The sequence below is a fragment of the Rhipicephalus microplus genome, chromosome X (genome assembly GCF_043290135.1).
Source record: "Rhipicephalus microplus isolate Deutch F79 chromosome X, USDA_Rmic, whole genome shotgun sequence".
NCBI lineage: Eukaryota > Metazoa > Arthropoda > Arachnida > Ixodida > Ixodidae > Rhipicephalus > Rhipicephalus microplus.
Genome location: NC_134710.1, coordinates 379,425,579 through 379,569,757, shown reverse-complemented (window position 1 = coordinate 379,569,757; position 144,179 = coordinate 379,425,579). Strand labels below are relative to the sequence as shown.

The 144,179-nt window shown below is 45.6% G+C and overlaps 2 protein-coding genes across 3 annotated transcripts; one reads left to right on the top strand and one right to left on the bottom strand.

Annotated features, from left to right (window-relative positions):
* The first annotated feature begins 35,801 nt into the window (after window positions 1–35,801).
* LOC142777316 (uncharacterized) lies at window positions 35,802–37,014 on the top strand. The gene is made up of 2 exons (XM_075881620.1): window positions 35,802–36,389; window positions 36,637–37,014. Exons 1-2 carry the CDS (start codon window positions 36,159–36,161, stop codon window positions 36,715–36,717), a joined length of 312 nt encoding a protein of 103 aa, XP_075737735.1. The 5' UTR covers window positions 35,802–36,158; the 3' UTR covers window positions 36,718–37,014.
* Window positions 37,015–38,705: 1,691 nt separating this feature from the next.
* Window positions 38,706–87,397, bottom strand: LOC142761657 (uncharacterized). 2 transcript variants are annotated; one of them, XM_037434593.2, is made up of 8 exons: window positions 87,201–87,397; window positions 84,236–84,394; window positions 78,658–78,870; window positions 67,621–67,681; window positions 61,120–61,226; window positions 55,150–55,213; window positions 47,064–47,231; window positions 38,706–39,068 (listed from the first exon to the last, which is right to left on the bottom strand). In XM_037434593.2, exons 1-8 carry the CDS (start codon window positions 87,228–87,230, stop codon window positions 38,995–38,997), a joined length of 876 nt encoding a protein of 291 aa, XP_037290490.2. In that variant the 5' UTR covers window positions 87,231–87,397; the 3' UTR covers window positions 38,706–38,994. The 2 variants fall into 2 exon arrangements, with proteins under 2 accessions (XP_037290490.2, XP_075736157.1); XM_075880042.1 differs by having other exon boundaries at window positions 61,120–61,229; window positions 87,201–87,395.
* Between the last annotated feature and the right edge of the window lie 56,782 nt (window positions 87,398–144,179).

Genomic DNA, 144,179 nt, shown 5'->3' with positions numbered 1-144,179 from the left:
TCGTCAACTCAAATGAGTACATCAAGAAAGTTTATTGCAGTGTTAGAGTAGGAGTGTGTAAAATAAATGCTGGGGTGTACCTGGTTGAATGCCTTTATAAAGTTGAGGAGCTCGTTTTTCGAATGTGTCCAAATTATGAATATATCATCTAGGTACCGTTTATAGAATAATGATTTGATATCACAAGATGAAAGAAAATTGGACTCTATGTGGTGCATGAATATGTTAGCGTAGTTGGGGGCCATTCTTGTACCCATTGCTGTGCCGCTGATTTGAAGGTAGTACTGGTTGTTTAATTCAAAGCTGTTCGATTTGAGTACAAGTCTTGGGAAGATTTCAATTACTTTTTTGCTTCGATATGCGACAGGGTGTGTGCCATACGATTAAACAAGCGCCCTTACACCATCGTCATGTGGGATATTTGTGTAGAGTCAGCTAACATCCAATGTTACGAGAAATGCACCGTCTTGCATTTTCACGTCTGCTATTTCCCGAAGGAAATGGTTTGTGTCACGCAAGAAGGACTCATGTGTGGGTGGTATGTCTTTGATTAAAGAATCCATATAACTGAAAATGGGTTCCCGGGCCTGATATATTGGGCCTGCTAGGGTTATTTTCTTTATGAATCTTCGGCAGCATGTAAAAACGACCAGGCGCAAATGTACCGTAATAAGTGCCTTTTTAAGATTTGAATCAATGGCGCCTTTACGTGTGAGATTCTCTAGGGTTGTTACAATGATATTTTTTGTGATCCGTGGTAGGGCCAAAGTCGAGGTGTTTGTAGAAGTGTTTGTTGTTTAGTTGTCGCTTGCCTTCCTCAATGTAGTCCGATCTATTCAGAACAACAATCGCACCTCCTTTGTCTGCTGGTTTAATGACGAGATCTTCGCAGTTGCTCAACGTGAGTAGTGCCTCTTTTTCTCTTTTTGACATGTTATTCATGCTTGGTTTGTGCACCTAGTACGCATGTATAACATATTTCTGAACCGCGTCTACATAGAGATCTAGATGTCGATCTCTGTTGGCGTCTGGGGTACATTGCCGTCCGATTACCCCACGAAAAAGTGCGTTATCTTTTTGGGGATTATCGAAGAAATATTCCTCCAATCGTAAATTGCGTGCGAAGTCGTCTAGGTCTTTTAGAAGCGGGAATTCATCGTACCTTCCATTGCCAGGCTAGAATGTAAGTCCGCGTGATAGTACACTCAACTCTTCTTTGCTAAGTTTTTTATCGGAAAGGTTAATAACGTTTGGCTCTTTGGGGTGTGGTAGCAAATTTTTTTGAACGTGAGATTGTTTGGTATTTTTTCTGTAAGCAGCAGTGGGTATAGCTTGTGACACATTGTCCCGCGCGAATTTCGCCCTCCTCAGTTTTTCAATTTCCTCCGTTTTTCGTGCTCAAATACGTCGAGTTCTTTAGCTTCCCACTCCGAAAAAGGAAAGTTATTTCTTATATACCACTCCTCCTCGTTATTTATATATATATATATATATATATATATATATATATATATATATATATATATATATATATATATATATATATAACGCGTTATTCGAAGGTCGCAGGTTGGGATCCTGCCCACGGCAAGTTATCTTTTCACCCACTTTTCTTTCTTCTCATTTACATTAGGATTGGCCTAATAACATCCCCTATACCTTCTTTGGCATTAGTGTCTGTTAGATCTCATTAATATTGTGTAAAACACGAAAAACGAGCCCTAAAGTATACACTTCGTCCTCTTATTCATTAAGGAGGGTCTCGTACTGGCAGACTTGGTGTCTTTAGGTTGTATACGGGGGACTATTGGTCAGCTGCCAGTTAGTAATAAGTTCACGTGCTACGTGACGCCAAACAGGCTCATAAAAAATGTGCTACACTCGCCGCCATGGCTTCTAGTGGTGCTAACTGACACTCCCGCGTTTATATTTACATAGATACCCAATAAAGTGGCTGGGGGGATAGCTGCAGTGGTTAGCTGCAAAAACGAGCCCTTAAGTATACACTTGTTTCCCCTATATATATATATATATATATATATATATATATATATATATATATATATATATATATATATATATATATATATATATATATATATATAAGTCCCAGTTGAGTTGCAACACTGGGCCCGTGGTGCCTTCTCCCCTCCCCCTGAAATGTTTTTTCGTCATGGCGTACAGCGCAATATTTGCCTGCCCGCACCGCCCATTTCGGATCGACGAAATCGCAATGTGAGGAAAGAGCTGGCAGAGGAATATTTTGCCCTGATCTCGAGTGGCCTTCATTACGAGTGCCTGATTTTATTCCTGTTGTTATCGCGGAATTTATGACCCTAATATTAGCTTTACGAAAGATAAGTAGTTGAATTGTAGTAGTTGAAATTTTCACGAACTCATTACTTCTGTGCTCTTTCTTCTCGTTATACATCAAGTGGAACGCCTCTACTACCGCTCTTTAAAACTAGTTCTTGGAGACCTTCAATGTAATAATTTATTTTTAGCATCAGGCCACGAAGGTTTGTTGTTGAATGAAAGGGCCGATTCTTTAGACGCTTTTCGTGCAAACATGTGGGTTCTCCCGCTCACAGCATACATCTTAATCGCAAGCTTTCGCACACCGACATTCGGAAAAAGCATATCAGACCTTGCATTGACAGCTTCTCAAGAATAAAGGCACCTCTTCATCCTACCTTGTCGCCGGTTCAAGGCATTCAGGAAAAGATTGATAGTACCACCTCTTCGAATTCTGTGTATCCGGAAGTATCAGAATAAGTTAATCGGCAGAAAACGAAAGTAAGGTACAACAACCATGGAAGAGATTGATTGATATGTGGATTTTAACGTCCCAAAACCACCGTATGATTATGAGAGACGCCGTACTGGAGGGCTCCGGAAATTTCGACCACCTAGGGTTCTTTACGGCAATTTTAACGCGTCAGCATTAAGAAATACCCAACATCGGTAGCGTCGACCCGACAATGCAAAGAATAAGTGTCGGGGGTTCCAGCTGCAATCGAACCCAAGCATTCTGCGTGCCAATGAAGTATTTTACCACAAAGCTACGCCACGTCTCGGAACTACTTTTCAAATTGACGCTTACCTTCGTGCAACGTCAATAGGGGTTGCAGTGCCGAATACCCAATTTTATAAACATTACATATGTGCTCCATTGATATAGCCTTCACGTCGGGTTAACGTCAATTGTGGTTAGTTGCCATGCGCTGAAGTTTATATATCCAGCGTACTCGCGAACGTCAGCGCTTCATATCAACTGCTGGTGTTGCTAATATGCATGTGCCATTTGGCATCGTTGCGCAACTGCAAACAACTGGTCAAATACACATCTGCAATTCTTCAACATATGTCTGTGCGTGCTACATTTGTACATATATTTGGCGTCATTTCATGACGTGTCGCTCAAGGAAAAAGCTGTAACACGCTCATATTCCTTCCGCATGCTTCACATAACGTCGGTTCCCAGGTACGTGGGACCTTCCTAATTTTTTTTCTAAATTACGGTTGTCACGGGTTTGTGACGCCAACGAAGGCAGTGGTCAGCGTGGCCGAACTTGTGGCGGGTAAACCGAAGGTGACAAATGCAGCAAGCAATGCCCGCTGTGCATCGACAGCAGCGAACATCGCGATGATAATCTGCCGAGTGGTGAAGCGCGTCGCATTTATACATGTGCCATCGAATTTTCCAGCCTTATCACTAGTCTTGCAGACAGTTTGGAACCAGGGCATCGAAGAACCCTACATAAAACTACAGGAAGAAATCTACAGTGGCTCCACAGCCATCCTAGGTTTTGATAAAAAAAGTGAAAGAATCCCAATAAAGAAGGGTGTAAAACAAGAAGAATGATTTCTCCGAGATATTCACCACGTACTTATAGGAGGTTTTCAGGGCCCTATACTGGGAAGAGTTAGGAATCAAAGTTAATGGGTAGTATCTCAGTAACCTGGAATGTCGCTGATGACATTGCCTCGATGAGTAACTCGGGGAACAATTTACAGCTCGCGTTCACTTAATTCGACACGGAAAGCATAAGAGTAGATATGAAAATAAACATGTACAAAACTAAAGTAATATGCAACAGACTCGGCAGAAAACAGCGCTTTGCGATAGGTGGAAAGATGCTGGAAGCTGTGAAGGAATATATCTACTTAGGACAGGTAGTAACCACGGAGAATGAAATAACGAGAGCAGTAAGGGTGTTGTGGATCACATTCGGCAAGCATTCTCAAATAATGAATGGTAATCTGCCAATAACCCTCAAGAGGAAGGTACGTAACAGCTGCATCTTGCCGGTTCTTCCATACAGAAAAGAAACCCGGAGGCTTACAAATATGGTTCAGCTTAGATTGAAGAACGCGCAGCGAGCGACAAAAAAGGATCTTATAGTTGTAACCTTAAGAGGCAAGAAGAGAGCAGAGTGTGTGAGGGAACAAACGAGGGTTAAAGAAATGATAGTTGAAGTACTCAAAAACTGGACATGGGGCCGGGCACGCAGCACGTAGGTAGGATAACCGCTGATCATTAAGGGGAACTGACTGGATTCCAAACAAGGCAAACGCACGAAGGGGGAGACAGAAAGTTAGGTGGGCCGATGATAATAAAAAAAGTTCGCAGGTATAGCGTGGTAGCAAAAAGCACAAGACCAGTTTGATTGGCGGATCATGGGAGAGGCCTTTGCCCTGCGTCGGCGTAGCCAGGCTGATGATAATGATGTTCTTCACTCTTTGGGCAGAACCTTGATACGGTTTTGTCTACTTTCATTTTTTTCCTTCTCTGCAACAGGGCTTCTACTAAATATCTGCAAATAGCCTTCTTTCTGACGTATATTTATGGACTTCGTATGGTTGTGTCAGATTTGCACTTCAAGTGCTCAGTATTTGGCAACAGTGTACAAAATGTTGTAACAGTCAAGTGTCATTTCATTCGTCTGCGATCCCACACACAGCAATAACTAGGACGCGAAGTAGGTCGGTCGCAGATTATTCTGTTCATTATCCGACCTCAAGTGCCATTGAGAATTTGGTGGTTACACCGCTAACCCGGGTGCTTTGTATCATGATGGGCTGGATCATTCGTTTAGAGCGGTGAACGCGTCTGTGAAGATACCCGGAGCTCCCCTGCCTTCTGGTAGGCCCAGAGAAGAGGAAAGCGTTCCTGCCCTTCGAATTGTGTGACATCGAACCTGGCCAGAAGTGCACGAAGACGCTGACAAATTCGCAGACAGCGAAACTCATACGAGTGAGTAGCAATGCTGTACCATATGAGCAGTGCATGTTTTCAGCAACAGGCGTGCAGAGATGCTTTCCTGGGCAGGCATTGAATCGTTGCTCTATTGTGGTGCAGGCAAGCGGGACGTCCGCCCCGGAGCGTGAGAGCGAAATCAATGATGATTAGTGGAGTTTATTGGCGCAAGGGCCAGATGTGGGCAAAGAGCGCCAGAGCGATGATAATGAACTTTGCGATGTGCAATGTAGATAAAACAGATGTGACGTGGCTGTAAATGGGCCTAAAAACAGTCGCTATAGGTGCATAAAGATATATACATAGTAAAATTATGGCAATGACAAATGATGTGTGCTATGGAGACATAAAATGGTTTAAAAGTGATATGTATGTGAAATAAAAACTTGGCATGGAGCACCAGTGCCTCGGCAGAGCCATTAAAACAAGAGCATGGAGGCCTGGGCTTATTGAAAGCTGCTATCACAGCGGCATCCTCTGAACAGAGGATGCACTATGAACCTGTTGGGCTAAAAACATTCAATGTTTTGCTAAAAACATTCAATACTACATCCTTTAAAAAGCCTAAAAATGATTTTGCATCAAAAAGCGGTTCTTCACCGAGAAACATAATCGGATGTAAAGGAAGATTATAGCGGTATGCTAAAGCAAAAAATTTCTTTCCCTCACTTTCAGATTCCGGACACTCCAGGAGGACGTGGAGGACGGTTAGCATCTCACCACATCTACCACAAGTTGGAGGTTCATCGCCAGTCAGCATAAAGCTATGGGTACCATAGGTGTGTCCTATCCTGAGGCGACAAAATAGGACATCAGTTCGCGGTGTTCTTGTAGCGGAGGGCCAGTAACCCAACCGCGGCTTAATCAAGTGAAGCTTATTATTTATTTCTGTGTCCCACAAGCGTTGCCAGTTGTTTCGCAGTTTCTTACGTAGGAAGGGTTTTAAATCTGTTGCAGGGACAGTAGCTGTGGGGTTAATAGTGCGCAATATAATTGACGTGGCCATTCGGTCAGCTAACACATTGCCCTCGATGCTTCTATGGCCAGGAACCCAAGCAAATAGTAACGTGCTAGTTGGACATATACGCTGTACACAGAACGGAATACAGCTCAATTATTACCGGATTTCTGAATCTGAAAAGAGATCTTAATGCATTTACGACGCTTAACGAGTCTGTGAATATAATTGATTTTTGTATGTTTGATTTCTGTATATGCTTCACAGCCGACAGTAGTGCATAACGCTCAGCCGTAAATATACTTGTTTCCGGGTGCAACACACCGGATTCCGAGAAGGATGGTCCGACGGCTGCATAAGCCACCCCTGCATGCGACTTAGAAGCGTTAGTATAAAACTCTACGCATGAGTAGTTGGACTGGAGTTGTCGGAAATGCATTTTAATATGAGCTTCTGGTGCATGTTTAGTGATCTCGGCAAAGGAAGTGTCACAATGTATGAGCTGCCACTGCCACGGCGGTAAATGTTTTGTTGTGGGCATAGGACAAAGTTCTAGCATCGGAACACCCATTTTCTCACTTAAGCTTCTCACACGCTAAGAGAACGGCTTTCTCGCTGCGGGTCGATTATGGTAGAGGGTGGCAGCGGTCATATCGTTTATAGCTGAATAAGAAGGATGCTTTATGCTTGCGCGTACCTTTATAAAATAATTGAAATTGCTCTAGGATCGCTGCAGGTGAAGTGACCATTGGTTCGACTCTACATAGAGACTCTGGATCGAACTTGTCCGGAAAGCACCGGTTGCCAGTCGGATACCCAGATGGTGAATGGGGTGTAGGATTTTCAAAGCACTTGGCGTTGCGAAATGATAAATTATAGAGGCGTAATCAAGGCGCGACAAAACAAGGCTTTTGTACAAGTTCAAGGGACACTTCCGATCACTACACCATGTTGTACGTGATAGGAGCTTTAGGGGGTTCATCGCTTTCAGGCATTTCATTTTTACATGTTTAATATGGGGAATAAACGTGAGCTTAGAATCTAAAGTGGTTCCTAGGAATTTATGCTCGCTGCTCACAGAGAGTTGGTCTCCCTTGATCACAATATTTGGTAGTGGCATTACCCCTAGTTTGTTGGAGAAGAGTACGCAAGTACTTTTCTGGGTTTTTTTAAAAACCATTCCCATCCGCCTATTTAGAAAATTTATTCATTCCAAGCTGCACTTGTCATTCGCAGATAGATATATTGCATGATTTGAAACTCATCTGCACATCATCAACATACACAGAATAAAACATCGCGCTTGGAATGACTGACTGCAGGGAGTTCATTTTTACAAGAAAGAGGGTGCAACTAAGCACGCCCCCTTCCGGAACACCAGTCTCTTGGGTAAATGATCTAGAGAGAGCATTTCCCACTTTTACGCGAAAGGTTTGGTTAGACAGATAACTTTTATTTGTCTTTAGCATGTTCCCATGGCTGCCCATGGCGGCAAGATCGTGTAAGATCTCGAATCGCCATGTGGTATCGTACGCTTTCTCCAGGTCTAAGAATACCGAAAGTACAAACTGCCTATGAATAAATGCATCTCTCATGTATGTCTCTATGCGAACAAGGTGGTCTATTGTCGACCTCCCCTCTTTGAAACCACACTGAAGGGGGTCTAGTATACTGTTACTTTCTAGGAAGTGGGTTAAGCGCCGGTTTAACATTTTCTCATATAGTTTGCATAAACAGCTTGTTAACGGTATTGGCCTGTAGCTGTCGGCCAAGGACGGGTCTTTGCCTTGTTTGAGTGCCGGGATGACTATCGCTTCTTTCCATGACAATGGAATATATCCAGCTTCCCACATGGTATTGAAGAAGGTTAGGAGCGTTTTTAGTGCTTCTGGGTGAAGATACTTGATCATTTCGTATGTTATACGATCGCCACCTGGCGCCGAGTTGTTGCAGTACACAAGAGATGCTTTAAGTTCAGATAATGAAAGTGGGCAGTTGTAAGCCTCCCTGGATGGACGTTTAGATTTAAGGGGTTGCCGCTCTTCGCGTTCTTTGAATCTTAAGAACGTTTCTCTGTAGTGCCATGCACTTGAGACCTATTCAAAGTGTTCGCCTAGGCAGTCCGCCTGCTCCTCCAAGCTCTCCCCTCGGCTACTTACCAAAGGTAGGGGTTGTGACTCCCGACCAATTAACTTGTTTACCCTATTCCAAACCTTCGTTTCGTCGGTGCAAGAATTTATTCCGGAGATGTACCTATTCCAACTTTCTTTCTTTGCAAGACGACGCGTTCTTCTGGCTTGGGACTTAACCTGTTTGAAATTGTTGAGGTTTTCAGCTTTGGGTAATTTCGGAGTAGTCTCCAAGCTTTATTTTGTCTATTGCGCGCTCTTTCCAACAATCGTCGTTCCACCATGGGATGCGACGTTTATTGGTCATTCCGTTGGTTTGTTTGATACATTTCACTGCAGCGTCAATAATAAAACCTGTTAGGTATGCTACAGCATCGTCTATATTGAAATCAGCAATCTCATTTCCGTCTAAAAATGTAATTTCTCGAAACAGTTCCCAGTTGGCTGACTTGGTGTTTCAGCGAGGAAAGTCAGGCGAGCATGTATCTTCTTTTGTTAACTTTAACAGAACCGGGAAGTGGTCACTCCCAAAAGGGTTCTTCAGAACGAACCACTTCAGATATGGACTTATAGCACTCGAGACAATACTCAGGTCTATAGAAGAGTATGTGTTGTGTGTAGTGCTATAATACGTTGGTTCTTTTTGGTTTAGTAGACATGCACCTGACGAAAACAGAAAGTGTTGTATTAGGCGTCCCCACGCATCTAAACGAGAGTCGCCCCATAGGGGATAATGTGCATTTAGATCACCAACGACTATATATGGTGGAGGAAGTTCATCAATGAAGCTTTGAAATTGTGTCTTTGAAAGTTGATAGCACAGGGGAATGTAAATAGAGGTAATTGTTAGTAGCTTCCCGAACAGCACTGCTCGGACAGCAACTGCCTCAAGAGAAGTTCGGAGGTTTAATTTCTTACAGGCAACACCTTTATCAACTAGTATAGCGACACCGCCCGACGAAGCGGCAGCGTCGTCACGGTCTTTGCGGAACATGCCATAATGCTTTAGAAAGTTTGTGTGGACTTGAGATGTGTTTCCTGAACACACAGCACCTTTGGAGTATGTTTATTAAGAAGTTCTCTAATATCATCGAGGTTATGGAGAAGTCCTCGCACATTCCACTGTAAGATCTGTGTATCCATTTTGGATGTGTTTTGTGCTAGGGCTCAAGGATGAAAAGTTAGCTCACGGACCGTTTCCAGAGGCCATGACACCAGATTTTTCTTTTTTGGATCGGTCGACGGAGTCGCGCCGATCCTTAGGCGCTGGCTGCGCCCTCACGCTCGGTGTTGTGTCCATTGCCTCTTGCGAGGCGCTGGACAGGCGCTCTTGCGAGCGCTGCATTTGTTTTGAGGGCCTCGCCTCAAAAGACGAGACCTTCGCGGCCCCCAGCCCAGAGGTTGGTGGGTCTTTCTTGGATGGCGGAGCAGCACTGGCTGCAACCGCCGAGGGGGCGGATGGCGTCACCGCTGGCTCACTACGCGTGTGCCAGACAGGCGCCGGGGGCCGTCGTGGCGCTGCCCCCTGACGCGCGACTTCGGCAAAGCTGGTTTCTGGTAGGCAGGACACCTGCCTTCGTGCCTCCCTAAATGAAATGTTTTCTTTTACTTTAATTGTGACAATTTCCTTTTCTTTCTTCCAGCATGAGCATGACCGCGAGTACGCGGCAAGCTCCCCATTACAGTTTGCACAGTGAAGACAGTTTTCACAGGCATCTGATGTGTGTTCTTCAGCACTGCATTTCGCGCAAGTTAGGCGGCCTCGGCAGTTCTGTGAACTGTGGCCGAACCGCTGGCATTTGAAATATCAGAGAGGGTTTGGTATATATGGCCTCACTTGAAGCCTGATATACCCAGCCTCAATGGAATCGGGCAGTACACTTGAATTGAAGGTGAGTATCAGGTGCTTAGTCTGGATTTTTTTGCCATCACGCCTCATTCTAATTCGCTTCACGTTGATGACATTCTGTTCGCTAAAACCCTCCAAGAGTTCAGCCTCTGTAAGCCCTAACAGGTCATCTGAAACAACGCCATGGCTGGTGTTCATAGTTCGGTGTGGGGTTGCTATTAATTTGGTATCTCCGAATTTCTTTAGATTAGACAATTTTTCATTCTGTTTTTGGTCGCGGAGCTCCAACAGGATGTCACCACTTGCCATTCTCGATGCTTTATATCCTGGGCCAAAGATTTCTGTCAAAGACTTTTAAACAAGAAAAGGTGAAATTGTTCTCACTGATTTGCCGGGTGTGTCAGTGTGGATAACGTGGAATCGAGGAAAGGATACTCTCTGGTGTCCAAAAAACTGGAATACTTCTTCAGTGCGCCCTCTTTTCTGAGGGCGATCAGGGAGTGGGGGGAAGAACTAGCCATAAGGAGAGGTTTAATTTCGGCAGCGGCGCCAGCCACCCACCATGGAGTGCTACAAGGGGACGCTGCAGGCTACAGGCCCTGCAGACGCCAGCTGTACACCACCACTATAACCGAATAGGGTGTATCCAAGGCAGGATAGCTACAAAGGTTTAACCCTTGCCGCCAGGAAACACGGAAGTCAACGGAAGAGAGTAGAGGACAGGAAAGATTTAAAGTAGGAGAAAAGACGAAGATGTGAGGGGGACACAGGAAAAGGCGACTGCCGATTCCCCCGGGAGGGTCAATCCGGGGGTGCCGTCTACGTGAAGCCAGGGCCAAAGGGGTGTGTTGCCTCTGCCGGGGGGGGGGGGCTTAAAGGTCCAATCACCCAGCGTCAGCTCAACCCCCAGGATCCTCTTTTCCCCGGACACAGCAAAGCCACGCACGGCTAGGCGTGAGAAGGAGTATAAACTCCCCCGTTAGCTCGGGTCCATGGTGTCGCTACACACCAAACGCCTACTTGCGCAGGCGCCCCTGCGGGGGAGAGCAAAATCGAAGCACTGATGTGGAACGCAAACTCAAGAACGCATCCGTACAAGAAGTAATTCGGCGTTTCCATCTCCAACTCTATGATGAACGTAACTGGTCGCGTCCTGCCATCTCCGAACTTGCTGTATGGCTGCGCGACTGAGCAGTTAGCGATACCCCAGAACGGTGTGTGGGACATGAGGGGCAAGACGTTCTACAGTGCAGCCGTGTTGAACACCTGGGCCCTGATATGCTTCACGTCAAAGCAAAGATGTAGATTTGACACATTGAACCGGTTCATTCTGAAGCTGTAAACAATGACCCCTGACGCTGGCATGTGCATCGCTCCCCAGCCCTGCACGCAACTTATTTGGCGAAGGTCGACGAGGTGGAGCCAGCGTTCCGTTATCTGAAGACCAGGTTCGCGTGTCCGAATCTCGTCATCATCGTGCTGCCCGACAAGACGCCCATCTACGCCAAGGTCAAGCGAGTCGGAAATACGCTAATGAGTGTGGCCACGCAGTGTGTAAATTACGAAAGCCTCCTAAAGCTGAAAAAGCGGACCCTCAGCAATCTGATCGTGAAGATAAATGCCAAGCTGGGCGGCATCAACTGCATTGTCAAGCCTGGAGACCGACCCCTGGTTTTCAAGGAGCCAGTTATGTTCCTCGGTGCCAGCCTCAGCCACCACAGTAGTAACAGCGATTTCTCCATTGCTGTGGTATGTGCTTTGATTCTTTCCGTGTAGACGTAGGGACTGGTTTAGCCTTCTGCTAACGCATGCTGTGGCATGAACTTACGAGAAAGGTTTTTTTTATTATTCCCATAGCAATTATGTGGACTTTCGTTTAATTTCTGCGGTTGCCGTAGTTTGAGTTAATGTTTCATGCGTGCTGTTTCTCCGCTGATGTGACCGTCAGGAACACACTAGCTTTATAAACCTAAAAAATGTTTTAAACTTGTGTTGGCCTGGGGTAATAAAACTAAATTAAACTTGGGTCACTCCACCCCAAAGGTCTCCAACGTAGCACTCGACAAACATGAATTTCGCTCAGAAAAATGAAAACAAATTACACACATATACACCAAGTTCTACAGAACTGTCCCAAAATATCTTAGTGGCGATTGTTTTTTTTTTCATGCGAGTGCCATTTAAACTTCACGAAATGTTGAAAAGCCAGGAACGAAAAGATGATTTGCTATAAATGCACCATTCCACGCATTCCTTCAATATTTCTTTTCTCGCGTTTTTCGAGAATTGTTTCGTTGTTTATATCAGGTTTTGAACACTTCGACAATTTTTCACGCAAAAAAATTGTTAATCAAATATACAAAATATTTTGACAAGACCTTTGATAAAACTAGTGTTTAACCTGTGCGGAGTGCAAAGGCCCTTAAATAAAGTTGTTAACGTAGTGAAAGCGCCAATTTGGCCCATGTTAAGCCGTCTGTTGCACAAGGTGGTCCGAGAAAAAAATTAACAAAAAAGCGCGCACAACCGAGAATCTTATAGCTTTGTCTAGATAAGCTTGACGAGACTTTTTTATTTTGTTTTTAGTTTTGCATAACGAAAAAAATTGATCTTTAGCCCCACTACATTGTCTTTTCCTATGGGGACAGTACAAACCTGCCAAATTTGCTGCCTAAAATTGAGGTATATAGTCTATACCTGGCAGATCGTTTACAAAATATTTTATCAGCACGTCATATTGCTTACGACGCATCTGGGTAATATTAAACGGAGGTGGAATATCAAAGTGCCATTGGGTTATGCAAAAACTCTCTCAATGGTGAGTCACGTTATTATTCAGTTGCTTACGCACATGACAGGCGGCAGTGGCGGCGCGCAACTAAGCTACAAAAATTGGCTGCTGTCGTGGTATAGCAGCTGTAACGGTGCATGTTACATTTCCGACACATCATACTTTAGCCTAATATCTGATGTGGAAAAAAGAAACATAAAACGCCAGGGCCTGCTCGGAAGGCGCGCAGCGCAGTCACAGCGAATGTTAGAAGAGCGGCCTTTCAGACACTTTTATAAACACTCATTTGGTAACTGCTGCAAGCACACGTGCTTGATACCGGCATTAATATTTTTGGGGCACTAGGCCAGCATTCGCTATTCTATTTTTCACCATGTTTCTGAGAAGCGTGGGATATGCTTAACTATAGTGAGGAATTTGGTGCCAATTTTTATTGCAGTGGCTGACGACGATTAGGAATTATGCCTGAAGTGGGTTTGCACCACAGTTAATGGCCGAACAAGAACAAGCTTTTGTAATGGGTAGGAACATTGGACGACCCACTCGTTACGCTACTGCACTAGCACCCAGTGGACCCGGGTTTAAGCTTCACTGTGTTATTGGTACTATGTTTTTTCTAATTTCGCGCGATGTGGCTACGAAGATTGGTGGCGGCAGACAACTATATACGGCGCTGCGCGAGACCCGAGTTATGATCTCGTAACAGCTTTCGTGGTAAAATAGCGAGACATGTCATGTCTGTAGGGTTGCGGAAGACTTCAGGGAAGGCGTTCATTTACGCGTGTCATCCCCCTGCGTGCCAGCCACTGAGCTATGCCTGTGCTTAAAATTCCGTTGCAAACTGACCATGCTTCATTTCGGGAAAGCAATCGGGTCAACGTGTCCAATAATCGTTTGCAAGCACCAAAAAAAAATAACCAGGCGTCACACCATGCGAATTGCGTTACGGGCAGGTCGGTCACTGCATACCTTCATCCCACTGCAAATTGTCAGCCAAAATTTTTCATCATCTGTAGCCACCACACCAACAAGTGCGCACTATAAGTCTCGCAAGTGCCCCTCACTTCTCCGCACAATGACGAATAATGACGTAGTCGGTAGTTGCCAGCTTGATCTCTGTACGCACAGAAAATTCGTCAAAGCCTTATTGAACGTTCTGATACGCTAGCACTTCCGCTCTTTTATTTTTAGTATTTTTTCGAGCGCCATTTTTCTCATCGCTTTCTTTCTGGTCTTCCGTATTTTCCCTCCCGTTAGATTGCACGGTAGCAAACCAAGTGCTACAATGCTGGTTCACCAAATTTACTCTCTCAATTTATTCGGTCTCTCTCTCTGTGGTGAAACAAGGTACCTATTCATCGCCTGTAAAGCATATAAGTATCCATTCGTGTATATTATTGCGGCAAGAGACGTAGAAAAAATTATGCCTTATAGTCCTTCGTAATGAGCAGTTCTTGACGCAATTCGCATTGTGCGACTCCTTGTCGTTATTTTACTCCTCTAGAACGGTACGTTTGCTCCGTTAACAATTCTTGCTCGCCATATATGACGCCTGAATTGTGTATTTTTACGATGAAATTTCAGGCACCGACGCAGCTCTGTGGAAAACAAAAACCAGGCCTACCGCGTAAAGCGCAGCGCCATTTTTAATAATTAATGATGATTGTTAGGGTTCAACGTCCCAAAACCACGCTATGATGAGAGACGCCGTATTGGAGGGCTCCGGAAATTTCGACCTCCTGCGGTTCTTTTACGTGCACCTAAATCAAAGCACACCAGCCTCAAGCACTTTTGCCTCTATCGGAAATGCAGCCGCCGCAGCCGGTATTCAATCCCGCGACCTGCAGGTCTGCAGCCGAGTGCCCTAGCTACTAGACCACCGTGGCTCGATAACTTTCCCCAAGTTACAGTAGTGTACAGTCAGTTCTGTAGAACTTACTGTACACTACTGTAAAATACTGCCGCAAACGTACCCACACCCCAAACCCCGTTTTTCAAGCAATATTTGCTGCAGGCCTGTAGACGTTTTACAGTCCATGAGCCCGCAATATTCTGACTTAAATATTGCGCGTGAAAACGAAAAACCTTTCTAGCCTAGTATTTGGGTATTGATGAAACGTCAGTTTTCGACCTACAGCTACTCGATTGTGCCTACAGGGTGTATGTGGCCCTTTTCCTTTGGTTTGAATTAACTATTTTCATGGCTAACTGAATTTTGCAATGCTCAACTAAATTTCTATTATCATTTTTATTGTATAAATGATTCACTTGGACTATCACTGGCTCTCATGCTGGCGATCATTTTCCCCGTTCAGAGGCAGGTCGTTCCTGTACATATCGACTGAAGCCCCAGAAACAGCTCTCTCAGTGGGCGATATGCCTGCCATTGCGTCAAAACATACCAGGCCTACCTGCACAGGGATATCTATGAATAGCGCTCCTTGCATATTCATTAACGACGCAAGCAGCAAAAAAATTGCGAGGACCACACCACCACCCTTCAATAGGATGAAAAGTGACTGAGCCAATCAGCCTATTCTTTGCTAATCCAAAACTTTATGAAGGTACCCAGGTATTTGCTAATCCCTCATAAAGGATGTCATGGGTATACTTCGTCAACAAGCCCACCAGCGGGTTTACGAATGCGATGCCATGAGGGTTGAGATAAGTACTGAAGTGGTTTGATATTACGCAACTTCTGTATATACTTCTGACCATCATGCGCAATGAGCTCTTGAAATATATCTCCTGGTTTTGTCTCAGCTACTGCATGACTAAAATGAATAAATTGAAAGCAAACAGGCGAAGCAACAACGGGATTAGCGAGGTCATTCCACGCCAACTCTCACACTCGGAGCGCTCTACAAAAACTAATTGTTCTGAAACAAAAAAGCTAAGAACGTTACACACACAGCTCTACAATATTTTTACGAAGCAACTTTGCTACAAAACGAAATTGGCGATCAAATGCTCATAACATTTTTTGAAAACTTTCTATAAAATGCACTTTTTTTCTGCATTGCGTATTTTACCTGTGTGCGGCGCATAAGCGCTAAAGAAAAGAGCCTGAAGTTGGGGAAAGTTACTGAGCCACGGTGGTCTAGTAGCTAGGGCACTCGGTTGCAGACCTGCAGGTCGCGGGATCGAATACCTGCTGCGGCGGCTGCACTTTCGATAGAGGCGACAGTGCTTGAGGCTGGTGTGCTTTGATTTAGGTGCACGTTAAAGAACCGCAGGAGGTCGAAACTTCCGGAGCCCTCCAATACGGCGTCTCTTGTCATAGCGTGGTTTTGGGACGTTGAACCCTAACAATCATCATTAATTATTAAAAATGGCGCTGCGCTTTACGCGGTAGGCCTGGTGTTTGTTTTCCAGAGAGCTGCGTCGGTGCCTGAAATTTCATCGCAAAAATACACAATTCAGGCGTCATATCTGGCGAGCAATAATTGTTAACGAAGCAAACGTACCGTTCTAGAAGAGTAAAATAACGACAAGGAGTCGCACAATACGAATTGCGTCAAGAACTGCTCATTACGAAGGACTATAAGGCATAATTTTTTCTACGTCGCTTGCCGCAAGAATATACACGAATGGATACTTATATGCTTTACAGACGATGAATAGGTACCTTGTTTCACCACAGAGAGAGAGACCGAATAAATTAAGAGAGTAAATTTGGTGAACCAGCATTGTAGCACTTGGTTTGCTACCGTGCACTATAACGGGAGGGAAAATACGGAAGATCGAAAAGAAAGCGACGAGAAAAGAGACGCTAGAAAAATTCTAAAAATAAAAGAGCGGAAATGCTAGCGTATCAGAACGTTCAATAAGGCTTTGACCAATTTTCTGTACGTACAGAGATCGAGCTGGCAACTACCGACTACGTCATTATTCGTCATTGTGCGGAGAAGTGAGGGGCACTTGCGAGACTTATAGTGCGCACTTGTTGGTGTGGTGGCTACAGATGATGAAAAATTTTGGCTGATAATTTGCAGTGGGATGAAGGCATGCAGCGACTGACCTGCCCGCAACGCAATTCACATGGTGTGATGCCTGGTTGTTTCTTTTTGGTGCTTGAAAACGCTTTATTGGACACGTTGACCCGATTCCTTTCTCGATATGAAGCCTGGTCAGTTTGCAACGGAATTTTAAGCACAGGCAAAGCTCAGTGGCTGGCACGCAGGGGGAAGACACGCATAAATGCACGCCTTTCGTAAAGTCTTCCGAAACCCTACAGACATGACATGTCTCGCTATTTTACCGCGAGAGCTGTTACGAGATCACAACTCGTGTCTCGCGCAGCGCCGTACATAGTTGTCCGCCGTCACCGGTGTTCGTAGCCACATTGCGCGAAATTAGAAAAAACCTAGTACCAATAACACAGTGTAGCTCGAACCCGGGTACGGTGGGTGCTAGCGCAGTAGCGTAACGAGTGGGTCGTCCAATGCTCCTACCCATTACAAAAGCTTGTTCTTGTTGGGCCATTAACTGTGGTGCAAACCCACTTCAGGCATAATTGCTAATCATCGTCAGCCACTGCATGAAAAATTGGCACCAAATTCCTCACTATATTTGAGCAGATACCACGCTTCTCAGAAACATGGTGAAAAATAGAATAGCGAATGCTGGCCTAGTGCCCCAAAAATATTAATGCCGGTATCAAGCACGTGTGCTTGCAGCAGTTACCAAATGAGTGTTTATAAAAGTATCTGAAAGGCCGCTCTTCTAACATTCGCTGTGACTGCGCTGCGCGCCTTCCGAGCAGGCCCTGGCGTTTTATGTTTCTTTTTTCTAAATCAGATATTAGGCTAAAGTATGATGTGTCGGAAATGTAACATGCACCGTTACAGCTGCTATACCACGACAGCAGCCGATTTTTGTAGCTTAGTTGCGCGCCGCCACTGCCTCCTGTCATGTGCGTAAGCAACTCAGTATTTAAGGCGACTCACCATCGAGAGAGTTTTCGCATAACCCAATAGCACTTGGATATTCTACTTCTGTTTAATATTACCTAGATGTGTCGTAAGCAATATGACGTGCTGACAAAAGAAATTGGAAACGATGTGCTAGGTATAGACTATATACCTCATTTTTAGGCAGCAAATTTGGCAAGTTTGTATTGTCCCTATGGGAAAAGGCAATGCAGTGGGGCTAAAGATCAAATTTTTTTCGTTATGCAAAATAAAAAAGTCTTATCAAGCTTATCTAGACAAAGCTATACGATTCTCGATCATGCGCACTTTTCTGTTTATTTTTTTCTTGGACCACCTTGTGCAATAGACGGCTTAACATGGGCCAAAGTGGCGCTTTCACTACGTTAAGGTTTTTATTGAAGGGCCTTTGCACTCCACACAGGGAAAACACTAGTTTTATCAAAGGTCTTGTCAAAATAATTTGTGGATTTGAATAACAATTTTTTGCGTGAAAAATTGTTGAAGTGTTCAAAACCTGATATAAACAACGAAACTATCTCGAAAAACGCGAGAAAGGAAATATTGAAGGAACGCGTGGAACGGTGCATTTATAGCAAATCATCTTTTCGTTCCCGGCTTTTCAACATTTGGTGAAGTTTAAATGGCACTCGCATGTAAAACAACAATCGCCACTCAGATAGTTTGCGAAAGTTCTGTAGAACTTGGTGTATATGTGTGTAAAGTTTTTATGTTTTTCTGAGCGAAATTCACGTTTGTCGAGTGCTACATTGAAGACCTTTGGGATGGAATGACCCAGGTTTAATTTAGTTTTATTACCCCATGCCAACACAAGTCTAAAACAGTTTTTAGGTTTATAAAACTAGTGTGTTCCTGACGGTCACATCAGCGGAGAAATAGCACGCATAAACATTCACTCAAACTACGGCAACCGCAGAAATTCATCAAAAGTCCACATAATTGCTATAGGAATAATAAGAAAGCCTTTCGCGTAAGTTCATGCCACAGCATGCGTTAGCGGAAGGCTAAAGCAGTCCCTACGTCTACACGGAAAGAATCAAAGCACATACCGCAGCAATGGAGAAATCGCTGTTACTACTATGGTGGGTGACACTGGCACCGAGGAAAATAACTGGCTCCTTGAAAACCAGGGGTCGGTCTCCAGGCTTGACAATGCAGTTGATGCCGCCCAACTTGGCATTTATCTTCACGATCAGATTGTTGAGGGTCCGCTTTTTCAGCTTTAGGAGGCTTTCGTAATTTACGCACTGCGTGGCCACACACATTAGCGTATTTCCGACTCGCTTGACCTCGGCGTAGATGGGCGTCTTGCCGGGCAGCACGACGATGACGAGATTCCGACACGCGAACCTGGTCTTCAGATAACGGAACGCTGGCTCCACCTCGTCGACCTTCGTCAAATAAGTATGCGTGCAGGGCTGGGGAGCGATGCACATGCCAGCGTCAGGGGCCATTGTTTACAGCTTCAGAATGAACCGGTTCAATGTGTCCAATCCACATCTTTGCTTTGACGTGAAGCATATCAGGGCCGAGGTGTTCAACACGGCTGCACTGTAGAACGTCTTGCCCCTCATGTCCCACACACCGTTCTGGGGTATCGCTAACTGCTCAGTTGCGCAGCCATACAGCAAGTTCGGAGATGGCAGGACGCGACCAGTCACGTTCATCATAGAGTTGGAGATAGAAATGCCGAATTACTTCTTGTACGAATCCGTTCTTGAGTTTGCGTTCCACACCAGTGCTTCGATTTCGCTGTCACGCTCCGGGGCGGACGTCCCGCTTGCCTGCACCACAATAGAGCAACGATTCAATGCCTGCCCAGGAAAGCATCTCTGCACGCCTGTTGCTGAAAACATGCACTGCTCATATGGTACAGCATTGTTACTCACTCGTATGAGTTTAGCTGTCTGCGCAATTGTCAGCCTCTTCCTGCACTTCTGGCCAGGTTCGATGTCACACAATTCGAAGGGCAGGAACGCTTTCCTCTTCTCTGGGCCTACCAGAAGGCAGGGGAGCTCTGGGTATCTACACAGACGCGTTCACCGCTCTAAACGAATGATCCAGCCCATCATGATACAAAGCACCCGGGTTAGCGGTGTAACCACCAAACTCTTAATGGCACTTGAGGTCGGATAATGAACAGAATAATCGGCGACCGACCTACTTCGCGTCCTAGTTATTGCTGTGGGATCGCACACGAATGAGATGACACTTGACTGTTACAACATTTTGTACTCTGTTGCCAAATACTGAGCACTTGAAGTGCAAATCTGACACAACCATACGAAGTCCATAAATAAACGCCAAAAAGAAGGCTATTTGCAGATATTTAGTAGAAGCTCTGTAGCAGAGAAGGAAAAAAGATTAAAGTAGACAAAACCGTATCAAGGTTCTGCCCAAAGAGTGAAGAACATCGTTATCATCAGCCTGGCTACGCCGACGCAGGGCAAAGGCCTCTCCCATGATGCGCCAATCAAACTGGTCTTGTGCTTTTTGCTACCACGCTATACCTGCGAACTTTTTTTATTATCATCGGCCCACCTAACTTTCTGTCTCCCCCTTCGTGCGTTTGCCTTGTTCGGGAATCCAGTCAGTTCCCCTTAATGATCAGCGGTTATCCTACCTAAGTGCTGCGTGCCCGGCCCCATGTCCAGTTTTTGAGTACCTCAACTATCGTATCTTTAACCCTGGTGTGTTCCCTCACACACTCTGCTTTCTTCTTGCCTCTTAAGGTTACAACTATAAGGTCCTTTTTTATCGCTCGCTGCGCGTTCTCCAATCTAAGCTGAACCATATTTGTAAGCCTCCGGGTTTCTTTTCTGTATGGAAGAACCGGCAAGATGCAGCTGTTACGTACCTTCCTCTTGAGGGTTATTGGCAGATTATCATTCATGATTTCAGAATGCTTGCCGATTGTGATCCACCCCACCCTTACTGCTCTCGTTATTTCATTCTCCGCGGTTACTACCTGTCCTGAGTAGACATATTCCTTTACAGCTTCCAGCATCTTTCCACCTATCACAAAGCGCTGTTTTCTGCTGAGTCTGTTGCATATTACTTTAGTTTTGTACATGTTAATTTTCATATCTACTCTTATGCTTTCCGTGTCGAGTTGAGTAATCGCGAGCTGTAGATTGTTCCCCGAGTTACTCATCGAGGCAATGTCATCAGCGACATCGCAGGTTACTGAGATACTACCTATTAACTTTGATTCCTAACTCTTCTCAGTCTAGGGCCCTGAAAACCTCCTATAAGCACGAGGTGAACATCTTGGAGGGATCGTTCTTCTTATTTTACACCCTTCTTTGTTGGGATTCTCTCACTTTTCTTATCAAAACCGAGGATGGCTGCGGAGCTACTGTAGATTTCTTCCTGTAGTTTTAGGTAGGGTTCTTCAATGCCCTGGTTCCGAACTGTCTGCACGACTAGTGATAAGGCTGGAAAATTTGACGGCACATGAATAAATGCCGATGCGCTTCACCACTCGACTGATTATCATCGCGATGTTCGCCACTGTCGATGCACAGCGGGCATCGCTTGCTGCATTTGTCACCTTCTGTTTACCGGCCCCAAGTTCGGCCACGCTGACCACTGCCTTCGTTGACGTCACGAACCCGTCACAACTGTTTTTAGGAAAAAAAATTAAGCAGGTCCCACGTACCTGGGAACCGGCGTTATGCGAAGCATGCGGAATGAAGATGATCGTGTTAAAGTTTTTTCCTTGAGCGACACGTCATGAAATGACGCCAAATATGTGTACAAATGTTGCACGCACAGACATATGTTGAAGAGTTGCAGATGTTTATTTGACCAGTTGTTTGCAGTTGCGCAACGATGACAAATGGTACATGCGTATTAGCAACACCAGCAGTTTATATGAAGCGCTGATGTTCGCGAGTATGCTGGATATATAAATCAACTTCAGCGCATGGCAACTAACCACAATTGACGTTAACCCGACGAGACGGCTATATCAATGGAGCACATACGTCATGTTTATAAAATTGGGTAGGCGGCACTGCAACCACAATTGACGTTTCACGAAGGTAAGTGTCAATTTGAAAAGTAGTTGCGAGACGTGGCGTAGCTTTGTGGTAAAATGCTTCAGTGACACGCAGAATGCTTGGGTTCGATTCCAGCTGGAACCCCCAACACCTATTCTTTGCATTCGTCGGGTCGACGCTACCGATGTTGGGTATTTCTTAACGCTGACGCGTTAAAATTGCCGTTAAAGAACCCCAGGTGGTCGAAATTTCCGGAGCCCTCCACTACGGCGTCTCTCATAATCATATGGTGGTTTTGGGACGCTAAACCCCACATATCAATCAATCTCTTCCAGGGTTGTTGTACATTACTTTCGTTATCTTCCGGTTAACTTATTCTGATACTTCCGGATTCACAGAATTCGAAGAGGAGGTACTATGAATCTTTTCCTCAATGCCATGAACCTGCGACAAGGTAAGATGAAGAGGTGCCTATATTCTTGAGAAGCTGTCAATGTGAGGTCTGATATTCTTTTTCCTAATGTCGGTGTGTGGAAGCTTGCGATTAAGATGTATGCTGTGAGCGGGAGAACACGAATGTTTGCACGAAAAACGTCTAAAGAATCGGCCCTATCACTCAACAACAAACCTTCGTGGCCTTATGCTCAAATGAATTATTACATTGAACGTCTCTAATAACTAGTACTTTAAAGAGCTGTAGTAGAGGCGTTCTAGCTGATGAGTAACGAGGAGAAAGAGCACAGAAGTAATGAGTCCGTGAAAATTGCAACTACTACAATTCAACTACTTATCTTTCGTAAAGCTAATATTAGGGCTATAAATTCTCCTATAACAACAGGAATAAAATCAGGCACTCGTAATGAAGGCCACTTGAGATCAGGGCAAAATATTCCTCTGCCAGCTCTTACCTCACATTGCGATTTCTTTGATCTGAAGATGGCGCCGCGGGCAGGCAAATATTGCGCTGTACGCCATGGCAATAAAAAAAATTCAGGGGGAGGGGGAAGGCATGGGCCTGGCGTCGCAACATGGACTTATATATATATATATATATATATATAGAGAGAGAGAGAGAGAGAGAGAGAGAAAGAGAGATAATCTGTTAGATCTCATTAATATTGCGTAAAACACGAAAAACGAGCCCTTCAGTATACACTTGTTTCCCCTATATATATATATATATATATATATATATATATATATGGGAAACAAGTGTATTGGGTATCTCTGTAAATTTAAACGTGGGAGTGTCAGTCAGCGCCACTAGTAGCCATGGCGGCGAGTGTGGCACCCTCTTTATGAGCCTGTTTGGAGTCACGTAGCACGTGAACTTATTATTAACTGGCAGCTGACCAATAGTCCCCCGTATACAACCTAAAGACACCAGGTCTGCCAGTACGAGACCCTCCCTAATGAATAAGGGAAACAAGTGTATACTTAAGGGCTCGTTTTTAGTGTTTTACACAATATTAATGAGATATAACAGACACTAATGCCAAGGAAGGTATAGGGGATGTTATGAAGACAATTCTAATGTAAATGATAAAAAAGAAAAGTGGGTGGAAGGATACTTGCCGTGGGCAGGATCCCAACCTGCGATCTTCGAATGACGCGTTCGATGCTCTAACCACTGAGCTATCGCACCTTTTTTTCATTACCTGTTTTTCTTTACAGGTGTTCACACAGAAACATGAATGATAAAATACACTTGGACCAATATTTGATCCGAAGTGCTGACATTAAAATTTTTTCAGGTTGCACAATTCCTCTATCATTGTTAGCCAGCTGGGAGGTTCTTTTTATACACCTCAGTGATATACCGCATATTTGCAATGAAGTTCTCCCGGACAGGACGTATGTTCTGGTCAAGATGTCTAAGTCATTGGGGTCTGCCAGATGCTGTGATGGCTAATTAACATAACCATGTCGTATGGTATGCCGTGGTCATCATCCACACAGAGAAAACGAATGCCATGACTTGTAATTGGGAGATCTTTTTTCAATGTTCTTTGAAGGATGTCCCAATGAAAGACAGCGTCCCAGCAATGAATAAATACATGGTCTATTGTCTCAGCTGTTTTACAAAGTAAATAATTGGTTGTCCATGGTACATCGATTTCCTTGTCCGCTAGCCACTGCTTTACTGGGAAAGTCCCAGAATGCAATTTAAAAAAGAAAGTTTTTGCCCCTGCTTTTACTTTCATCCTTTTGACCCTTTTCAAAACGTCCGTTCCGGGTCCTCCATTGAACATAGATCTGTACAAAGATGTTGGAAACAAGACATCACGGAGATTCCTGTACAGATTTTTCGCTTAACAGTGGCAAGATATTCCAGCGAAAAGCACACTTTCAAAAACTCAAAAGACTGTATATCGTCTCTCAAAAAACCAGTCACATATCGGCACATATCACTGTTTGTAGACACAACAAAATCTGGGATGCGTGAAGACAGCCTTACTTTTGTCACTGTTTGAAGAAATTTGTTTCTTTGATCGTGAAGGAAAATAAACCGAGAGACAACTTGTCTAATAAATAAATGACATAAACCGAGTACGCCATTGCTAACGGACTGGAATAAATTAGACCAGCTTGTACGCTCCCACGGCGATTTCCACACAAACACAGCAAAAATCCCGTGCAACTTCTGTACATTAACGCGTGACATACACATAACTTGCATGACATACCAGATTTTTGATATCAAAAAACATGTTGCATTCAGTCGCACGTGCGAATATAGACAGATCCCGACCACCCCAGGCATTTGTTTTTTGCCTGAGGGTTTCGCCTTCACCTTTCCAGTAATCCGCGTTGTCGCGATAGCTGTCCAAGGGTACACCGAGGTACCTTATGGGTTTGCTTTCGCATTTTACGTTAAGGTACAACTCCGGCCTCACATCCCGATTGCTGTACCAAAAGGCAGTTGGTGTATGCCAGTTAATTACACTGCCCGTCATGTCACAAAATTTATTTGCCATGTAAACGACTTCACATATACTTTGTCTATCTTGGCAGAGTACTGCCACACCATCAGCATATGCGAGTAATTTTATCTCCGTGTTCTGTAACCGAAAGCCTTGCACACTTGAGTTTTGAATGATTGATAAGCAAAAAGGCTCTAGGTAGAGGGCGAATAACAATGCTGAGGCCGAGCATCCCTGTCTGATAGAACTTAGTATTTCAATTTCTTCACTGAGCTGCTTATTGACTATCAACTGCTTTACACACTGTGAATATGCCATCTTCAAAGCATCAAAAATTGCGTCACCAACTCCCACATGCTTCAAAACACTGAACAATACTTCATGGGAGACACGGTCAAAAGCTTTCTGTAAATCCATCTGCATGATTGCTATTCGTTCTTCAAAGGCGTCACAAATCTCTAGTACACTTCTCACTATATGTATGTTCGTTGTGATGCTGCGACATTTATGCCGCATGTCTGGTGAGTCCCTACAATTTTTTCAATGATGTTCTGAACTCTCCTGGCTAAAACCTTCATTAATATTTTATAATCAGTGTTCAAAAGACTGATAGGTCGATATAACGTTACAGATTGAGGTTTGCTGCTATCAAATGTCTTCGGAATCAAGGCAGTATGCGCCTGCGTGTAAGAGCGTGGCAGTTTTTTTTTTCTTTTTGTATGCTTCTACGATAGCGATAGCTACGATAGCGTATAACGCAACTGCCACGTCTTCTTTATAAACTTTATAAAACTCCGCCCCGATTCCACCTGGGCCGGGCGTCTTGCCTGTACTTAGGTCATCAATGGCTTTTTTTTTATTTCCTGTACGCTGATAAGAGCCCCTATTATTTCTCGTGTATCGGCGTCAAGCTTGGGCATCATATCAAAAAAGATATGACTAAAACCCGTGGACATCGGTACTCGTTTTCCGAGCAGATTGCGATAATGGTCCACGAACGCCTCCATTATCTGACCTTTTTTATTCGTCAGTCTGTCATTGCATACTATTTATTTGGTTTCATTTCTTTGTGCGTATTTTTTTTCGTCACCCAAAGCTCGTTTTGTGGGCGTCTCACCTATCCAAAGTTTTTCACTTCTAGCTCTTATTATAGCGCCTTTATACTTATCTTTATCTAAAATCTCCAGTTTGTTTTTAGTATCTGTTATTTCATTGATAAAGGAGCTAGGTTTCAGAGTTTCTACCTGCAAGAGCAATTGTAATTGCCTTCGAAGGTACTTTTCCGCCTGTTTCTTCTCGAATTTATTTTTGTAGATCGTTCTATTGCATTTATTTTAACCTCTTGTTTGAAAAATTCCCACTTTGTTTCCCAGTCATCTTTTTCATTACCGTTGAGTTTCGTGAGGGCTTCGGCTACATCTTTACCATAAGATTCATCTTTCAAGATATGGCTGTTAGTTTCCACAAGTGCCAGTTAAGTTTCGGAGTCCTGTCTTTAGCGCCAAGTGTGAAACTAATCATACAGTGGTCGTTGAAAGACACTGGTGTAACAACATATTCATCACAGCACATAAGGTCTAGTGATATGTACTCTGTCTAAACGTGCGTGGCTTATACCATGAAAGTGAGTAAATTGAACACTGCAATTAGTCATACATAAACCAACATCATCCGGGCCATTTTCTGCAATCATCTCATTTAAGAACACTGCGCTTCTATCAAATGACTGGGCCGGCTTGGCACGGTCCTCCTTTCTACAAACACAGTAAAAATCACCAAAAAAGGACTACATATTTGTCACATTCCAGTAAGTTACTTATTTCTTCAAAAAAAACTTTGCTTTCACTGTCTCGGTTCGGAGCATAAACGCATATGACGCGCCATTCGAAATTCAAGAAAGAAAAATCGCACTACGTAGCGTCCTTTATCGCTGCTTGCTACACTTTCAACAACGCCTCTCGATCGTCATATGAAGAGCGCACACCCTCCTGATAAGCCATCAGCATGGGATACACAGGTGTTATACAATGAGCGAAAAGGTAACGTCATATGATCGGTATCTTTCTCTGTCGCTATTTTAGTTTCCTGCACAGCAATCACATCCAAGTCATGCTTCGAAAACAGCCTACTCAACTGGTACTGCCGCCTTCTTGAAGCTAATCCGCGTACATTGATTGATATGTGGGGTTTAACGTCCCAAAACCACCATATGATTATGAGAGACGCCGTAGTGGTAATCCGCGTACATTTAAGCTGGCAAAACGCATTGCTCTTTTAAGGTTCAGGCTCATTTTTTTTAAATACAAGTAGCTGCTCACCATACCGTCTTAGCCAAACTCCGTCTATTTAGTGGTCCGGTGCACCTTGGTAGAAGGCGACACATAATGTGTTGTCAAGAGGCCGGTTTTTCCACCCTCTTTTCCCCTTGCGTTATATTATGTTTGACCACCAGTCGCTGCCTCCGAAGGAGAGCTGCTTTCGATGGTGGTTCTTGATTGCTCATATCACATGATTCTGTTGAGGCTGCGTCTCGTGGTCGTTTTCCTCCCGTACCAGGTTCCTCGGCGTCGTGCCACTCCATGGCAACAAACCTCGGCAGGTTCCTAGACAGTTTGAGTAGATGATTCGCTCTCATCTGTTGCAGCGGTTGCGTCGTTTAAAACATCAGTCTCTTTTGCGCTCGTCAATGATTCTGCGGCCGCTTGCATACACGCAGGTTCACTTGTTTTTCCTGCTCGTTTCACATCCATCACGCCTCCTGTACTGAATGTTTTTTCCGCAGAAGTCACCTGTGATTTCGCCGATGCATCCGCAATAGGTTGCATTCCCCCACCGTCAGTTGACCTTGGCGGTTCTATCTGAAATCGCGTCATGCCTGTTTCACTAGGTGTTTTTCCTTCACAAGCCGTTTTTGATTTCACCGATTTTTCTGCTTCGGCCTCGTCCATAGTGAGCTCGGATTTATACATGCTCCTGTGTTCAGTGTAGCTGCTGCATACGTCTTCGTGCAGTTCCCAGGGGCGTGTCCAAAACGCTTGCAAGTGTAACACCGCGGGACTCGACAGTCCCTCTTAATGTGGCCAATCTGCTGGCAGCGCAAACACCGTGGTGCTCTTCCGGTTGCCACAATAAGTGCGTGCTCTCCTCCAACTCGTAACTGGTGAGGCATATCGTCCAGCGTAACGTTAGCCTTCAGCCGGAGCGTCGCGGTTCAAGTCATGGTATTCTACTGTGTGTAGCCGTCAATTCGCCACTTATCCATTCCTACGTCAAGCACCGTCCCGTAGGGGGTCAGTGCATTTAGTACGTCCTCTTCTCGTACGTGGTAGAGCTACCAATGCAACTTCAGACGGACGTCGTGGTGGCTTGGGTCGATTATCATGCATTTGAGGCCTTTCACAGTCAATTGCGGATCAGTTAAAAGTTTCTTTACACCTTCAGGGCTTCTGCACGTCACTGCCTACACGTGGTTCATTTGATAAGCGCCGAGCGCAAGAGCTTCGGTGGGCTCAACACGTCGAAAAAGGGCTCGCGAAAGTCTTCCGCGTGATAAGGTCTTCCATTTACATCCACATGCAGAAAAACAGTGTTCTGAACCACATACCCATTTGGCAGAGGGGGCAAAATAACAGCATAATCCGGGGGCATTTCAATCCTGGAAGCGCGGCTAAGCTGAGCCGCTGATGCCGCTCCTACGGAGCTCATGATACACACGTCCGCACGCTTTCGCAACCGGAAGTGGAATCCTCCACTGAGCTATCGCACCGGCCTTCCCTTCATCCATAAAGTTTCCAACAATACTGACTAGAGGGAACTCTGGCGCTAGTGTCTATGGAAGCTGCAACGCATGGCGCTTCAACGAGCATGGGAATGGTGGGTAGTACACACATTTGTCTAATCTTTGTACTTCTGGCCTGCCTTTGGCTCCGTACATGTTCGTGTGGCTTGGAGCTGTTTTCTTACGAAACAAGTATTAGCAAATGTTCAGCGGTTGCGCTTCACCATTTTATTTTTAAGACTTACTTTCCAAATTGGCTCACGAAGTTCAAAAGGGTTCTATCTTTCTTTCAAAACAAAACCGAAACACAGCAATAAACGGAGCCGCAAGTACAATTCGCCGCCCGCAAGTACGAAGACTAGGTAAATGTGTGTACTACCTATCATTCCCATTGTCGCTGAACGATAGCAACGCCAGAGTGCCCTCTAGTTAAGTTTGAGAAACTCTATGCCTCCATCCAATTTTTGGAGTGTTTATATGTGAATTCAGAAGTATGGATGGATGGCAAGATGGATGGATGGATGGATGGATGGATGGATGGATGGATGGATGGATGGATGGATGGATGGATGGATGGATGGTAGATAAATGGATGAATGGATGGATGGATGGATGGATGGATGGATGGATGGATGGATGGATGGATATGGCTGTACCTTTTAGATCGGGCAGTGGCTAGCGCCACCAAGCCGCTATACTTAATGAACCAAAAACTAGATTTATTTTTTCTTTCAAGTAGTGAGGTTGAGGATTGGTACTTTGCAGTAAAGAATTTCATTTTCACTCATGCCTTGACTTTACCCACCAATCAGATAACCTCCTTCTGGTTAATTCTACCCGCTTAAAGTCTATTTTGCCCTCACTGTCCCTAAACCCCAGTGTGCTTTGAAAAACTCTGCGCCATCATCCTGAACTATAGGGTGAAGCCCTTTACAGAACATTATCAAGTGTTCGGCAGTTTCTTCTTCCTCTCCACACGCACTGCATACCGTGTCTACCCCTTTGTATTTGGCCCGATATGTCTTGGGTTCGCAATCCTGCCGTTCTGGCCTCAAACAGTAGAGAACTACCCCGAGTATTATCATAGATCCTTTCCTTGGCAATTTGCTGCTTGAAAGTTCGCTAGATATCTAGTGCGGACTTCTTATATATGCCAATTCTCCTCATGTCAGTCTCCGTTCCCTTCACCTTCTTTTTATTCACCCGATAGTTCTTTTTTGGTTTGGCCCCCTGCTGTTTTCTAAGTATTCACCTGTAAATTTTCTGGTTAGCTTCCTCCATTTGTATCTACATTCTTCATGTACAAGTAGCTGAAAACCTTCCTAGCCCAACGTTCCTTCCCCGTTTCTCTCAATCGCTGCTCAAATTTTATCTTGCTGCTAGCTTCTCTGCCCTCAAATGATGTCAATCCCGTATCACCTTGTACTCCCTGATTTGGTGTATTCCCGTGAGCTCCTAAAGCAGGCCTACCTATTCAACGTTGCTTAATTTCTAATCTTGCTTGAACTTCTGATCTCATGCACAAGACCGCATTGCCGAACGTCAGACCAGGAACCATGGCCCCTTTCCATATTCCTCTCATAACATCATACCTATTGTAATTCCACGGTGTCCTGCTTTTCCTCACTGCTGCATTGCTGTTACCTTTAGTCACGTATATTTCGTATTCCCTTAGGTACTCGGTCCAATTGCTTATCCCCACGCCCAGATATTTGTATTTGTCTGTTATCTCTAGCGTGACATTCTGTATTCTAAGCTCACAACTTTCATTGTCATTAAGTCAGGACTGCTGCTTTTTTCTTACTGAATCTGAAATCCAACCTATCTCCCTCATTACCACAATTGTCCGCCAATCTCTGCAAATCTTCCTTGTTGTCGGTCATTAGCACTATATCATCTGCGCACACCAATACTGGTAGTGCCTGTTTAATGAGTTTTCCTTGTTTGACGAAAGAGAGGTTGAGGCCCAGTCCACTTCCCTCTAATTTGGCCTCTAATTCTTGTAGGTACAGCATGAATAATAAGGGTGACAGGGGTCACCCCTGACTAAGCCCCCGTTTTACCTCTGTAGGCTTGGATAGCTGTTTTTCCCACTTTATAAATACCTTGCTACCTTTATAGATATCATTTAAAAGATTACTGACTAAATCCTCACGCCTAGTGTGTCCAGTATTCCCCACAATTCCTCTTGAACCACGCTATCGTACGCTCCCTTGATATCCAAAAATGTTAGTCACAGGGGCCTGTGTTCCTTTTCTGCTATTTCAATGCACTGCGTCAGTGAGAACAGATTGTCTTCCAACCTCCTGTGTTTCCGAAACCCATTCTGCAGTTCCCCCAGCACCCCCTCATCCTCTATCCATGCCTGCAGTATTTCCTTTATAATCGGCATCGGCAGCCTGTAGTCCACTGACGCCACTGTTATAGGACGGTAGTTGTTTTTGTTAGCTTTGTCCCCCTTTTCTTTATAGATCATGCTTATCCTGCTAAGTCTCCATCCATCGGTAACTTCTCCATTGATAATTATTTTGCTCACTGCCTCTCTCAAAGCCTGCTTAGACTTCGGACCTAATGTCTTTGTCAGCATAATTGGAATGCCATCTGGGCCTGTTGATGCACTACTAGGAACCCTTTTCTCAGCCTTTTCCCACTCTTGTTGAGAAAATGGAGCCATTGCGCCACTTGATTCATCCTTGTCTATTGTAGTGCATAAAGCACTTTGTTGAAATTTTTTTGTCACCCTTGTTCTTATATATTCAATAGCTTTGTCCCCTTCTAGCCTAGCACCTTGAGTTGTAGTTATAAAGCTCTGCTCTAGGCTCGTCTCATTTCTAAGGAAGTTTATATGGTTCCAAAATTTTGCAGCTGCTTTTCTATCTTTTTTATGTAGTTCTGCCAGCCACTTAGCTCCCTTTCTTCTAATCTTTTCATTGATCAGAAGGGATGCATCCCTTTTACAGCTTAGAAAGATTTCCCATTTTCTTTCAACAACATCCGTCTGTTCACCCCGCTGCTTAGCATGTTTGTGTTCTCTCGAGGCTTCCTGACGTTTTGCTATGGCTCTCTTAACTTCCTCATCCCACCAACTTTTGGGTTTAAATTTGTGTCTTCTTTTCCGGGGTGACTTGTCACGTGCCTTAGCAAGCTCTAGCTCAAACAGTCTAATTAGATTCGTGTATGTCCAAAACTTTTTATTATCCTCAGTGATTACTTTCTAAATTTATTCAGTGGATATTTCAATTTGCCTTTATGAATAAAAATTTTTCTGTAGTTCATCATCTTGTCTCCTTCCCACTTTCACTGCTCTTTAAAAACTTAGCTTGTTACGTTTGTGATCACTACCCAGACTTCTGGAGCCACCTTCATCCATGTGCATTCCCCTGAGCTTATCCTACATCCTGTGTGACATCAGTGCGTAATCTATCGTCGACTGTAACCTTCCTACCTCCCATGTTATTTGCCCTTCACACTTCTCGGTACTGTTGCAAATTATCAAATCAAGCCTTTCACACATATCCATGATCATTTTGCCTGTCGGCTCGGTATACCCATCTATATCTTCTATGTGCGCATTCATATCTCCAGTATAATCATCTCGCACTCTCTAACTAACTCCCGAATGTCATTCGATATACATTGTACCATTGCCTGGTCTTCTTCTCTGGCCTTTGCTCCCGTCCACAAGTACACGAAACCAAGTAGTGTCATATGCTCTGCCACTTTCCCTTTTAGCCATAAATGTTCCTTGCACTCCTGCTTGACCCTTTGCCAGTGTGTACTTTTATGAATGAATGCCCCAATACCACCCCCCTTCCTGCTGCCTTCTGTTCTATTACAATATTCCCACGCCTAGTCCGCATTGTTAGGAGGTTGTTCCATGTACCTGAGATGTGTTTCTACAAAACCGTATAGCATCGGCCCTTCCACCCTTAGCTGTTCTTCTATCTCTTTCCACTTCAGCCTGTTCCTACCACCCTGCATGTTAATATACCCTATGTCTGAATTGGCTCGGAGGAGTGTCAGTCAGCGCCATCTATAAGCCAAGCGGCGAGTGTGAAACACCCTTTTATGCGCATGTGTGGCGTCACGTAGCACGTGAAGTTATTACCAGCGGGCACCAGCGGGCAGTTGACCAACAGTCCCTCGTATGACACCAAGTCTGCCAGTACGAGACCCTCGTAAATCAATGAGGGAATAAGGGAATAGGGGAATCTAACCACTCTAACTCGATGCTCTAACCACTGAGATAGCTCAGTGGTTAAAGCATCGAACGCGTTATTCGAAGGTCGCAGTTTCGATTCTTGCTCATGGCTGGTTATTTTTTAAACCACTTTTCTTTCTTATTCACATTCCATTTGTTCTAATAAATTCCCCTATACATTCCTTGGCATCACTGTCTGTTAGATCTCATTATTATTGTGTCAAAAACACGGAAAAACGAGCCCATAGTTATACACGTCTATCCCTTATTCATTAACGAGGGTCTCGTACTGGCAGACTTGGTGTCATTAGGTTGTATACGACGGACTGTTGGTCCGCTGTCCACTCGTAATAAGTTCACGTGCTACGTGACGCCACACATGCACATAAAAGGGTGTTTCACACTCGCCGCTTGGCTTATAGATGGCGCTGACCGACAGTCCTATTTCTAAATTCACACATAAACTCAAAAAAGTGGATGGAGGGAAGGCCGCTGTGATAGCTGAGTGGTTAGAGCATCGAACGCGTTATTCGAATGTTGTAGGTTCAATTCCTGCTCATGGCTGCTTATTTTTTCACCCACTTTTCTTTCTTATTTATATTCCATTGGTTCTAATAACTTCCCCTGTACATTCTTTGGCATTACTGTCTGTTAGATATGAACATATATATATATATATATATATATATATATATATATATATATATATATATATATATATATATATATATATTGGCTCTAGCTTTACCCTCCCTGCATGAAATGCACTCATTTCCCTTTTCCTAGTCTAGGTCAGTATTCGAACCCACGAAACAGCACCATCTCGGTAACATTACCAATCTTTAAGGTTCCGCTTTTCTTTTATTTGTGAACCGGATACAATTACAGGGCCAGAAACATATGTTATAGAAGCTTTACAGTTCGAATAAAAATGTTTCTTTTTTTCCGCAGCTAAGTATCATCTTCGTCCTACGCTTCGCATTCACGTGGCTACAGTGGCTAGAATAGGGAAGTGTGATGAGCACGCCGGCTAGCGCGTAACACCTTGGGAGAAAATTACCAGATGGCGCTGGCACACGTGTGCACGTCACCCAAGGCGGCGATGCACTGCGCAGAGACGGTAATCAACCACACGTGCGGCCAATGTGAAAGATTTAAATTATATTTTTGCTCGTGCATGGCCTCAAATGGTGACCGAGAAAATATACTAATTAGCTTCTGGAAAACAGAATGCTTACGGTGCGCGACTGAACTGAAATATCGTCAGGTCGACAAGATGCCGAAAGTGAGCGTGTGACGGCACTGAAACGTTTTGTTGATGTGAAGTGGTAGAAGAACGGAACGATGAACTCAGTTGTTAGCCAATGCTTGCAACACTTTCCACGTTGAACTAACATTTCCTCAAGCACTAATCTGTAAATAAAGCCCACAATTCAAAATGTCATACTCAGAGACGAAAATCACGAGTGGCATTTGGATGAAATTCTTTTATTCTCTGCACGCACGTCATACAACGCATTTCTTTGTAGTGACTATCTGTTTACAACAATGCATTCTCAATAATTTGTCGCTCGTCCTTTTCATCCTCAAGAAAAAATGTTTTATAGTTCACAAGCGTCTTATAGAACATTGGGCTGCAAGCCAACGTGATGCGCCTGAGCTTCAGGTACTTTCTATTTTCACGGGAAGATGCTCGCTCCTTGTGGAGTACCTTTGTGTAAAAAGGAAATGTGTGAGCAGAGTAAAACTTGTTTACTTGATTGGCGAGGCTCGGACCAAGTTTTGCGCAGCCCAGTGCAACATTTTTTTTCAAGCAGAAAACAAGCTTTTGCAAGCTGTCACTGTGAAGCTCGTTGTAGCTAAACCACTTTGAAAAAGTGATTTCAAAGGCGTCAACAAACGCGAACAGCTTCTTCTAAAGGCCTACCCATAGATGCCCACACGAGAGGGGCAAAAGCGGTTGGCCACCTGGGAGGGGGGCACAGAATCTGTTCTATACGCTGACTAGGCAGCGGGGCACTCTTTTAGTCATCTAAAAGGGGTGAGTAAAATCTGCCTCATACACTGATTTAATAGGAAGGAGGCAACCTGCAATGAACCTTCGCCCCCTCCCCCCCCTGAACGGCAAGCGCGCCCATGGGTCTACCAGTTCCTTTCAATGCGGACAATTTCGCCAATTACAGTGTGCTCAAAGTGCCGGGAGATGTACCGCTCGCTTAAATACAGCTCGCACACAGCCGAGTTTTCTTGAAGCATCTTCTCAGCACGCGGGATCACTCTCCGCCACTGCGCTAACAGAGCTTCGTCGTTCGCAACGCCGAACAACGCATGCTTTTTTTTGCTGACTTGTAGCCTGTAGTGAGCCCCGGTACGAATCAATGGCTTGGTTTTCGCGCCATGAGAATGCATACGCAAGCATTGGTGTTAGAGTGCCACCGCAATTAAAAAAAGACGAGGACAAATGCGCCCGACGAAACTGTCGGAAACATGCAAACAACGTATAAACGATTGCGCGCACCTCCATGCGGCTCCTCCTCGGAGGCTTCAGTGCGCTCCATAGGCGCCGCTTGCCACTTATCACACTTTCCTATCCTAGCCACTGTAACGTGGCTGCCAGCGTGAACACTCCGCGAGACGTTCGATTTTGCTTCACTGTCATCATCCCTACTGGCCGCTTACTTGAATCCAAATCCAGGTCTTTAAGCCCACCGCACGTCGTGTTCTGGTCACGTCATCAGCGTATGAAGGACTCCGTGAAAGGCTTGTCTACCGCACCACTAGCGAATGCAATGTTTACGCTAGCTTCGGCTCTGAAGAATTCGTTCATTGCACGTTTCATTGGCCACGCTTCCGGTGACTTGGACTGGAACGTAGCCGAGGAGGAGTTTACTAACCAATCCACCGCGATGCTTAGAAACCACAAGGGGGCTGTTCCAGATACCGGGAATCGCCGAGTGTCACGCCTCAAGGCACATTGCCGTAACCATTCGAGCTGGACGAGTCTAGGAAGCAGATTCCGGAGCTGCCGACGAAGACGCTCTGAACAGCAAGTCGTACCTTCCCTTAGCTCTACAATGTTGGCATACCCCGGCGCACTTGTCTTCAAGGCGGCGTCAACCCCTTCGCATATGTTATCGCCAGTTCGCTATGGCAGGCTTTTGTCGCGTAGGCAACGCCCACCATCAATGTAAGGAAAAATTTGGTCTTCGAAGCTGCCACGCCCTTGTCACAGGCCCACCATGAAGCAGTGGATCGTTAAAGCGAATCTTCGGTTGCCTTTTAAAACCTGGCAAGCGCAAGACTTTACTTCGCATGACCGAATCATCCTCCGAGACGCCTAGCGCATGGCTAGAGCTGGCACAGCGATCTGTATCGCACGCCGCCGGTGACGATGACGTCATTTCGGTGACGCGGAATGTCGAGTACGCGGACAACTCTGGACCCTTCACCGGCTGTTCAAGCAGCGTTATCAAGCGTCCTAGAGCAAGCCGACACCATAAACTTCCCACGCTAACCCGGGTACCAGGACGCTTGCACACTACGGTAAGTCATAACCACTGTAGTCATTAAGGCCACGACAAGCGTCTGTTTCCACCAGCCCGTCACACGTTCTCGGGCGTCTAACGAGCCAATACAAACTTCAGTTATCGAGCCCCTCATCGACTAAAGCTGCAGAGGAAACGAAGACGTCGCTATGCGCACCTGTAGCGTACTCGTATAGCACCACGCCGGCGGCTGATGCACCTTCAACTCGCACACGCCACATACCTTCATCGTTTTTCTGTTTCAGGCTGCAGTTGCCCGGGTGAAGGCAAGCGAGCGGTCACATCTCCGACGAGCAGAGGTGTACCGAGGAGTTCACGACCTGTGATGCGCGGCGAATACATCATCGGGCAACCGGCAACCGAGTGACTAGGCCCAGTAGAGCACCGTAAACGCCGTGGACAACTTCGGGGTAGTGAGACCGAACTGATGGCTACTTACATGGATCGAGGCCGGACAGCGTCGTCCACACGTTGAGCCCACGAACCACAGCCTGGCGTTATCAACGGCCTACCTATGTTTCTGAACATTGTAAATATTTGAATAGTTAGATTTTTTGGTTGCAGCTAAAGTTTCAATTCCTGTAGGTCGTAATAAATGTCTTACGAAGCGAATGCACCTTTTACTTAAGGGTGAAGGGGGTGTATTAGGTGTTTGATACGCCTGGGTGCTCTCGAGCTTAACCCCTTAACTTGGGTTAAACCAAAATTAGTAAAGGAGGGTAAGATGATTTGACGAATACGACCTGCTGCTCATGACATGATTGTCACAATCCCGTCGTTTACGTCCTCAAACACTTTTCAACAGAGGGTGGCAAATACCTGCGGGTGTTACGTGCCACTAGTGTGTGGTTACGTGCAAGCAGTGATTGACAGTTTACATCAACCCAGGAATGGGGAGTACAGCCATAGGTAATTTTAACGCGTGAGCATCAACAAAAATTGTTTTAATCTTGTAACCTTCAAAAACCGTGGGGGGGGGCGTGGGGGGGACTCATGGACAGACCGTTGGCAGGAGCACACCACCACTTCATCTTCAGTTTTTGCCGAACCTTGCGATCTTAAGGGCTTCACATAAGAAGCGGGGGGGGGGACGCTGCAGCTGGGTGCCTTGATGCTTGCTCTTGCACGCATTGGGGACACTGCGCTGCGGCGATTCTTCACCTCCTTGTAAAACACCAAACAATGTACAAGATAGGGCATGCCTGTGGTGGCAATGATGAAATCACCTAATACATCGTGGTGCACACATGCATATGCAAGACTCGTCGGTATTTGCATGCGTTGCACGATACATTTAAAAATACCTCATTTACACTCACACAATTGCTGTGCCCAGATTTCAGAGTTGGTTTTACAGAAAGTGTGTTGTCCTTGACAGTTGAGAAATTGAAACAAGACCCTTGGGACACTTGCGAATGATGTCTTTCCTAGCCTGAGATCAAGGGGAGTCATGGCAGAAAGCTACCATGAGGGATAAGGCAGAAAGCTGGATGCCACTAATGCCATGGAAACTTGAATAAACATTGAGTAAACATTTTGTCAAATTGGATGGCTATTATTATAATATAGAAGCTAAAGTTAACTAGTAGAGGGACCCACAAGTGGCGAGATCTTTCTCAGCTTTACAAGTTTAGAAGCTCAAGGAGTGCTTCACCATGGTTGGATAGCGATGCAGGTCAGTAAAGGTGAATTTGTCAATCTGGCGAACACTGGGATTACGCCGATGTTGCATAAACGTTTATTGCATTATTAACCATGCAAATCAGAAAAGGTGTTTTCACTCAAAGTAAGTTTGACAGATCTTCTATAAAGGGAAAAGACTTTAAACCTATTGCCACGTTCCATTTCCCAAGTTTTTGTTATCGTCCCAAAACACCACACGACTCTCAGCGCAAACCGCGCCTGCAGTTTTGGAGAAGGTTCCGGACTGTAGTAGATCATTTCGATAAGATCGCTCCCACTGTGCGAACGGTACAGTGTGTTCTGGAACCTACGCCACCGCCAGCGATAACGCTAGAACATTCGACGGCAAGAGTATAAATGCCGACACGCTTCGCCGCTTGTGAGTTGTTGAACAAAGGCCGACGCTCCGTTCACCGCTATCAGTCCGACACTGCTATCTGTGCGAGACTGCTGCTGTAATTGTACTTTCCGTTTACCGGGCACAGGTTCGCCCAAATAAACAGTTAAATCCCAACACGAAGTCTCCTGTCTTCGGCCACGTCATGACCCCGTGACATCTGGTGGAGGTGCTGGGTATCGATCCCAGTACCTCTCGCATAGGTGATCCTCAATTCGGACAGAGTACGCTGCATAGTTTTTAAACACTTTATTTACACTCTGTTCTGGTATGTTCTTATGGCTAAAGTATACAGCAAAGTGTTGGTCAGAAGGCACCTAAAAGGTAAGGAGGCAGACACAGCACACAATCCAAGCTGCCAGATTATATTTTCTTTGCTGCAGAATGCCTTGAGTCCCGATGATGTGCTGCCTCTCACAGAAAAAAATATAAAGACTTGAAAGCAGTGCACGCTGCACATAGCTCAGTTGACCAGGAACAGACGTGGGCAGTCGCAGATTGAAGGCACAGACGTGAAAATTGCTCAGTCCAGAGGCACAAACTGAAGTACGCTTTGTGGGACAGGCTTGTCGATTGCCTCCAGGTCCACAAAGTCATCTGTATAAATGGTGGATGAGAATGAGCACATACCAAGAAAATTTTACTCGCAGCTTTGGATTGAGGCTAAATTAGAGTTTAGTCATATCGGGGTGACATGTTTTATAAGAAGGTGTTCCATACAGTCAGCTGCATTATATCTCCTTCAGGCACAATGTCTACCTTTCAGGACAAGACATTTCCATGAAAGAGCAATAAAAACAGATTTGGACTCATTTAACCCTCACCCTAATCAGAGAGAGATTTCATTTCTCTTCAACGGCCCCGCCGCGGTAGTCTAGTGGCTAAGGTACTCGGCTGCTGACCCGCAGGGCGCGGGTTCGAATCCCGGCTGCGGCGGCTGCGTTTCCAATGGAGGCGGAAATGTTGTAGGCCCTTGTGCTCAGATTTGGGTGCACGTTAAAGAACCCCAGGTGGTCGAAATATCCGGAGCCCTCCACTACGGCGTCTCTCATAATCTTATGGTGAATTTGGGATTTTAAACCCCACATATCAATCATTCAATTATTTTTCTTCAACGCGCACGTATTTTTGCAGAAAGTAAGCTTTTCTGAAGACATACCTATCATTGCGGAGTGGCTCAACGTGTTGTATTCTGGAATCGACATCAAAAATAGTGTATCATTCGTTGCCTCGCAGTTAATACCACTTATAGCAAATTGTACATGTACTATTTAAAGTCCTTCTACTAATAAATAAACATATCTTTTTACGCCGTAATTCCATGTACTTACTAAAGAATGCTTTTTAACATAGAACCAGATTTTACGGTGTGCCTCGCAATATGGTATGTCTCACAATACAGCACAAAAGTTTGACAAGACAACACATCACAATTCACACCTTGTTGTGACAATGCATGAGGGACAACTTACACCCGCGTTATCGCCACCGTAAGCTTTTATTTAGGCGTTCCGGCTCATTTAGGCGGTTCTGCAGTGTAACACACAATGTGACACTTTCTATTGTATCACACCCCTATATAATGCCACTGACCTCGTGACCATAGTAATCATGTCATTCTGTTGGAATGCGAAGGCATAATTCTGGCTTCAAAGACGCAGTTGAAGAGGACCACATTCTAGTTCTAGATGCCTTTGATCTCATCGGAGTACAATGAACAGGATGCATATTGTGATAAGAACCGAGACATGCACAAGTAGGTATAAGTTCGTGACAAATTTTTTAAATGAGGGACAAATAAAGTGTACTACCAAGGATTAGCTGGAGATGGTCACGGTAATAATACGAAGAATCTTGAACGTAGTGCCACAGGCATGGAACGAGGTTTAGCCATGCCAATGCGAGTATGTGCCATGGTGTGAAAAAAGAAGAGGACTGTTGGTGTGCTCGTGCTCTAACGTTCGGTTCGGCTCGACGTCCAGCGCTGCTCCTGTGAACAGACGTTGTGGTCGTTCGGTAATCATGTGACATTTTCTGGCGGAGGTGCTGGGTAGTGTTGTATGCACTGCAATCAGCAGCAAGGTCCCGACACTAGCCGCGACTTGGAAGAACCAGCTGACCTACTGCGTAGCAAGCGACAACTAGGCCTACCTCCTGAATTCGGACCATTTCCACAACTCTGCAGTACTATGGCTAGTGCGGGAACGCAAACCCAAAAAACATCAATGCTGCCTCGTCCATGGTTCTTCAATGCCCCGCGAACCCCGAAGCCGTTCCACGGTGACCTTTACGAGGATGTCGACGACTGGCTTGACGACTACAACCGTTGCGGCAGCGTCAACGAGCGGAACGAGCAGCGAAAGCTTCGGTATGTCTACTTTTATCTCGAGGACTGTGCACGCACTTGGTTCAAAAACCACGAAGCCACTATGACAACCTGGCCAGAGTTTCGCAACCTGCTGCGGAATTCCTCCCGAAGCTCTGACCGAAAGGAGCAAGCGGAACGGCTCCTCAATTCCCGAAACCAGCGTCCGAACGAGAGTGTTGCCATGTTCGTTGAGGACATGTCGTGGCTGTTCAGGTGAGCTGACTCCTCAATGACTGAACAGAAGAAGGTGCGCCTCCTAATGCAGCGAGTGAAAGTGCAGCTGTTTGCGGGACTAGTGCGGAACCCTCCCAGCTCTGTAGAGGATTTCCTCCGCGAAGCCACGACAATGGAGAGAATGCTAAGGCAGCGTTCGTACCAGTAAGAGCGTCCTGGCAGTCTTTCGTCAGTGTCGTTGGCCCTGCCAACACCTGACATCACGACTGTAAGAGACCTGACGGAGCTCGTGCGCAGTATTGTGCGCGAGGAGCTGCAAAAGCTGAACGTGGTGTCTTCTCCACCCCATGTTGCTGCTCTAACGGATGTCGTTCGCGAAGAGGTCCGGCAGCTGCTGCACCCCGTGACGACTCCCGCGTGCAGCCGAAGTCCAACCCATGGCGGCCCCGCGTCCAGCCAAAGCTCCGCTATAAACGTACGCCAAAGCAGTACCTACTCCTGCACCAGCTGTTGGCTATTCGTTCCGTCCGTCCACCCTGCAGACGGCGCCGTCATTCTACTCAGGACCACCGCAGTACGGCATCCCACCCATTACACGAAAATACAGTGTATGGCGTTCTCCCGACAACCGGCCTCTATGATATCACTGTGGTGAACCAGGTCACATCTACCGTGAGTGCGTATACAGGCACATGGGTCTTCCTGGCTTTCGTCCGGATGCTTGTCGACCCAGAGATGGTGAGCGGCCCCGTGCTATCGCCGAATACTTGGCAAGCCAACGATCCTCAACCCTTCCGTGTCACCAATCCCGCTCACCGTCTCCACGGCGTTCCACGTCACCCGGCCAACAATCTACCTTTGCGGACGTCCTTGCAGGAAGATAGCCTAGATACACAATCCCGCGCCGGGGAAACTAAGAACAGCGACATCTGGGGGTGAGGCTGCTGTTGATCGACCGTTACAAGACCCTTCCCCGATCTGCCTGCCGACATCCGACGATATCCTTTCACCGACGTGTGCCATCGACGACAAACGTGTATCTGCTCGCATCTCTGTCCTTGTCGACAACCACCCGCTGACCGCTCTGGTAGATACGGGTGCCGATTATTCCGTTATAAGCGCTGACCTCGCTGCACAGTTCAGAAAGGCAACGACACCTTGGGGACATGGAACCAACCTCCGGACTGCGGGAGGTGACCTATTGACACCGCTGAGAATGTGCACTTCCCGCCTTCGAATTCGTGAGACGACGTACATTGTTTCCTTCGTTGTATTGCGCGAATGCTCCCAAAACCTGATTCTCGGAATGGATACTCTTCGCGAGCATGGAGCCATTATTAACCTTCGCTACCTGCTCATAACGTTATCTAAGGACCATACAGCCCTAAAAAAGGATGCAGTTGCGCAGATCACAACACTTCGAATTGCTGATGACACTATCGCACTTCCGCCGCGAGCCAGTATGTTGGTAACTGTGGAGAGCGACTGTGACAACAAGAGTAGTGGCATCGCGGAAACTAACCTCTCGGTGCTCTTGGCTCGGCACATTTGTGTCGCGCGCGCTATCGTCCAACTGAAACATCGGAGGACTGAGCTTCTGATCACGAATTTTGGCGGCCAGTACCAACACTTGGCAAAGTGAACAGCGACCGCGAGCTTTGAAGCCATCGATGACGAAGAATGTTCCACTATCGCTCCGATTGTCGCTGCTGCCGAAGGTAACACTGCATTAGCCAGTACAGTGGACGTGAATTGCCAGCTATCCTCTGCGCAGCAGCAGCAGATACGCATGATTTTACGTACGTATAGTGACTGCTTTGCGTCCACCTCCAAAATCAAGCAGACCCCAACCGTGAAGCACCGCATTATAACGCACCCTACCGAACGGCCTATAAGACAGCACGCCGACAGCGTGTCGCAAAAAGAACAAGAGGCAATACGTTTTCAAGTGAAACAGATGCTGGACGACGACGTCATCAAATCCTCGAATAGTCCACGGGAGTCACCCGTCGTACTTGTTAAAAAGAAAGACGGCACTCTTCGATTTTGCGTCGATTACCGCAAACTCAACAAGGTGACAAATAGAGATGTCTACCCTCTCCCACGCAGAGATGATTCACTGGATCGACTTCGACATACTCGATATTTTTTATCAATGGGTTTACGCAGCGGCTACTGGCAGATCGAGGTCGATGAACGCGACAGGGAAAAACAGCATTCATAACTCCCGTTGGCCTCCACGAATTCAAAGTGTTACCGTTTGGATTGTGCTCTGCACCGGCAACGTCCCAAAGGATGATGGACACAGTCCTGTCCGGTCTGAAGTGGGAATCCTGCCTCGTGTATTTAGACGACGTTGTTTTTTAAACATTTGAGCAACATTTACAACGACTCCAGTCCGTCTTCGTCGCTATTCGATCCGCAGGCCTATTGCTAAAACCGGAGAAGTGTCATTTCGGCTACGAAGAACTGAAGTTCTTCGGCCACCTTATCAGTCACGATATTCTACCAGACCCAGAAAAGACCATGGCCGTTGCTGCATTTCCTCCACCTTCGAACAAACGGTGTTTGCGCCGGTTTTTTGGGTCTCTGCGCCTACTACAGGCCCTTTGTTCAGAGCTTTGCCAACATCGCTGAACCCCTTACCCGTTTAAAGAAGGAGGATGCTCCTTTTGTGTGGGGTCCAGAGCAGAGAGCCGCTTTTTCCAAGCTTCAATAGTGCCTTCAGAGTGAACCCTTACTAGGGCACTTTGATAAAGATGCCGCCACCAAACTTCACACTGACACAAGCAACATCGGTCTTGGTGCAGTGCTCGTCCAGTGGCAAGACGGCACTGAACGTCCCATCGCTTATGCTAGTCGCATTCTGTCATCTGCGGACACTAACTACTCGACCACGGAGAAGGAATGTCTTGCTGTTATTTGGGCGATAACAAAGTTCCGACCGTATCTGTGTGGCCGTCCATTCAGAGTAGTTACGGACCATCATGCCATCTGTTGGCTGGCCAATCTCAAGGACCCTTCAGGGTGCCTCGCGAGGTGGAGCCTGCGCCTTCAAGAATTTGAGGTTACAGTCGTCTACAAGTCGGGCTGCAGGCACACTGATGCTGATTGCCTTTCGCGCGCTCCCCTCACTACGACATCAACTGACGATGATACCGATGGCGATTTTCTTTGTGCAGTCAGTGAATCTGACTTGGCCCAACAACAGTGGAATGATTCAGAGATCCGACAACTTATCAAATACCTTCAAGGTCACAGTTCGAGTCCACAATCGGCATTCGCACGTTCAGGGTCATTTTGTCTCCGCAACGACATCGTCTACAAAAAGTACTTCGAACCTTATGCGACTGAATACCTCCTCGTCGTTCCACCAGGGCTACGTGCTGACATTTTATCTGCCTACCACGACGAGCCTTCCTCCGGCCACCTAGGATTCGCACGTACCCTTGCCCGGATTAGGACTCGCTACTACTGGCCAAAGCTCACCCAGGATGTCAAGCATTACTTTAAAACGTGCAATCATTGCCAGCGCCGTAAAGCCCCACCTGTGTGCCCTGCTGGTTTATTGAAACCCGTTGCACCCCCGTCACAACCGTTTGAACGAATCAGCATGGACTTGCTTGGACACTTCCCGAAGTCACATGATGGCAACCGCTGGATCGTAGTCGCTACTCACTATTTAACGAGGTACTGCGAAACGAAAAGCCTTACAACGAGGCACCGCCAATGAGATTGCGTATTTTTTTCATCAACAACATCGTCCTCGGCCATGGAGCACCAACAGTTCTTATCAGTGACCGTGGAACAGCCTTTACAGCCCGATTGATGCAAGACGTCACAAGACTTAGTGGAACAGCTCATCGCAAAACGACTGCATACCATCCACAAACCAACGGTCTGACGGAGAGATTAAACAAGACGCTCGCTGGCATGTTATCTATGTACGTTGACCGCGATCACAAAAACTGGGACGAAATTTTGCCATACGTAACGTTCGCTTACAACACTGCGGTTCAAGAGACTACGGGTTTCACTCCCTTCCGGTCGCTTCGCGGTCGAGAAGCAGTTACGATGCTGGATGCCATGCTCTTGCCTGACCTGACCGATATTCCTACTGATGGGAACGAATTTATCCGGCTTGCCGACGCGGCCCGCCAGCTTGCGTTCGAGCGGATCCGAAAACAACAGCGCATCGACTCGCAGAGGTACAACTCCTGTCATCGCTATGTCATTTACCAACCCGGTGATCTGGTGTGGCTGTGGATCCCCGTTCGCCAAAGGGGCCGCTCGGAAAAGTTACTTCATCGCTACTTCGGTCCTTATAGAGTACTACGGCGCCTCACCGATGTCAAATACGAAATACTGCTTGAAGACACAACTCGGCGATCTCGATGTTCCCAGCAGGCGGACATTGTTCATGTGTCATGGATAAAGCCAACTACCCCCGAGCCACCTGACATTGCTTCATCATGCGTCTTTGTGCGTGTACGCGATTACTTTACCTTTTAATCCGCATTGGTCATCGGGGTGGTACTTTTTTTTCGAAGGGGGGTAATGCCACAGACATGGAACGAGGTTTAGCCATGCCAATGCGAGTATGTGCCAAGGTGTGAAAAAAGAAGAGGACTGCTGGTGTGCTCGTGCTGTAACGTTCGGTTTGGCTCGACATCCAGCGCTGCTCCTGTGAACAGACGTTGTGGTCGTTCTGTAATCACGTGACAGTATGTACCAAAATCGAGATATGACATTGAAGCATGACGTAGTGGAGTGCTGCGGAAATTTCAACCACCAGCCTCAACCATTTCACCTCCTTTGAAATGTGACCGCCACGACCGGGATCGAAACTGCAACTTTTGGGTCAACTGCCAAGCACTCAAACCGCTGTTTTATTGATGTGGACAGCTAGTAGTGGTCAGGTGAAACACTTGACCGTGTTATATGACTAATCTATCACCCTCATCTTTCGACATTTCAGAAGACTGAACTAATACATATTTACATCAAGTGATAAACTTGAAGGAAGAAAAATGATAAGAGCTCCTAGGTATCTTACTTCCCCTGTTGTCGTGACATAGGGAAAGTGAAGGCGAATGTCTGATGCGATGTACTAAACCTTCACAAAAGTGCACCATGAAATCGGACAGAGCTTGCCAGATTTGTGGCAGGAGCATAGAAAGCCTCACTATGGGTCATACGAACGTGTCAAGCAAAAGACAAATCTGAAACAGCAGCGCTGTCTGCGAGATGCCATTTCGCAGATGACAATTTTCAGCATCCTGTTTGTACTGGTAATGAGAGAGCAAACAACAGAAAACCAAACAATGAGAGACACTTGCGACACGCTACGTGCCCAGTAAGTGTGAGTCTGTTCTCCAAAAGGTTGTGCTGCCTCGATTCTGCACCAACTCGACAAGAGTTACGGTAATTTTTGCATCGCTCTTGGTGTCCAGTGAAATCCTGGCAGCAAAAGTAGCTTTGTTCGAGAATACTCGGACAATGCCCGCGCACGCACGTTTCCCGTCCCGTTGAGCCATGTTCCGCGGCAGCTCCAGCTGCAAATTTCTCCTACAATGATGCATCATCACCGCGTCGTCTGCCAGCGCGCATAGGCTGGCGGAATCGCGCCACGCTCCACAGTGAACCTCAGCAGTGCCGTGGTGGCTTGCACTCGTGTCGTGGCCGGTCCAGCCAAACAAACCGCACTGCACGCGCCGTGCTCCGCTGAACGTAGGGCACCGCAAGAGTGCACAAAAATCTACATCGATGCCGCCAGCCAAAGATCCCATGAGATTCCACAGTAGTTTTGCCATTTCAGGTTGCCATTTGCAGAAACATTTTTACGACACAAGGTAGTTTTTAGTAACATGCACCAACATCAGCATCACCAAGAGTGATTGTGCCAGGACAACACAAGCAAGCATAGCCACGCATTACCACAGTGGACATTTCTGGAGTGAGCTTATGCTTGCTGTGACACTAAATTCAATGTCTCCATTCTGAAACAACCTCAGCACTCAGCCTGGAAAAGTAATTTTTCAAGTGCTCACCTTCCATGTAGCCCAAGTCCAGCACGGGCGGGGGTGGAATTTCTGGGGGAATCGGTGAAACAACCACCACGCTGCGCCTAAGATGCTGCCTCGCGCCACGCAGGTCCCTAAACACCTCGAAGTGCTTGTCCTCCAGTTTGAATTCCTCAGGCAAGTCGAAGAAGCTCTCTGCAGAGAACGCGGAAAAGTGGTAGAATGCGAAAGGTATAGCTCACCACAAATAATTTATATTTATGTAATTTGCTCAAGAAAGGGGTATAGAAGTATAGTACTTCTTCGTTAGGCCCTTGCAAATACTCGCATATTTCGAATATTTGAACGAATATGACAGTATAAGAAATCACATAAATGCAAAGTTATTAAAAATAAATAGACCAGACCTCTACATGTTACAGAAACGGGGTCTATAGTTGTTTACTTGACAAAAATTCAAGGGTTTTCAAGGACTTTTAAAGCTATGTGTGCAAAGTCTCAGGGACTACACTGTCCGTTAAAAACCCAATTACCACGTGTTCAGGAGAAGATGAAGGCTTCAAATATCTAGAATTGATCGAAAAAGGGTAACATCACTGGATCAGATGTCGAAAACATGGCTCCAATGTGATTTTCTTACTAGACAACTTTCAATCAAAGTTTCTCAGACTTGCATAGGTAATCACTTTCAGTATGACACAAGTTGCAAACTTTCACTCGGATAGGAAAAACTATGGAACAAATTATACAATACCTTGTTGCTTTTTCCTAATTTTCGCATCAATATCCACTATCTCCTGCTGCTTGTTCGTGGCAGTCTTCCTAAGGACGTTTGACTTGATGCACATCAGGTCTCTAATTGTCTCTGCATTCTCTGCATACAAGCCTGTTGTAGCTGTAAATTCTTCTACAGCAGCTTCTATTTTCCTTTTTTTGTAAGCATTGCGCACCTATTCCTGAGTGCAAGATTAATTTTTGTGTTTCTCTTCCTCCTGCTCCTGCCTTTTTAGAGTTTCCAGGAATCCATGGTATTGGTTCCTTGAAGAAGTTACCAATTTTAATTCTTTTATGATGGGCACAAAAAAAGAAATAAAAGGATTTCGAAGGATTTGTGAAAATTCCACCACATTCAATGCCTTGAAAATACTTTATGAACTTTTGAAACTCAAGGGTATTCAAGGATTTCAAGAACCCATGTGAACTCTGAACAAAATAGGTAGTAACTTATTACAATTACTTTAAAACTCAGTTGATCATAGAGGTGAAGTACAGTCCCCAAAAATAACTGAGTATTTACAGAAACAAAAATCAATTACTGTTGCATTACTTTGCTTGACTACTTTATTCACATAACACAAGCACACAAGGTTACTCAAACTACAACGAACTATTGCTGCTTGCATGGTCAAGAGGTTCGGAAGCTTGCGTGAAGGCTGGGTGGCTTACCGTGGCTGCTACAATGTAGTGTTACAGCTTTTTTCAATGAGAGTTCATTATCAAAGTTGTGGTTGCGGATTCTTCCATGTTTTTTTTCATTAGGAGGTAAGCTCCTACAATAAACACTATCTTAATCCATGCGATAGAGGGAAGGGTTATGTCACGTAGGAACACCATGCACACCAGCCTGTGGTTGAGTACTGCTTTGATGCTAGTGTCGATGTCCTCTATGAAGCGTCACGCTTTGCTGTGGCTTATTCTTGGGTATTGTGTTGCTGGTAAGACCAATAAAAAAGTGAGAAAAAAAGGCTCTGACGAGGGAGGGGGCCTACAAAGCAGTTTCACAAGTTTTAGGACAAAAGCTGCTGTAGAAAACTGGTTACGTGTTTATTTTGGAAAAAAATGTGACAACCTGTAATCAATTGCAAGAATGTCATTGAATTTTCCAGCATATTACAGTTTCTGAAAAGTAACCGATTATATTATGAAACTACAAAATGTAATTGATTACAAAGAATCTAACTTACTGAGTTATTACAACTCTGAAATGTAACCGCATGTAGTCCTCCCTGTAAAGATGGCTTCAATGCAGTAGAGAGTTGCTGTTCTGTGATTGTATATCCACCTATATGCATCTTTAAACAAAGCAGTGTTGCGTTTGGCGGGCCACTCTTTTGCCGCGGACGCCAAAACGGAAGAAAAGCAGCCGCCTCATTTTGTGGAGATAAGAAGCAGCGTCAAAACGCCCTGCTGTTTCTATGTATGGGCACTGCACGGCTGAAATTACACTACGGAGCACCGCTGACGCCACGTGTTGCGCAGAGAGGCGACACGTGGCGTCTTCTTACCCCGGTAAAAGACACAATACCATGCTTCCGCCGATTACAAACGTCGGACCACCACACTGTGCGTCTGACTGGTGAGCCACCGACTCTCGAATCAGTACGAGATGTCCAGGTATGGCCCCTCGAAGGCGCCTAAATCGCGATCGCCGTTCGACAAAGCTTGGGTGGTCGGCGCGAGCGGCGAGATGACAAACACATTTCACCTCGCTCGCTGGGAGCAAGATTCGCCAGAGGAGGCAGCATCGCCGGGACCATACTTGTGTTTGGTTTGTGTATGTGTGTTTGTTAGGGGTGGTGCCGGCATAATGACACTAGTGTGTGCTGCGCGGCATGTTACGGGACAGTGTCATAAGGACCTGTTCCGCGATCTAGAGATCGGGGGAGATCAGACTGTATTTATTCAGCCCTTGCGGGATGCTTAGAAAAGTTCACGTAGTTCAATAGACAGCCTTTTTCAATGTAGAGCTTTCAATGCAGAGCTTCGGGTTAGAGAGCCCGTGCCAAGTAAATATTGTAAATAAACCCTCCCTACGAAGTTCAACCTCCTTCTGCCTCGAAGTCTTAATCCCGGATCTCCGGTGCCGCAAACCCCGGTCGCAACAGCAGGCAGTGTAGCTGCGCTAACAAAGTCACGAAAACTTAAAGTATATTACATCAAAAGACTGGCAAAAGAAGTCTCTGGCTTTCCCATTGTCTGCCGTTGACTGGGCTGGTGTACACTCCAAGACTTCACTTTGAGAGCTGTCACCACACCATAATTATCAGGGGAGGCACCCCATACCTTACTCAGTTGGAAATGCATATACCGCCATTCCACAAATGTTTTCAACAGTAACGGCTGCCGGGGACTTACAATACTGCATTCCGAGAACTGCCTACTTCCCCGAATTTCACTCCCGACAAGCTGGAGAGCAAAAGGAAGCACTTCTGAAAAGCAGTACATCGCTTTGTTATCAACGTATGTTTAACTTCAACGCTATACTACATAACGGGATCAAGAAAAGGGGTACTGGCGATTGTGATGATCACTAAAATGACTACATATTTGCTGGGAAAATGCTCGTAAGCCAAAAAACGCAGCAGGTGACCAGAGAATCGTACAACGGGCTCTGAAACAACAACAACAAAAAAAGCCCAAATCCGCCTATTATAGATGAAACTGGCTCCTTTGGTTAGGACTCCCAACGAGCACAGTGAACAACAGTACAGTGTACTTTAACTGTCTTGCTGTCAACTTATGCAAGCAACGCATGGCTGAAATGTTCGAGGCTACGTCACATTGGTTCATCGGATCAGCTGGCGCCACTACCTCACTGGATAATCAGCTTCACAGAAAACACTAGACGTAACCCCTTTCTTCCCCCCCCTTCCCCGTCGATGACTCTATAATGGACACTGGGTGCATATAATGATTTGCCGACTCCGTAAGACAAACTTATGGCCGTAAAGTCATAAGGTCAAAGCTGGCCAAAAAGTGCCAAAAAAGGCAGATCCTACGTACAGTAGGAATCGATGATATCCCTATTGAAAATCCTGGGTTGGTGGATGCTGGAATCGTTGGTGGATATGGTGGAAAGAATAGTTGATATGGGGGAATTATTCGTGGATATGGTAGAAACTGTAGTGGGCATAATGGCTAATGTTGGTGAGAGTGTAAAAATGACGGCAGATGCAGGTGGCGAGCCAATGGTGGTGGCGGTGGCGAGCCAATGGTGGTGAGAGTGGAAAATGCCGGCTGATGACGGCTAGAGTGGAAAAAATTGTGACAGATGGTGGTAGTGGTGGCGAGCCAATAGTGGTGACGGTGGAAAATGCCGGCTCATGGTGGCGAGGCAAAACGCGTTTGGTGGAAGGCTTGGTGAGCAAGGTGGGTAACGGTGGCATGATAGAAGTTTGGTGGATGGCGGAGGCATGATGAAAAGCACATGACAGTATGTGAAATCACTTATCTGTAGTGTTTAATTCTTGAATGCGCAGAGATATATGTTTACAGTCAAAAGAAACCACCGCTGCTCATTACGCTTTCTAGTACGTTTTTTTTTTCATTCCTGTGGTGTCAACAACGCTTCAATTTTTGTGGAGCATAGAGTATTCGACCGGGAATATGTTTACATTTCACGCACGTACTTACATTATTTGACATCCGCGATGTGTTTTTTTTTGTTGGGATGCTTAGAAGACTGGAGTTGTCACTGTGAGCATGACAATAAATGTTTTACATCGGCGCGCAGTTGTCAACAAATAAATGGGCTCCAGTTCGCAATTGCCCCTTTCAATGTTAGAGCAGAACACAGCGCAGTCACTTGATGTCGCCACGCTAGAAACGCAACTCTGGTAATTCTTGCAAACCATTGTTTGAGCCATACCTTTAGGTTAACAAAGTGCAGGCGAATACGCATAAACTTTCAACTTTCGACATGCGTCGAGATGAGGCCCAGCGAATTTGACTTTCACCGTTTTGTTCTACCACCATGATTTCCACAAAGGTTAGTCACATCGACCCAGCCCGTACAGGTGTTATCGGCGCTTCTGGGTTTCAGAATACACAATTTTGACGAGTAGAAATGACAATACAGCACAGCTGCGGCATCGTTTAACCTAAATGAAGCCTTTTTTATTGTGTACAGTGTCCGCGCAAGAAGCGACAAACATCAATGCGACGCGCTTGCAGCCCTTCCACCAAAGGTACGCCTCCCCTCACCGACAGCCACCGGTCGCACTCACCGGCACTTCGCTGGCTCTTATGTGAGAACAGAGATACGTCAATTCGTACACCTACTGAACCAACATGATAGCATAATGTTTTTGGCACACTGCATTCGTTTTGGACAAGCTGTTATGTACCTGTTCTTAACGACAGAGCAACAGCGGTGCGCTAGCACTACTGCGGTGTGCGTTGCGCGAAAAACATCAAAATCAATTGCGTGGGCGTATCTACCGAATGGGCATAGAAACGTAATAAAGCCTGAAGTGATATCGCCCTTTGGAAAGCGCGAGAAATGAATAATAAACTCTCCAGTAACCACCGATAAACTCTACCAGCTGCTCAGTCCACTCAGTTGTTTTTTCCCTTGCGGTGGTAAATGGTAACAAATACATAGCGCCGTTGCCATTATCGCAGTGGCAATTGTTACAGGCAGCAGTTGTTCGTGTTTATCAAATGGGCAAAGTTTAGTAGCAGGTGCAGATCCTGTCCCTGCCGAGTGAATGACAAACAAAACCGAAGTTAAACAGTGATTTTGTGAGTTGACTACTTCTTTAACAGCGGTGACGTCATCTGTCGGCGTGGCGCAGTGGTTAGTGCGCTCAGTTCATTATTCGGAGGTACAGGTTCAATCCCACGCTGGCGCAGCTTTTTTCTTCTTTTTTTACGGGTGCTTGCTACATTCTTTTTTATATAATAATAATAAATATTTCTTTAGTGGCAGCTCGTAACGGTGGTTCTGGCGCTGATTCGCGCTCCACCATTGCCGGCTGGAGCGCGCCATCCACCATAGCCACCATACACCATGTGCCACCAACATTTACAGCGCCATAATCCACCAAAATGGTGGTTGGTGGAATCCATCATTTCGGACGTTTTTTCAATAGGGATGTGGAGCAAGAATGAGAAATTTGATATGTCACTTTGAAGTAGGCACAACATTACGAGGTGGAAGTAAATGATGCCGTACATGACTTCCGTGTCATGATTATGTTTGGATGTGTCGTTTACCTTCGTCGACTACTCATGTCACGTGATACCAAATTTAATATATGTGGAGCTAGCGAAACAGCCGCGAGCACGCTATGAGCGGCGTATGTTGTCATGTTCTCACATGACACGCGTCCCATGATTATCATGTTTGCACCAGTCATATACCTTCGTCATCCATTGACGTCACATCACACCAAATATGGTATATTTTGCGCTAGCGAAACGGCCTCGACTGCATCATGAAGGGCCCAATATACTCCAATTTTGCGTTGACGCGCGCGCAGGCTGGGCACAGTGACGCTACGTTAGCAAAACGCGAGCACTCTATAGTCTGACGCCAGGCGCGACCAGCATCCGTCGGTGCGGCCCGACGGAAACCGGCGTGAAAGGCGACATGCTGTATTTCGCGCTGTCGGGGAGACCCAGACAACACTGGGTCTCCCCGTTTTCGTGACGGAGGCACGCCGGACGCGCTGAAACGCGCATGCGTCAAAGCAACGCAGTGCGGTGCGCACCTGTGAGTATATGGCAGGACCAGTGCCTTGCGTGGCAATGCTGGCGTGACGCAATGAAATGAACGCCGGCGAGCACGTGCACCGCGTTGAAATGTATTGGCGCCTTGAATGTGGCATGTAGTCATGTTCTCACATGACAGGCATCTCATGATTATCATGCTTGCACCGGCCGCATACCCTTGTCACCATAAGCATCTGTCAAGTTTGGCATATGTCAAGCTAGCGAAACGGCTGCGAGTGCATCATAAGCGTGGCATGTAGTCATGTTACATGACACGCATGTCGTGATTATCATGTTTGGATGTGTCAATTACCAATGTCGTCCGTTCACGTCACATAATACCGAGTTTGGTACATGTGAAGCTACTGAAACAGCCGCCACCTCAACATGAGCGTGGCATGTAGTCATGTTGTTACAAGACATGCATCTCATGATTATAATGTTTGAATCAGTCACATACCTTCGTCATTTATTCATACACTGTAATACCAAATATGGTTTATGGGACGCTAGCGAAACGCCTGCAAGCGCACCTTGAGCGTGGCATGTAGTCATGTTATTACGTGACACCCATGTCATGTTTTTCTTGTTAAGGTCTGTCATTTGTGTTCGCCGTGCAATCATGCCATACCATAGAAGTTTTGCAACATGTCATGTGAACGAAACCACCGCAAGAGCTGCAGGACCATGACATGTAAATTATGACATTCATGGCATACATGTCACAATTCTCATGTTATGACCAGTCAATTATGCTCACCATACAGTCATGTTATGTCATACCAATTTGGTATCGATACCATTATCGAAACGGCCAGGAGAGCTAAAAGTCGTAGGCGGCTAGAAAGATAGATAAATACGCTCAAAGTCGCCGAAGTTTTCTAAGAAATGCTTCACATTAAAAAAAAGCAACCGCTTGCATTCAGCCAGAAAGCCTTGCACAGCAGAACTGGACGTACACGATTCTGAAGATTGATCTGGTAGCTCCTAGGTCGTCTTTATAGGCCTTAGCTATAAGTGATGCAGCTAAAAGGTTGATTTTAAGTTGTTGCTAGACTTTAGCTAGGTCGTTTTTATGTCTATTTTCAGCTAGGAGAAGTTCGATTTGAACCGCAGATAGCGACATGCACGACACGGGCACGTCATCATCGGCGTAGACTAACCGTCACTTCGGAGCCTTCTCACAGCTGCCGACGTTTTTCCCAGTACCTAGTATTATCTCATCCTTGGCTCACCGCCCTTGCTTCGCAGCCATTTGTTGTTCAGTTAAGTGTTGCCTTTACCTTTATTTCACCAGTGGTGAGTAGTTGGGATTTACACTATTTCTGTGGCACATACCCGTTAATGATAGCTTTTTGGTTCATGGACAAGGAACAATTTGCTGAACAGTTTCCCATTTGAAAAAGAAAAAAAGCTATAAGGACTATAAGCTATAAGCTATAAGACCTGACACGAGGACGCTTTTGTTTAGAGTCCCCCCATCAATGTGATCTGGATTTTTATTTTATTTGAAAGAAGTTGCACAAGGCCTAGCTACAGAGGTCAGCCTAGCATATCGCAGCAACATGAAAAAAAAAACCTGAGGCTTCGAGCTAGAATTCCCAAACCTATGACATACCTGAGCAATCGAGCTTGTTGTGCATCTCTTCCATGGAAAGGTCGCCAGCCTTCTCTTCAGGACTCTGCAGTAAGCAGCACACAGGCAGTCTTGAAAACAGCAAGGTGAACTTCCAAACCAACAAACTAACTTCTAGTCCAACATCACACAATAAGGACATCATCATCATCATCATCATCATCATCATCATCATCATCAGCCTGACTACGTCCACTGCAGGACAAAGGCCTCTCCCATGTTCCTCCAGTTAACCCTGTCCTGTGCTTGCTGCTGCCAATTTATACCCGCAAACTTCTTAATCTCATCTGCCCACCTATTCTTCTGTCTCCCCCTAACCCGCTTCCCTTCTCTGGGAATCCAGTTAGTTACCCTTAATGACCAGCGGTTATCCTCTCTACGCGCTACAAGCCCGGCCCATGTCCATTTCCTCTTCTTTATTTCAACTATGATATCCTTAACCCCCGTTTGTCCCCTAATCCACTCTGCTCTCTTCTTGTCTCTTAAGGTTACAGCTACCATTTTTCTTTCCATTGCTCGGTGCGTCGTCCTCAATTTAAGCTGAACCCTCTTTGTAAGTCTCAAGGTTTCTGCTCCGTAGCTAAGTACCGGCAAGATACAGCTGTTATATACCTTCCTCTTGAGGGATAGTGGCAATCTACCTGTCATAAGTTGAGAGTGCTTGCCGAATGTGCTCCACACCATTCTTATTCTTCTAGTTACTTCAATCTCGTGGTTCGGCTCTGCGGTTATTACCTGCCCTAAGTAGACGTAGTCTTTTACAACTTCAAGTGCACTATTACCTATCTCGAAGCGCTTCTCCTTTCCGAGGTTGTTGTACATTACTTTCGTTTTCTGCAGATTAATTTTAAGACCCACCTTTCTGCTCTCCTTGTCTAACTCCGTAATCATGAGTTGCAATTTGTCCCCCGAGTTACTCAGCAATGCAATGTCATCGGCGAAGCGCAGGTTACTAAGGTATTCTCCATTAACTCTTATCCCTAACTGTTCCCATTCTAGGCTTCTGAAAACCTCCTGTAAGCACGCGGTAAATAGCATTGGGGAGATTGTGTCCCCCTGCCTTACACCCTTCTTGATTGGTATTCTGTTGCTTTCTTTATGAAGCACTATGGTAGCAGTTGATCCCCTGTAGATTTCTTCCAGAATGTTTATATATACTTCATCTACGCCCTGAATCCGCAGTGTCGGCATGACGGCTGATATTTCTACTGAATCAAACGCCTTCTCGTAATCTATGAAGGCTATGTATAGTTGTTGGTACTCTGAGCATTTCTCTATTACCTGATTGATAGTATGAATGTGGTCAGTTGTTGAGTAGCCTGTTCGAAATCCTGCTTGTTCCTTTAGTTGATTGAATTCTAATGTTTTCTTTACTCTGTTAGCAATTACCTTTGCAAATAGCTTGTATACTACAGAGAGCAAGCTGATCGGCCTGTATTTCTTCAAGTCAATAAGGACATACCGATTCTTAACTCGTGAATCTGAACTGCACAATACAGAAAAATGTCACGAGACATAATAAATTTTACTGTAACAAAACAATACTATATAGCAAAATTAATTGCCAATTTAGGATTCGAACCCACTACTCTGGGCCAGCAGTTGAGCACCAAAACCACTAGACTGTTGTAGTGGGAATGTTTACACACCCATCATCACACCGAATCATCATCACACACACAATTATTTCATATGTCGGGTTTAACGTCCCGAATCCACCATATGATTATGAGACACGCCGTAGTGGAGGGCTTCCGAAATTTCGACCCCCTGGGGTTCCTTAACGTGAACCCAAATCAGAGCACATGGGTCTACAGCATTTTTGCCTCCATTGAAAATGCAGTCGCCATAGCCGGGATTCGATACCGTGACCAGCAGGTCAGCAGTCGAGTACCTTAAGCCTCTAGACCACCACGGCAGAATCTCACACGCACAATAATCTTGAATCCTTGTCATATTCATTGACGAAAAGATATGCCAGTCCGTATTGATTTGGTTGATATGTAAGGTTTAACGTCCCAAAACCACCATAAGATTATGAGAGACGCCGTAGTGGAGGGCTCATTCCAGCGCACATAATTTTCACCGAAGGAAGTCGTGGGTCTAGAAGCTCCAGCTAGTTCATTTAAGGGACTTCGTGAATAAAAGCGTGACCCACACCTTGCTGCCTGAATGATATCTGAATTTCATCAAGACCCTGGCGGTGAACGTCAGTATTTCCAAATATAATATCATCGGAGTAGCTGAAAACGACACATTACGGATTACCAAGACGACCTTCCTGTCTGTAAAACCTTAAAACAATGTCACAGATCATGTAAGCGATGCATGGTTTTATGCACATCGCACATTTTTAGACTTACACACTAGGCGTGAAACAAAAGTACTTTAAAGGTAAAGTAAGTAAAAACTTCTATGTAAAAAGAATAACTAAAACTTCTAAGTAAAAAGACTAACTAAAACTTTTAAATAAAAAGACTTTAAAAAAATACCCCAACCTTCCTCATTTTCATACACCATTTAGTTGCTTACGCATTTTACAACCTGAGCAGGCAGAGGGGAATATTACAGGTTTTAGGGGCGAAGCGCCTTAGGTTGTGGGTCTGTCCTGTGGTTGTTTAACATGCCCTCAAATTTGAGCACACGGGCCTACAACATTTCCACCTCCATCGGAAGTGAAGCCACCACAGCCGGGATTAAATCCCGTGGCCTGCGGGTCAGCAGTCGAGTACCTTAGCCACTAGACCACCGCGGCGGGACGTGCCGGTCTGTATTGCTGCCACATTTGGCGTTCAGAGGCACTTCTTCGCTACGCAAGTTTGAGGAAGCTTCGACAAGTGACTGTAGTTTTGTTATTCCACTCTGAACACAGCTGTGTCTAGAATACATACGCCATGCATGCACGGAGGATGGAATTTTCATTGCAATGCGCCAAACAGAGCCTGTGTCGCAAAAATTCAGGTGTCTGCGCAGTTGTCCATAAACAAAAAATGGACGTCAATTCCCTTTACCCGTGTAGTGGCCGATGTGTACACCGAAAAGGAATAATAATAAAGAAAACCGAGGAGAAGCAAAGCATGCAGGGAAGGGTGTTCGAGCTCGACTAACACAAAATCTGGGGAGGAGTGAAGCGCGCACCATTTTGAGAGATTGCTTTGACGAGGCACTAGTGGCACAAAGCCTGAAACTGGGCATGCAGCGAAGAGAGTTACTGCTGCACTAAAGTCATCGGCTATTTGTTGGGCTATTTGTTGCCTTTGTTTTCGTCGGACTGGTCGCAAGTAGTGGAATTTAGCATATTTTCGTGGCAAGTAGCCTTTTTATGATGGACTGCAACTTGACACGCCACGACAACACTTGACGCCGACAAGCAGGCACCGGAAGGTGCTTGACAACCAGTAATATCAGTTGGAATTTTATGCACCCAAAATTCAAGGACACTTGAGCTTCACCTTCAAGAGTAAGGCATAACAATGTGGTTGGGCCTCGCACCCATCGCCTCTTGAACTGTTAACCCGTTTCAATACCTGGTTCTTGCCTATGTAGTGTCGTAAGGCAACGAACAACTGTGCGCATAACATTGGCGGTTTCAAGGCATCACTGAATGGCTTTTGCAAGTACACTACGTAAAGAATATTTCTTTTGCAATCAGCGAAGGAGTCCCCACTTGTCTATAGAGTAACACGCCGCAGCTGTTTACTTTGTGGATGGTTCTGGTGCTGATGACAATTGAGTCATATGTCTCAGTGCTTCGTAATGGTTGGGCCTTTCGAATATCCACTCCTTGCTAAATTCACATCTCCCGATACCTGGCACACTTTCAGCTTCTCCCACGCAATATATGATATGTTAAGGGATCTCTTTCCCCTACACAACATCCATAGTGCCTTTTTCCAAAGCAGTTTCAACAAACTTGTGGCTTTGTGGTAGAATACCAGCTTGCCACCCCCGTTTGATCCTCACTCAGAACCTGAAATTTGTATGACTTATTTTATTTGCACCTTTTTTTCATTTTTTGGTCACGCACAAGATGATTTTTTGTTTTTTTGTTGCCACCAACGATGTCCACACTGACGCCTAAATTTTCGCGAAATGTGCTCTTTATCGCTATTGTGTTTAAACTACTGCAAGAATATGTGGGACGCCATAATAAAGGACTCCGGAAACTTCGGCAAACATTGATTGATATGTGGGGTATAATGTCCCAAAACCACCATATGATGAGGGATGCCGTAGTGGAGGGCTTTAGAAATTTTGACCACATGGGGTTCTTTAACATGCGCTCAAATCTGAGCACGCGGGCCTACAGCATTTCCGCCTCCATCGAAAATGCAGCCGCCGCAGCTGGGATTCGACCCCACGACCTGCGAGTCAGCAGCCGAGTAGCTCCACCACGAGACCACCGCGCCGAGGCAAATTTCGAAAAACAGGGGTTCTTTAACCTGCACCTACAAGAAAGCACTTGGGCTTCAAGCGTTCTTGCCTCCATCTGAATTGCAGCCGCCACAGCCAGGATATGATCCCGCGTCCCGCAAGTTGCCAGTCAGGCACCTCGACCACTAGACCACTCGAAAACGAAGCATGGCTAGCGCATCAGCAGAAAATGTCACAGAGGCCCAGAATGCTATCTTGTTGAACTATTAAACACAAAGTTTACGTATTTTGCAAACCTTTTATCTCCTGTTTGCTATGGCTCATCATTCTCACGATCCAAATGAATGCTTACAAGCGCATCTTTAATATTTTCCGTGCACTGCCTGTCGAATGCAAAGAGAACCATGCAATAAGAGCTAGAGCTGCTCGAATGCAGCACTATGCTAGTTGTTGTTTCAGTGTGAGGAAGCACATTTTGTCTACAGAAGAGACAGCATTAAATGCTTTAGTCCCAAGAAGGAAATATTAGCTCTATTTGAAACCTTTATTTCGCCCTTGACCATACAAAAAATTGCGGAATGTTTACTTACAACTAAGAAAAAACTAAAAAAACTTATTGCTTCATTTTAATTAAATGGAATTATGTTATTTAGTTCAAGCAGCTGTTAACTGCAATTTTGCACACAGATTACGTGTAAAAGTTAATTCGAACTTGGTTAGAGGCTCTTCAGTAGTGCTGTCTCCTACACTGAGTAAAAGTAAACCACGAGAGCCTGAAGAAAGGTATAATCACTTACTGTGATGACATAAAAGTTAAGTCTGCGGGGAAACGGCATTTTAAATCTTATCATGTACCCTAGGTGGCCAAAATGACGTTGAGCAAAAAGTAGCTATCTTTGTGCGGAAAATTCTGGTTGAAGGTAAAAAATATATATATTTCCTCCACGATTAGCTGTGCTTGCTCAAATAATGGCCCCAGACAAAGACTGAAGAAGTTAAAGCTTAAGTACTCCACGAACTGTAGTAGGTTACCATATAAACATAATTTCTGGCTCACCCTATACAGGCGCGGAAGCCTCCAATGATCTCGGTGTAGTACTTCTGACATGCAAGACGGAAGAGCTACATTTTCGTAAATAATACTGAACAAATTTAGGGAACACAAACAGAGCGGTTGTCTTTAAACAAAAGCCTTCGATGCCTATTCAAACAGGAAACTTGACTAATGGCAGCCGCTGCCCTTCAGCGTCTCAAACGAATGATTCACAAAATATTATCACGTGATCATGACACCATGATGGCACAAATTCTGGCGTGACATCATGAGACGTAATGCCAGTCGATGCCGCCACAGAGCAATCGCAATTCTTTTGGCGGCGAACAATACCAAAGATCGCGCAACCTGAAGAAAAGAAAATGGAGAAGGCACTTGGCGGTGGCCTGTGAAGCCATGACTCGTGCTCCCTGCTGCCTTAAACATCAACCGAGCAGAGACAAGGAGATGGCTTTCAACGAGTCATCTTAGGCGAATACACAAAGGGCCTTGCGAGTTATGATTGCGGCATCGATACACCTCACCTGAGGAATATCCTCTGGAACCGGCACAACCGGTTCGGGACTTCGCACATTCAGGCATGTTCGTGTTGTGGCACTGTGAACTTCCACAGGGCGCAGCTTGGTCCCATCTGCTGCAATAGATCGACAATAACATATATCTCAAAGTTAGCCATGAAAAAAAATCAATTCCAATAAATTAGGAGAAAGCTGCGGCCTGATATCCCTTGGAGAGGTCAACGAACCCAGTATTTTAGGAACGACAATGGCTCCTTGACATGGCCTGCAAGAATAGTAGCAACTAAATGCACCAAATATGTAGGCTAGGGCAAATAGTGATTTTGGTCGAATAATTTTGAATCGAAATCGAATAGTCTAAATATCACATAGTATTGTAAAAAAAGGAACATAATTGTCATGACCAAACAAACCTGCACAATATTTCTAAAGATTCAAACAAGGCCTGTGCAAATGCCGTCTTTTTTTGCATCAAAGGAACTGGAAATAACTTGAATTGTAGCAGGATTTGACTTTCCATAGAATGCAAGTGATAGCCTGTAAAATATGTTAAGTTTTAAAATCTGCAATACTTAGAGTCTATAGGTCGGTATAACGAGCTTTTAAACTGAAAATAAAAAAATGAAACAATGTCAGGCTAATATCTTCATGTAACCTTGAAGTGGGGCTTCGCGGCAGTATGCATTTCTCCTGAATACGTGTTTTCACGCACCACTTCACAACAGTGAGGCTACTTGTACAAAAAGTTACATGTGAGATGGATTTTCCCAATATTAACTAGAGGGGACTCTGGTGCTGCGATCGCTCAGCAATCATGGGAATGGTGGGTGGTATACGTATACGCCTTGTCTTCATACTTGCAGGCGGCGAATCGCACTTGTCGCTTCGTTTATTACTGTGTTTTGGTTTTGTTTCAAAGGACAAAACGAACCCTTTTGAGCCTCAGAGCTAGATGTGAAATGTTCAGCCTAAAAGAATAAGGTGGTAAAGTGCAACCGCTGTACATAGACAAATCCATGTACTACCCATCGTTCCCATGCTCACTTAAAAGCAGTGCATTCCAGCTCGTATGCACCGTAGCGCCAGAGCTCCTTCTAGTGTATATTTAGGAAACTCTATAACATGTGAACTAATATATACTTAGAAAGATGCTTTCACAGCACAGCGCAATTCTACTGCCGTGAAACCACTTTTACAGATTATTACACGCAGACTAATAAGCACCTATATGTTCGTCTTGAATAATTAGAAATTTTCAGTAATTTAAATCAAAGCAAATTCAAATGCTGCATCATATGTGTGAATGTTCGAAGCACTTGAATATTCGCCCAAGCTATAAATATGCTGAGAGTAACAATCTTGGATTTTACATAACACCTTTTGGTAAATACAAGTGATGAGCAGAGGTAGAACAAAAAACGTTGTTGTCTTGTCAGCTGCTTTGAAGACAAAACGTTCAGTTCAGCAATGTTTCTTGTTCTACCACTGTTCGTCACTTCAAGCACCCATAAGGCCTGCGAGCAATCTCATTTCAGACTACCAACCATAGAGTTTCCTAAAATTAACTAGAGAGGACTCTGGCGCAGCGCTCGTTCAGCGACCATGGGAATGATGGGCAGTACACGGATTTGCCTAATCTTCGTGCTTGCAGGTTTCATACACACTCATGGCTTTGTTGTTTACTGTTGTGTTTTGTTTTTTTCGAATATTAGAATGGACCACTTTGAACTTTGCGACCCGATTTGTCATGCCACGGCCAGGATCGAAACGCGGGGCATGTTTCGATTTGCTAGCTATTCTTCGCGTGACCTTACAATTTGTTGCTATCACATTCAATGCTTCGCCTTTGCAGCAAAGCTGTGGCGTTTTTGTTCTCCAATGATCAACCAACCCACTTGCATTATAGCATACTGCATTTTCACGCTTGTAACTCACACAAAATATGCAGTGAACTTGACTAAAGTGATCTTTCACTATAGCAGGGGTGCTACAGGCAAAGTAGAAATTGGAGCGATTTGTGGAGCAGGAACACTTTGCTTTTGAAGCAGATAAACCCGATATTGGAGCAGATTACGGGAAGACATACCTCCATTTTAGAGCAGAAATTTTAAATTTGGAGCAGTTAAACAAAAAATTCACTTTTTGCAATAAGGTGACTTAAATAGCAATTAAACAGCCAAGCACACTAGCACAAACATAATAACAAACTTTCACACCTACTAACAAGACAAAAACAAGTGATCTTGCATATGGCAAGAAGCGCATAAAACTTGATTAATAGAGACATGACAACTTGACTAGTCCAATCACTCAACTTGACTAGTTCAGACACCATTCAACTTGACTAGTCTAGACACCACACAACAATGCTTTCTTTTTTTAGAAATCTCTTCGAGCTCACTGAGCTTTTTAAGCGCAGTCTCCAGGCTGGCGTTCCCCTTTGCCAACAGTACATGGCCACTTGACACTTTATTCACGTCTTTTTCTTGGCACCAGCGTTAATTACTTCTTCTGTACTCGTGAGCAATGCCTCGCTGGCTGCCACTTGGTTCTCTAAAGCAGCTTTTGCTGCTTCGTGAGTGGGCTGCTCTACGACAGGATCTTTCGTTGCCTTGGCGCTTGCTTGAGCTTGCCTCGAGGCTCAATCTTTGTGTATACTTAGCCCGAGCTTGCCTCACACTCTTCAGCAGGTAAGGGTTGAGTGGCACCTTAGTTGCGTCTCCGTCATAATGCTGAAAGAAGCTCTTCACTTGGCGCATGCCATTGATGCTGGCAATGCTCAGCGAGCTTCTTCCATCTAACAGGTTCTTGTTTTCGCTGAACCCTCTTTAAGCATCAGCATTGCCATGTGGTAAGGAAAGCAGTGCTTTGATAATCTTAGTGTCACAAACGAATGCAATTTTCGTATCGTCCGCGTTTCCCATCGTCCAAGGAAGAGCGCTTTTGTGTTGGGAGGACGAGATCCGGCGACTAACCACCCAGCGATGGCGCCGCCTCGTCTTCCCTACACCTGTACAAAAAGGGGCACATGCGGTTTAAAAAAAGGAAGTGAGCTCCAGATGGGACGGGAGCACGCGTACGCCCCTGAAAAAGTTTGGACTGCATCCGGAGGGCAGTTGACGTACAGTCAGCAAGATGTACAGTCGTCGGTGTCACGAGTCTCGCGTAGGCAGCGAGCATGGAGTGACCCATGCAACGTATTGAGACGGCTGCAATTCCGGGCACCCTCGTCGTCTACCAAGCCGGCGAGATCTTCAGCGGTACCCATCAACTCCCCTACATGCGCCAAGAGCTGGCCTAGTCCATATGGAACTTTTTATTGCGATTTTTTGAAAACCTTAATTATAACCAGCCTTTTTTAACATTTGTCGTTGTTTGCGCTGCAACGCACGTAGAAATTCAAAAGCGTGACCATGATCTTTTTCATATATTTTCTTGTATCTCTGTTTGATTTCCATCTTGTTGCTATCTTTTTAATATTCCGCGTATTTGTCTTTTGTCTGTACCTTTTGTAGTGTTGATTTGATTTATTTGTAGGGTTTAACGTCCCAAAACCACCATTTGATTATGAGAGACGCCGTAGTGGAGGGCTCCGGGAATTTTGACCACCTGGGGAACTTTAACGTGCACCCAAATCTGAGTACACGGGCCTACAACATTCCCGCCTCCAACCACTTGTAGTGTTCTTCTATAGCATAGTTTGTTATGTAGCTGTTCTTTTCCATAGCGCGTATCAGTTTTTCTCCTCTGTTATCTTTTTAATACTCTGCCTTTGCCCCTGTTTTAATTAAATGCTTGTTTGTGTGTAATCAAATCTCCGCGTCTGTTCTATGAGTGGGTCGGTCAGGCCCACACATCAACACACGGGCAACCCCGCACGGGTCGACCAACCTACAAATAAATTTGAGATGTGCTACTTCGAGGCCTTTCAGGCGTCGCAGGGCGAACCGTAAAGTGGAAGCCTGCGAGTCTGCTGCACGTCGATGTTGGATCGGCGGGGCCTCACCCGAAGTGTGTGACACTCGGACAGCAACGGATACTTCAGTTCTCTGGTGATAGTCTTCAGGCAAAGCACCTTAGCCCCAGTACACATCCACCCTTCCTTCCAAGTGCAGGGTGCCTCTGTCCCCATCACACATAAGCATGTTCCATTCGTTGACCAGCAACTACACTCGATCCCCACAAATGACCTGAGGCTGCAGCTGCCAGGCAATGTACCGCAAGGACCGCATCTCCTGTTCAGCATTCTCACACCTTGAGGCAAGGAACTTTGCGTGCATGATTACTTTGTGAGAGGAAGCTTCTGGAGAAGTGCTTTTGCACAAGTGATGTAGAATGCACGAGCCCCAAGGTGGAAAGGTTTTTTCTCTGCAGGCTCCCAGTCTTCCATAGCCTTTTCAGTGTCTATCCCAACTTCCGGGCGCACCTTCCAGAACGCTCCATTATCCAGGTTCAGTTTTGTCAACTCTTCTGCAGTCTTGGTGCAATACACTTCACTTCTTAAAACACGGCTCAAAACTCGTCGCACCAGTGCCAGGATATCACCATGAAGGACAAGTAGATGTGGCTCCACCTTCGAAACGAGCGCTGAAACTCGGCAAAAAGTTCTACTGCGTGTCTTAGAAACAACATTTTAGCATTGTCAATAGTATAGACAACAGCAACTCGTCCTCTCGGTTTGTTCTGCAGTTCGTGTAACTCTTGGCAGGTTATGCTGTTAGCTATAAAAAAAAGTGATAATAAAGGTCTCCTTCCTCATATTCACAGTCATTATTTTTAATCTGAGATGCTTTCTACAGATGCTCTTTACATGCATCGAATATTCAAAACTTGACAAGTTCAGAATACTCGATGACAAGCTTTCAATACACCATATGGCTAATTTGTGCATTTTGAAGTTTTTAGTGCATGACATGCTAAGTTGTGGCCATGAGTGCAAGCAATACTCTGTGGCTCACTAATCACAGATATGTGTTGATCCACTCATTTTTTAACCAATTATATTGGCGATGCTTTGCACATAAAATTGACAAATTTTTGCTCCAGAAGAGCATAACACCCAATGTTACAATTAAATAGCAGAGCAACATCGAATATTCTTGTTTGCTTGTTTTTTCATTATGCAACATGCTAATTTTCGTCGACAAAAGCGCTCATCACTTCAACCTGTTATCTTCAGAGTGCCGCAGGGCTCCGTTTTAAGAAAGGCTGTTTTTCTCATTTATATAAATTATATTCATCAAGGTATACAATCCCGACTCCGGCTATATGCAGATGACTGCATTTTGTATTGACCAATAAGATGTAAGGATGACATTGCTAAGGTACAAGATGACGATTGAAAGATGGTGTTCACAATGGCAAATGGGCGCGAATACAACTGAAACAAAGCTTATGAGATTTAACACCTCCAGCTAAATTACAGAGGAAACTCACATTCTTAATGATAAAGCCTTACAAAAACACAGCATCGTTCAAATATCTAGGTAATAATCTCTTCAGTAATTTGTCTTGAAAAAATCATGTGGATTTTGTTGTTTCTGCGGCGTGCAAAACACTTGGCTTCTGTTGTAAGCTTCGTAAGGCTGACAGTGGTACTAAACTTCTTGCATACACTACCATACTCCGCCCGAACCTTGAGTATGCCTCTTTTATTTGGAACCCGTACCACATGTATTTTATCAACAAACTGGGATCTATGCAAAATAAGGCAGTGCGCTTTATTTCTGGTAATTATTTGCAGCAATCAAGCATCACAAAAATAAAGTATGAACTTGGTCTTACCCCCTTGTAGACTAGAAGAAAAATATGCCTGTTAGCCTTTATTATTAAACTTTTTGATCAACCAAGTACATTCTCTCAAGCGCAGATCTTACCTGCCAAAAAGATTTTTTCTCGTATCAATCACAAACTTAAGGTTGAGCAACCTTTTGCACACACTAACCTAATACAGTTTTTATGCTTACACCTAGCTACCTCAGAATGGAAACGTCTCCCCAGTAACATAGCTGAAATAACTGATAATGCAGTAATTAAAAATGCTGTAAATCAGGAATTTTTATAAAGGTACATGCTAGCGTTAAGTATTAGAGATTACTCTTAACAAGAAAAAATGCGTATCCTAATCATATTGTCGCGATACCTCTATATGCAAGACAAACAATGTGGGTGTAATTCCTGTATAACGAAAGAAATGCAGTACGTTGATGCCGATTGATGACAAGTGTACTACCAAGAATTTCTATTTTTGCTTCACTGTTTCTTTTTCTCATACCTTATTTTGTTTCTTTTGCGCTTTACAAAGGGGGAGCATAACATTTCATGTAATGCCCACCTTGTACTCTTAGTGAAAATAAATGAAAAAAAGTGAGAATAGCCTCTAGATTAAACAGCAACCTTATTGCAACAACAGTTTTAAGAAACTACTTCATCGGTCTACACCAATTTAATGTTTGTTTTCGCCTATTTTCTGAAAATTTCCATATCTGCTCAAAGAATTGAGCTCACCAATGGAGCAGATTGTAGGCGATTGCCCTTGGTCCACGCTGCTCGTCTTTTCACTGGGGGCCTGCAGAGCATGGTTGTCAAACAGAAAATCGTTAGCCAACAGGAGTTCCAAATCACACTGCTCTATTTAGAGAAAGAACTTTATGGTTGTAAATGCTTTGACACACTGGAGTTTCCTAGGTCGATGAAGCCTGTAAGATCATTGATGTATAATTGATATGTGGGGTTTAACGTCCCCCAAAACTGCCATGTGTTTATGAGAGAGGCCGTAGTAGACGGCTCTGAAAATTTCGACCACCTGGGGTTCTTTAACGTGCACCCAAATTTGAACACACGGGCCTACAGCATTCTCGCCTCCATCGAAAATGCAGCCACCCCAGCCGGGATTCGATCCCACCACCTGCGGGTCAGCCGCCGAGTACCTTAGCCACTAGACCACCGCGACAGGACAAGCCTGTAAACTCAAAATTGGAATTCTGTTGAGGTGCACCTAATAGCACAACTGACAGTTACACATTTCTTGAGAGCTTCACAATACTCACAATCCGAATGCTTCTACCACTTCCTGTACAGGCAGCATCAAAGTGTTTTAAAACTTCCGGGCCCAACTGTGTGCGTGTGTGAATGCAGACGAGCGCATTCCCCTGCCTTTGTATAGGGCCCAGGGCTTAAAATAATTGGTGTTTTTGAATAATATAGTTGAGTAACTGTTCAAAAAAAGAAGGTAGGACTCGGTTCAGTAAACTTGTTTAGGAAGAAGTTAGGATCAACGTACAAGACTCGACTCACGAATGCATGCGGCAGTCGTTGATTACAATAAGGGTCGCGTGAACCATATACAGCTGTGCGCCATCGCCACCGGTATCTGTAACCACTAATGCGCAAGAAAAGAAAGCGAAGTTGATCGAGGACACCAAGGGCGCAATGAGATTCGAACCTATGTCCCGTGCGTGTCAGCCCAGTATTCTACTTTAGAGCCACGCCGTCGCTTGAAAATTTGTGGCAAACTGGCAGGCTTGATGTGAGTGATAAAGTGTTGTATATAACAACAAAAGTACAACCAGGCGTCAGACAATGCTAATGGCGTAACGAGTGGTCGTCGAATGTTCGAACCATTTACGAAAGCTTCAGGTATAATTCTTTATCGTCATCGGCCACTGCATAAAAAACTGTACGAAATTCCATGCAAGTGTTTAGCGGGTACCCCGCTTCCACTAAGATTGATGAAGAGTGTCGTAGTGAATGGCTCCGTACTACACAAAAATTATAATCAATAACGGTGTAGTGGATACCCTTCAAAAGTTGTTCTAGCAGTTACCCAAAGAGTTTAAAAATGCTCTGAAAGGCCGCACTTCCAGCTTTCGCTGTGACTGTGCTGCGCCTTCCGCGCAGGCCTGGCAGTTTTTTCTATGTGCGGATCAAGAAAGCAAGAGCGCGAATCTCGTCATGTTCGTGTACCGGACCGTGGTGCAGGAATCTTGAGCACATTATGAGGTCTCGAGGAAATAGCATTTTGAGGAGTGCATGATAGGTAGCGTTCAAGTGAGCCAAAAGTTTCATTGTAGTTGACAACAGCTTTTAGTGTCGATGCTACTGACTAGACAAACCATTAAGGCAGCAGTGCATGGTGTTGCAAAAAAGAAAACTCGTCGTGCCATTCCCTGGTGATACCCGAGCACAGTACGTGCTCCTTGATGTAGACGGCCACGAATAGCGACAGATGGAGACAACAAGTATAGCGAGTTTTAAGCCATGGGACACATAGAGCAGATCTGATGTGTAGAGTTTGTACAGGGTCCGTTTTTAGGCCACCCTTCTCTCACGCTCGTACATATTTAGTTCAAAATAATGTCTTTCACAACCACCACCATCACATGGTATATTGAAGGTAATTGAATAAATGGGCTCAAAACAATAGAAAATAAGGTATGTAAAGAGGTTTATGTAAAGAACACCATCCTTTGATACGACGTGGCCGAGAATGGTGAGCGTCCGAGCAGCGAAGTGGCATTTCTTTAGATTCAGTTGGAGCTGCGCATTCTTCAGACACGTGAGGACATGTTTCAGGCGTACAAGGTGTGTTGCGAAATTGGGTGCAAAGACGACGATATCGTCGAGGTAGCAGAGGCATATGTTCCATTTCAAACCCCGCAGAACCGAGTCCATCATGCGCTCGAATGTGGCCGGCGCATTGCAGAGGCCGAAGGGCATGACATTGAACTCATATAGCCCGTCCGGTGTCACGAATGCTGTTTTTGGACGATCACCATCTGCTAAGGGCACCTGCCAATACCCCGAACGCAAATCTAACGACGAAAAAAACTCGGCACCTTGTAAGCAATCAAGAGCGTCATCAATCCTGGGCAAAGGGTATACGTCTTTGCGAGTGATCTTATTTAAGCGCCTGTAATCAACGCAGAAGCGAATTGCACCATCCTTCTTCTTAACAAGAACGACAGGTGATGCCCATGGACTTTGGGAAGGTCGGATAACGTCGCGCTTGAGCATATCGTCAACGTGTTCGGTGATAACCTGACGTTCTGTGGCGGAAACACGGTATGGTCGCTGTCGTACTGGCGCGTTGGAACCTGTGTCGATGCGGTGGAAAAAACTGGGAGTTCGGCCAAGGGTAGGTTGAGCAACGTCAAAGGATTCACGAAACTGGTAGAGCAGCTGAAGGAGCTCAGAGCGTTCAGATGGCGATAGTCCGTCGGCAATCAATGAATCGAAAAGCTCGCAAGGTGGTATATTGGAAGGGTTGAGGGCACTGATGGCGTCGTAGTCACCGGAACAATCTGGCGGCATGGTAAAAATTTGTTCTTTATCAATGGCATGCACGTGTCCAAGAGATTCACCTTGAAACAGTTCAACGGGATACGGAAGGGGATTGATGAGGCAAAGAGCACTGTTTCCTTCAGAAATAGAGAGGGTTGAATAAGGCAGAAGAAGTGATCTTCGACTAAGGAAGAGGCTTGATGGCTCAAAGAATGCAGCTTCGTTCCTAATGCCGTCACAGAACACGGGGAGCAACACAGCTGCTGTCGGAGGAATTTCAGTGCCTTCTTTGACGACGAGTTTGTGTACGGCGGGCTGAATGCGGCTGGTTGGTTGGTCGTAAAACAGGAAAAGTTCAAGCTCCGATCTTGCACAATCAATAACGGCATGGTTACGCGATAAAAAATCCCATCCAAGTATGATGTCGTGTGAGCATGACGACAGGACAATAAACTCAACAGTGTAGTGGTCATTCGCGATCATCAGTCGGACAGTACAGGCGGCTACAGGCTGAACCGGGTCCCCATTCGCTGTTTGCAAGGACATCATGTTAAGAGGCGTCGTCACTTTACGGAGCTTGCGGCAAAGTTTAGCGTCTATCACGGAAACGGCAGCACCAGTATCCACTAGAGCATATGCTCGAGTACCTTCTACAAAAACTTCGACAATATTCGACGGCAATGTCCGAGGACTTGAGCATTTCGACAGCGCAGTTCTTGCCTCCTGAACTGCGGCGGTTAGTTTCCCTCGTGTTCAGGAGCTGGCCGACGACGCATGGGTGACAGGGAGCGACGACGGGGTGAAGGTGAGCGACCAGACATAGTACGCGGACATTCCCGTGAAGACGAGCTTGACTGAGGGTCAGAATTTTCCAGACGGGATGGAGAAAGGTCCATGAAGCTGTTCTGTGTCCGGGCGTCTGTGTATCCCGGCACGCGACGACGGCAGTAACGGGCGATATGGCCAGGGCCGCCGCACGCAAAACAGATGGGCCGGTTATCGCGCGTTCTCCAAGTATTGGCGACGAGGGGACCAGTCCATGCGGCAGACGGGTGTGTCGAGGCTGTGGTGGCATTGGGAGGAACCCAGGCGGTGGACGGCTGAGTCGGGGCTGAGGTATACGGCAGTCCCTGGAACGACGGGGGGTGGTGTCTCTGCTGCCGCTTTAGTGCCTCAGCGTAAGTAAGAGGCGCGGTGACGGTGGGCTGCTGCAAGGGCACCGGCATAGCCTCGGAAATCTGCTCCTGGACCACATGTCGGAGCATGGGAGCCAATGGTGGTGGGTGTCGCAGTGGCTGTTGGTGCGAGAGCTCCTGGCGTTGAGCAAAAGGCAGCAGAGAAAGCTGCCGAGCCACTTCCTCTCGCACGAAGTCTTTCATTTGTGCGAGAAGGTTTGCCTGGTCAGCCATAGCGTCCAGTGCGGTCACTGGTTGGATTGTCTGGAATGAGCGTCGCGTCTGAGCTCGGTGCCTCCGCAATTCATCATAGCTTTGGCACAAAGTCACTACTTCTGCCACAGTGCTTGGAGACTTCGCGAGAAGCATCTGGAAAACGTCATCGTCGACGCCCTTCATAATGTGCTGTATCTTCGCACTCTCGCTCATGGAATCATCGACGCGCCGGCAGAGATCAATAACATCTTCTATATATGATGTGAAAGTTTTACCTCGCTCCTGTGCCCGTGTGCGCAGACGTTGTTCGGCGCGTAGCTTCCGTAAGGCAGGACGACCAAAAACGGCACGTATTGCCTCCTTGAAGGTGGACCAATTCGCGAACTCGGTTTCGTGGTTCGTATACCACAGCTTGGCCACGTCGGTGAGATAAAAATTGACAGTGCCTAGCTTAGCAGCGTCATCCCACCTGTTGGGTCCACTGACTTTCTCGTATGACGACAGCCAGTCCTCGACGTCCTGGTCTTCGGTGCCGGCAAAGATCGGGGGGTCTCGCTGATGAACCGGGCCGGGGCAAGTAGTGGCCGCGAGAGGTATTGTTTGTTGGGCAGCGTCAACTTGCATGGTCGACGGCAGGGTGCGAGATCGGAGTTCCAGGTTGTAGGCGATGTGGTTACCCAGCACCTCCACCAAATGTAAAGAGGTTTATTGGGCGAACCAAACGGGCAGGTCGGAGATTGGAGATAGCGACAGAACGAGGAAGATGGAGAAGCTCGAGCGCCGATCTCGTGGTGCCTTACTCTGTGATGATGCTTGCTGTTTCCTTTTGTTATCATCATTCCTTCATTATAGGTAGAAAGAAGAAGAGCAAGCATCGCGAACAGCCACCACACCACTTCTCCAAGCCAAGCATGTGCGGAAGCTAAGCAGCACCCACCTGTGCACCCACCTGTGGAAGCTAAGCAGCACTTTCACTTTGCAGCTAAAGGTGTGCGCGATGCGTTCGATTGAACAAAGACAGCTATGGGGCGTCCTAAGAAAGTGTGGTTTGCCTAGGAGGAACTCGAGCATATCGAAACGAGACGTGTTGGTCGACGGGAGTACGAGTGATAAAGGGCCAGTGCTTCGCTGTGCCAAGCTTTGTGCGACAGTGCTAACTTCCCGAGAATTTTGAACATGAAAGTGTTTTATGCCGGTGTCCACCCCGGCTCCACTTACGTATTTTCGTCACGGATATGACGTAAAATATATATTAACCGACTGCAAAGAAGAAAATTTCTGTCGCCAGGTGTCGAACCTACGCCTCTCGCTCCGCGGCGCGCGGCACGGAACGCCCATAGAGGAACGCCTACTGTACCACAGATTGATCATCCCACTTGCTTCCAGATTTGTTGATATCGTTTAGTGACTGCTTTTCTTTATTTTGACACAGGTATCATAACTTTGACCGCTCACGTTCGATGCGCTCGAACTCCACGATGTCGTGAAGAAGGTCGTCGTCGTCATGCACCCTTCCTGAAAGCATGGTGCAGAGTTCGTGAGATCTTGAACCCTGTTAGGGCTTGTTCTCGCGTATTGGGGAAGTCGAGATTGACTTCACGGCACAGACGCACCTTGGCATGGAACGAGGCCGTCATACTCTCGTTGCGCTGCTGCACACGCTCTTGCATCCTGCGCCATGTTTCCGCCACGAGAGTCTGGCTGATGAAGGTCCGACGGAAGCATGTCGCGAGCTCTTCCCTCGACGAGACTTGAAAGCCCCTCGAACGGTACCAATCCTTGGCAGCTTCCACTAGTCGGGCCTTAGCAATTTCTAGCGTGTACGCTGCTGGCCACCCATAAAGGTTGGACATCGCTTAGACATGGCTCAAGTCGGGAATCACCTGGAACGTTGGCGCTAAGGTTGCGCCGCACCAGCCATAGACAGTAGTTCCAGCAGGGTTGCTAGTAGTCTATCCTTTTCTTGGAGAGCTTGGAATCTAACGAGTCGATATAGTGTTGCCACCGCCAGTCGGGTTGTCTCTTTCGTCAAAGCATTCCATCTTAGGTTAGGGATACTAGTTCCGTGCACTGATAAAACTCGCGTTTACTTTCCTTCGGTGACTGGATAGGCAATCCCACTTCCAAAATGTTATCCTGCGGTGTATTGAAGCACCCAATCCGTTGTAGGAAGGGAAGGATTTACTTTACTTCCGAGAAAACACAAGCTACACAGGCTACACACCACGCAGGTGAAACGGCAGGAGCGTCACTCCGTCTTCATCATCGTCTTTTTTCACACTGTCTAAAAAGGGCACACGCATTTCTAAAGGCTGGTGCACACCAGCGACTTGCTGCGGTCACCTGACCATTGGAGACTGACGACTGAAAAGCCACTGATATTCACACCGGCAGAGGCTGCATGCGAGCGACTGGAAGTCGCAAAACTGGAGAGTCACGTACGGACCTCGTTATCAGAGAGAAATCTGGAGACCGGCGCCGATCAACTGATTGCCACCAGCTAAGTGAACGGAGTGAACCGAGCGCGCCGCATTTATTCTTTTCGACTGTACTCGCACAACGTTGAAAAAAAACAAAAAACAAAAATTGAGCATCGCTGATTGGTTCCAGCAGCTTTGCGACTGCAGTCCGGTCAGGAAGCGACTAGCCAAAGCAGTCGCTTTGCGATTGTTTGCGACTGTTAGCGACCAGTCGCGTATTGTCGCGCCACCACTTCTAGTCGCCGGTGTGCAGCAGTCTTAAATTATTCAGAATGTTCAAAAGACACCAGCCCTTTAGCTAGGCATTTGGCAGTCTACAAGTTATGGAAGTTAAACATTGTGCCATTAGACAGTCATGAAACTTCACTTGAGGGTGCCGTCGTGCCTACCAACAATCTTTAAAAAGTGAAAGTCAACGAAAGAATCACTTTAAGTCCTGGCCCTATGTACAGTGTCAATTTTTATGAAAAGGAACACTAAAACCCGTGGCCTGCGCACTCCGGTGGCTGCTGGCAGGGCGTTCAAGCGGCAGCGAAAGCAACCAGTCTCTTTTCACGTCATCTTACGGCGAGGAAAAGAACCATTAATTACCAATACAAAACCAGCGAAAGAATTGCAACCCCCTCCCCCTTCAAGGTGATTATGCAAGAGCCAGTAATCGCATTGAAGGTGAAGGGGTTGCAATCTTGCCGTTCTATATACGCAAGGAATGGTTGTTTTGCTCGCTGCGAGATTTTTTTTATTTATTTATTCAGATACCTACAGCGCCCAACTGGGCATTATTGTAGGGCAGAAACAAACAGGAAAAGATACAGGTAGTATATACAACATGAAAATCAACAAACGTGTCGGAATAAAGATAATACCAACACTCTACACATAAATAACATTATAAAAAACTAAACATCACGTTACTAAGAGGTTGATAAAGGTTGTACAATACGAAAAAGCAACAAAACATCATATTAAAGTGAAACATTTAAACATAAATTAACTTTATAGATACATAACCTCATAAGAAAGACAGTAGAAAACACAATGTGAAAAGTGTGGTTGGTCTCACTCCCGCTTGAACGCACTGCCGCCCCGCCACGGTGGTCTAGTGGCTAAGGTACTCGGCTGCTGACCCGCAGGTCGCGGGTTCGATTCCCGGCTGCGGCGGCTGCATTTCCGATGGAGGCGGAAATGTTGTAGGCCGGTGTGCTCAGATTTGGGCGCACGTTAAAGAACCCCAGGTGGTCGAAATTTCCGGAGCCCTGCACTATGGCGTCTCTCATAATCATATGGTGGTTTTGGGACGTTAAACCCCACAAATCAATCTTTAACGCACTGCCAGGAGCCGCCAGTGCACGCAGGCCACGCGTCGTCGTGTTCACTTTCATGCAGCGCATGGCTTTTGTTGCAACGCATGGCTTTTGTTGCAACGCATGGCTTTGCGCATGTTGCGAAAGCCCTGCGCATGGCTTTTGGACGCGGCATCCATCTCTTTAAAGAGAGAGAGAGAGGATGTGCGGCTAAGCGAAGCTGCTTGTTTTCTCTCTCCACAGGGAGAGGGTGTGACACCCAGTCTGAAATCCATGCGCTTATGGACTGCAATGGGTACGTGTGGTCAGGCCTTTAGACTGCTGCCCGAATAGGCTTGTGCAAATAGTGAATTTCAGGTTTGAAGCGAATTCGAAGCAAATAGGAATTTTGGTCGAATGATTTCAAATCAGGTTCGAACAGTGTCTATATCACATGTTATATAAAAATAGAGCCTATGTCCTCACCCAACTAATCTGTACAATATTTTTAAGAATTGACACAACGCCTGTGCAAATGCCTTTTTTTTTTCATCTAAGGAAGTGGAAACTGAATAGTAGCAAGATTTCACTCTTGGTAGTATGCCAGTGACAGCCTGCAAAGTACTTTAGGTTTTGAAATTTGCTGTACTTGGAGCACGAAATTCGGCATTTAAACTTGGGAAAAGTGAATAGATGCGAGGGTAAATATATTCATGTAACCTTGAAGTGGGGTATGCGGCAGTGTGGATTTCTCCTGGATACACGTTTTCCCAGCTTAGCACCACTTCAATGCAGTGAGACTTTTACCGAGATTTTTACAGAAAGTTACATGCGAACCAATATGCGTATAGATAGGTGTTTTCACGACTCGACATTTCTTCATTGCATTGAAACAACCTTTAGAGGCAACTCCTGCAATTTTTTGAGGTGAATGGATCTCAATGAAATTCTCTGGATGCGTTCCTTTGCACATTTCCGTCATTTATGCCAAATTGCAGTTATGAGAGATGCACCGATTGTTTGCAAATGAGCTTTAAAGATTGCCTCAAAAAGCTCGCCTCGCTTGCCAGAATTATTGGCAACACTGTCCGTGTGACGTCATGTTTGGCCAGTCAACGAAAGTGACACAGCTGATGGCATCGTTACTTTGGCCGCTACAGCGTTTACTGTGCGGCCACAAGACGACTGCAGTGGTGTTTCGCATGGGTATAGCACAGGAAAGCTTTCTTCTTTCCTCTGTGCTCTTGGGCCGGCGCTCCGCTAGTCTGGCTTTCACAGTTTACATACTCTGCGCCGGCGGGACTACGGTTCTTGCCAAATAGTACGTCATAAGCAGACAGGGGGCCCGGTTTGGTTTTGGTATTGCACTTTTTTGCTTATTGAAAATTTTTAAATTTCCTGCGCATTTGAGCTACTGGGCTCATTACAAGAGTGTCTGAGGAACGTAGAAACACCAGTACCTTGACGTGGTCCAAAAATTGCCGGTGTTGGCCTTTAAGGGGTGTTACATGTAGCTAATATGCACCTATTCGTTAGTCTCGAATAAATAGAAATCTTCAACAATTTAAATTAGATTTGGAGGCAATTAGAATACTGCACTATTCGTTCAAATATTCGGAGCATTCAAATATTCGCACAATTCTACGCCCAAAGTGCCAGCAGCTGATGTGCTGAGCAACCTTAGCAATAGCACATTTATTAAACAGATATACACTGAAGTGTCGACGAAATCGGATACATGTGTGGGAACGCATAAGACGCCTATGCATTCCCACAGATACGAGATTGGGCACAAGATTATGCAACGCTGAACATTGCCCAGTTGTCCAAAGCATAAGCACTGAAGCGCACTTTGTGCACTTGACTCATTCTTCGATTTAGAAGATTCCTGGCTGTTGGATCTTTTATCTCGCAATGAATGTACAAGCAGTAAGGGAGTGTATAGCGAACTATCCCATTGTTGTAATAGCAGATGCACACTTGACACCGGAATTTCTTGACAATGTTAAGCACTGGTGGCAATGCCATTTCACACGCGTCAGGCATTCACAAGGGCTAGCTTTTTTGTAACCTAAATCATCGAAGAAGGGCTGCACTGCGAACTATATATATAAAAGCTTATTCCAGCAACCGCTTAATAGTTACCACAAGTTTGGTGTGGTAATTTGGCACTAGCGACGCTGTAGATTCTGTAGTGTAAGAAAATGAAGGGCGCAGACTATGCAACAGAAATGAATGCCAAGTATTGGATGAAGTCTTGCATGCTTCATACGAGTGTTTTAGAAATCACGCCCATATGCATGACTCGACACTGGTGTACAGTAACAGCGAGTTGATTCAAACCCTGGGGTCTATAACACAGTATAGGTTGCGAATAACACAAGTCGTGAATGTCCGCACTATGTCCAGACAGTGGGCTAGTCCGAGAGGACGGTAACGACAGTGACCCGCTTTAGTCGCTGTTGTCGACGCCATGAACACTTCCCGGAGCTTTCATGAGTGCAGTGTTCGTGAAGTGCAAAGTGTGAGCAGGCTTGAGATCATGGCACTTGCGGCAGCCAACTACCGTACTAAACAATGTAGCATCACCGATTACTTAGACAAACTTTTTTTTCGTCGCATGAAACATGACTGTCATTTCACTTTATATTGCGTTGTTCTTATTTTTTTCTTTATTTTGTTTAATTAAAAAATGCATTTAAATCGAAGAGTTTTCGCGGTCCAGTGGTCTTAAAATCGTCAAGGTTTTACTGTATAGTATTTTCAGAACACTGAGAATGCTTCAGCTTCGGAGAAGCTAGGCTTCCACTTTTTTCAACAAGACTACAAACCTTCAATAAAACACTACCTAGAGGCTTAGTTTTCATTGAAATGTACACTCGTACCTCACTATAAAGAAATTGCATCTTACGCAAAAATAAGCTTACTATACCTAAAATTTTAATAAGAGTACATTCTTAACATCATGCAAGAGTATTCCTTATTGTCTTTATTAGAACCGATATATCCTATCTGGTTTCGTTAGTGTGAGTGTGCATTTTTTTCAGTATCTTTATTTAAATTCTGCGTTTTAGGTTACCCAGCATGGCTTAGCAATACGCATCTCACCTCAAGGGATGCCATGTAGTCGAAATTGTCCTGTGCATACCGGGCACACATCTGTGGCTCGTTGAGGTCGGCTGCATCGATGTCTGGCACCCCGGGTGGCAGGAGAGAGGCAGAGAATGCCTGGGCATTTACAACAGGCTCCTCCTCCTCCTCGTTGATGGAAGCATTTTTCAGGCTCTGGGACAGTAGAGAAATCTCCTTGCCAGCCGCGGTCTGCCAAGGAACATCAATAAGTACATTACGGCATTGACAACAAATAAAGCGTTTTCCAAATTGTAAAGTTAGCTTTCCAACGGTGGCTGGTCATATAGTGCAAATAACCTGGTCAAGTGCGGTTCGCTTACACAACGACATGAAAAATGTCGAGTCTCGTTTTAATATAGAATCTCAATAGAGGAGCTCCAGCACATTCAACTAAAACAGAGTCTCTGCTTGAACTATGACAAGTGCCGGCATCATTTATTCAAATATGCATTGCAAAAAAGCACACTTGCAAATTTTAAAAAGGGTCCATTGCACGAATTCAATACAAAATATTACTATGGAAGTAATGCTCAGGGAGACACCCAATGCTATAAACCTTTGATTCAGCAAAATTTAAGCACACGGTTATATTTTTACACTTTAAATAATCGAATTCTCTTTGGAGCGCATTCAATGTTTACCAAATCTTGAAGCACCCCAACTCTGAAAATTCGCTGTGGCGTGGAGCCAAAATGTCGCGACACATATTTAGGGAAAATCTAAACTGCCCCAAAAGCACACGCCAAGCTTTACCCCTTAATGCCTGAATTATGCAGCTGCTGAAGAAAATAAAAACGTTTCATTTTCCAGCTTTCAATAGCAACCCTTAAATTATTCCACAGCTACACTACTACAATGCACAATTAATGCATACTTCTATGTATCGTATGTCTTGAATTCTTTACATGTCACGGAAGGCCGGACCTTGCAATAAAGAACATACTTCAGAACTACGCAACATGTGTGCCACGTCTCGAGAGCGTACACACTAAATAAACAAAATTTCATTGAACATAGAACTTGTGTCAGCCAGGCAAGAAAGAACGAAGAAGTGAGCGCTCTTGCATGCACTCTCCGCCAACAGCTACGGAACGATTATTCCAGCATAAAATGCATTACATAAGATGGTGCAAGATTTCCCTTGCTGAAAGGTACGTTTCTCGCAAGTACTCGACAGTCAGCATTAAAGGCAGCCCACATTCCGTGACTTGCTTACTCGAAGTAGTTCGGTATGTCATGAATTCGTGACATTAGACAACAAATCGTGAAAGGGACACTAAAGGTAAACAATTTATGTCAGTGAAAAGTCAACGTTTGAGAAGTGAGACTTCAAAATTCTATGCAGCTGTACTCTACTAAGCGAAAAATACACAACATGTGCGCATACACTGGAATGTTTTGCAACGAGCATTACTGTGCTGACCTTGCGGCGACTTTCCCAAAAGAATCTGAAAAAGAGCTGCTAGCCAGCCTGATAATGGGTCAAATGCGATCATCTCCTTCAAACCAAAACTTTTAATTAGGTGACTGAGTAAAAAGAACACAAAGCAATGAATAAACAAGTTGATGGGGCATTCGAAACCGTATAAAAGCGGTGCAAATCCTTTGGCACACAAAGACACTGAGGCTTGAAGTTCTTGTCCTCTTAGCGCTTCAGCACAAGGAAGAAAACGAGTAGTGGCTTCACACGGTGTGTCACCAGAAGTCGCCTTGAGCTTTTTAGAACCATTGGCGACCGAAGGCACCCCACTTTTCCAGAACGAAGCCACAAACACACAGCCCCGCCACTGTTGAATAGTCAAGGCAGTCAGCGCTTTGAACACTGTGCGCTCCGAGCGCATAACAGAGCGCAATGAAGTTAAGAGTACCGTGGATAATTACTAGCATGCAAAGTAGTTATAAAAATAACTGGCCATGCATTCCAACATTGTCACCTGGAGAATAGCAGTTGACAACAATTTGGCGGATGGAGAAGGTGGGTCAAAAGCTTTTACTAGAGTACGTTCCACTCGCTCAGTCCTCAATATCAGAGTACCGTATTTACTCGCATAATTGGAACACTCGCATAATAGGCGCACTCCCCTAGTTTGGTCGCTAAAAATATGACTGATTCCGCACATAATAGGTGCACCCCGAACTTGGCCACAATCAGAAATGATTCTACCCCTCAGCGGTACAGTTGGAACGCGGTCCCGTACCCTGGAGAAAAAAAGAACGCAAATCGACGAGGAAATAAACGTTAATGCAATGACCTAACGGAACAGGTTTGTCGAAATAAAACTTGAAAAATAAATAAAGAGTCCATAAGCGAAAAAAAATGGCTGTTCTATCTATTACTGATACCCCTCCCCCCACCAATGTCTCTTTTCACTCGACGAATGTGCAGATTTAAAACGCAAGAACTGAGTAAAAAAAAATTTCAAAAATTTTACCCCGCGATTGGCGCACCCCTAACTTCAATAATTGGAGTCTAAGTCACCTCCCACCCCTAATTTCGAACCGAATGTTCTGAAAAAAAGTTCGCTTTTATTGCAAGTACACCTATAATGAGAGGTGCGGCTGTACGCGTGTTTGAGAGAATTCGCAAATGCTTCTTTTGCTGTGGTTTTGAGCAAAAACAGCAGTTTCTCCCAACCAGCTTTCTAAACTTCGCAGTGCTAGCTTTACTATTATGCAAATTTTTTTTAACAGACGTGGAAATGAGTGCGAGCGTGTGGAGAGTATTGAAATCAGCACTCTGGTGAAAAAAAAGCAGCCGCTCAAAACGTGTAGCTAGCAGCGATTTCAGCCTAAAAGACAAAAGTTCTGTATTTCAATATCCATAATGAAATAAGCATTCTCTGTTTGGTACATTCTGATGTAAAATCATTAAATTTTTTGCATAACATACGCAACAATTTGTATCGCATTTTGAATAGCTTTTTTTGGTTGTTGCCAAGCTTTCCTCTAGTGCAACTTCCGCGAACTAAATCTTCCAATTTTTTAGCGCAGTTTCTTTCCCCACACTATAGAATCATAGAATTGGTTACTTGGCGACATTCGATCACTCCTCCTGAATGATAATAAGACGTGGTGAAAATCATTATGTATAGGAAAAGCTTAATTTTTTATTTTTGCAAATAGTTTGTTATTTCTCATAACTTTTGTCTGTTAAGACCTTTCCTGCATTATTTAATCACACTGCTGTAACAGCACTTTCACAGGCCTGCAGTAAGTAAATAAAAAATATGAATATAAACCACGACAAACCGAGAGACTACAGATATATTTTTCATGCCCCAGGCCTTTAACCCTAAATGGAAATTTTTTTTACCTGTTTCGCACCGAGTTAAATGTGGCTGCTTGTGGCCTGGTGACTGCCGTTAGTATCGATGCTTTCATACTGTTGGTGCCAGCGCACTTTTTAATATTAGCCTAAAATTAAATTCTACACTTTCTCAACAGCTGCAGCTATTGTGAAAAGGGGCTAACATGAAGGGCTGTTGCATACACATTCAGCAGTGAGAAAGCACAATCCATTGGCCACACAGAGAGCAGGTACACTCAAACCTCAATATAACAAAGCCACACCTGGCACGGAAATACTTCGTTATATACTAAAATTCGTTATAGACATTTCTATCACTGTAGCTGTGACAGAGCTATTCTTAATTTACTTAGTTATAACCAATACTTTGTTATATTGAGTGTAGTCACCTAGCGAAAGCTTGATTTTCTGTTAAACTGCGACAAGTATTTTAACAGGAGATCAATTAAGTGTCTGTGCAAAACCTACTTTTGTACACAGACTTCCCTTAGCAAGCAAAGAAATGAAACTTTGGTGCTTTGCCAGCTGAAAGCTTTTCAACTGGCGTGATACCGATTCTGCACAACATTTAGGCCATTGAGATCAAAATTCCAGGCAGCAACAATGCAATAATGTGTTTTGTGCACATACGAGTGCACACCGATTAGAAATTATCTTATGCGTCCAGTATCTCTAGGGCCTATTTTCCTTTGTCGCACTACCCGCGGGCACACAATTTGTTCGACGCAATCGTCCTACACCCGCTCTTCAACAGTCAAAAATTACACGAAAGATCCACAGAAAGTACCACAGCCCTCAGCTTGTGTCGCACCGCGGAAACATTTCGGCACGCAAACGATTCCCTCTGTGGCACAGCAGCACTGCAGCCCCTTTTTGCAGCGTATGAAGCTGCCCCATAGCGTGACTGCAAAGTTTTGAGGAGTCTTGAATGATTGGCAAGTTTCCACCAACATTGTCCGAACATTGAGGTCGTTTCGTCTTGGGAATGAAATTTCAACAGTCTGCGCCGAATAGTATTCTGCCGTTAGCGTACGTTGAAGTGAGCATATCTGTTCCCTAATTATTCCCTTTCTTGAATATTGAAAGAGTGTAGGTGGGGTCTTATGGAAAAGTTTGACTAAGTGACAACTTACCGCTTATAACTCTCACTGTTACTTAAATCCAGCTACTACCAGAAAGAATTTGATGTAATATAATAAAATGCAAATTTCTATTCCCTATGAACTTAAAAAAATGTACCAGCCTATAGAAAGTCCAAGGGTTCCACATGGTGCTGAAGGCACTCACTTTTTATAAGGTAGTGTTCGCGCAGGGCTATGTAGCCAACAACTTACTGGGAGCCTAATATGGAGCTGTATTCAAATCGAAGCACTTTGTAGCAAGCTAAATCTGCAATTCCACCATAACATTGCATTCTCAAACACAGACAATAGAGAATGAAATACATTAAAAGAATATATATGCACATATACACCCCATAGAGTGAATGGAGGTGTAGCAGCTGTTGTAGCTCAGTTGGCAGAGCATCGGACGCGTTATGCGAAGGTTGAAGGTTCAGTCCCCGCCCATGGCAATTTAGCTTTTTGTACACTTTTCTTCCCATTAGCATTACCTAATAACATCCCCTATACTTTCCTTGGCAAGACTGTCTGTTAGATCACAATAATATTGAAAGAATATGCCATGAAACTAATTTCTCTGTGATGATATTGCTATACTCCGCAACAACTTAATGAAGCGAAGGTCATTGAGGTGGGACTCATATTTGCGTTGCTACGCTACTAATACAGCGGCTGGCAGCCAAATTTCTTTCTGTTTGGTCACATTGTTAACGCAAACTAAACAGCGCATTTGCGGGCACACAGTGACCCACTATTTCGTGGATGCCATGCTCACTCTGAAAACCATTGAAAACCATGGGAAGGCTGCAAAAATGGCGTCATTAAAGAAATGAAAAGAAGACTTTCTTGCAATCAAACAAATATTTCACCTACAACTTTCCACAACTGTGTGTCTCGAAATAAAGCAGCGTTCATTAAACCGGAGAAAATTATAGTAAACAAGTGCAACTTAAGGCATGGTAGCAGGCACAGGTTTCGTTCCTTTAGCTTCCACATTGCAGTTAAGAAAATTTGCCGCCTAATATGGCACCACACACCAATACACCTACTGCCCACAGTACTTGCCAACCTGTGCAGTTTCAACTGATGATTGCAATGCTATGATGTGTCCTATTGTCAGTCTTGCCTTTGGTGCTGCGATCCTGTTTGGCGGTCGCAGTGGTGTTCTCTGTGGCGATTGGTTTGCCGGCTTTTGCACCACTGTGCCGAGCTTCTGACCAGCAGCGGCTGGCTTTTGGCTTGCTTGGAGTGGCTTTTTTGCAGCAGGCGAATCCTCAAGCCGAGTCTGTAAAAAAAACGTGCACAAAAAGCATGTAAGAGGTTGCATCAAAGGGGCAATAAAGTCATATTAACAATTTGCGTCAGAGTGAAAGCTCAATGTATGACAACATATAAAATGACAATATTAACAGTGCACTACTTAATAGTGAAAAATTCAAGGTAAATGCAGAAGAGAACAAGCGCCGAAGTAGGACATTTTCAAAATGATCTCGATGACATCAGACAGACCGCCTACAATAAATCACTAGTAATCAATCTATCTGTACAAAATAAAGAACCTTCCATGCATCAAGAGACGCAATAAAATACTGCTTGTTCGTTTCTGTTTGATTTGAAAGAACCGCCGGATGTTACCATGAGGAATGGCCCAAGTGGTTCAATTTTCGTTTGGTTACACGGGACATGTGGTGCGATCTAGCGGGACGAGGTTGAAACAAAAAATGTCTGCAGTCTCGAAGTGAATGGCGGGAAATTGATCAATGGCCGTTGTTGCTGCTGTGCTTCCTGCCGCTTTCGGTCCTTGAGAGTAGCACAGTAAAGCCGGGCAACGTTGTGCACGGCAACAGTGACTCGAGTCTTTCCGATCGATCCGCTTCTTGAGGCGGGTAATTCGATGTGCGCTAACCCAATGCAGACCATCAAAACACGATTTTATTTCAAAATAAGCTCTTCCTAGGCACAGAACACTACAAGGATTTAGGACCGCCATTACAACAATCAACGTCGAGACTTAACAGTTGCCTTTAGTGTCCATTAAAAGACGAATGGATCGTTTGGCTTTAGTTGAAGCAGCAGACCATGCGAAACAGAAGATCACAACATTGGTCCTGGTCGACTCCAATAATAGCATTTCACCCAATGGTGAGGGCACCATTGAATGTGAAACAACGTTTGCCAATCAAGGAACAAGGCAGGGCCTGTCAAACTCAACATACATTAAAGGAATGTCGCACACACACTTGTGTGCGAACACTGAACGAAAGGTTCCTTGCCAACCATACTGCCACGTTCCAGTTCCCCAGATTTCTTATCGCCCCAAAACACTACACAATTCTCAGCGCAAGCAGCGCCTGCAGTTTTCGAGAAGCTTCCGGACTTTAGTAGACTATTTTGCTAAGATGACGCCCACTATGCGAACTGTACAGATAATTCTGGAACCTACGCCACCGCCCGCGATAACGCTAGAACATTCGATGGCAAGAGTATAAATGCCGACGCACTTCGCCGCTTGTCAGTATAGTTGATCGACGGCCGACGCACTTCGCCGCTTGTCAGTATAGTTGATCGACGGCCGACGCTCCGTTCACTGCTATCTGTGCAAGACTGCTACTGTTATCGGGCTTTCCGTTAACCGGGCACAGGTTCGCCCAAATAAACAGTTAAATCCCAACACAAAGTATCCTGTCTTCGGCCACGTCACGACCCCGTGACAATACAGTATTGAATATGCCTCACAGGCATCCTGAAGGGCATTGCATAAGATAGCATCAGCAATTTCAAAACAAAAAATACAAGCAAAACCCTAACAATGTTGTACAATAACAAGCAACAGAAATCAGTTTATCACGGAAAGTCTCACTGAGAGAGACTGATGATTGCGATCGAGAAGACTGCTCTTATATACAATTGCTCTAGGCTGCAGCGACAAGTTAAATGCCTGCTAAGGGGCTCTGATGAATGCCCACAAAACTGATTGCGTTGCAATTACATCGATATGTGTGCACGGGAGGATGAAGCTGAAAAACGTAAATTATCACTGTAAATGTACCTAAGCAACAGACAAAACAAATATGTAATGATGTTGAAAAGACAAACACAACGTGCTTTATTTAGGTAATACTCTAACAATGGGCATAGTTGCAAAAGGCTGCTCTATTCTGAATGGCCTCCAACATATGGACTAGATAATCTTGTTTATGTTGACTATGTGGATGAAGACATTTGTGATGCATTAAAGTAGTCCCAAAATGACCAAGCAGTCGGGCTGCTATGAAGCCTAGATGTGAAATGGGGGCCGGGTGGGCCGATGTGGTCGAGTCATTTTGCGCTCCGAATGCCACGGCAAAAAATTTCGCAGACGGGAGACTGTGTGTGACCCTCGGCTACGCCATTGCTTCCGCAACTCGTGAACAGGGAACTGCCAGAAAACGAAACTCTAGATTTTCCAGAGGCATCGACTTACGCCACGAAGCCTAGCGCAACGTTGGAAACCGGGCAAGTCATGCATCCCCTATTGCAAAAAAAAAGCCATCCCGTGAATGTTCGACTCAAGCCCAAGAGACCTTAAAGTACAGAGAAACACGAACGAAAAAATTGGCTCCTAAAATCACGGACTAAATTAGAACAGCGCACTTGCGTGCTATCGGTGATCTCGCAGCTTTACAACGCGCCAGCGTCCACTGCACACAATAAAAATTTAACAGAGCCTGTTTAACACCCTGCGTAGTCTATACGTCACGATAAGTGACCACGCGAAAACCTTCGAAAATTCCCGCCATACATAGACCGAAATACCAAAACATGTGTATTGACAGCCACGGCGGGCACCTTGAACAAGATTCGAAACAAGCGGCTGGCAGGACAAAATGGAAACCATTGCGCTACGAAAGAGCGAACCGCTGTTTAAGCACGTTCGCCCAATGACATTTAATTTAGGCCACAAAAAACACCAAGGAATGCCGATTCCGCCGCGTCGAAGACTATTACAAGAAGCTACCAGGCACGCTACAGCAACGGCCCACTGCACCGGTTTTCTAAAAAAAGGGGCTAGCATTGTCAACACATTCGCCTAGGCTTCCTTGGCCACTCACCCATCTTGAAGAACGTCCAAAAGTGGCCATGTCTTCAGGAGCACAGACCTTTCTTCGAGACTTCACTTCCACGCTGCAACGGTCGTCCCTTTGAATGTGCCGCTGATGCACCAGCCAGCCGTCCCACACGCTCCCGCAGCACGTATGAGCCTTTCTCAACGGTTCCAATGCGTCATATTGGCCCACGTGACCCGCCCCTAGGCACCTGGGGGCCACGAGCTATAGTACTAGTCGTAGTATCTATAGCGCAAACGTTCGCGCGTAATTTGAATTGTCGTGCACACGCGCAAACCAAATAAATAAGTAAGTAATTATGTTTGTTTGTTTGTTTGTTTGTTTGTTTGTTTGCATCCTCTAATCCATGACTCGTACCCACTCTGGGGGATTGGCCGAGAGAACATATAGTCTTATATAGAATATAACTGCATTATTGCTTACAACGAAAAAAAAGGGGAGGGGGAGTTGTATAGGGAAGACAATATGTTAAAAAAAGAAAGAAACCAAAGATTTGGATATTGCGAAAAAAGAATCAACAACAAAGTAGACGCTAATAGCTATAACTTGATTTTGGGAGCCGACCAGACAGCTGGTTTTGCCAAACCCGATTAATTTGGTATGTCACGGATTTATCCAGAATTGAAAATTACTTTTTGACCCGGTTTTTTTTTTAGTATCTGTTAACGTGGGCTTTATGTTGAAAAACGTTAAAACGTTTAGAGTCTTGAATAAAAGTACACAACGCATCGAATGCATCTCTGTGGCAATTTTCCAAAACAGAGGCACCAAAATTTAGAACATTTTCTGTGGTTAAATTTAAACCTAGCATCGCAAATGGAATATATAAAAGTCGTTTCCTAATTAATGCATAGTTACGACATGAGCCAAAATAATGTTCAATAGTTTCTGATTCTTCGCAAAACGGACAAAGAGGGGAAAGTGTCAGGCCAGCTCTGTGTAAATAAAAATTTAATGGGGGGACACGGCACCGGCATCTGGAGATTATAATTTCAAGTTTTTTTGACGGACTCCACTGGGCTTTCTATGGAAATTTGAGGTGCTGATAATCTGTCCATTGTGTGATATTTTCTAAACTATCTGTAAAAATAGCGAATTTTCTATATATAACCCCGGATAAGTATTCTAACTCGGGAAGTACTGAAATTACTGGTCCATCGAGTGATGCACGTGCCAAAGCATCTGCCAATTTATTTAATTGTAATCCGCAATGACCTGGGACCCACACTAATTTGAGGAGTTTTAAATGCGGCTGTGCTAATGTGTGGAACGCTGCTAGGGCACGAGATTGTTCAGAGGTTGTCAGAGCTGCACACACCGAAAGTGAGTATGTTAGGATGATTGCACTGGTCTCGGTCGTAGGAATTTTACGAAGAGCTAAAATAATAGCTACTAGCTCGGCTTCAAATATGGGAGTGAAATCTGGAAGCCTTACTGAAAAAGACCAGCCGAGGAAACCAGACAAATTCCTACGCCTGCCTTTTCATTGTTGACAGAAGCATCTGTAGCTATTACATTTTTTGTTTCTGCATGTACCAAGTGATCGTTTAATGTAGTGGTCAAAAATCTAAGAGATTGCGACTTGGCTTGTGGGGGGAAAATTTCATCGTACTCTATTCTAATGTGGATGGTTGAGAAATTATTTTTAATTACTGTGCTAATGTCTAAATTTATGCAATCCAGTTTATTTTTAACGAAAATTATCTGAGGGGTATGAAATCGAGGCCAATGTGCAAGAAAGAAAAAGTCAGGGTCGCTGATAAATGCGTACTCTGATCTTCGCGCCGGTAAACTGTAGAACTTTAAGAAGTTTTGAACCGTTAGAAAGCGGAATCGACAGAGGAGTGTTGGCAATCGCGCTTCTTGATACAATACATTAATCGCCACGAACCTGGGAAGTCCCAGGCATATTCGCAGGGCTTCTCGCTCTAACATTACTAGCGGTTTAATTTTATAACCAGCGGCCCCCGAGAATAATACACACCCAAATTCCAATATTGGTTGCACATATATTTTCTATATTATTAACATCGTGTGTCTGCGCAGCCCGTATTTTCTGTTGCTTAACCTGCATAATAAACCTAACGCCCGTTGTGCCTTTGCTGTTATATATTCAATGTGTGGGCTCCAATTTAGCTTTTCATTATAAATAATTCCTAAGTACTTGACTGAATCTACTTGTCAAATAGGTTCCCGATTATACAATACAGAAATTGAAACTGTATCTGCTATAGGAAACACCAAGAGCGCACTTTTACTGATGTTCAATGACAATGAAATGGATTGCAACCAAATTTCTAGTGTAATAATATATCTTTGCAGTTTTTGATGTAGTGAGTAAATGTCGCTCTCTGCAGCGAAGAACGCATATCATCTGCATAAATGTAGACACTGGCATTCTGAACAATTGGAATAGAGCTCATCAGTATATTGAATAATGCTGGAGATAGGACGCACCCTTGGGGAACACCATGTTTCTGTTTGAATTTATGCGAACAACAGCCATCCTTCACGCAATACAATTCCCTTGATTTTAGGAACTCTGCTATCCACTCAGTAATATACTGAGGAAACTTAAGACTCTGCAAGGTGGTCAGTAGAATAGAGTGCTCGACACTGTCGTACGCTTTAGCTATGTCGAGAGTTACTAATGCGGCGTACTGTTTCCTTTTACGAGCAAGCTGTATTCGACTCTCTAAATCCGCATGGGCGCACCAAATTGAGCATTCACAACGAAAACCAATTTGATTTGACTTTAATATGACCTTATTTGTCATCCAGGAGTTTATTCGGCCTTTTAGAACCCTCTCTATGAGTTTCACCATGTTCGAAGTTAGTGAGATGGGTCTGATTATTTCTATGGTAAAACCTAATCCTTGCTTTTTTAATATTGAGATTACCTTAGCTATTTTCCAGTCATACGGTATCCAGGCATTCTTTAAAGAGTAGTTTATAAGATTGAGGACGTCGCCGGGGGATAGCTTGAATAAAATTTTAATCATAGGAATGGTGATTCTATCTGGACCAGGAGCTGACGATGGTAGATCTCGAATGACTTTTGATGCTTCAGACAGCGTTACGTTTTTGAAGTCAGTGCTTATGCTAGACTTTTGCCAGTTGAAAGCCATTATCGAAGAAAATCTAATTTCTAGACCTCTGTCAATTGACTCCAAAGAGTTCTTCGTTTCTTTCAATGATAGTTTTTCATAATCAGTATTTAATGTAGACGGCAGGATTTTGCGAGATCGCATATATTGAAATAAAGCTTTCTTGTTTTTAGATTTCGAGAGAAAATTGAAATGTCTTTTATCATATTCTTCTTAGTTCGGGCCACCGTGTGTTTAAATACAGCGGCAAGAAATTTATCATCTGACCAGTTCTTAGGCGACTAATTATGTATTAGCTTCTTCCAAGCTGCCTGTCTTCATCTGTGATCTCGTGAACAGTGGGAATTCCACCAGGGGTTATAGGGTACTCTCTTCTCCGATTTAACAGCAAATTCAGCTTTCTTGTATGCCCTTTTGATTACTGTGCTTATTTTCATAGCAATGCGTCATCTCCATTCTGAGAAGGAGCATCTAAAGCAGTTTTTAGGTCGTGTTGAAATTTTGCATAATTTATATAGGTCCGGGCATGGAAGCATGATGCTTTGACGGGGCAAGCGATCTCGAACATTACTCGAAAGTGGTCACTGTTGGAGGCGCAATCAAGGGCTGTCCACGATGTACTAGCAATGGCCGAGCATACAAAGCTTAAATCTAAGGCGGAGCGTGAATGACCTCGAATAAATTGGGAGTTCTAGCGTTAAGGCACAATAAGTTGTTGTCTACCGACCAGTCTCACAACCGTTGTCCACACTGATCTGTTCTAAAACCCCAGCAGGTATGGTGAGAGTTGAAGTCGCCAACTATAATTTTTTCTTTACAGCCTGAATTAGCAGCCATATCTAACAATCTCGTGTCTTGAACGACTACAGGAAAGTAGACGTTTATTAGCGAGAAAAGCAAGTATCCTGGCAAGGTAATATCTAACGCGAAAGTTTCACATTCAGAAGACATACATTTGTATGAGTTGTTGACTTTTAAACTAATTTGATTGTTTATAAAGAAAGCTAAACCTCCACCTTTGGATGGACGGTCTAGACGAAAGGTTTGGAAGTTGGGTAGGTGAAATAAATGATGTGTGGATAGCCAAGTTTCTTGTAATGCAATAATAGCTGGATCGAATTTGGAAGACAGATATAACAGATCTGTTATTGCTGAGTGAAGAGATCGGCAATTCCGATGCATAATTTTAAGAGACCCTATGATTTCATTAAAATGGTTTCGGCAATTACCTTATCTAAAATACTTTCTTTTAGAAAATTGGTTTTTGAAAGGTTGTCTTTCTGGTATTTCTTGCTTTTTGCATGTTTTGGCGAGCCAGGTTTTTTCTATACAGGCTATCTAGAACGCTTTAGGCATTTGAGATCTATGTCCATATCTTGTGTGTCCTGAGAAGCTTCCTGTGCGCCCTCGCTTTGCCTCTGAACGCCTTCTCCACAGGGCTCTGCAGACTATGCATCCGGTGGAGTTATCTCAGATTCTGCCTCACTTGTCGGATGTGCAGACTCAGCATTTTTTACAGCCGTACTTATATCTATCTATGCTTCATAGACTTGTGCTATTTGGTTATTCACAATGTGCGACAGCGACTCACATAGGGTGGTAGCATGGCGTTGCATAGCCTTATCCACAGCCTTCTCGATCATGTCCGCAATTGACAGGGAAAAGGATGCTTTCATTGCTAAGTTATGGCGGGCAGCTGCTCCTGCATACCCTTGAGTTCGGGCTTGGATTTCAGCAATGGCATCCTTTCGGGAGCATCGCCTTCTGTCTACAATTTCAAGGATTTGGATTTTACGTGCCTTGGCTGAGCAGTTTGGGTTATCAGCGCAGTGTGCTTCATGGCAAAGACAGCACTTTTCTTCATTACCTTTACAGTCGTTTGAGTTGTGCGTCTCACCACAAATTCTGCATCTAGGTACTGACCTGCATCCTTTCACTGTGTGCCCATAACGCCAATACTTAATACACTGTAGTGGACGTGGTGATAGTAGCTCCACTCTGTAAACTAAAGTCCACGCTTTGATTTCGGTTGGGTGATTCGACCCTGCAAATGTAGCAATCACGGACTCCGTTGGGACCTTGTTCTTGTCCACAACTCGACTACATCTATAGATAGCTATCACACCTGCTTCTGAAAACATATCTAATATCTCAGTTGGGGTCAAGTTGACATCGACACCCCGAACGAGGCCTTTGACGCAAGCTAGGTGAGGTGGAATGAATGCGCTCAGCGGGTTGGTAGCGAATACCGAGCATTTTAGTAGGTCTTGAACACAGAGCTGGTCAGACGAGAAGCAAAGAATGCCACCCTTGCCGAACTGCCTGACCTCTGTGATGCTTTGGTAGTGAGTTGTAGCGCCTCTCAACTCCGTCTGAATCATTTTTGGATTCTTCATCTGTATAATACCATCGTTGCTTGGGACCGATGCCACAGGAACGAATGAGATGCCATTGTGTAAAAACAAGTCCACTGGCAATTCCTGCGATGGAAGAGAAGCAGACCAGAGGAAAGCCCCTGGTCCAGGTGAGGAAAACGGCATCTGCCTGGTCGTACTATCTGAAAATACACTCGCTAATCAATTATGACACTATATAAACGCTTACGAAAAAAAGAATAAACAAAATCAATCACAACCACTGAATTCTTGGCCAAACCCTCAGAGGACACCACGAAAGCCACTTCTTCTGGCACTGCAAAAAGAAGACAAAAAGAAGATAAATATGCACGAAAGAACTTTCCTTTCTTCTCTGAAGATTCGCCCCACCGCGGTGGTCTAGTGGCTAAGGTACTCGGCTGCTGGCCCGCACGTCGCGGGTTCGTATCCCGGCTGCGGCGGCTGCATTTCCGATGGAGGCGGAAATGTTGTAGGCCCGTGTGCTTAGATTTCGGTGCACGTTAAAGAACCCCAGGTGGTCGAAATTTCCGGAGCCTTCCACTACGGCGTCTCTCATAATCATATGGTGGTTTTGGGACGTTAAACCCCACATATCATCATTCTCTGAAGATTCGCGAATATTTAGGCAACCTAGGTACTTGTTAGTAAAAGTTGACGTGAACGTTTTCCTAGGCTGCACGGCTATTCCCGCGAAAGATAAGAACTGTCAGGCGTGGTAAGTCACCTCATTTATTTTCTCGATTGTCGCATCTAAAAGTACAATTACCTTTTTTTAAACAATGTCTTAACATATGAGACTGCTGTGAACTTGTTTGATTGGGACGACATTAATGGCTTAGGGTTCTTCGCGCCTATCTAATGGCTTAGGGTTCGTCGCGCCTTAGGGTTCGTCGCGCATTCTAATATCTGTGTCAACGTTACTCGCTTCAGCCGTTTCACATTACGCGTCACCACATATGTGTGCAGTAGTGATCGGCGATCAAATCCGCATAGGGACAGCAAACATGTGAGGAGCTAGCACATCATTAGTGGAGCCAACCCATAACAGTATATAAGTCTCACTTGGTCGCCGCTCTGACTCTAAAATGCTTAGATCGCGATGCCCTTGCATGACTGCAGTGAGAAAAAAAATGTTTCTCTGATAACTCAGCATGTTGGGGCTTAGTCTCTGGAGACCTATTCAAAAAGATCCTATCATGAACCCGTCATTCACTTTGTGTGTGTGTAAACTAACTCTTTTGTCGCCTGATAGATCCTGCCTTCAATCGGCCACATGGACACTTTTGGTGGACCGAAGCGTAGTTTACAGCCCGCTGATAAGTCAGTGAAAACTAGTTCGGATAAGTCAGCGAAAACTACAGTATCTCCATTTCACCACGTACAGTCAGTGGCCTGAACAACCTTGGCTGCTATTAGGTACAGATTTCGTAGGTCCCCTGCGTACAGCTCCAAACCCTATCATTACTACTTTTCTGAATGGCCATAAGTCCCTTTTGCCAATTCACTCCCGACAAGAGACGTCGTTAAGTTACTCAGAGCTGCTTTCAATGGTCAACCACAAACCTCGGTTTGCAGATAATGGACCTCAGTTTACGTCCAGACAGTTCCAGGATTTTTGAGGAGAAGTGGTATTGTTCATCACTTCTCATCCGACTATTGCCCGCAGATAAACGGGCTAACAGCGATATTTAACCGTGTCAAGCCTCCAGGTGTGTCCCCCGTTGAAACGACGACAGTACACCACCGGCAGCGGCAATCAAAAGGCATCCAGGAGCATGTATAGTGTGAACGCGAATATTAGCAAGGGACACACTTGTGGAGGCAGCGCTAACCAGAAAACAAGCAGTGGCGCCGCACTGCTCGTGAAAGGCACTGTCGTCGAGGTGTTGCGACATCTTGCAGAGCGACAGAAGTGCAGGGATGTCGGTGCTTCACCCTTACTTACAACAGCGAAGGTTTTGAGCAGTTGTATATATATATATAGCAGCCAACATTGGACAGCATCTGCTGCGGGCATCTGCATTGCAGCTATGCGTAGTATGTACCTTGTTTGCACATGAGCGCTGATGCATTCATGTTGTTCAACGTTGTACATGCTAAAACGTTACTTTGCCTTTATTTTATTTAAAAACTGACTGGCTCGCAATAAAACGATTTGTTGTTGCAAGTTGGTGGGATCAGCCTAGTCATTGTGTTCAGCCTGTTTGCGGCATCACTAACTTATAAAGCATGCAAGATACTTCTGAGTGTCTAGTGAATAACTTACTGCATTGTACAGCACGCAAACGAAAGAAATTTAGAGAGGCGATAACGTAAGAGGCCGGTTGTCTTGTAATTGTCTTTAAGGGAGAGGGGGTTGCAATCTTGCCCCTGGTTTCATATCACCAATTACTGCTTGTTTTGCTTGCCACTAGGTCAGGGGAAAAGAGGCTGGGGTTGATCTTGCTCCTGGTTGAGTGCGTTGCAAGCAGCCGCGAGAACCCTCAGGCAACGTGCTCATATCTTGCATTTCATAAAAATTGACCCTGTATATGCCGAGTAGCTGTCGCGGTTTATTTATGCAAACAAAAATTATTGTATCACTGTTGACATGATGCAGCATTTGCCAACTTTGTCCCTAAATGGAAAATAAATAACGGCACATGTCGACCAAACCGCTTTTGAATTAAACCAAGAGTGGCGTAATGAGGTAAACAAAGGAAATGCTGCACACCCTGTGTAGGAAATATGTTTGCAGGCTTTACTGGTACATTGCGCGTGGAGCTCTACTGGCTGCTGCACTGCACTCTCGACGAGGAAGTTTGCTCGGCACTAAACGCGTATGGGAAAGTGAAAGGTGTTACCCGTGAGCCGAGCGCTAGTGGATTCAAGACATCCAAGACAAAGGTTCTTCAACGCGCACTGTTTGCCTCTAGTTAAAGCCGGGCGTAAACGTGGATAAATTACCGCCACCAGCTGCGCATCGGTGGCATTATGTAGCTTCTGGTTGCCCCAGAGAGAGCCCCGTTATGCCTGCATTGCAACAGAACGGGGCATATCAGAAGAGACTGCCATGTGCCTCGCTGTGTGGTGTGTAGGCGGTTTGGTCATGCAGAAAATGAATGCGTGTGAACCTACGCCAATGTAGCTGACCCTATGAAAAGTGACGAACTAATCCGTGAGCACTTAATAGATGAAGCAGGTGCCAAAGAAGCCGGCAGAGGACCAATGATGAGGCCGTGAGCTATAACCCTGGAAACGGTGGTGCATGCGGAAGACAAAGAGACCCCGAAACGGCCTTCGAAGAACGAACACGCAGACTCTGGTGAAAAGACAGATAACTCGGTGAAAAGTTTGAAGATAACTACTGATGAGACGGTGATGGACACAAGCGGGGCGCCGTTAAAGTGAACACTTGAAGAGGATTCCCAAGAAAATGCAGGAGATAGCAGAACGAAGGAACCGATGTCAAAAATTCCGTATTGTCGGATGACATTAAGGCCGGCGCCTAATTTACCACCGAGCCAGAAACAGCGACACAGCACTGCCGACTTAGAAGATCTTTTTTGGCGCGTTCTCTCGCGTCTTTCTTTTTCTTTTTTTGCCCTTGTCTTTTTATTTTTTGGTTCGTTTTTCCGCGTATTCTTTTACACCTTCGACCGGGAAAGTGCATTTGTGTCTCAGGCTGAGTGACGCGTGCCGCTCAGCCTCCGCTTCGACACAGAGAAATGATTCACATAGATAAGCTAGTCCACTTAGCTACTATCGATGTTAGGGGGCTATCGGGACGAAGGAATATGTATAAGCTACAACGCCTTTTTGTCGACAAAGATCCTGATATGATTGCAGTGCAGGAGAGAAAGATAGAAAGTTAGGAAGGGATGGACCGAATGGCGAATCCTTTCATGTCGCGCTATCTTGTGTGCGTATCTCATGCGCGCGAAAGAGCCGGCGGTTGTGCACTCCTGATAAGAAAAGCGTTGGATGAAACATGTCTCATAACAGATGATAGTGGGCGCCTGGTTGAATGTGACTCATTGTTAAGCGCAGTAAAGTGGCGTGTTCTTTGTTTGTACGCACCTATTCAATGGAATAAGTGACCAGCCGAGTTTCTTTGATATTTTGGTTGGTTATTTAAAAGTTGAAGGGTTTATTATGATGATGGGTAATTTCAACTGTGCATGTGATGTAGAGGATCGTGAACGTGCCCCGCCAATATTTGATACTAGTGCAAAAGTTCTTGCCGAAACGATAGAAGGGCATGAAATTACGGATGTTGGCTAAGTACTTCCGAATGCGGAAATTTCAAAGTTCACGCACTACCAGAAAGATAATCAGGCGAGGTTAGATGGAATATATGTATCAACACCAATTATATTGCACTGCAGTGGCTATGGGGTAACAAATTTCTCATTCAGTGACCACAGTGCGGTCCATGTTTTGATGGGCCCAAAGAAACACTTAAACTTTAATTAGTCTCTGTGGAAATTTAACGATAAACTTTTACAGCATGGAGTTTTTGTAAACAAGGTCAAAAATTTTATAAAGGCGTATCACGAAAGGTACAAAACAAGTTGTTTTGAAGCGTGGGAATTTTAAACGCTATTGAAAGATCCTGTGTGCTAAAAGAGGCAGAAAAAACAGAAAGGGAGCTACAAGCTGAGCTAGATTTTCTCCTAAGCAAAAAAATAAGTAATCCTGGAAGTTCCATGTTAGAAGTAAAAAAAGGCTGAAATGAAAAGATTCGACGTTAAAAAATGTAAAGGTGCCATTATACGCTCACATGCAGAAAAACTTTGTTGCGGTAAAAAATCAACGAAGTGGTCAATATCTGATCAAACGGGCTATGCTGCAAGGAATGAGATAAAAACTCTAATGTACCAGAATGATGTAATTCGAGAAAGAGACATAATTTTCGGTGCTTTTGCAGACTATTATGAGTGAATGCTGGGGCAGAGGATGTCTTAGTCAGAAGGTTTCGATGAAGTATTTCTTCAGACAATGCCTAAGCTCCATGATGGCAAGAGAGAAAACTGAGGCCCCTATAACCATTGCGGAAATATAAAAAGCCACCGAAAACTTGAGCAATGGTACTTCACCAGAACCAGATGGTTTCGGTGCAAGCTTATATCAAATGTTTAAAGAAGAGGTAGCCGGAGTCTCGCATGATGTAATAACAGAGGCTTATGATAAACATGTGACCTCCATGCTTTCGGCGAAGCCTTACCGTGCCAATCCCGAAATCAAGTGATCCTGGAAAACTCTTATCAGTTGGACATTATCGACCCATTAGCTCGACCAACACTGACTAGTTACCGGCGCTATATGCACAATGCCAGCTGTCTACGACGCGCTTCCTCGCAGCAATGGATCCTGAAGAAATATCAGCGACGATGACGTTCACGGACCATTTCTGCACGCCTGGCGGCGCTACTATGCCGTCGGGTGGGCGGTTAGGCGCATGAGCAGTACCACCGTGGGACAACAGTATAAAAGAAGATCTTCAGCTACCTTCTGCAAGTGAGCACGGCGGCAACGCCAAGATGCAGTCGTCCAACCCATTTCTCTTTTTCACTCAGGTGAGGAAGAGCGACGGGAAATGTTTTACAAGTAGCAACCTTTGCCTTGTTATGCTGAGGTGCCCACGGTCGCTGTATGAAATGTTTCAATGTGCGATTGTTTCCTTGAGGTTCCTTTTGCTTTTAGGAGGGGATGTTGAAGAAAACCCTGGTCCTGACTTGGAGATGCTCGCCAAGCAACTTAGCGATATCGCTGCTGATATTTTAGAAGTAAAAAACTCTAAAACACAAACTAACCAAAGGCTAAGCGCGATAGACAAGAAACTGGAAAAGATTAGTGGTTTTAAAAAACAGGTTTCAGAGTGCGTAAAAAAATAGCTAGTCTAGAGGAAAATTTTCAAGCCGTTACAAAAAAACTTGATGAACTGGAAAACAGGAGCCGCAGGTCTAACCTCATCATTTATGGCGTAAAGGAACAGCCTAACGAGTCCCCAGTAACATTGCAACGTCTAGTATCGAAGGAAATATTTGAGGGCATACTAAAAGTAAATACCGGGGATATAGAAAAGATTCACCGCCTAGGAAAATGGTCTACTGAAGATGGTAATAAGATAAGACCTATTATTTTGAAATTCACGAATTACCAGGACAAAACGAAAATATTCAAAAACTGCTCTAAACTGAAAGGTTCAGGTTACTCGATTAGTGACGACTTCTCCGGTACAATGCGAGACCTTAGGAAGAAACTCTGGGATAGAACTAAAGAAAATCGAGAAAAAGGTCGAAATGTGATTCTGGTTCATGATAAAGTGAGCATTAATGGGAAACTCTACGGCTGGGACAACAATCGCGGTGATCTTGTTGTTTTGTCAAAAAACAAAAAACGTATGCTTCCGGAGGGTCGGGTCACCAGAAGCCGACGCAACTGACGGTAATTAACGTTATTGCGCGAAGTCTTGTGAACAAAGCCGACCAGTGTGAGGCCATTTTCATCGCCAATCAGCCAGACATCGTCACTATCTCAGAAACTTGGCTGCACAAAGAAATATTGGACCTACGTGATTGTTCGCAAAGAACTACGTGATTGTTCGCAAAGATAGAGAGCACAGAGGTGGGGGCGTTGCCATTGTTTTACGACAAGGCATAAGCTTTGCAGTCATGCCCAATGTTCCGGACGTCGAAGCGGTCTGGTGTAGGGTTTCCCTAAATGGTGTCACTATATCTATCGGTGTGGTATACAGACCCTCACAAGCGCGATTGGCTTATCTGGAAACTTTATATGGCTACATGCACAACCATGTGACTGGTGGTGCTGTTACCATGGCTGGTGACTTCAATCTGCCCGATGTAAATCGGGAACGTCTGACTACAGCAACAGCTAGGAATGACCTTTTAAGCGATTACCTATTGTCATTTAATCTCACACAACTTATTGCCACGCCAACCCGTGAACAACGGGAATCTAGTTCTTTACTAGATCTCATCTCTGTCAGTGATCATTTCCCATTAACGGATATCTTAACGAAAACACTGGAGGGGTTATCTGATCACAAAATGGTTTCATGCAGCCTGTCTGTACAATGCCCCGCTCGCATGTGAGGGCAGGTTAAGTATGTCCCGGCGTTTCACAAAGCCGCTGACGCTGCAGTTATGACGTATTTAGAGCATGAATTTGACGACGTTATCGATATGTGTGCTGATGAGTCTTTGGTGATTGACGTAATTTGGGCTAAATTTACAGGTATCATTACTCATTGTATGATCATTTTCGCTCCGCAGGTTGCTAAAGTCACAAAAAAATACAACCCTTAGATCACACGTGACATCATTCATACTAAACGTAAAATAAAAACACTAAGAAAATCTAACAAATCAAGCCCAGTCTATGGGCTCTAAGTAAAAATAGCTTGCTTGTCCACGTCATTGAGGGTAAAAATCCGTTGTGCCAAAGAGAACTTCTGCAGCACAACACTAAGTAAATTTATAAGAGAGTCGACCCAGAAGTTCTGGCAATATCTTCGTTCAAAAAACAACCTCCCTTCTCTCGTTTCAGCGGAGCAGGAATTAATGAAAGCTAATTCATTTAACACTTCCAGACTGTCTTCACAGCTGACGATGGTAAACATACGTCGCTCATGTTTTGGGGTAAAAACTTAAGTGCTTTAAGCTTACCTCGAATGTCTGAGCCGGGTTTGCTATCACTCTTATTGAGCATTGATGGAAAGAAAGGTAGTGGACCCGACGGGATTTCCTATGCGTTTTTAAAGCGTTACGCTGAATCTGTGTGTAAATACCTTTTTCTTATAATTTCGAAATCGCTTAAGGATTGCCAGGTTCCATCGGAAGGAAAATCGCAAAAATTCATCCCATTCACAAAAGTGGTGACTCGTCTTGTTCAACTAATTACAGACCAATTTCTATTACGTGTGCTTCCTGCAAAATGCTTGAGCATATTATTCTGAAGTCCCTTACCGAATACGTGGAAGAAAATGCTATTCTCCATTCCAATCAACACGGTTTTCGTCGCGGACTATCTACTGTCACACAGCTGGTTGAGACCTTGAATGACCTTGCCAACGGCATTAATGATCAATCGCAGATTGACGTAGTCTTTTTAGATTGGTCAAAAGCTTTTGACCGTGTTTCGCATTCCAAACTGATCCAAAAGCTAACCGGTATACTGGGAAACAGACCTATGACCAAGTGGATCGAACACTATTTGACCGACCACTACCGATTTGTTCAATATGGTGCACATGTGTCTGACACGGTTCCAGTATTATCGGGAGTGCCCCAGGGTTCTCGTTTAGGCCCCATGTTGTTTCTTCTTTTCATTAATGACGTTGCAGACGTAGCCGATGTAAAAATCAGATTTTTCGCAGATGATTGTATCCTGTACCAGCGAATAGACAGCTACCAGGATCATTTAAAACTAGATGACTCGCTAAAAAAGGTCTAAACCTAGTGTCGAGAGTGGCAAATGGAAATAAATACCGTGAAAACTGTCGCCGTGTCAATTACAAAGAAAAAAGCGAGGGCAAATTTTTCGTATTCGCTGGGAAATGTCCCACTTCGCAACGTCGCTGCCTGTAAATATCTAGGCATCTTGATATCGTCCGACTTAAATTGGACTGCGCATGTCGAACATATTACAAAGAAGGCACTCGGCAGGTTATTTTTTCTTAAGCGAACCCTTCGTCATTCGACACCCCAAACAAAACTTTTAGCATATACCATGCTTATCCGCCCAATCCTCAAATATGCAAGTGTGGCCTGGTTCCCCTTCACAAACAAACATGTAGCCGCGCTTGAAAGAATACAACGTAAAGCAGTGCGTTTTATCTAGAACCGTTATAGGCGTACCGACTCACCTACTGCTCTTTTGATAAGAGCGGATCTGCCCCCCCCCTCCCCTGGCAAGCCGCGCCAAGCTTCATAGCCTGAAATTTTTGTATCTGGTGCTACACAACTCTTCGAAAATAAATCCGGCTAATTATGTTAAGGTTAACAGTAAGCGCCAAACACGAAATAAACATTGTCACACACTTGATGAGTATCCCTTCAAGAACAATGCTTTTGGCCACTCTTTTTTCCCGCGAGCCATACGCGCTTCCAATGCCCTGCACCCCACCGTGTTGACACAGCCGACAGTTGACGAATTTGTTAATCGAGCGAGTGAATGTGTGCTGTCTTTTATTTAGCCATGATTTCCCTGATCGATGATGTCTCAAGTTTGAACTCTGTCTGTACAATTTCGTTTTGTATCAGTTTTTTGCTTGCCCCAGAATTTCATCTGACGTTTATATTCTTTAAGACTCTTTGCCTATCACTACGGCGAATTTCGCACTATGTTTGAGATATTCGCTTCAAATTTCAAGTGCTTGCAACATGCATATTTAGTCTGTGTATTGTTTGTTTTAACTATGTACAATGTGACACCACTCTTTAATAATCTCATCACAGGATTGACAGTATTCTGCATAAAATTAAAAAAAATAAAATAAGGTATATGTGAAAGTCTTAGAAAGCAAGCTGTAAAATGTAGTACGACCACTGGTAGGTCCCCACAAAACGTGTGGGATAAAGTGGAGATCAATAACCACAAATATTCATGTTGCATGGACGATCCTCGAGTGCTGCGATGCCTTCTCGGAAAAAGTCGCAATGATACAACTAGATTTAGAGAGGGCTTTCTATAAGGTATCGCATGAAGTTCTCCTTGGGGTCATGGAACGCGTCAATGTGTAGGTTTTATTCTATCGGACAAGAACCGGAGCATTCAGCATAGTATGGCCGATGACATGGTTTTATTCTATTAGAAGGGGTAAGGATGTGCTACCGGGAAGCCAGGACGCAAATTGCAGTCAATAAAATGCTACCTTGCAGCATTACCATCAGGCACAATGTAAAAAAAGGATGTGATCTTACCCCTCTACTTTATGCAATAGCCTTAGAACCGTTTTGCTTATGTGTGATGCATAATAATGATATTAAAGGGTTTAAGGTGGACAAGAGCGAAATAAAAAAAGTCTACGCAGATGACTTTGTAATACTTTATGAAGATAAGCGAGGTGTAGATAAAGCGGTAGAAGTGACCACAAAGTTTTGTGGCATGACTGGCAGTGCCGTAAACTGGAGAAACTCGCTGGGTGTGAGGCACGGAAGCTGGGAAGATACTCCGATACATTTCGAAAACATGACATGGACCTCGACACCAACAAAGTACCTTGGCGTACCTTTACAACATTACATTGATCCTGAAAATTATTGGCAAGAGGAAATCGATGACGCGAAGGAGACAGCAGCCAAATTCAGCGGCTGCCACTTGTCTATTCTCGCATGAGCCACAGTCTGTAATCTTTTTCTTGTTGCGAAGATGTGCTATGTTCTGATGTTTTTATGTATCTCTAGAGCAAGTGTATAGACAATACACAGAGTTTTCACAGTGTATATATGGGGCTCAACTTGGGAATGAACGAGCCACACTAATTTATTTCGGCCAGTGAAGGCAGGTGGCCTCGCCTTAACACTTTTATTTTTAAAACAGGTAGTGTCACGCTTTCTATTTGTGCGGGAGCAAAGAAGCAGCTTCCTGCACAGAGTGGTTAAACTAAGGCTAAGTGAAGCTTGTTTCCTCAAAATACAGGAAAGCATCACTAATAACAGGATTCCTACGCGAAGTTGTATGGTCTTTTTGGTTTTTGCATGCGCGTTTGTCATTGGAGTATCTCGGCAGCGTCACTAGGAAAAAAACTGTATACAGATGATATAGATGTCAATTTACCCATTCTGATATACCAATCCATATATGGTAAATATTATGGCGCAGATGTGTTGAAACGGGTGCAGAGAATGCCAATTCGTGGGTCATGCAAACTTTTTTTTTTCAGCTACACAGTGCGACTTTGCCTGTGAAGCCTTGGCTAAAAGAGAAAGGCATTTCTGTGCCGTAGACAATCGTCCCAGATGCAGAAAGCCTGCGACCTTCGAACACATATTCTTGGATTTTTCTGCTGCGCTATTTGTTGCGGGACGCGCTAAAACGTACCTTGAAAAAAAAAAAAGAAGTACCATGCAGTAACGAAATACAGCATGCGCTTTCTGCAGGCAGTGATCAGGGATGATGGTGGCCCGTATGATGTGTTCATGGAGAGTAGGCTACACAGATTTTTATGGTGCGCCATGAAGACATCTGTATACTGTCACCGAGGGAGTACTTCAATGAGACCATTGTTTATATTCGTAAAAGCCTTGAGTACATGACGGACAAAGCAGAGTGGTATGACCTCTTAGACAGATTGATAATCTACCAAGTTATTTATTGTCGAGCATTGTCCAAAGTGTGAATAATGTTTGTTTTATCTTTTATCAACGCATTGGAAGCGTGCTGGGCCCATAACTCAGTTGTCCGCGGAACGAAACCACGCTCTGCTAACATTTATTTTTCTATTGCATAAGTGTGCACTTACACTCTAAGCCGAAAAGGACTAAAGAGGGGTATGCCATCGGTCCTTTAGGGGACTAAATGCGCTGCCACAGATTTTTAACCAATTTTGGACTAACTGTGGGAGTAACTGCAAGGGTTCCACTGTTACCCCAAGCACTTAGTCCACTTGGTTTAAATGTTGGTCGCAGTAGAATGTTCTAGAAGGACTAACAGTTGAATTGTCTGGACCAATGGCATAAAATAGCTGCATTTGTGGAGTATATATTGTTTATACCAATTTAATCAGCACTGAAGAACATAATTCATGCAACACACACACACATATACATACGTGGTATTATTTCAAAGTAAAACACCGCAAACACTGACTGCCCGCGCTATACTACATAGAACAGACTATCAGGTATATATAGCACAATATTTCGACCTCCCATCTAGCGCCAGTGGGTGACTTTTACTCGGCTTAAAAAACAATAAACATTGACACCGTAACGTAAATATTTACACGGGCTAATCGTAGCACCGGAGCACACCGATCTTTTAATACGGATCCATCTAATCTTCAACATGCCTCCAGCCCGAGAATACGAATTATCAGCTGGCATTCAATCATGTCGGCCGAACCAGCGTTCGCAGTGCCGGCGCACGAGTCCGCAAACACAAACAGCATCGGCGCTTATTCGGGAAAGCCGGCGAAGCAGCCAGGCGCCCCGCTGATGCCATTCCGTGTCGGCTTGCCGACGGCGACGCTAGGCTTACGACGAGTACGGCTAAACGACCACCGGCGATCGCAACATGCGGCTGGCGTGAAATTTTCGTCGGCATTATTTAAAGTCACAAATGAACAATGTGTAAGTGCCTCATGTTCGCGGTGTCTTACCCAGTGATGTAGATATCTGTATACTTACAGCGACGAGACCGTTCGCAGGGACGGTTCTTTCATCCTGCTGGTACGTCGCTCCCTGTGTACCGCCGGCCGCACGATTAGTGGTATCCGCGGTCACCTACACGCTGGATTTTCGATAACAATTGTTGCATGGAGAAAAAGACACAAGTTTGTCTGAGCTACATTTTCTGTGAATTTGTACGCGACATTTCCTTCGCTTGTGCCGGCAATTCACTCACACCGGCAGCCAGCTTGATACCGGTGACGTACGAATCCTACTTTTTCCATATATCACTTTGACGTTGTGGTCACTGTGTGGGTACACGACCGCTGATGAACAGCTTACTTTTAGTAGCGTTGTCAGTGTTCATCGTAGTTATAACTAATTCAGCACATTGAAGCGAGTCATCAGCATTGCCCATGTTCGGCAATTTACACTTGGTTTCGGGCCGTCCATGCCGGCATGGTGGAAACGCGAGGGCGTTTGCTGTGTGCACTGACTGCGTGTTGTACTACTTGCCTCTCATAACATCTTCTATTCGTTTCATAGTGCTTCGCTTTCACAGTAGCGTATAGCCTATATAACTTGTTTTCGTGATCGCCGACCACAGCGAGCATTGCAGTGCAGCATGGACAGGAGGTAATCGCGGCGCAGTTGCCCTTCCCGTTGGTCTATTCATTGCCGGGCGTTTGCACACGACACGCACTGTCACGCATTTAATCCCTGTTGGACGAACCGTTCATCCGTTGGTTTAACGGCTGCAGTTAGTCCAACTTTGGCGAATTTCGGTTTAGAGTGTACTTATTGCACATTTTTTCAAACCACCGAATGTCTAGCAGAGTGGCGCAGTGCAAGCGTGCTGGGCCCATAACCCAGAGGTCCTTGGATGGAAACCACGGCCTGCTAACTTTTATTTTTTTATTATAAGTGCACACTTACTTATTGCACAATTTCCCAAACTACCGAATGTGCAGCAGAGTGGCGCAATGCATTCTTTTTTCTGGCAGCGCAAGCGAACGGTCGTAGAATCATGTGCTCCGACGGGGCGGCGATAGCGGCCCGTGCCGGCCGCGGAAACAGGTTCGATGGCGCTGAAGATACGGAATACGACATCGTGCTGCCTACGTTGCCCACTGGCCGTGTTGTGCTGAACACGTTGTTTTTGCTCGGTGATGTGCGTGAACGTCCCTACAGGGTCGAGTACTTTAGAGACGCCCTGGCGAAGGCTGGAGTGCTTCCCGACGTCGTCGTGTTAGGGGCGTACCAGATAAACCACGTCTGGGCGGTCAACCTCACCAGTGGAGAAGTGACCAAGAAACTGGCCACCATGAAATAATTTAAGGTCAAGGGTCGCCGGTGCGTAAGTATTGCTCCCGAGGATCAGTAGGTAAAGGTTCGCCTGCATTGGATGCTCTACGGTGTCCAAGATGAGGACATTCGGACAGCCTTTGTCGCGTTTGGCAACGTCACTAAAGTGACTCGTGAACGGTGGCGTGTGCAAGGCATGAGGGAGAAGGGCTCGACCACGAGAAGCGTACTCCTAAAGTTGAAGGCGGGAATCAAGGTGGATGACCTGCCCCACCAGGTGCGAGTCGCTGGCGAGTTGGCCCTCGTCGTCGTTCCCGGGCGGGCGATGCAGTGTTTGCGTTGCCACGGCACAGGCCACGTGCGCCGAGATTGCAGGGTGCCCCGCTGCTCGAAGTGCTGGCGTTACGGACACGTGGACTGCGTTCGTACTTACACGTCGGCAACCGGGCTCCCTAGGGTACACGAATATGACGAACTTATGGACGTCGTCGAGGCCGAGGAGGCTGCCCAGGGAACCGACGAGACGAACAAGCATACGGGACCACCAGCGTCGTCATCGCTTTCCAGCTGTGACCCCTCGGATGTTGAAGCTCCAGAATCCAGGCCAGCTGCCGTAGCTGGCCTGGATTCCGGCCAGCTATGGCAGCTGTCTGTGTTCCCTAAAGGCTTCCTGACCTTTTGCTATGGCTCTCTTGACTTGCTCATCCCACCAACTCTTGTGTTTTTGTCTTCTTTTCCAGGGTGACTTGTCAAGTGCCTTAGCAAGCTTTAGCTCAAACAGTCTAATTAGATTCGTGTATGTCCACACTGTTTTATTATTCTCAGTGCTTACTTTTTCAATTCCTTTAGTAGCTATCTCTATTTGCCTTTCTGAAGTTTCCTGTAGTTGCTCATCTTGTCTCCTTCCCGCTTTCACTGCTCTTCCAAAACTTAGCTTGATACGTTTGTAATCACTACATAGACCTCTGGAGCCACATTCATCTATGTGCATTCCCCTGAGCCTATCATACATCCTATGTGACATCAGTGCGTAATCTATCGTCCACTGCTGCCTTCCCACCTCCCATATTATTTGCCCTTTACATTTTTCGGTACTGTTGCGAATGTTCAAATCATGCCTTTCACACATATCCATGATCATTTTGCCTGTAGTCGGTATACCCATCTATATCTTCTATGTGTGCATTCATATCTCCCATTAAAATTATCTCGCACTCTCCTGCTAATTCCTCAATGTTCTTTGATATACACTCTACCATTGCCTGGTTTTCTTCTCTGGCCTTTGCTCCCGTACACAAGTACACCAAACCAAGAAGTGTTATTTGCCCTGCCACTTTCCCTTTTAGCCATAAATATTCCTTGCACTCCTGCTTGACCCTTTGCAAGTCTGTGCTTTTAGGAACGAATGCCCCAAAACCACCCCCTTTATGCTGCCTTCAGTTCTATTACAATATTCCCACGCGTAGTATGGATTGTTAGGAGGTTGTTCTCTGTTCCCAAGATGTGTTTCTACAAAACCGTATACCATCGGCCTCTCCTCCCTTATCTGTTATTCTATCTCTTCCCACTTCAGCCTCTTTCTGCCACCCTGAATGTTAATATACCCCATGTCTGAATTGGTTTGACCCCCGTGGCTACGTCTATTTCTGCCCCACACTCTACCTATCTTAGATACATTTGCCACTTTGGAATCGTATCTGTCCATACCACCTGTCAAAAAGCTTCCCTGGTTGTTTTCCTCGTTACTAGCTATCCTGCACCCCGAAGGGCCCGCTTGCCCCCCCCCCCCCCCGAAAAAAAAGCTACTGCGCGTCCCACGGGTCGCCAACCCACCTCATGAACTAGCTGCCCATCGAAGTGAATTATGTCTCGTTGAAAACCACTCCACCTATGCACCTCTCTGTATATTTCCACCACCTCAAAGCCTTTCTCTCGACTCATCCGCCATATCTTTTGGTTTGCGTTGACAACCGCTCTTTGCAGGTTGCCGTCACGCACTAGTACCTCAGGTATCGTGCATATCACTACCTGTACCTGAGAAGAAATGGCGCGCATGTCATCGACCCCTTTGGCCAGTGTCGTCGCTAGTCCTTCCGTATCTTCATTTAAGGCATCGTTTAAACCACCTGAAATTATCACAAGGTTTCGTATATGAGCTGTAGTTTTGAGTTTTGCACTCGCTTGCCTCATGCCTGCTTTCAGCTTGCGTCCTAGGAACGTGCTTACTGCAACATTCTTGTCACCTCTTACCCTCTCTTTGATAGCTTCTTCTTATCGATTTAAATCGAGTCCCCGGTGATTTTCACATGCCGTGAATTTTCAGCTGGAGCGTCTTGCACCTGGGGGTTACTTGCACCTGTGACGCCGGCTGCTTTGTCCCCTCCCAGCCCCGCCACGACTTCGCTGAAGCTGGGTCTTATGACAATTGAACCAGCTGAACCTGTTTTTTCTAAACTTGCTTGCTCTTTCGTCTCCGCCATTCTGGTTGCCGGTGCCCTACTGTTCTCTCTGTGGGCCGCTCCTTTGTTCGCCTTCACTAGTGCTTCATTGGCGGACTGCTTTCTACCATAGCCCTCATTTTCTCTTGCTCTGTCGCCAACGCAGTCTCCAGCTCGGTGATTTCATCAGCAGTTCACTCCGGGCAACCATCATTTTCTCCATTTTTTCCTCGACCTCACATTGCCTACACTTGGCGTCAGCCTCCTCTTCATTCGCTTGTGCACTTGGGTTCATTTTCAAACCCACCCCGCATCCTGAACACTTTACAGCCTTTCAAACCATGTCTTTCGGACCCTAATTGTCATTATAACTCGTGAATGTCTAGAACTTGTCCTGATGTACTGAGTTGGACACCAAGGTATCTGTACTCTTCCTTCTATGGAATCTGTCCACACTGCGGCAGCCAAACTGCCGCAATTATATCTGTGTCTGCAAACACCAGCACCGCTAATTTCTTGGCATTGAAGCAGAGTCCAAGCTTGCTTAGGTGATTTGTCCAAGCTGGCTTAGGTGATGCACAAACGAAGTCTTTGGGGCTGTTACAGATTCCTGTTGGTTCGGGAAATGTGGAAGTGAGTGCATGTCCCATGCTTGTCGTTTGCCAATGCTGTACTAACCTTCCAGCCAGGAACCAGACAGTGGCTGGAACGAGGGCAGCGGGAGGCTGGTTGACTGGTCTTGGGATGCCATGGACGAGTTGCTAAAGAGGAGTTCAAGGAGACGTTGGATGGTCTTCGTATGAGGCCCGAGAAGCCAGGAGCAAGATAGCCTACGAGGGCCGCCTGCATCTCATGAATGACAACAGGTGGGCAAGACGCTTGTTCCGATACACCAGCCTGAAGGAAATAGCAACACAGTGGACTGCGCGGGTGTACACCCTGCGCCAAAAGTTTGGTTTCCTCGCGAAACCCGTGAAGGCAAGCACAGAGTGCGGGTGGGCCCGTGTCGTCCAAGAATAGGTACGGGAGGAAGAGAACGAGGAGTGGCGGAAGGCGAAGCTTTCCAAGGCAACCTTGACGGTATATCGAAGTTGCAAGAATGAAATGGAAACAGAGCACATGTACGACAACAATGGCGGTAGTGGCCTTTTGTTCGAAGCGCGGGCTGGGGCACTACGAACCCTTAGAACCGTCACCGATTCGACGAGAATACCGATGACACGAGTGCGATGTGCCGGGTGTGCGGGCGGGAAGTAGAAACCATCCCCCATCTAGTGCTACACTGTACGTGTTTGAGCCCACACCAACGGAAGGGCAGCACCACGCTGCCCGAGGCTCTGGGGTTTGTTCACAAAGATGACCCGGGGCCTCCCACAGGCGATAAAGTGGCTGGTACAGTGAACTATGCGGCAGTACGCACCACCAAAACACGGCTGGTGCAGTGGTAGCGCGCGATGCAGCGGTAATGAATTATGTGGACAAAATTGAAGGTGTGCAGATGCGGGTGTGTATGCCTGTGGAGTGTTTTGTTTATATACTTTTAACTGTTTTTTCTCTGGCTAGAGCAGATTATTCTGGCCCACCTGATACAAAAGGATCAGTCTCAAATCATCATCATCGTCATCATCATCAAGTTGGTTGCCTTGGAGGGTTTAGTTCAGACTAACACAGTGGATGGACGTGTTTTTGTTGTTGGTTGCCACGCCATCTGCCCACTGCTTCTGCAAGCTTTATTGTGAGTACGTGGCTTCAAAGATTAGCGTGTGGTGGCATCACTACGGCCTTCGATTCAACGCATCATCCAACGCCAGCGGAGAAGTGTACTTCCATCACCTCCCGCCGCAAGATAGCGGTCTTTTCCCACGAGTCGAGCTGGTCTAGCGGCACTCGTCTGTCTGGCCCGGCCATTTCAGTCATGAGATCAACCGTGTTTGCACGTTGGTACCTTGTAAGCACGCAGTCGACGTGCATCCATGCCTTGCTTTAGCTACAAGGAAGTTTAGGCATATTAATAGAAGTTGCTCCTCGCATTTGCATGCAACTTTAGTGATCGTTGAATGGGGAATTTGGGCAACAGAGGCTGCTATCTGAGAATATTTCATCTAGGGGGCATGCAGGCTAGCCGAACGGCATTTTCTAAGTTGTTGCGAGGTATGACAACACGTAGGTATGCTTTTTATGCGATAGCATTAAATAGCTTGTTTTAGTAATTGCTACGCAACTACGAAAGTACTGCGGCAGCTACATGACACCATAGCTCTCTTTGGCTCACCACCTCAAGGGCTAACTAGTATGCTGCGCTAGAAGACAAAGCTTCATCTCTCTCGCACTTCAAGCGAAATTCTTATACCAAAGCTGTTATGGTATTTAGATAACTCCATAATTTTTTTGCGTGCGTAACACAGAAAGACCATTCTTTGATTGTTTTTCATTTGTTGCTGGTGGGCCGGAGGCTCGTGCACACAAAATTAGGTGCACGTGGAAGAACTTCAGCTGATCTCGCCCCAAGGGCGTAGCCGAGGGGTGGCACCCCCCCCCCAAATTGTATTTTTCACCATAGCATGGAGAGTGAAAAATGACCATTTTCAGGGGGTTGCCCTTACCAATATCAAGGTGGTCCACCCCCACCCAAAAAAAATTCTTGCTGCGCGCGTCTTGCCCCCTCCCCTCTTTGTCTTTTTTCATTCCTGTGCTTTCTTTATTTTATTTTTTACCACCCTATTTACGTGGAGGCGACAGCTGAAGGTTTGTATAGCTATGTTTTGGTGCACGTTGAGGAACCCAACGTTGTATCATTTCGTGTGTCAACGCAATTCGGTGGACACCGCATGCTTTTTTTAAGACAAAGTCTTTCCTGCCATACTTCGACGCGAAAATTTGGCTCTATCTGTCGACTTGCCTGCTGTCACCCAAAACGGCTTGTCTTTTTGCTTTAAGGTCTGTTTGCCTTTTATTCCGAAGTCCAACCACATCCGCAGTGCCCACCAATATGGCGCTTGTTTCTGCGTTCATACTTGTGCGTTGTGTCGACTAAACAAAAGGCTGCGCATGTATATGAGGCAGAACAACAAAACACCTCAATATACTGTGGCGTGTTCCTTTATACTATAGAAGGCATACATAGGTAAATCTAAGGAACCTAGCGTTTATTACGCTGCGCTGGCAACGCAACGTTATGCACGAAAAGGCGGGTGTTCGCTGCGCTTTGCTAAGACGATGCGGTGGTGGCACCTACCCGCTGTGCGCAGAGAGTCACTTTAACGCAGCGCCTCCAGAATTCTATTCCCCGACTCTCTCACAAAGAACATCAAATAAATGTTTCATTCACTCTCTCCTGGCGGGAGACTATCGTCATTCGACGGCATTTTCGGTGAAACACACTGATACGGGGCCAATGTTTTTGCCGGGAGATGAACTTTGATCGAGGCGAAGTGCTGAAGGCCCATGTTTTTAACCTTAAAGGCACTTTAAAGAACCCCAGAGGATAAAAAATCTTATTTCTTTCTTATTTACCCTCGGTGCCTTTCGGCATTATGGAGGGGAGTGGATTACAGGGGGGAAAATGTACAGCAGCATTAATTTTCGCATCCACGGTTTGCCGCCGCACACCAAAATGCCGATCCAGCTGCCTACATCAGCCAACAGATGGAGCCAGGCACGCCTTACTTGCGCGGCACTTCCCACGTCCAACAAATTCAGTGCCAAGGACCACTTTCGGCGCCTGAGCCGCGTACGAGCCTACTCGAGGCGGAAGAACAAAGCCAGCCAGGGCCTGGCCAAAAGTGCGCTCAACTGTCGGGACGTCCAAGTCCATCGTCCTCCCGTGCTTCCTCTTTCGGAAAGTCGTTGCGGCACCTTCCCAAAGCGCGCAGACCAACTTATCGCGACGAGCGTGACGTGGCCGTGCCGCCTTTCCCTCGGCGGCAAGCAGAACGCCTGGCAACGTCGACGCTACCCTAACCGCGATCTCGCACCATGTTTCGTGTGGCGGATTCGAAAGCCGGCCGGCGCTGCCGCAACCATTACGGTCGGTACGCATACGCCGCCGAGGGCGGGACGGTCATCAGAGCGTGCGGTTCCCCCATCGAGTACTGCGCACCTCGGCCATCGCATCGCCGTGCCATGGCCGGCTGCGCATCAACGCGAGCGGGCGCCAGCGAGATCCCTCGCCTGCAAGAACCGACTGGCAGCGTCCGTCACCCGAGGGCGCGGGGGCGCTTGCCGCGGACGGCGGGACGGTATGCAATGGTGCACAGTGGACCCATCACATCGCCAGTTCCTTGACCGAACGCCGACGCTTGTCCCGTTCCTCTCGTACTTGGCAGGCGCCGCGCGATTTTCGGGTCTTGTTCTTGCACGCTCGAACGGTCGGGAGGTCACTCGGCTGGCGTTTCGGGAACGCGCAGCCTCACCTTCTACCGACGTAACCACGACTCGCCGTTTGCGCTCCGCCATTCCCTTATAGGGTACTAGGTGGTCCCGCAACAGTCGGGTCCCGCATTTCGAGCGCTTCGAGCTACGGTGCAGTGGCGGGTTGAAAGCCGACCCATGAGTGCGTTGCGCCGTTTGTACCCGCGTCCGCCAGCTGGCCGACCGTCCAAGGTCGCGGTGTTGGCGTCCGCTGGGCGCAACAATTTGTCACGGAGTGCCGCTCCACATTCAGGCAGCTCCATGGGGAAAAAGCCGTCCCCGCGTCCAAACGTGGTCAGCGGCAGAAAGTATCGGGCACAAACGCAGCTGAGGCGATCACCCTTCACGATCCGGTAATGATCCTTCCGCAGGTAACCAACAGAAACCTTGTTACGACTTTTACTTCCTTTAAATGATCAAGTTTGGTGATCTTTCCAACAGACCGGCGCACCCGAAAGGCCACGCCGGACATCGGTCCGAAGACTTCACTAAATCATTCAATCAGTAGTAGCGATGGGCAGTGTGTACAAAGGACAGGGACGTAATCAACGCGAGCTTATGACTCACGCTTACTGGGAATTCCTCGTTCAAGGGCAACAATTGCAAGCCCCTATCTCAATCACGAAAGAAGTTCCACGGGTTACCCAGTCTTTTCAGACAGGGATAAAGACCCGCTGCTTCCTTCAGTGTAGCGCGCGTGCAGCCACGGACATCTAAGGGCATCACGGATCTCTTATTGCTCTGTTTCGTGCGGCTAGGAGCCACTTGTCCCTCTTGGAAGGTTTAAGGTGCTGGGAACCCCGCACCTATTTATTAGGCTAGAGTCTCGTTCATTATCGGAATTAACCAGACAAATCATTCCACTAACTAAGAACGGCCATGCACCACCATCCAACGAATCAAGAAAGAGCTCTCAATCTGTCAATCCTCCCAGTGTTCGGGCCGGGTAAGTTTTCCCGTGTTGAGTCAAATTAGGCCGCAGGCTCCACTCCTGGTGGTGCCCTTCCGCCAATTTCTTTAAGTTTCAGCTGTGTAACCATACTTTCCCAAGAACCCAAATACTTTGGTTTCCCGGAAGCTGCCCGCCGAGTCATTTGAGTAACTCAGGCAGATCGCTGGTTGGCATCGTTTATGGTCAGAACTAGGACTGTATCTGATCGCCTTCGAACCTCTGACTTACGTTCTTGATCAACGAAAACATTCGTGGCAAATGCTTTCGCAGTAGTTCGTCTTGTGATGGTCCAAGAATTTAACCTCTAGCACCGCAATACGAATGCCCCCGTCCGTCCCTCTTAATCATTACCTTGTATTTCAAAATCCAGCAGAACAGAAACAAGGTCTTGTTCTATTATTCTATGCAAGTTTAATCAGGCGACTCGCTTGCGTTGAGCAGTCTAATTTTTTCAAAGTAAAAGCACCGGCCATCTCGAGGCACATAATGAAGTGCACCAAGAAAGAAACGGCAATGCGTTCAGTTCGAGCCGTCGCATCGGGTAGATGCACTACTCGTCTGTAACTGAGATGCAACTACGAGCTTTTTACCCGCAGCAGGTTTAGTATACGCTATTGGAGCTGGAATTACTGCGGCTGCTGGCACCAGCCTTGCCCTCCAATCGATCCTCGTTAAAATATTTAGAGTGTACTCATTTCATTTACGGGGCCTCAAAAGAGTCCCGTATTGTTATTTTTCGTCACTACCTCCCCGTGAGGGGGTGGGCAGTTTGCGCGCCTGCTGCCTTTCTTGGATGTGGTAGCCCTTTGCTCAGGCTCCCTCTTCGGAATCGAAACCTGGTTCTCCGTTACCCGTAACAACCATGGTAAGCAAGTAACCTACCACAAGCCCGTGACATTTCAAAGAAACGTCACCGGCTCGTGGCCATGCGATCAGAATAAAGTTATTCAGGGTCACTACACAATACGGGCCGAAACTCGATCGATCTTAGTCTAATAAAAGCACCCGTTACCCAAAGGGCTCCAGGCTCCCTGCATGTATTAGCTCTAGAATTGCCACAGTTATCCAAGTAGAAAGAAACTATCTAAGGAACCATAACTGATTTAATAAGCCATTCGCGGTTTCGCCTTATTTCGGCATGTACTTATACATGCATGACTTAATCTTTGAGACAAGCATATGATTACTGGCAGGCTCAACCAGGCAATCGTTCGACTGCGCGTCCGTCCTCACTTTCGGCGGGCCGGATGCAGTCTGTGTGTGGCCGAGGCCACCTTCAGGTGCCCCAACACGTTTTTTCACACTCCGAGATGACTGCGTTCGAGCTCGCTACGGCACAACCTTCCCAAAGAACGAGTGGGAGCCGTGCGGCAAGCAGCACGTGCATGCTCGCTTTTTTGTGGCATCGACTCGGTCGCGCCGTGCGGGTTGCCCAAGCCCGCGGCATTGTCGGTGGACCGGCCAGCACCAGCAACGGAGTCGAGACGGCTAAGACACCAGACGACGGGTCACGACCGCGTCTTCGGTGCTTTCACAACTGAATCACCCGAGGACGACACGGAGCACACCTCGATATTGTGGTAAAACGGCACCGTTCGACAACCAGCCTCTAACGCATCAAGCGGATGAGGCTGGAAACGACTGCCGTGGATTCCCCTGGAGCAGACCCGAGGACACGCTTGATGAGGCCGAAGCCCGCCGCATATCAGACACCCGGTCACTTTCGCGTACAGCGCTCACTAGAACCCCCACATAATAGCAGCGATAAGTACCCAGGCCGCCTTGGACACTATTACGACCATACTCGTGCGAATTTCACCGCGGGTGTGCCCCATAACGTGTGGCACGTTGAGCGTGCCACAAGTCTACGTTGCCCTACACCCGCCGAGGTCGTAGAATTTGCGACCCTACTCGTGAAATTCCCACCGAGGATATGACCGCAAACGCGCCGCACCTTGGGCAGGCCCCGAATTCGTGCAACACTACGCCGGCGGCACAGCACCGAGGTCGTGCGCGCACGCACGACAAAATTCCACCACGGTTTTTGGCAAAAACGTGAGGCACCACGACTCTCCGCAAGTTCGCGTCGGCTGCGAAACACCGAAGTCGTGAACGACGTGTCCGCTACTCGCCGCAGACACGCTGGACGCCAAACGTACGATGACCCGACGGCGTCGTCCGACCGACGACGCGGTTTTCCTTAACGACGTCTCGGCGTGGCACCGTCAGGTTGGAACGGCCGGCCAACGTTCCCTGTCCACTGTTCGGCTCAGGCAAAGGGCTCGGCGACTTCGGCAATGCTGGGAAGCTGGGTGACGCACGTTATGTCACTATTTTTTTTTCGCGTCTGCAGGGGCAGCCCTAGTATAGCAGCGATAAGCACCCAGACCTCCTAGGGCCGCCCGTCCCGTCTGACGCGGTTGCCGTACTCGAGCGGTCGTTGCCAGGAAACACGTCGCGAAACACCGCTATCACGCGCCGATTCGCACTCGTCGGCTTCCCCGGAACGCTGCCCCTCGCCTCGCAGAGATTGGCAACGATCCGAGCAGTAGTGGCCGCTGTATTGTCGGCGACCTCACAGCCACCCCAGGCAGACGCGGTTGCCGTTCTCGTGGGACCGTCGTCGGCGGACACGTCCAATGACGCCGCATTCCAGCGCAACTCCGCACTCTTTGGCTTCCCGCAGCGCCGACGGACACCCCGTCGAGAACGGCGACAATGCAAGCAGCGGTTCCGACCACGCGTCGGCGTCCCATACTCCGCCCTGGCTGACGTGGTCTTCCGTACTCGTGCGATCGTCGCCGGCTGACACGTCGAAGGACGCCGCAATCGGGGCGACTTCGTGCTCCTTGGCTTCGCCGGGGTTCCGCCACTAACCCCACCGAAGAAGACGAAGATCCGAGCGGCATCGCCCACTTACCCGTCGGCGTCCCAAACTACACCCCGGCAGACGCGGTTGCCGAGCTCGTGCGACTAGCGGTGGTGAAAGCGTCTAGCAACGCCACTTTTGTGCGCAGCTCCTATTGCGACCTGGGTCACCCGAGTGCGGCGGGTCGCCGAACAAAAAAATGTCGAGAATTTTTTTTCTGCATCTGCCGGGGTAGCCCTATAATAGCAGTGGTAAGCACCCAGACAGCCGGGTGTCGCTCGCCCCGGCTGACGCAGTTTATCGTACTCCTGCGACGGTCGCCGGCAAGCACGTCCAAATACGCCACTTTCGTGGGCGCATTCACGCTCTTTCGCTTCCCCGGAGTGCAAGCACTCACTCTGCCGCAAACGGCGAACATCCGAGCGGCGGTTCCCACTTTTGCGCCGGTGTCGCAAACCCCGCCCCGGCACACGCGGTTTGCCGTACTCGTGTGATGGTCGCCGGCGAGCACGTCGAAAGGCGCCAATATCGTGCACGAATTGGCCCCGTTTCGCTTTGCAGGAGTGCCGTCAATCACGGCGCAGAAAACGGCGAAGATCGGAGCGGCGCTTCCCACTTTCGCATCAGCGTCCCAAAGCCCGCCCCGGCAGACGCGGTTTGCCGTACTCGAGCAACGGTCGCAGGCCATCACGTCGAAAGGTGTCGAATTCATGCGCGAATCGGTGCTCCTTGGTTTCGCCGGAGGGCCGCCACTCACTCCTCCAAAAACGGCGAAGATCTGAGCGGCGCTTCCTACTTTTGTTTCGGCGTCCTGAACTGCGCCCCGGCTGACGTGGTTTATCGTACTCCTGTGACAGTCGCCGGCGAGCACGTCCAAATACGCCACTTTCGTGGGTGCATTCGCGCTCTTTCGCTTTCCTGGAGTGCCAGCACTCATTCTGCCAAAAACGGCGAACATCTGAGCCGCGGTTCCCACTTTTGCGTCGGCATCACAAACCCCGTCCCGGCAGACGCGGTTTGCTGTACTCGTGCGACGCTCACCGGCGAGCACGTCAAAAGAAGCCGATATCGTGCGTGAATTGGCCCCGTTTCGCGTCACCGGAGTGCCGCCTATCAGGGCGCAGAAAACGGCAAAGATCCGAGCGGCGCTCAACCCGAAGCTGCGCCAAGTACGCAAGGAACCGCGCGGTAGAGGCTCGAAACAAGGTTCGACCCTAAACCGCGCCAAGTACATAAAGAACCGCGCGATGGGGACCCGAAACAGGGCTCCACCATAAACCGCGCCAAGTACGAAAGGAATCGCGTGATCGGACTCGAAAAAAAGGCTTGCAAAGTGGAGTAGTACAATGCACAGTGCCGTTCATGTAGAACAAACGAGACTACCGTGCTGTGCGGTAGAGTTCTGTGCGCAGGAGCGGCGCGTGTGCTTTTGGCCACCAAAGAGTGGTATCACGCAAGAGGTGTCTGAAAAAAAGAACGCGACTGCCATGCTGTGCGGTATAGCACCGTGTGCAGAAGCAGTGTGCGTGCAAGAGGTGTCAGAAGAAGCGAGCTTGTGCCACGAGCAACAGGTCACCCAAAGACAAAAGGTGTTGGAGGGAAAAAAAAACGAGAGAGCAATGCGGTGTGCTGTGTGTGGGGGGCGAGCGTGCCATATGCCGCCGAAAACGGGTGTCGGAGAAAACGAAGAAACAGTGCCGCGCAAAACTAGTGGCGCGCGTGTAAAAAAGATGCTCCAGTGCATGCAAGTAAACTGTCGAACCACCGTTTTTTTCCTCCTCATTCCCGTGCCGCCCCGGCTGATGCAGTTTTTGTATTTCCGTGCCGCCCCGGCTGACGCGGTAATTGTTTTGCCGTGCTGCCCCGGCCGAGGCAGTTTTTGCGTTTTCGTGCCGCCCTGGCTGATGCGGTTTTTGTTTTTCCATGCCGCCCCGGCTGACGCGGTTTTTGTTTTTCCGTGAGGCCCTGGCTGATGCGGTTTTTGCATTTTCGTGAAGCCCCGGCTGACGTGGTTTTTGTTTTTCCGTGCCGTCCCGGCTGATGCGGTTTTTGCGTTTCCGTGCCGCCCCGGCTGACGCTGTTTTTGTTTTTCCGTGCCACCTCAGCTGCGCGGTTTTTGGGTTTTCGTGCCACCCCGACTGACGCGGTTTTTGTTTTTCCGTGCCGCCCCGGCTGATGAGGTTTTTGTTTGTCGTACCGCCCTGGCTGACGCGGTTTTAGCGTTTTCGTTCCGCCCCGGCTGACGCGGTTTTGGCGTTTTCATGCCACCCCGGCTTATGCGCTTTTTGATTTTGCGTGCCGCCCCGGATGATGCGGTTTTTGTTTGTTCGTGCCGCCCCATCTGATGCCGTTTTTGTTTTTCTGTGCCGCCCTGGCTGGCGCGGTTTTGGTTTTTTCGTGCCACCCCGGCTGACGCGGGTTTTGTTTTTCCTTGCCGCCGCGGCTGACGCGGTTTTCGCGTTTTTGTGCCACCCCGGCTTTCGCGGTTTTTGCGTTTTCTTTCCGCCCCGGCTGACGCGGTTTTTGCGTTTTCGTGTAGCCCCGGCTGACGCGGTATTTGTTTTTCCGTGCCGCCCCGGCTGACGCGGTTTTTGCGTTTCCATGCCGCCCCGGCTGACGCGGTTTTTGCGTTTTTGTGCCGCCCCGGCTGACGCGGTTTTTGTTTATCCGTGTCGCCCCGGCTGACGCGGTTTTTGCGTTTCCATGCCGCCCCGGCTGACGCGGTTTTTGCGTTTTTGTGCCGCCCCGGCTGACGCGGTTTTTGTTTATCCGTGTCGCCCCGGCTAATTCGGTTTTCGTATTTCAGTGCCGCCCCGGCTGATGCGGTTTTTGTTTTTCCGTGCGACCCCGGCTGACGCGGTTTTTGTTTTTCCGTGTCGCCCCGGCTGACGCGGTTTTTGCGTTTTAGTGCCGCCCCGGCTGAAGCGGTTTTTGTTTTTCTGTGTCGCCCCGGCTAATGCGGTTTTTGTATTTCAGTGCCGCCCGGCTGATGCGGTTTTCGTTTTTCCGTGCCGCACCGGCTGACGCAGTTTTAGCGTTTTCGTGCCGTCCTGGCTGACGCGGTTTTTGTTTTTCCGTGCTGCCCTGGCTGATAAGGTTTTCGTTTTTCCGTGCCGCCCCGGCTGATGCGGTTTTTGTTTGACTCAGAATATAGAATGGCAGTTCCACTATGGTACCCTACTCTGACCTATGGTGTCGGGCGCACTGCAATGGACACGCCGCGCCCTTGTTAGCATCTTTACGCGAAATGCCTGATTCATTCCGTTTAGTTTTGGCCTTCAGATCGGTGAAGATAGGGGATCTGGTACGTTTATTGTTTAACATCTCGTGTTCCATATCCGTTGCAGCACTTGTGCACAGCGTAGGCGTATGTCGGTCCAAGTGCACCTGTGTTCCTGACTGCTTAGCCTCGTCTGCAGATGCAGAAATTTCGTCCAACACTACATTGCGTAACAGAGTGGCATCGCTGGCAATGTCCGATACTGCAGGTTTTGTACTATTCTGTACTCTTTGCGCGATCTGATTTTAAAAAATTTGTACCAAGTAGACGGAAAGGTTAGATATGAGTTTATCTAATGTCTTACTCATTGCATTTTACACAGCAATTTCAATAGCCTGCGATAGATTTTAGTCTATAGGGGAAGTTTAGTGTGATGTAATCCCAGAGTATCCAAAGCTCTGTCTCTAACTTGTCAATGGCTTCCCTTCGAGAAGAGTATTTTGCTTTGGGCTTGTGCATTGGTGATGATTATGATGATTCTCGGAAGAACGGCACAACGTATCACGAGGAATGGGCCCGAAGCGTGCGGCAATATAATTTGCAAAGCAAAATGGTATACAAATGAAAGAGGCAAACAGAGAGACGAGAAACAAGGGCGAAGGATATGCGAAAAAGATCCTCTATATGGAAGCAAAAATAGTTATGACAATTTCGCTATGTGATAATTTTTTTGTGATATATTTTAATGCAATGCAACTGAAAGATGAACATATGAAATAAGTAATGAGCATATGTGAGGTGAATAGATTAATGCTTTGCATTGTGCTTTGTAATCTGCGACACGCAATAATTCAGGGCTCGATCGTTTCTTCATGATTGCAAAAGTTACAATGGGGAGAAGGAACGAATCGAGGCATGTGTAAATAAAAAGTTATTGACGGCATTCTGCATCGCAGTTTCGTTAGCGTAACTTCACATTTGCCTCGTGCTTCGTCAAGAGCTGATCCAGGGATACTAAAGGTGCCGGAAATGTGTATCAGTATATTGGGCCTAATTTAATTGTGCAAATTCCAATAGGATGTCAGTAACCGAAAATTGAGGAGTCATTCCAATGCTTGAAGTTGGATGACCAGTGAATTCGTTCAGCACACGACATTTATTTGATACAGAACACTGAGCCATAGCGAATCACACACTCTCCTCTAAATGCCAAATATCTATCCAGAAAGTGTGCATTGTATTTTGTGCCTTTCAACCTTTGCATTTAGGTTTCCTGAGTCTTTTTGCTACGAAGAGCGTCATCTGGTCTCGTCTCGCTCGCCGAAAGCGCTTGACGATTCGTACACTATCTCGACTTGCGTTTTCTGCTAATGCGTGCCCTTTATTTTAAGGGGGCCAGTGATTTGAACGAGCCAGTGATAACGATTCATGCATGTTCCTGGCATAGTGGCCCAGCACGACCAAATGTGGAATACTAGCTGAGCTATAGACGAGAATTGAAAAACTAATTGAGCTATCGTTGGAACGATTCGTTGAGTTTTACATGCTCAACTTCAACACACCTATTCTCAATCATCGCACATTACCATACAACGACAATTACTTCTTGGCGTTATTCACCATACTCCACAACCAAGACAGATAAAGAGAATAAAACAATGCAATATTGGCCAAAAATAGGTTAATGCACGTAGAAAAAGACTCCGTTGAGCCAAATTCAAACCACCGACCTACGAGTAACCATTGCACGATATGGCGCTTCTACAGTCCACCGCTCTACCAACTCAGCTACTGCCGAAATGATTCGTGGGGTTTTACAGGCTCTATTTCAACGCACTTATTCGGAACCATCCTACATCAGCATACACCGACAATTACTCGTTGACGTTATACACTATACTCCACAGGCAAGGCAGGTAAAAAATCTAGTGTAACTATAATAGCAGAAAAATAAAAAAATGCACGCCAAAAAAATTGTTGAGCTTGATTCGAACCAGCGATCTATGGATAACCATTGCACAATATGGCGCTATTAACGTTCACAAATTTTCAAAATGAGCTTTGGACTTTTTTTTTCATTACCAGCTTCAGCATATACATATCAACAAATCTATATAACTGCACAAAAGAAAAGTAAAGGTTAAAACATTCAATTCACTTACCTAATGTTACTCTAAACCTAGCGCTGTTTTAACAATAATTCTAACTGCTGCAGCCATACTAGCACATATGTGTGAGACTTTTGTTCTTCAACAAATCTCTGAACATTTTTTTTGAAATAATGACTCGATGATCTGGCGTCAGCATCTACATTACACACTGCAAAACGACATCTCCACCCACTGTGCAGTTCAAAAATTACATTTAGGTTCTATGGAACACCATCTTCAGAGTCAATGGCCAAAAACTAGATTCTTTAAAGGTGCAGGGGACAATATTTCTTAAGGTGCGCTGCAAAATATCCAACATGAACACTGCACCCCAACAGTCCAGGAATACATGGTCAATTGTTCCGTCTCGTTTGCGTATGTCACATTGTACACCCCAGGATAGATAAAAACCTGTTTCGTTCATCCAATTCTTCACTGTCATCGTGCCAGTGTGCAAGTGCAAGCGAAAGAACAAAGTTTTAACACCAGGTGGTACGGACATTTTTTTTACTCGCTTAAGCCCGTCCTTTCCTCTTTTTGTACCACACTGAGTTCTATAGAGTGGCATAAGCAACACGATTTCACATAGTTCTCTCTGCAATTTTTTCTATTTTGATGACATAAATGCCTTATTGAAAGTCGACTGAACAAAAAGCGCGCTGACATAACTGCTTCTTTTAGGAAACCACGCAAGCTTCCGTGAATATGCTCAGTCGAAACAATAAGTTTAGGTAAAGCATGATAACCTCAGCTGGCAGGAAGGTATGTTCTACATTCTTTTAAAACATAAATCGACTGACTATTTGTCGCAAAAACAAATGGCTTAAATCAAGCTCGCCCTCACGGGCTCGCTCAAACAAGTTTGTTCTGCTAGTTCACTCTCATGTGGAGCCCTAAATAAATGCTCAAAAATATGCGATAGAGTATTTGGACATTTATTCTCGTACATTGAATTACATGCATGAGGTACCACAGTTTACTTATGTTATAGGTTGCATACTTTCATTTTATAGGTGAAAGTATGCATACTTTCACCTTAGCAACGACTGAGAGGTTGCTAAGGTGAAATAGGTTGCTAAGGTGAAATAGGCTAAGGAAAATAGGTTGCATACTTTCACCTTAGCAACGACTGAGAGGTTCGAGCCATTCCAGTTTTTCGATTTTTTCGGAGCGATGAATTTTCTTATGCCAGTGCAGTTCACTCTCAATATCATTGTCCAGGGGTACTCCCAATACCTAACAGGAGGGGTATAGAAACTTAGGTTGGCGAAAGTGTTGGGAGTAGATGGCCACTAGCCGTGCCAGAATCCGTGGCACTTTCCCCAGTTCACAGTGCTTCCACTGGCAACACAAAAGGGCTTGACTGTTTTAACAACATGCAGTATACTCTCTTAGTCAGTACAGAATGTGGCAATTTTATCGGCGTAGGCCAGCAAACGCACCTCTATTTTTTGTAATTAAAAGCCATGTATCACGTCACTCTGTATCACCAACAGCCTCATCACCATCATCATCATCAACACCATCATCATCAGCCTGGACTACGTCCACTGCAGGACAAAGGCCTCTCCAAGTTCCGCCAGTCAACTGGGTCCTGTGCTTGCTGCTGCCATTCTACTCCCGCAAAAGAGACAAGGAGCGCAGTGTAGTTCTATACTTTCAAGTACTTTTTTTATTAAGAAATAGCACCTGAATTGAGAAATTTTCTTCCAGAAAACCATACTGGCAAACAGATATCAGGTGAAAAACAATCATACCTGCAATTGATGACTTCTTCAAATAACTTTTAAAATATTTACAAAACGAAAACAAGATATAAAATTTCATGACATTACCAGCTCGAATAATGGACATAACTTGGTGATTTTTACGTCATAAGAAACACACCAGTAGTGAACATTATATTAGCGAAATAAGACAAAACGTTTAATTTATAAAATGCACAATCTAAATAATGACAATTTTTAAAACATGACACCAAGAATAGAACATCGTTAACTATGATAATAGGAATGACACTAAAATATAAAATGCACCATTTACAACTAGGATACAAATCGGGCCTTTCAATGGCTTTTTACCCTTGCACCACTTTGGAGGGCCAGACACAATTCCTAAAATGACGACACATTGCAGACTACCGACCACCGCGCCTCAAGCTCATTGGCTCTGTTGGGCTTCGCAGTTTAAGCTCGTGCTGAACCCTCCCATATTCAAGTACACTCAAACCATGCGAAACGAAACGCCCGATGACATTGGCCACTGGATTTTCTGATGTAGGGGTGACTGACTATTTTTTAGTTTCTTAGGCCACTATAGCAGATGACGAGAATATCATGAGTGTTCATAACAATTATTTCACCGGTGTTACTTTCTCAGTATTACCGCACGTGCAATTTGCGTGTTTTAATCCGAAGTACATTTCCCTCATACACACAAATCGAAGTCGACCAATGTTTGATATAACGATGCTCGCTCATTCTGAATGTCTCGGTAGAATGTGGCAGTTGCACTGTTCCGGTTTTTGGTTTCGCTTTTATTGTTCTGCTATTACCAGCAACTGCTTTTTCGGAATCTCTCACCAGACACGGCATCTTTGAAGGAAAGGCTACAGTTCTCTCATTTATCCCGACGAACCAACTCTACAACTTACACAGTTCGAAATTTTTTTTTATATTTGTACCGCGACATTGAGGTCTCTACTAATGTTAAGATGTCTCCCACCAAATAAAAAAAACGCCAGGCCTGCGTGGAAGGCGCAGCATAGTCACAGCGAAAGCTATAAGAACGGCCTTTCAGAGTTTTTTCTATACACTCATTGGGTAACTCCTGCAAGCCCACTCGCTCGGTAACCACTGCGGCATTATTAATTAAAATTTAGAGTAGTAGGCCGGCATTTCCTATGCTATTCTTTGACCTTCTTTTGGGAAGCGTCGTATTCGCTAAACGATTACGAGGAATTTTTGTGACGATTATTCATGGAGTAGCTGAACAGGGTGAGGAATTATGCCTGAAGTGGGTATGCGCCACAGTTAATAAATGATAAATAACAAGCTTTTGTAATGGGTTGGAGCTTTCGATGACCCATTCATTGCGCTATTCGCATTGTGTGATGCCTGGTTTTTTTGTTGTTGTTATGAAATGCTTTATTCTTCATAATATTGTCATTCTTTTCCTGACACCAAACCTGCTAAGGTCAAATTTGCTAACAAGTCCCAAGCACCGTCGTAGCTCAGTAGTAGAATACTGGACTGGCATCCAACGGATTCGCGTTCGAGCCCCACTGTGTCATTGGTATTACAATTTTTTTTTTTGCTAATTTCGCGCGATGTGGTTACGAACACCAGTGGAGGCGGCAGCGGAACACTACGGCGCTGCGCGAAACCTGAGTTGTGATCTCATAAGAGCTTTTGCTGTAAAAATAAATGAAATAATTCTGAAAGAATCAACGAAGAATTCAATTACCTTTATGTTAAAGTTTTCGCAAGCGTTTCATAATAATGATTAGACTAATGTTAATATCTGCAGTTTTACGCACCAAAACCATAGTATGAGTGTGAGGCACGCCGCATTACAGGGCTCCTGAAGCATGACCACTCGTGTTTTTCGCGGCCGCTAGAACCGAGAAGAACACAGGCCTCTGCCATTTCGCCTCCATCGTCTTGGGTCAGCAGCTGAGTACCGTCACCGAAGCACTACCTCGACGAACAGGTTGCACTTAGGGAAACACCTCGCATAGTAACAAGATAGGGTATTAAAGATTTTCGTTATTTATTTTTCCCAAACCATCAGTTACTTCGCTCATTTGAATTTGGCATATATTAAGTTGGTGATTTCTGCTGCTGCTAAATCTTGTAGCATTCAATATACGCATCTTTCTATTTCATTGAAGCTGCAAGATGATAATCTTTGGTTTCGGAGAAATCACTGGGAACTATTTTATATCAAAACGCATGCTCTTGTAAAACGCATCTTTTTTTCTCTAGAATGAATACAAGAGCCTAAAGTTGAATGTAAACATTTGACAGAAGTCTGTCTGGTTGTGTATGAAACTGAGAGATGATATAGGCTCCAACCAAAAGTTTTTAAGAGACCCGATGTTTCGGAACCGACTTGGTTTCTTCTTCAGGGGTGACTGCGTAGGGTACGTAGCAGCAGCGTCTTCAAAGCACTCGAGGGGTGGCTAATGACCCCTCTCTGTGTTTCTCTCTCTCGTTTTGCCGTAGAGCGCAGTCCGTGTGTGTACACTGGGGAAGGGTTCAAAGAGAGCGGTTGATGTTGTGGGCTGTTCCCTGAATGTGCCACGACTCGAGTAACAACCTTCTCCTCCAGTTCGGCTCGCTTTCAAGGGTGGCCGTCGCTTCAAATTTGTCTTGTGGTACAATGTCTCCGCATGTTCGGCGACTGCGCTGCGCTCTTTGTAGAACCTCCGCACATCGTTGGTGTGTTGCTTCAGTCGTTCCGGTAGGTTTTTCGTCTCGTTGATATACGACGCGGGGCACTCGGCGCACGGAATTGTTTTTATATACCATTTACCTTATCATATTGCCTTAAGCTCACAAGAAGAGCTTAAGCAGTTTTCGAGGCTTTCCAGAGATGCCATCAACACGTGAGAGCTGCCGGCTGTGCCTGAGTTATCAATGTTTAATGCAAGGACAGCTCTCTGTCAAGACTCTACGCCCACGAAACCAAGAAGGACACTCAGAAAAACACAAGATGTCACTAATTTCACAGCAAAGTATTTCGCGTGGTGAACCCAAGCTCAAAATAAATGTTTCACAGAATATGACCCTAACCAAATCTGAATACTGTGTATCAAAGTACGGTGAGCTATATAGATTTTACCTACAAAATATAGGTTTTAGGTTACTTATTACTTTTATCAGCACCAAACGACCGTGTTTTTCCCGGTTCTAGTTAAAGTAGCCTTGGCTCTCTTAGAACACATTGGATGTAGAGAAACCAGACGATTCGGCATGATCTTCGAATTTATTTATCATAATGCACAAAACTTATAAAACACAGACGAAACAGTATGGTGCAGCGTGCCCGAAGTTAAATGCTACCTTCTGACACATGCTCTGCAACATGCATCCAGCGAATCGAACTGGTTAGACCCGATCAAGATGCGGTGTGACTTCAATGCGCACCGGGTCACGTTGACACAGCAAGCTCCACCGAGCGCCTGCATGTCGGCGAAATAAGGGCGCCTCAGCTGGTGAGGTGAGCCCGTCTCGGCAGCTGGCGTCTCGTCACACTCCGACTCTGTGCGGAGCACGCAGCGCCAGCGGCATTCTTCCCAGCTGCGGTACACGCCACGACAGCGCACGGACAAGCACGTACCCTGCGGGAAGCTCCACGTGACGCACTTCTTGTCATGAAAGTACCACGGCACGTCCAGCTCGTCTTGCCTACATAAATGTAAACAAGTTATTGTGTTGTTTTATGATCACCATAATTTGTGAGCATCTATGTTGAATGCGTTAACAGCGTCCATTTTGTGTACATAAGCCACCTAAGTCCATTAAAAAAAAAGTTACCCAGCGAATATAATACTTCCTAATCCAATTTTGGGCCATTTGGGTTAGCGAAAAGTTGATGCAAGCAGTTTCAGAGACACTTGTATGTATGTATCTGCAGCGCTATACCACGGTTTGAGTAGAGTGACTGGCGCGAACAATTATGTGAAGCCCCTTACACATAAACAGCCGTAGACAGAGCGTAGCGACAGTGCCTCACTGACCAAGAGGCGACAGAAGGCCGTACCTTCCATAACATCTCACCGGTGAGGTGTCCTCTAACGTGACACTCGCCCATATCTGAAGGATGACGTCATCAGCGACCGCATGACGCACCTTAGTGGCACTAGCCTCACTACTGTAGCACTACAGGCGGTCTGCGTAAGCTGTCTTGGTGGTGGTGTTGGTGGTGAGGGACAGAAGAGCAAGAAGGCGCCTAAATTATGCAGCCTGGTAGGGAGCAAGGCACAGCGCCTACAAATCTGTCGTCACTCTACTGTGGATCGCTCCTCTTCGCACTCTCTTGTTATCAGTGTTTTTTATCGTCAGTTATGCTCCGCGGTCACTCTTTTTCATCCTCGTTAGCTCTGCCAGTTATTATGCCACCGACGCTGCTCATTGTTGTAGCGGGGGCCTGAGAGCTTCGCTTTGAAAAACAGGTGCAACAACAACAACAACAACAACAACAATAAATAATAATATATTATTTGTAATATTATTATTATTATTATTAATAATAGTATTATTATTATTAATATTTTTATTTTTTTTTCTGAGGTTGAACGTTCCAAAACGACACAGTGAAGGGCTGCGGAAATTTCGACCACCTGGCGTTGTTTATTCGACCTGCGCCTAAATATATGCACAAGAGCTTCGCTTAAAAAAACGAAGGCTAATTTCACATTAGGACAACGACAACCGTGTTTGAGAATCTGGATATCCGCGGTTGAAGTGCGTAATATTTTTTTGAATGTTTCCACAGAAACTTTCAGTGCTCGCCTTCTTTGCACAGCACTTCGTGCATTGCAGGTGTCGTGAACCAAGTGAAACGCCGATAGCCCTGTTAAGACACTCGAAGCCAGCCGTGGCGTACCTGCCAGCCCTGCAAGCGCACAACCTCCGACCGAATGACCCACGCACGCTACGGGGGACAAAGGCGGGATTAGAGGACAATTGGTCGTGATATCCGCAGACCAGACATTTGCTCCCTTTCTTCTTCCTTGTCTTTGCCACCTGATATCTGCGCTCTAAAATGACGGCTGATCCCCCTTTCATAGCAATAGTTCATAACACTGAACTGAAACTATTCTAATGGATATATAATTACAGTTCTGTTGGACGTTTGCAACTTACTTCTAGAGTGTCTGTTGCTATTCTACCAGCAAGGTAGCATTTGATATTAACGCACTATGTCAACACTAACTGCCAATTCTCTGCCGAGCACATTGTTCAGACCGCTTGGCGATATGAGGCGACAAACATCAAGAATTTAAACAATAGTTCACCAACTGAGCATTGAAAGCATGCAAGAATTGCCCTCCCCGCTAGCGTGTGACACAATCACTAAAACGACATTTTGTCGACGATGTTCCGTTCCTGCAAGTGTTGAAAAATTAGTGATAATAATTTAAACAATATGGGATTGTTGCTCTTAATAGAAAAACGGGTTTAGGAAACCGCAAAAAAAAGCAGTGTAGCGTGGTGCCTGAAAAAGCATCGCTTATATAAGACACACTCTTTTTCGATACCGAGAGAGTCAGTTTGTTACCATTAGGGGCCATGTGACGTGACGGGCAAGATTTGAAGTCGCGTCATACTAGCGGTAGATTTGAGATGGTTCACGTAAACAACACTGGGTGTATATTCTCCAGCAGTGTTGCTGAGTTGTCACTCTGGAATAGGAATGATTTCGTAATCATATGCGCATTTTTACAGCCTCAGAATAGAAGGAAGACGATCCTGTGAGGAATGGAATGGGAGTGGAATTAGGCACCTTTTTCCCGGAATCGAATAGTGTTAGCATTACGTATTTTACTGAAAACCCAGCACGTTTTCGTCTATGAGGGTTGTGGAAAAGCTCGGGAGTTGCCACCACCGCCCCCGTGGGTGTTGGCCGCTAGAGAGGCGCTCCCATAATGCACTACTACACAGGCTCTTGCGTCCAGCACTTCACACTTGAGCAGCTCATATTTGTGAAGCGCAACACATAGGTAGACGGCAATTGTCATATCTCATTTTTATAAGCAACTGTTAAAGGAGCCATCCAGAGAGAATTCAGGTTTTATAACCAAACGGCAAATCGCTCATTTAACTCTTAGCTTTACAATGCGAAATTTCGGTGAATGAAACAAAAATGACAGAAGTCTGTCTGGTTGGGTATGAAACTGTGAGATGATTTAGACTCCAACCAAAAGTTGTTACTATGTTACTCGAATCGTGTCACATTCGCTACTCGAGTCATTGCACATACAGAGGACAGCCCATAATATCAACCGCTCTCCCGGAACGCTTCCCCAAGTGTATTCACACGGACTGCGCTCCACGGCAAAATGAGAGAGAGAAGGGGGGGTCATTTTCCAACCCGCCAGTGCTTTGAAGACGACGCTGCTACATAGCCTCCACAGTCACCCCTGAGGAAGGAACCAATTCGGCTCCGAAACGTCGGGTTTCTTCAAAAACTTTTGGTTGGAGTCTGAATCATCTCCCAACAAAAATGAAATTCTTTTTTTCACCTTCCTGTGCTTGCGACCTTACTTGCAGTATTTAAAAATCTCCAGGACGCTTACTACGACGCCAATCCAGTGAACAAAACACTAGTGGCCGGCTGCCGAAAGTGTTCGGAAGATCAGACTTTCGCGAGATCAAGCCTAGGAGATCAGACATCCCTGAATATTGAGCCGAAAGCTGGTCATCTCGCACTCCAACTGCACCGGTAGGTTCATTTCATTATTGCCGTTGTCTGTTTTTGTAACTTCCCTTGGTTCCAATGAATCGGCACATTTCTGTGTTTGCATCGCCAAGCAAAGAATACATTGACAATTGTTTTTCTGCTCTTTACATCTACTGATGTAATATCGCGCTCAAATTAGTCATGTAGGCGTGAGTACATGCTCTATCTAAGTCAAAGGCCACAACGCTTTCTCTAGCTTCACCTTTAGTTAGCCAAAGCCAAGGGTAGGCGTGATGTAAATGTGTGAACAATCTGCCAACTTACAAAAGAAAAACCGCGGCATAAGTCGGTGTAAAACAAATGCATCATTCTGACAGATACTGAAGGGAGAATACATTATCCTCGCACGTTCGTTCTGATTGATACCCCACACTAAGGGGCGAATAATCTATGCAAGGTTTGGTGTTCATCTCAAAGCAGTTTATTACCTCACACAAATAGCCTTTACGACAACAAAGACATCGCATACCTGTGCACAGACCAACCCAAAGTTCTCACCCCATCCATGATTGCGAGGCGCGTGACAAGCGTGAGTTCTGACGAGCAGTGCGGCACTGTATTCCGCATTCGATGCAAAGACACAAGGTGTCCAAGTGAGGGTACACTGTTCTATGTAATACCAGCATATCTAGAGTTCTTTCGTTCTTTTGTTGTTCCCAATAACCAAATTTTAGTTTTATTCAAAGTAACGACTGCTCGATATGCAGGGCAATGCTGCTTAATTAATCACACTAGTTTTGTCAGCATGAAAATACGCTATGTCGTCAGTTTAGCATTAACAAATTTAGGCTTAAACAAATAAAATATCATCATTCATTGAAATATGCTGGACATGAAAAGACTACATGTAGCGGGAAAACTGTTCCTAAAAGAATAAGTAGGGTGATTTTACTGTACAGGACATGCCACTAAGCTACTAACCCTCGACCTTGGCAACGTGTTTTAGGCACTTTTCCAGATCCTAATGCATCTAAAGACACTACATTTATGGTGTTGTTCATTCTTAACTCGTTAAAACTATCAAGATGCATTTCCTACATCGAGACATCGAAGGAGTGGAATGGAACGCTCCCGCCATTCCCGGAGTTGGATTGGGCCAACTATTTTCATCCGAGGTAATAAAAAATGAAACTGTGCCTAAATCGTAATTCCCCGTAATGGAATAGGAACGGAATGGAGGCGCCCATTCCGCAACACTGGTCTACGCCACCTCGAGAGTGGCCTTGACAATTTAGGCTGGATGCTAGACGCAAAAATTGCGCATGTTGCACACGAATTTAACCCGCTCAGAAGATCAGTTTGGAACCACCTGTTCATGACAATGGAGTGAGAAAATATGAATGAGGCGTACCGATGTGGTTTTCGTTAAAGGCAGCAAGTCATCTAAATTGTGCCCGTGCATAGTCCTTGCGTTTTGTGTAGTGTTTGGTTCTTACCTATTTCTTTCAAGCGGTGCACATGAAAACTGCGGTATAAGTATCTTCTATTGCGATAGCTATTATATGGACACTCTCGGCTGGTTTTTACCGCCGCTGTCGTCGTCAGTGTCAACGTGGGCGTCGACGTCGATGTCATACACCCTATATGTATATATATGAAAACTCAAGAAAGAAAGAAATTGAGAAAAAAACACTCCGCACGTGGAAACAAACGTGGGACCTTTGCGTCGTGAAAGCGAGGCGTTAGCCAGTGAGCCACCCCGGAGCGCATCCTTCCACGAACAAATGGCAAGATACTTATATCTATCACTTACCGCTGCTCACGAGTATCTGGGGGGGAGGGGGCATTGTGTTTTCAGCATTACCACCAAGATGGCGATATGAGCGCGCGTCGCCACATCGCGTGGTGGCGCCTGCTCTAGTACTTTGCCTGATTTTGAGAAGGGGAGCTCTAGTACTTTGCGTACTTTGCCCGACTTTGAGAAGGGGAGCGAAGCTCCCTCACGCGCCCTTATCTCGCGGTGGCGAGGAGGGGAAGGTCGTACGCCTTGGCTGCTCTCGGGTTCTGCCTGGAACGAATCTGCGGTAGTTACCGGGGCACAAAGGTCACTGCAATAATTGGAGTCTCCATTTGCGAAAAGTTCGCGCTTTTGAGACACAGCTAAGTAACAAACGAGATACTAATTCGCGTGCATCCGTACCTGTGAGTACGTTTTGTGCGTCGTCTGTGCGTGAGGAACGTGGGGCATGTTTCGATCTGCTTTTCATTCTGTGCGTGACCTTTGAATTTGTTGCTATCGCGTTCATTGCTACGCCTCTCGGCGAAGTGACTTTTTTTCTCTGCGAAGCATGGAACTCAGGGGTAGCTACTTCGGCGCTTGTTCTTCCAGACAGCTGGAATAGTAAAATTTCTAAAAAATGAACGCGCTTCAAGTTATGATGCACAAGAACTTCACCAACAATATGCACTAAATAGAATACTAAAAAGCTTATGAACGACTGTTCGCTAATTCCTCAGATAAAACTCATGTTAGTGAAGGAAAAATATCTCCGCCACGACAGATACCTCATGAGGGAAAACAGCAGGAGCCCGATTGTCACAAACTTTTACAAAAGTTCTCTATATTTTAGCTAAGACATCCGTATAATTTTGACACGTAGGAAACAGAAAGTCAATAGCATAGAATGTAGCAACTAGTGGACTTGAAGCATTTCGAAAGCTTTATTAACACTGTCACTGCAGAGCCAATACTATCGTGAAGCAGGTAGCATAGCAAGTACAGCGCCTCCACTGAGAAGCAAATAACATGTACGCTTCTTACTTATTGCTACTACACCATACTTAAAAATTCGACCCGATGCAACTCGCAGCTGAAACATCACTAACTATCACATTCTGGTAAATGAATTATCACGTGCTCGTGACGTCGATGAAGGCATCAGTCAGCTATTCGGGCTCAAACTCTATTTGGCCGAACTAGTGGCCAGGAAATAGAATATTTTAAGCAAGCGATGTGTATACATGGTTCACTGGTAGCGCCGAACAGAGCGTGGGGGACATCGATATTCTGATCCGCGGCAACATGCGTCCTCATTTGTACGCGTGGCTTCGAATATTCGAGCGTTATCGCTGATGGCCGAGTTTGTTTAATAATAAACCCACATGTTGCGTTTCCGCCCTGAAGCCAGAAAGATGGTCTGGAACCGAACTGGAATGCTCTCGGAAATTCTGGCGCCGATTGTGGGAAGCCGTATCTGCACGTGCAGTACGCCGACCATGTGAAACATACCGTTTAGGGTAGTATAGATCATGAGACTCGCGCAAAATAAAATTGTGATGAAGGCCAACCGTTCCCCTTCCAAGCTCCCTTATGTAATGTCACCGTTGTTCTTGTCCGGTACTTCTCTGGGCTTCAGCTATGCGAGAAGGCGCCCCTGCTCGAATACAGCTACTCGACAAAACATCGTCAGAAAAGTTGAAGAACACACAATAAAACAACGTCCAAACAATAGATCTATTAATTGACTTCGATACAAAAACATAATTGGGATCGAATCAACCATGGCTTGGGAACGGGCATGATGAGCCCGTATACCAAACTATCCTGGGACATTTTTGAGGACACACGGTGGCCTTTGCCACGATCGGTCAACGATTCACCGTTTTTGATTAAAGCCTCCTAGTTGGGCCAGCGTGGCCGGAGAGACATTAGACGCAAACCATACGCAAAACTATGGGGAATATGTGTATGCGCCACGTATAATAATAAGGTGGACAAAAATTTATAAACACCCGTTTCGCCTCGAGGGCACAGCAATGATGCAACAGCCAGAAAGTGATTAATTGACTGTATAATTGATTAATTATTTGATTTATTTACCTTTATATTGAATAATTGATTGATTGATTGATTGATTGATTGATTGATTGATTGACGGACCGACCGACCGATCGACCGACAGGCCGACTGACTGACTGATTGATACGCGGGGTTTAATGTCCCAAAACCACCATATGAATATGTGAGACGCCGTAGGGGAGGGTTCCGGAAATTTCGACCACCTGGAGTTCTTTAACGTTCACGCAAATGCAAGCACACGGGCCTACAGCGAGAAAGTGGAACGCTTACGGAGACTAGCAGTTCAGTCTTTTGCATCTGTTCTAGCAAAACTCGACAAAACATTCGTGTTAGGGAAAAGAGCTTATTCAATATAAATTCCATATTTTGTGCTGTCTGTCGTCACCACGTGAAATAAGCGGTGAAACCACACAGCAAGTACAAAGGAATACGAGTCGTCTACCGATGTCCATCAAGATAGCGCTCGCGACCACCCCCTTGTGATGAAGTTTGGATAAAAGCAGGAATACAACTCAAGCATTCTTCGTGCTAGCCAAATATTCTACAAAGTGCCGCGCCTGGTCTCTCATCTACTTTTGAAATAGACCGTCACGTGCGTAAGGCGTCCATATGGGATGCAACGATGGCTACCAAATGTCATAGGCATAACATATGCACCCCTATGATACAGCCGTCATGGTAGTTAACGATCTACTGTCGTTAAGCACAATGCACTGAATGTGATGTATAGTTTCTATGAATCAAGGAACGGCACGAATACACATTGCTGATTTCGTTTCGAAATCATAAACAAAAATCAGTGCATCTCCACGAAGCGAATGATGATGACGACAACTGGGCGAAGCTATAAGCCGTAAGGTTCAGGTCTACGTTGAAATCGCCGACTACCACAAAGGACCGACAGATGAATGGATGGACGCACAGACGGACATGTGGACGTCTGCACGCGAGGAGGAACAGGTGAACGTATGCACGGATGCATGGATGGCTGGACGCATAGATGGACGGACGGATGGACAGATGGATGGACGAACAGACAGATGAGTGAACACACGGATGGACAAATGGCAGATCAGTAGCCGGACAGACTGATGGACGGTTGAATAAACGAGCGAACGGATTGACAGACGGACGGCACGGGTGATCACGTATTGTGCTGTCGTATACTTGATTACACGTAACGTCGGCTCTTTATCAATCAATGTAATTTTATTGATAAAACGTAAGCAATTGTTACAATTAAGCTGGACCACAGGCCTATATTGGCTAGTGGTCGGTCAGTATTCGAGTACATAACTTTGATATAGACTGACCAAATCAGAGTTTTGATATGGTCGGTCCATATAGTAGTTTCGCCACGCACATACCTTTTCGTTATTTGTAGTGCAGGTGTTCGGTTTTTGTTTGTATTTTGGGGGCTTCATGGACACCAAGAAGGTTGGCCCTATAGGAGCTTCGCCCCAAAAGCTGGCATCAGCAGCGTTGATCCAACGAACGCACAGAATAGCTATCATGGCCGAGCAGGAATTGAAACTAATTATTCTGCGTGGCAAACAACTATATTCTATCACATAGCGAAGCCAGGTGCCGGAACTGCTTGGTAGGTAGACCACAATGTTCGTTAAACGTCAATTGTGTTTGCAGTGCTGGCTATCAAATTTTATGAACAGTACTTATGTACTCCTATCATACAGCCGACAGGTTGTACTAACGGAAATTTTAGTGAAGCGCCATCCAGTGAAGCTCATTTATCAATACATGGGCACCACAACCTCGCTTGCATTAACGCTACGTATAAGCTGATCGCTTCTGGTGTTGCTAATACCTATGTTGCTGTTGCCATCGTTACCCAACAGTAAAAGTGTGAATGTTGAACAAATGTATGTGCATACAATATTTGTACGTTTAGCGTCATTTCGTAGCGTTTGACTTAATACAAGAATTACAACACAGTCACCTTCGCTTCGCATGTTTCGCATAACGTCGATTGCCAAGGTACGTGGGATCTGCCTATCTTTTTTTTGTGTGTGTGTGTGTGTCCTCTTGCTGCTTAACGTGACAAAATACTGGCAACATTGTTTTCTCTATCGTTGAAGAGCATTCATCGGCAGGCCTCGCACGCATGCTGATGGTATCGCTGACGCTCTTCGTGCGATGGACATTACTATATGAGTGGCTAGATTTATGTCTTCTTTAGCTAGCCGTTTTTGTCCCCAGCTGACACGCGCTTTTGTTCGCTCGTCTAGCCTGTGATGCGTGCAGGGATGTTGTCGATATGAGATTTATTCGCAATAGGACGGCCACAGCATCTAGAAAAACAGAACGCCGACAGTGTCGTTGCATTTGCTATTATAATAAAAGACAAAATTGTTTGTACGCATTTCTCACTGGCACGGATGATATTGACGCGAGAGCGTTAGAGAGCTCGTGTCGGAGAACTTCCGGTATCTGCGGCAACGCCGTTAGTTGCAAGCAAAACATCGGCGTGGCCCTATCGGAAAAAAACGAGTGGTGGGCATGGTGTAAACCACCACCCACCATTGTAGTGGAATAATGTAGTGGGTGAATGGTGGGAAACGCCCACCATGGCACATGGTGGGTATGGTGGGTGCTGCAGTGCCGGCAACGCTTGAGCGCGAAATGGCGTCAGAACCACCGTGACAAGCTGCAACAAAAAATAAAAAAGAATTCAATAAAAATGGTATAAAAAAACACCCGACCCGTTAAAAAAAAACAAAGTGCCATGGAGGATCGAACAGGCAAACTGCGGATTTCTATTCGGAGACACTAACCACTGTGCCATACCCACATGAGGTTGGTCGTGTGTTATATAGGTAGTCGGCATACAAACTTACGGTTCAAGTTCAGTTATTTGTCATGTACACGACATAGACGATATCTGCACCTTCTACTGAAAAGTGCACATTTATCAAGCACAAGTGAATGCTGCCTGTAACGATTCCCACTGTGTTAATGGCACCAGTGCTATTTTTTTACAATTCACAACTGCAAGAAAAAAAACCAAATGGACTGGGGAGCAGCAACAGTTTACCGGCGGGGTCTGCCAAGTTTAATATCCGTTTCGCGCTCGTTCTAAAGGGCGACATCTGCTCACGCTTTATGACGCTTCTAGGCTCATTCCATAGATACGCCCGCCTAATTTTTTGATTGAGTACTGGGATGCTTTTCGCGCAATGTAGAGGGTGGTCGTGCCATCGCAATGCTGTAGCTCTTTCGCTAAAGCAAAAACTACCTAACGGCTTGGCCGAAACGAATGCAGTGTGCCGGAAACCTTACGATATCATATTGGTTCACCAAGCACACGAATTGCCACGTCTGAGTTCTCGTACAAAAGCTAGAGAAGTGCCGGCGAGTGCGACCGGCGGTTGTCGGTGAGAAGAGACGTACGTTCTCTGGGAGTGCTTATATCGCGTCGCCTCAATGTTTGTTGCTTCTTGAGCGGACACCATACACAATGAAAAATGCTTCATATAGGTTAATTGATGCCATGGCTGCGCTGTATTATCATTCTTAATCGTCGAAATCGTGTATTCTGAAACCCGGAAGCACGGATAACAGAATTGTACGGGCTCAGTCGGTAGGCCTAACCTTTCGTGGAAATCATGGTGGTAGAACATGTAGTGTACAGATCCCAGCTTGGTACACTATATAAATCGCCCGCCATTATAAGCCCACCCATCACCTGCTTACTGCTTCCCAGCATTATCGCAATGGTAGGCAGAGCTTCTCAGCTTGGTACACCATGTGGCCCACAATAACAAGTAGCACCCATCATCTGCTTAGTGCTTCCCAGCATTATCGCAATGGTGGGAAGAATTTCTCAGCTTGGTACACCATGTGACCCACCATAATAAGCACCACCCACCATATGCTTAGGGCTTCCCAGCATTATCGCAATGGTGGGCAGAGTGTCCCATTATTGCCCACTATCTAGCCTCTACTTTCCACCATCATTTCCACTTTACCCATCATCTGTACACCATACCATCCAGTATGTCCCGTCATATCTACCATATTTGCCACAACGTCCCACCATATCCATCATAATAATTTCCACCATGCCCACTATTATTTCCACTACGCCCACCATGTTGCCCAGTATCCACCATGGCAATTTTCCAGTAGGGGGTCTATGTTTGAAAATTATGGTGAATGTAAATAATTAAATCATGGGTTCGAGCCACAATCGAGCATAGGCAACCTGTTCGGCAAAGAGGTGTTCTACAGAACTACGCCTACCTAAGCATGTAACTGCTTCGAAAATAAAACCTATACACAGGTCATGCACCGCAAGGAGTCGTGTCAAAAAGAGCAATGGTGCTTGGCATATTATTACGATGGCACCAGGTGTCAAACCTTGATAATTGCGCTAATATAGGGGAGTAAGCGAAACCACTCATTACACAACCCCCCCCCCTCATTACACACCCACTCTTACACTTGGTCCTAGTTCTCACCCAAAGCATCCACAATGTTGCACAGCTACAAAGCTCTGCATATTAATAGCTCACCCATGGCGTCATACGCACAATACATGGCTCCAGCGTGACGGCTTATAGATGATGTCAAGGCAGCACATTCACGTGCGATTAACCTGCTTTGGTCTGAAAATGACGTCGCTGGAACGCTCTTTGGCTTCTCTGCGTAAATAGCGACAGAATCGAAAATGCACGCCAATGCGTTTGGTTCGATGCACTCTAACAAGCCCGTGACATCATAAGGTTGGCCTCCCAGCATGTTGGTGCTTCTATGTGATATATTAAGGTATCTCAGTGCAAGCAATTTATTGTTTTGCGCACGCACACTGGATACTTCGGTAATTCGCAAAACAATCTTATGGCATATTGTGGGCTTCATACCTGCACTATAGACGTAAACGCGTTGCCTTCTTCTCGTCCTGGCTGAGGTATCCACGGAAGAATTTAGAATGTCCAAGCAAATCATAAGATGCTGCAAGCGCAGCCTGATTACGCTTTTGCAGTCTGATCTTGAAGGCGCAGCATAAGCGTCCTCAAAGTTTTAAGTATAGCGCATGCCCACTGTGAGCAAGCAAAGTGTAGTGCGGTATACTGTGCGCGACCTTTACCATTGCTTTTAAAGCTTCAGTTTATCAGGGTACATCAAGAAAAACATTAGCTTGTATAAGCACAAAAAGCATTTCCTTCAGGTTTTACCATTTGCCGTCTAGAAGCGAAACAATGTCGAGAGAGTCTAAGAATAGGCAGCGTATTTACATATTTTACTGCAAATATCGTCGAAAGGCGAAAGTTTTTCATCTGAAAAGAGTGAACAAAACATTTGCTTTGTGCGTGAGAAAATTGTTCAATTGGATTCTGGAGGCGCTGCGTCAGACATGAGCGTCATCTGGCAGTAATCTTGGAAAACGAAAGAATGGCCTCCAATATAGCGTGCGCAGAGCGTGCGTGCGCCATCTCAAAGACTCTAGTTTGTAGAATGCAAGGCCACAGGTAGGTGGCAGCACCATATCGTCTTATCTAAGCGTAGAAATCATTCAGCCTTTCGTGCATAGCATCGCACTCTCAGCGCAGCGTAATAAACGCTATAGTTTTTAAAACTACTTATATAAGGATTTCCTAGTGTACAGAAACAGGCCACAGAATACTAACGGATTGATATTGTGCCTCAGATATGCGCAACGTTTTTTTTTTTTTTATTCGACAGTGCGTACAACAATGAACGGAGAAACCAGATCAAGATTGGGGGGCGCTGAGGAAGTAGTTGAACTTTGCCCTAATATTGGACTTCTTTCGGTTGACAGACAGATGGTAGCAATTTTTGGTGTTTCACGTAAAATTTGTCTCAAATGTAAACCCAATGAAGTGATTCTGGTACTGCAGAAGGGGTTCAAAGCTACATCGTGGTAAAATCCTGCGAGACCAGCAAAGGAAGAAACCAAGGGGCCTACAGTGAGCTCACCGGATGCAGGTAAAGAAAAGTGTGCTTCCGTAGCAGCGGTCCGACACGTGGCGGCCGTTGACACAGCTAGCGAGACAGCTCTTGATGCTTGTGTACAACTTGGAGCCACGGTTGCACACGTGCACTGGGTCTGTTGCCGCCAGTACGCAGGCTTTCCTGTAGGCACTGCAGTAGAATTTGTGCTTTGGATGCCCGCAGTGAGTGTACACGTGCCCAATGCATGACTCGAGGGCGATGGCCTGCGATGCGCAAGAATTGCGTACATAAATGCAACATACCAAAAAGGCGTCAATGTTTAAAAGATGCAGAACACCAATAAGTGAGACCTGTCTCTCGTTACCTTTTACAATATTGATTATATTTAATAAAAGCTCTTCTTAGGCCACTGAAACTTGCTCTCTTCCGATCACCTTTTTTTTACGCACGCTGGAGGTACCTCAATGCCTCGTGGCTAGAGAAAGATTTCGCAATTAGTGTGCCAGTTGTTGCCGCGCAAAACGGTACGCAGTGGCCGGTGCTAGGCAGGGCCTATGTTCGGAGATGTCGCATTACAAGTGTCTAAATATTACGGTACCTACACCATTGTTTTCTAACACAGAGTATATGTACGGAAGAAAATGTTACCAGCAATCGCCAGGTGTTAGGTTCGTAGTGATGAAATGCGTTTACTCATCTATTTTGTAGTGTGTTTAGTTTAGGCCGACAACACGAAGTACAAAATCAAAACCACTAGGAACAAATCTTTGGTTTTGCACGCTGTCGTAGTAATCTACCAAACGATATCGTCTGGTCGGTTTAGTTATGGGCGGTTTAGTTATGTTTTAGTTATCGTTAAGTTATGGTTTAGTTATGGGCGGTTTAGTTATGTTTAGAATACCTTTCCACGTGTTAGGCTCTGATCGCTTATACTTCGCCTTGAGAACGCCACACAGCCGTATTCCCTTACACCGGCGTTTTATAGAGTTACGTGAGATGGGATCCATACGAGCTTTACTTCGTACAGCATTAAAATTGGTTGTTATCCCATTCAGCGTTTCAGCCTTGCGCTTAACCTGAAATTCTTTTTATGTCGAGCTATTCATGCGCCACGCAAATACTAAAAAAATAATAGTGTCGCCATGCGGGCTAATTATTGGATATAATAACAGAAATCGGAATGTTACAGGAAGTAAGGCTAGCTTACCTTTTAGCATCCGACCCGGCGAAACTCAACGAAACAAAGGCGTAAGAGGTCGCGCAAGCTGCAGCGTGTGAAGTCAGCTTCCTGCAGTCATCGCTTCGGTTCAAGCGCCACGTATTAGGGTTATAAGCTGTATGCCGATCCTTGTCAAACGGTACGTGCGCTACGGCAACCTCCGCTAGTACCACTCAAGGCCCAACCACACGCCTGCAATTTTTCAGCGACAGCGACAAGCGGCAGCGACAAACTTGCCTCGTTGCGCCGTCGCGTCGCGACGACTGCAACCACATGACGGCAACAGTCTCAACCACATGACCACAACAGTCTCATCTCGTACATACCCCTAAATTGCGAAAAGAATTCTATTAAGGTAGCTAAATAAAAACATGCCAAATTTATTGCTGTCTTGTGTGCTCTACAGAAGACACGAAAGTATTTCGCAACCTTCTTTTTTTTCAGAATATTTGGTTTTACCTCGAAAGGGTGCTCACACGCGTATGCTACGACGGCTACGACGCACATCGCATGACGATTTCGCATTGCTGCAAGCGACTAAATTGCCACAAACTACCGTCTAAACATTAAAAGACACCTGCGATAACAAGACTTAAAAGAAAATACTACAGCACTCTCACTCTTTGATTGAAATGTGAATGTAAAAAACATAGTGGATTTCTTGCATCACTTCAAGTACGGGCCGATAACAAACATTGAGAGCAAATTGCAACCGAAGCGAGCTCCAGGGGCGCAACCTTGCTGTCGAAAATCGCCACGCTGGTTTTCGGCTGACAGACGATCTTTTTTTAGTTTTACAGAAATAGGTGACGCAAGAAGTGGCGACGACGCATGAGCCTCCTTGGCAGCAAATCTTGTCGCTCGTCGCTCTTGTTTGTCGCTGTCGCTAGGAAATCACGTGCATGCGGATGCATCTTTACACTTCTGGACCCCCTGATGGGCATCTCGCGCTACAAACGATGGCCGGTGCGTACTCTTTGCGCTTCAGCTGCGGTCATCTCCTGCAATTGTACGCTTTCCCTAGCACGTAGAGCATATGGGACAAGGGACGATGCTTTCGTTCTTCGATGCTTTATAAGGAACTTCAGAGTGGTGATAAAAATGCTGTAATAAATGCTATCGCAATGAAAGAGAGGACAGAACTCCACCATGACTGCAAAAACTGCACCACATCTTAAGTGTGTTGGAGAAGCCTTGGTCCTACGGAGAACCTTAAAAGCCTCGTTACCTAATGTAATATTGATTCAATTCACATTTCTGCGTCTGTTGATTCATTTCTCCATTATGAGCTTGTATGGTGATTTAGTAGTTTGATATGGACCAAATCATCTCCACCAACGTTCTGAACTTTCTTCATATGACAATTTTAATTTCCTCCTATTATATAGCTTCCTACGTTAAAAACGTGTATTTTGCCGCAATTAAACAAAACAATAACAAATCAAAGTTATCCCAATGCTGGCTGCTCTGGCATTCGTGAAGCGTAGCAAGTTTTCTGGTTATATAATCATTTTCAGACAGTGCACACGCAGCTCTCTCGTCCAAAGTTCTTCACGTCTTCGACCTTGTGCGCCGTTTTATTTTGATGTCGACGTTCGCGTTACTTCAGTTATACTTTTGTGCCCAACCCCAGATACCTTTTTGCTTTAGAACACCCCAGTTTTAGCATTTCGTATATTTGAAAAGACTGAAGGGAAATGAAGGTATTGAACGATACAAGTCAAATTTGATGCATTTAGCTCGATGCAGAGGTAAAAGGAGGTAATCCGTGCATATCTCAACTTCATAGTACAGCTACGAATTGACGGCATTGTCTCGAAATATTTCTACTAGAAAGCCATCTAGTCTCTAGTTTACGAGAGGAGACTTTTTTCGCGGTGTGAGAGGTATGACTTGAGACCGTTCGAGACAGGATATGACGTTTTTTTCTTTCTTTTTGTATATGATATTTTGCAGTCTGATTTCTTTATACTAACTACAGCCCAACTGAGCGAATTCTGCTTGACTGACTCACTGACAAAACGAATGAGAATCGCACAAACTGTTACAATGCAACCTTGAATAATTACAGACGCTCACTAAACACATGGAAATTTTTCCTGGGTCATATGTTGAAGTTCAAAGCCAAGTGTGAGTAGTAACAAAGTAAATTATGCAAATGGGAAATATCTAGACCGTATAAACTCGTGCGTGCGATACAACATTTCCCGTGTTAAGGATCACTACGCAATATGTCGATGTTTACTTCACACGAGGATGACACCCGCATTCCTGTGACGTTTTTTCATCCATGTTTGAATTAGCGCTTGATTTTTCAGACGGATCCGTATCAACGAAACACATTCATTCCCATTGACATCA

What these genes read in the sequence shown, in the direction of transcription:
- LOC142777316 (XM_075881620.1), top strand. Translation starts at nt 36,159, where the DNA reads ATGACCGAATCATCCTCCGAGACGCCTAGCGCATGGCTAGAGCTGGCA. An exon ending in CAGGACGCTTGCACACTACG is followed by an intron (nt 36,390 to 36,636) that starts GTAAGTCATAAC and finishes TTTCTGTTTCAG; the next exon opens with GCTGCAGTTGCCCGGGTGAA.
- LOC142761657 (XM_075880042.1), bottom strand. Translation starts at nt 87,230, where the DNA reads ATGGCCACTTTTGGACGTTCTTCAAGATGG. An exon ending in TTGGACGTTCTTCAAGATGG is followed by an intron (nt 84,395 to 87,200) that starts GTGAGTGGCCAA and finishes TTTTTTTTACAG; the next exon opens with ACTCGGCTTGAGGATTCGCC. An exon ending in CAACAAGCTCGATTGCTCAG is followed by an intron (nt 47,232 to 55,149) that starts GTATGTCATAGG and finishes CGTTCTCTGCAG; the next exon opens with AGAGCTTCTTCGACTTGCCT.